Genomic DNA, 144,179 nt, shown 5'->3' with positions numbered 1-144,179 from the left:
ATGTAGAAGCTCATTATGAAACTTCATAATTTACCATCTCACTTGTTGTAAAGAAAAGTGGTAGTCATTAGCACTGTTCCTTCAGTAAAAAAACCTTTACAAACACCTTTGTGTTGATAAATTATAGTAAAAACTTCATATTTTTCATGCTTTATGTAGTTACAGAAATTTGATATCTTTATTTGATATCTATCTTTCATCAGCAAGACTAATAGAAATAGAGTCAAAATATAGGGAAGATTTCAATAGGTAAAGCATAGTTAGTACTGTTAAATATAGAATTTTCTTATTTGATTTCATTAAGCATGATACATTTTTTACTGTGTTTACGTCCAGTAGGAAGCGCAAATTCCTATGCATAATGCAACAAAACTAAATCTCTATGAACTTTAAAATAAATGCAGTACTGAAAAAAAACCCAACAAATAAATTATATGTGCTCATCTGCAGTTTGTGTACTTTTGCATGGTAGCGTTTCCATATGTTTAATTTTGTTTTTGCTTGCCTTTCTTTATATGTCAAAGAATAAGAAAACATAATTGTTTGCTTGGTGGGTTAGTTAGTTTTCTTCTTTACCTAAGCAGAGGTTTTTGTAAAGGGTACTGAGACTTCAGAAACATACCTACTTGTGGTTTAGGGAGCTCACTGAAGAGCCACCGAAGAGACCATCTTAGGCTATTTTTTTTGTAATGAGAAATTTTGGTAAGATGCATGGAGCATTACTAATCTATTGCTTTTACTGGAGAATTTTGGTCCCAGATTCAGGAGTTTTTACTCTTACAGCTTATTTCTAGCTATTTCTTATGTTTTGCTTCCCTGGCAAGGGACAAGTAGCTGTATTGCAGTGAGAACATCACAAACATAAGAGCACAACTTTCATTGCTACCTTAATCTAAACAGATGTGTTCACAGGTCTTGCTAACACCCTGATTTGTATCTGAAAGCATTCTTCTTTTCCATCATGATCCTTTACTCTGCTTTGACATTTTTAGATTAAAAAAATCTCATAACTGTAATGTTTATAGGGCACTACTACTTCATAAACTAGTTAAGTTGAATGAAACCAAAGCTAACATGACAGCACTTGCAAACCAAGTGTCATTTAAAAATTTTTTTTTCACTCCTTGCATGCACAAAATTACACATAATTTAAAGAACTTGTCTTGCAAGTACAGAAACACCTGCAATGTTTTATTTTAGAGAATAAAATTGTATTTTCTCAAAGAATCAAGCTGTTAGAAAGCTTTGCCATCCATCAAGATCCACTGGCACAGAAGTTTATTAGAGTGGAAGGTTTGGCTTAACAAAAATAGGCTAACTTAATAGGTCTAAAGCCCCTGTTTTCTTCTAGCAGTTATTTCACTTTCTTTGCAGAAAATAACCTTTTTCTATTTTACTGTTCAGGGACTTATATTTAAAGTGCTTTGTCATATGTCTGTGCTATAAGAACCTTGTTTTGAGTGCTGACCCTCTGTAGTTCATAAATCTTTCGGATTTATGCTATAATTTTATTTGAAGTCATCACACAAATTGATATATTTTGGCTTAATGCAATTTAATAATACCAATCCTTTAGATCGCTAGTTCTTATTCACTTCTTTTGTGTGTCCACATCATCTTTTAGTGCCTACATTTAATGATTTTCACTGGATTTAAGTATATTAAGTGAATGTACTACTACATAACAGCAGGAGTCTATCTGAATGCTTTCGCAATCTCTCTTTAAAAAGCAGGGATCAGATTCATGTCATGATACCACAGACAGCATTTGAGGTCAAACCAATGTCTGAAGGTCAGAAAAATGGGAGCTGGAAACCCAAGGAGAATGGGGTAACCCAGCTCACCTATCCACGTGGAGCCGCACAGTCAGGAAGGTGTGAGTGCTAAGGGAAATAGTCAGGTATGAATGACTGTGAATGAAGTTTGCTCATTTAAAAAAATTGCTGATGACGCCGCATGAGTAGGATGCTCTTCATTGAATGGAGTAATCCTGTTATGAGAGAGTTGTGTGTGTTGTCCAGTGCTTGTGAGGCTGAGGGGAAACCCTGCCAGTAGGGTGAGGGGCTTGAGTGGGTGAGCTGAAGCACTTGAACAGCCAGATGTGAGGATGGTTTTACAGCCTAACAAGGCACTGTTCAGCTGAGAGAGGCCCTCAGAGAGCACCTGAGAGAGAAATTCTGCATTTACAATGCATATAAGAGGAGGGTGGTTTTGTCTCCACCATTTCTTGACAAGTTAACAACTAATTTTGAATGTTTTTATCCTGTATAACTAACACAAAGAATGAAGTGTAATATATTCAGTGGTGTGTACTGCTACAGTGAGATATATTAGGCTTAGGCAGAAATGGCATTGTGGAAAGTCACTGATACCCTTGAATACATAGCAGCTACCTAACCCCACATATTAATAAGCCCACATAGCTGCTGCTAGATCAAACAAGTCAGAGAATTTTCTTTTGCAGCCTGAATTGAGTTGCAATGTTCTCTGAAAAATTTCAGGGGTGCTTAATTTTATTCTAAATAATAATATTTCTTCCTGACTGTTAAAAATGGTTAATCTATAATGTTTATTGTGTGTCATATAGTGCCCTTTTCATGTCTCTCCCTTTGTATCTGTTCATTCCTGTAATATTTAATACCATCATATGAAAGTATCTGTTCATTCCTTTAATATTTAGTAGCATGATATGAAAGTATTATAGTAATACAGTAATCAAGGCAGGAAGCAAGCTTTTGAAACATAGTGACAGGCACAATAAATACTTATTTTTCATATTACGGCATGTATGTCTTCTTGAAATAATTATATACAGTTTTCACCAAAGATGTGATATGCTGCTGAAATAAGTCCACTAGGGCTTATTGTAAATGGTATTTTTGTGGCTTGCTTCCTTATGCTTTTGTCATTTTACTCTTGATTTATAAAGAGGTTCATGGAAAGTCATAATTATTTTAAGAAGGCAGCAGGGAAAGTGTTCTTTCAACATGTCTATAAATCTTATGCTCTACAGAGAACTCTGCTCTCTACGTCTGCTTTAACAGTGTAAGAGGAGTGTATCATAATGCCTTGAGTTGTCAGAGATTCCAGAATCTTTATAATATGAGATCAGAAGTGGATACAATTTTAGTGTAATAGTCCTGGCAACAAAGAAAAAAGGATACCAATTCAGCTGGCACACTGACATGATAGCAAGTGTATGTTCTTTCGTAGAGTTAAAATACGTGTTGGATTGGAATGTGTGTGTGTGTGTATGTATGTATAGACACATATATACACACATATGTATGTATAGCTAGGAACAAGTAAATCTGAGATATAGAATAGAATATGACTACTGAAAATATGGACAAATTTAATGATAATATTTTGAGGGAATGCAGAATATAAAAATTCCCCCTCTCTGAATGGTAATAGCTGCCTTTCAGAAGAAAAAACATTGTTGCTCCTGATGAAATCAGCAGCAGATAGCACTTGGGCTATTGTTTTTCATTGTCCCAAGCACACATTTACAAAAGACAATTTTCCTTTTCTTTTTCTCTACTGCAAGGAACTATCCCTTCGTAAGGCTTACAGCCTATTAGAGAAAAGTGTAGTTCTGGTGGTTACATGTGGACACAGATTTCTTGTGAAGATTAGGGAATTTTTTTAATGAAAATTTGGGGAGTTATGTAGAGAAATATTTGTTGGGAATTTTTTAGGTGGAGCTAATTCTGCTTTGGGTAGCAGTTAAGCTAAATGATTTTTTATGTCCTTCCCCTTTTTTTAAAAGCTCCCTATGAGATCATGCTGGTAAGCAAAAACACCTGAAAGCTATTCATCAAAAACACTTTGTTTTAAGAGCAACATAATATTTACTGCCTCTGTTTGTGTGAAGTCACCTTACAGTAATTTGTAAAGAATTAGTTGTTTGTCACAGGAGAGTGTAAGGCTTAGACAAAGTTTTAAAAAGCAAAGCCTTTCTGGTGAGTCTGGAGGTGCAGAAAGGACTCTCTTGCTTTCTAAACTTTCTAAACCCCTTCCTTCTTAGGGAAGGATTTAGGTGCGGCTGAATCCTGTCTTAACCTCGGACTGTGTTAATGGTTTGAACTTAAAGGAATTATAGATGTATGATTAAACCACTTTGTCCCACAGGTTTTAATGATGGCAAAACAGATATATTTATATAAATGAATTATTTATTATGACAAATTAACAAACAGGTGAACAGATGAAAAATCTTAATCAGAATTATTTACTACACAGTGTAAAAACTAAAAATATCTACTAGTAGAATATCATATAACAAATTAATATAGTGCACTGTAACAAAACAATTATATGAAAGCAATTGTATCAAAGCTAGCAAAAGAAATAATTATTAAGTAGAGATTGACATAACTCACCATACGACAGAGTGGGCAGATCTCTCTCTTTCTCTTAACCCCTGGGGAGTGACCATGAAGAGACATCCCTGATTCATGGGAGAAGCTCTGCACTTCAAGCAAGTATGTGGAAGAATCTGCCATATGGAAGCTGGATTGGGTTTTTATAGTTGTGAAGTGATGGACTGGTACTCACAGATTTACAAGCTCAAAGACTAGCTTATCTGTCACATCTTGTTTCAAAAGAAGGATATATATTCAAAGTCTGGTGAACCAGGATGGTCTTATCATGATTTAACACCAAGACAGCACCCTGGTGCCAGCAGCTGAACTTGCATGATAGCTTGCATGATGGCCTACATGATGGCTTGCATAGTATCCATTACTGGATTTCACATCTGTTCAGGGTGGACTATCCTGCCGCATTGTTCAAGAATGGACCTATCTATAGTTTTAGTGGCTGCTCTGCAAGACAGGTGCGTTGGACAGTAAATACTGTATTCTGAGTGCATATAATAGAATCAGAGAATGGTTTGGGTTGGAATGGACATTAAAGATCATCGGACACTTTCCACTAGAAGAGGTTGCTCAAAGCCCCATCCAACCTGGCAGTGAACACTTCAAGGGATAGGACATCCACAATTTCTCTAGGCAATATGTTCCAGTGCCTCACTATCCTCACAGGAAATAATTTTTTCCTAGCACCTAGTCTAAACCTGCCCTCTTTCAGTTTAAAACCGTTGCCCCTTGTCCTGTCACCATGTAAAATGTCCATCTCCCTCCTTTTCATAAGCTCTCTTAAGGTACTGGAAGGCCACAATGAGGTGTCTCTAGAACCATTTTTTCTCTAGGCTGAGCAACCCAGTCGTCATAGGAGAGGTACTCCAGCCCTCTAATCATCTTTGTGGCCCTCCTCTGGACCTGGTCTAACAGGCCCATGCCCTTTTTGTGCTGGGGACTCCAGAGCTGGATGCAGTACTTCAGATGGGGTTTCATGAAGGCAGAGTAGAGAAGGAGAATCACCTCTCTCGATCTGCTGTGTTGCTTGTTGATGCAACACAGGATGCAGCTGGCCTTCTGAGCTGTGAGAACACACTGCTGGCCAATGCCCAGCTTTTTATCCACGAGAACCCATGTCATATTGATGATATGAGAATGAAATAAAAAGAACCTGAAATATTTTATGTGTTGGATTCTGCCACACAGACATTTCATTTTGATATTTTACTTTTAAAAAAGAAGATCTAAAGAATAAAAAAATATCTAGAGAAAGTTGAGAAAGATAAAAATTAGGATGGTCAGAAAAAAAATAGCTGGACTGCCAATATATTTTTGAGGAGTTCCAGTCTAAAATTTTCAGACATGCAAAAAAATTTATATATGTCTTAGTGGTTATGTAAAAAAACTTAAATGTCACAGCATATACTTAATGTATAGCTCTTTCTCTTTATTTTCCTTTTTTTTCCGTTAGCAGTATGACTGTGAAAAATTAAGTTCTGTCACATTTTGCCTTAATTTTTTTAATTTATTTTTTAAGTATGAATGTAGCATAAGTATGTATCCTTCGTCAGTGAAAAGTTTGCAATAAAATCTATTTTATTTATGCTGGGGTAAAATATAGGAGTGTTCTTTAATGTCAGTCTTTCATCATGGTGCTGCAACTGAAAAAAAACACCAATTTACATATAGAAGATTTATTCTGCAGATTAAATCCCTTACTATTTTTGTTGCCTCAATAAAATCTAAAGAAGTAATAATTTTGCTGAATCATGACATACTTAACTTGATGGTTAAGGAAAATTTGTAATCTTCTGGTTATTGCAATACAATGTATTTAGAATATTCACTATCACAGCATGAAAATTTCCTCTTTGTAAACTGAATAAGAACCTTTCTTTACAAAAAGTCCACAAGCCAAAATTTATTTTTATGGCAAACTTTTAACAAAAAGTATCAATAATTATTTCCTAGTACATGTATATGTATGCTGTATGTAGTTTATCTATAGTTTAACTAAGAAAATACTATTATGACTATCAAAAATACTAAATATATATCTTAAATAATTGAGTAAAAAGAATTACTTTTGTTACTTTTCCTCTTCTAATTTTAAAAAGCTTTATGAAATCTCAGTAGAAAAAGAAACAGCTGTTACAGTCCTTCATGACTGTGCAGCTTTGACGCACCAAAACACAATTGAGTTCTATCATATAAAGTACCTTTGTCAAATTAATACCTAACCCAGCTACTGCCAAGACAGGGAATTTGTCTCCAAAGACACTGTCTGACTGATAGAAAAAGTAGAGAAAGAAAGAAGCACTTGACATCAGAGCAGATCAGAAACTTGTTTAGTGAGGCCTCTATTTTTAAATAATAGGGTTTGGTTAAACGATATTATTAATAGTTTTTGTTTCCTGCAATGTGAAAGTAGAGATGCTGGTGCCACTGACTAGAGGGACTAGAATTCCTAAGATGTAACCAAACACATGATTACAATAAACTTGGAAGAACCCGGTTTTGTAAGGCCGTTGCTTCTTCTTACTAGCCTAATTTGTATTCCTGGTCTTGTATTCCCCCTCCTATTATTGTCAATGACTTAGTCAGACCTGGTTACTTTTGAGATTGTGAAATTGTCCTGAAGTGTTAAATAATGATTGGTGGCATTAGAAATATTCTACATGAATCTGGTTATTTTTCCATGTTCCTTAAAGAAAGATCATCACATGTCTCATTGTCTCATTCAAAACCTCTCTCATATCAAACTTAAGTACGTTCCAACATAAAGTTTTTTGTTTTCTCTAGATGCCAACCTCACATGGAATACAGGAAACTGGATACCCCATGGATTTCAGTCTATATATTGGTCCCAAATCTTAAAACTGAAATAACAGCTTATTTCAGTCTTAGCCCTGATGAAGACAACAGGTAGAATCAAATCTATCCACTTGAGGATTATGGTGTAGCTGCCATTCAGGTTAGGACACAGCCCTTCTTTTACTCCAGAGAGATGTGGCAAAGAAGTATTTGTTCATCATGGTCCAAAATCGTTACTGAAACAGATCACCAAAGTTAATGGATGTTGCATTTTTCTAAGGACTAGATAGATGACGCATGTGCTGATCTAAGATATTTCCATCTGCTTTCAATTCTAAGTACTCAGTTTCCAAAAAAAAATCAAACTTTGCAATATATTTTCCTTAATTTCTATCTAAGTGATGTTTTTCTTAATTAAAAAAGTACAACCTAATTATATTTTATATATGTGGGTAGTTGAATATATAAACAGAAGAGAAAAGCCTTCTATTCAACCATAACAGGCTTTCAAAGCAAATTCAAAGAAACAAACATCATATGTCATGATTTATTTTTTTTTTAAAGTGACATGCCAAGCTGTTCAAGTTTGGCTTTTCATTCCTATCATGGTAAGATAACTGCTATGTTCTCTAGCTCTCCCCTGTAAGTGATTTAGGCAAGATTACAGTGTGGTATAATCAAAATGGAATTGACAACCAGTTCAGAGAGACGAAGTGTGGGTTTTTAATATGAAAAATTGTCTGCTTCCTCGAATTTTACCAGTCATGTCATGTTACATTAGACAGAGTAATAGAACATTAGCTGTTTAATGAGACATGACTGCTAAAATGTAAAGGAGAACACACTTTCAGATTCGCTAGTCCTGTTGAAAGTGATAGCTTGCATCTAATCTGCAACGCTTGTAGATATTATACAAACCAGATGTTTGTGAATTCCAGTTCATTTGGAAATTGGAAGAAGTGTCAGATACATTATCAGCTGCTCAAAATATTTCTCTATCTTACTTTTTGTTACTAGATAAAAAGAGGTTTTTGAGAAACACAATTATAAGTTATTTTCATTTAATGCTTGACAGTTTTCTTAGACTCTTTGGGCCAGAACTTCAGTTGAATTATAAGGGGTTTTGTTTTACTGAAGTCAGCAGAGCTCAAGACATTTGAACACTTTTAAAACTACTGTGTCTTAGAGGTGCAATGACATAAAGTTTCATAGTCCTTAACAGTATATCAGTTAACAATGTTGGTCCAAATTTATTTTTACCTTGTTATGAGATGATGTTTCATTGCAACTGAAATATTTCATTAAAAGTCTTCAGAGAAATTTTATCAGGATGGAAGAAGGTAGAGATTTTAATTTAAGATTATTTTGAGTAAATAACTGAGTAAATATCTGACTCTTGAACTTCAAGGTGTGAGGCATGCTCTCTAACCACTGAGTTGCCAGATATTCTAAGGCATATTAAATATTCTCCTCTATTCCATGACAGATAACAAAAGGGTTTTTTTCTTTTCGCCTCTTGACCACTAGCAAAGAAGAACAAATTTCAGACCCCCGATGTTTTTTGTGTGCTATAACTCTGGGTTTCGACCATATCACACAGTAAATCAAACCAGCTCTTTTAAAATCTGAACATTTCTAATATTTTGTCTTTGCAGTACTGCTGCTTGTCACAGCAATGTTCTGTATCATGTGGGAAACTCTTAGAACTTGATCACATCCATAAGTTACATTTTGTGTCTGGAAAAGGAGAACAAAATGGTTGGCATATTGTAATGGACCCTTAAGAATGTGGCACTAGATTTATGTTTTGACTGTGTTGATTAGCACTGACAAGATAAATGATGAAAACAACCCTAGCAGTGGGAATATGAGATTCATTTGCTCAGAAGAAAGAACATTAAAAACCGGAAAGATTACATATATGGAAATGTACATCTAGAGAAAGTCAAAAGATGCAAGCTTCTAATGCTATCAAATCAAACTGTTCATTATTTCCCTCACATTCAATATTTAGAAAAGTGATTCTTCTTTCAAGTACTCCAGTATATTCAGAGTGCTGCCATTTTATTAAGATATGCATCCTAGGCAAGCCTAACTTCCTCTGAAATCACTAGGAATAGTCAATCTCATAAACAGCAACTCTTACTTAAAACAGGAAAAATAAAAACAAGAAAAAAAGAGAATGATTTTTGCAATGCTGATTGAAAATGTACGTTTAGAAAGAAAATGGAACAGACTGAGTCTATGAACTGTTATGTATGTAGTTTTTGTGAAAGTTTGTCATTTATTATTATTGTGCAATTACAGTCTTATATATCTATACCAACCATAATTTAGCATCAGTGTAGATGAATTGCCAATACTTGGCTTCCCCTGAGCAGAAAATGCCAAATTGCTGAGCTGAATTATATTATCAGGCAATGTAAAAATTTTTAGCTATTCTGTCTTTAGTTGCATCTCAGGAATCACATTGCTAAATCTTCAGATAGTATCTTAAAAGAGCACCCCTTTACGACTGTATTTTTCCTACATATACTTTCTATTTAAACTGAAGTTGTCTCAACTTACATTTTTAATAGCATCAAAATCCTTTGGGTTCTTATTAGATGGAATCCAAGCACAAAATTCTCTTATCTGCTCTGCTGTACAGATCTTTGAAGGGGAAAGAAATCTCTTCTATATTTGCAGTTGTGGTTAGAGACTGATATGCTTATGTCTTTACATTGCCAAAATGACAAGGTTTTATATAAGCATTTGAAGTCACACTCAAAGGAGAAAAAAAAATGAGAAGGGAAATTAATGTATGGTTTCTTCAGATCTTGGTTTACACTTCTGCAGATACAGACCTCTTAGAATTTGTATTCATAGAATGGATCTTTGTTCAAATTCTGATAGATGTTTTTTGTGGTTTTTCTTTTGGTTTTTTTGGGCGGGTTGTTTGTTTGTTTGTTTGTGGTTTTGGGGTTTGTTTTTTTGGGGGAGAGGGAGGGTTTGAGGGGTTTGCATTGATTTTAGTAGAAGCCTTGCACTGGAAACAGATCCAGACGAAGGACTAAAGATTGGACCATGTTTAGGACATAGGTCAGGTAGTTAAATAGATAACTTTGTTGCAAAAATATGGCTCCAAAAGATTGCATACCTGGCCCTAGTGCCAGCAAGACAATTTGTTTACAACTTCTCAATGTAGATTTCATCATGGATGGCATTTAAATATAGAGAAGCAGAATTTTGGAATTGTAATAACAAGGCACCTTATCAAAGCCAAGAGGGAAACCCATTTTAGAACCTGTATGACTTATGCTGACCAGAATTGACTAAATATAATGTATAAACTGAGAGTTAGAGACAGCTGTCATTTATAAAGAAGAAAGAAGAAAAAAAGAAGCGATTTGGGAAAAAAGGAATAAGAGTCTTGAAGTTATTAAGCTATGCAATTGCAGTATCTCTTTTCCATCTAAAATTTCACTATAACGATGGTGATGATGATGATGGCTATTGTTATTATTGTTTACACAGGTAGATGTGCACACATTTCAATTTCAGAGGATTCTATTGTAGGATTACTAATGAAGTATACAGTGACTTTTGTGGTAGTGTAGTATCATATTAACCGCCGTGCAATACAGACATACAGAGTCTTTCTCACTGCAGGCAACAAAATAAAACAAAAAACAAATAAAAAAAAAGCTGGGCTACATAATTGAAGTTTCTCTTCATTATTCTGACATCAGCTAGCCTCAGGCTTTAGAATCTGCTCAATTGTAATGAATCATTAAGGTTTCAGTTAGACCAAGGAGAAGATAATACCTCATTGTACTTTGTTGTTTGCAAGATTTAACAAAATAACATCTGCTATCTTAGATTGTGGATGACTTAATTTTTAAATACTTGTTCCCAACCTCTAATTTTCTGCAAAACAACCACATAAATTATTAATTCATCTATATTTCCTCAAGGCGAGTTAACTTCATAAATATTTAAGAATTCTATTGCAAAATAAACAAAAACTTCCACTTAACTTTTAATTGCAGGTCCCCTGAACCAACAACAGCATGATCAGTAACAGCAAAGAGAAAAATTTTAGGTAGAAGCACTTAGGAAAGGATTCAACCCTTTTAACTTTGTGGAAATTCAATATGCTTTTGAACCAAGTTTGCAAAACATATTTCATTAGCAAAAAACATCAGAAAAAAAGGGCCCATGTTCAAATATAATCCAGTCTTCACTTGCAAATCTCCTCAGTGTTTCCCAGGAACATGAAGTGCAACACACGTGTACACTTGGGTATACGCATTCTCCAGGAATACATTTGTTGGTATTGATATGATGTGCTACCCAGGCCCAAATCTGAGTTGCTGTTTAATTCTGGCCCGGGATCTGAGAAATGAAGGTGGTCTCAAGCTTCAGAGCTAGCCTAACATAATTTCAGCTGCCAACTCCTCCCTTTTACCCAAAGGAATTGCACTAATAATTATGGATCACTACATTTGCTATTTCTCACTGCCTCACCAGAACAGTCCTCATCTCCTAGAGAAAAACAGCTCTCCAAACCCTTTGGAGTATTGCAGAGATCACAGCAAAATTGTGCTCTGAGTCCTGTGAGTACAACAAATTTAATTATATATATATATATATGTGTACTATTTTCTTTTTGTAAAAACTGTGTTTTTCCATAAATTTTGTAAGTATTTTCCCCCACGTTGTACATGAGAAAAAAATCTATAGAACCATATTTCAGTGTTTTCTGTTTCAGTACTGGCTTGAGTAAATCTAATATTTTGAAAATATTTATTAGTTGAAGTTATGTATTTAGGCATAAAAATTATCTTTAGAGACTCTTTTTTTCAGCTCCTAAGACAAAATCAGTGAATGACCTAGTCAGGTGATATCTCACTTCATTTAAGAAATAATTTTATGGAGAGAGTAACTATGTAAAAGTTTCAGTCATTATTCCAAAGGAAATAAAAGAAAAAATTATGCCATGAAATGGAGAAACAAAGTGTCAGCATTTTCATGTTTCCTCTAGAAATACAATATTCCTCTAAAATGTAAAACTTGATTAAAAATCCAGGTATTTGTGTAAAAGCTGAGAACTCTAAATACTTTGCACAATATGGAAGAGCTTCAGCTGTAACAACTTTTCCTGTTTGCTTTCTCTTCCAGTCTCACACAGAGCATTTCGGCTGTTGTTCCTCACAGATATGGATTCATGGGTTCTGACTGCACTCTCATCATTTCCAGCACTGTCCAGAACTAATTCCAAGGAAGTATGCAAAATACAGAGATGTGAGAGTGGAGTAAGGGAGATTTAAAAGAGGCTCGTGAAAGTATTCCTCCTGCCTTGCCATATGGATATTGATTTCTCTCCCTCAGGCTGAATATAATTGTCTACTCTAATTTAGCATTGATCTACCCACCCAAGTTTCTTAAAGCACTGCACAGGCATCAATTAAACTGTTCCTAATACCACCTTTGTGAAGTAGGATAGCTATAATTATTCACACTTAGAAGATGTTGAGGGGTGAAAAGTGATTCGTCCTGAGCTATGCAGTGAAACAAGCCAGGATTAAAGCATGAAATAATTATATCCTACCATGTGCCCATTATCAGATCATTCAGACTTTTTCTAAAGGTAAAATATTTACTCATCTAATGACTTGGGGTTCCAGTGAAACATACCTGTTAGATAATGAGTGTACTATGACTGCTGCTGATCATAGCAGATGTGCCTATTGCCTTGACTTCTCTCCTTTGTGGAATTTTTTCACTGTCTTATTTTTTGTCTTTTTTTCTCTTCCATCCACTCTGCTTATAATGTAAGAGGCTTTTATTTCCTATGGTTCGACTGTTGGCACTTGACTGCTGTTTTTTTCCCTGATAAGGACTTTTATGCATTATTACATGCAAGAAATAAAACCTCTTGCTGCTGAGGATAACAAGCATGGTTTTGCTGCTCTGCTTTTTAGTGTCACTTTATTTAGGAGTTCAAGAGAAATCAGCTAGGGTGCTGATGAGGAGTACAAAGTATTTCATATACACATCCAAGAGTTCACAAAAATTAAAATTTCTAGCATATTCATTATGAAAGTCTGATACTAAAGCAACACTTGGATTAGAAAATTCTTTGAATCAGATAGTAGCAATAAACCAAAGTAAGACTGGGTGTCAGATTTAATTTAGATAACTTTTCTATGCAATATATGAGTTGTAGTCAATGAAGAGAAAAACACAAACAAAAAAATCCCCCACCTAGCACACTTTTGCAAGGCTTGTAACCTGTACAAGGGCAAACATTTATAGATACGTTCAAATGTAAGGTGGACATGACCTTTAACCTTCTGATTCAAGTTTCATCTGAGAGAAAATCATACTGATATTGGAAAGCTGTACAATATGTACAAACTTTAATTATCAGCTAGACTACACTACCCAATGCTTACACAGAGAAACCACAGGAATGTCAATAACTGAGTATTTATTATTTGACCTCATTTTCCCACACTACTTGACTTGAACAATGTTAAGTCGTTGCATTTTTGGCCAAAAAACTTCCTACTTCAAAGAATCCCCACTGGGAGGCACTTAGGGCCATAGGTTATCTTTAAACATGCTCATAATATGATCCAAGTTGCTTTAGGCTTCACTGTTAGGAAATTCTAGGAAATTAGGGATATAGAATACAAACTCCTTAGGTTGTCCGAAACATACATTTTTCAGCATAGGAGATGGAAGAGATGGTAATGAATTCACTCTTACTTCCTGATGAAGTAAAGTGATGGAAATTAGGCAGTATTACCTTGCTCTGTCACTTAAAAATATGCAACATATGTCCCACCTAAACCTCCCTTGATATGTACAGCCCATCAAAACTGAATTGTGAAGGAAATATCGTCATTAATGCTTACCCATCTTGCAACACGGGGAATCATGTCTGACACAAAACAGAGAAAATGCAAGATTGTCACAATCTGTCAGTATTTACTGTATTTTAAGATCTCCTGGAAACGTATCTGAGTCTCAAGTCGCACAATTACCATAAAGCTCCTGCATGAAGCGCTTAGTGAAGCAATTTCTAGGCATGGGTACTGTTTCTCCATGCCTTCAGAATCAACCAAAAGGAGAAGAATGTTTTCCCATTAAATGCTGACTTCCTTGCCTGTGTTTACACTGTTTTTTCGTTCTCTAGGCATGTAGATTTAGTAGTGCCCTTACACCGGTGTTGCTGTCATGCCTACCCTGAAACTCTATGGAGCAGGTAGCCCCTAAAGTAACTGGAGTAGAAGAGTCAATATTGCACATGAATTTGTCGTATGTAAATATTGCTTCTGCTGTCACTTTTCCCCTCAAATAACAGTAAGGTTTGGGGATATATATTATCAGTGCTTAAATAGCACATTTTGTTTATATGTTATTTACAAAGGGATCTGTGCCTGTAGATGCAAGAAATGGAGATAATTACTATTGTTAATTTTCCATTTGCAGAATGAAATGGGGAGCATATATACGTATATCTATATCCATACATACACATAAAGAAGACTGAGTAACTAAAATGTACCAAGTACTTTGTAAAAAAGCAGCAGAGAATCTTTGGCTTTATGGTGTTGTCCGGGAGGTAAGGCAGATAATAGCTTTCTCTGATAAAAGTTTCCCAGTCAAAGAAAAGCATTTAACATCAGCAATACCTGAAGCCCATACTGTGCAACTTTAAGCATCAGCTCAGTGGTGGAACAGTTGGACATATTCATGGGGGCTTTTTGATAACCCCAGGACATAATGTGTGCTCTGATCATTTACAAGAAATAGGAATGCTTTTCATATGCATGACCTACCATGCATTTTAACTGGGAAAGGAAAGGTACTTATCAAGAGAACACTGACAGGTGGCAGAGCAACTTGAATAGTACAAGATAGAAATTCTCAACCAGAGGGTGGCAAGAGAAAATGAAATAATGCTGACTGGTGTAAGCTGATACGTCTCCAGTTACAGCATCCTGCTTGTGTGAAATAGGACATTTGGAGCGATTTTGACTGATAATGCTGATAATTCTTATTTCCACCCCATTGGAGTTCCTTTATTTTCCTTACAGTATTCTTTCACATTGAATGCAATTATTCTTTGTGCAGAAACATTCAGGATAACTTTAAGATGAAAAAATTTAGAATAACAAACTTTTTCCTTTTCTGCTGGCAAAAAGAACAATCTTTTGCCATGATTATGAACCATGTGGCCCCAGTGAATCTGTTTAAATGAAGACAGGTATTTTTCAGGCATCTTGAGTCATGGTTCCCTTTATATCACTTTCTCTTTGTCACAATTTATTTTACCTTCTCCATGACCTGAATAAGCTAAACATAGCTCAAAGGTGGCACATTATCCTTAGTTTGCTTGCTATTAAGTTTAAAATAAGTTCTCTGTCTTATACTTTTTTACCATCAAACAAAATAGAAACCCCAGTAACAACCACAGAATCACAGAATATGCTGAGGTGGAAGGGACCCATGAGGATTGAGTCCAACCCTTAGCCCTGCACAGGATCATCCCCAAGAGTCACACCATGTGCCTGAGAGTATCATCCAAATGCTTCTTGGACTCTGTCAGGCTTGGTGCTGTGACCACTTCCCTGGGGAGTTCCAGTACCCAACCACTCTCTGGGTAAAGAACCTTTTTCTAATATCCAACCTAAACCTCCCCTGACACAACTTCAGCCCATTCCCTTGGGTCCTGTCACCAGTCACTGCAGAGAAGAGATCAGTGTCTGCTTCTCCTCTTGCCCTCACGAGCAAGTTGTAGACTGCAACGAGGTCTCCCCTTGGTCTCCTCCTCTCCAGACTGACCAGATCAAGTGACCTCAGCCGCTCCTCATACAGCTTCCCCTCAAGGCCCTTCACCATCTTCGTTGCCCTCCTTTGTATGATCTCTAAGGGCTCAACATCTTTCTAACACTGTGGTGCCCAAAACTGCCACAATATTAAAGGTGAGGTCGCACCAGTGCAGAGCAGAGCGGGACAATCCCCTCCCTCGACCAGCTGGTGATGCTTTGTCTGATGCCTCCAGCACATGGTTATCCCTCCTGGCTGCCAGGGCACTGCTGGCTCATATTCAACTTGCCATCGACCGGGACCCCCAAGTCTGTTTTTGTGTCACTGCTTTGCAGTATGTCATTCCCCAGTCTGTACATACATCCAAGGGTGCCCCATTCCAGACGCAGAATCCAGCACTTTCCCTTGTTGAACTCCATATGGTTGATGATTGCCTGATCCTCTAATTTGTCAAGGTCTCTCTGCCGAGCCTCTCTGCCTTCAAGTGAGTCAACAGCTCATCTCACTTTTGTATTGTCTGCAAACTTGTCTAGTATCCCTTTCAGTCCTGCTTCCAAGTCATTTATGAAGATGTTGGAGGGCACAGGGCCTAACATGGAACCCTGTGGAACCCCACTAGTGACAGGTCACCAGTCTGATGTTACCCCATTCACTATCACCGTCTGTGCTCAACCCATGAGCCAATTGCTCACCCACCACATGATGTGTTTATCCAGCTGTGTGCTGGACATTTTGTCCAGAAGGATCCTGTAAGAGACAGTATTGAAAGCTTTGCTGAAATCCAGAAAGATTATATCAACTGGCTTCCCTTGATCAACTAGATGGGTTACCTTGTTATAAAAGGAAATCAGGTTTCATAAGCAGGACTTTCCTCTCATGAAGCTGTGCTGGCTGTAACCAATGACTGTATTGTCTTTCAGCTCTTTTTCAATACTTCCCAGAATAATCTTCTCCATAACTTTACCAGGCAATGAAGTGACACTGTAATTTCCAGGGTCCTCTTTCTTGTGCTTCTTAAAAATCAGGACAATGTTCACCAGCTTCCAGTCACCTAGATCTGAGCTTTTAATATGATCTCAGGGTTGGGGGTTTTTTCTTGTGGGTTTTTTTTTTTTGTTTTTTGGTTAGTTGTTTTGGGTTTTTGGGTTACATGTGAGAGAAGGCAAGTATTTGATAGCATTAAAGAGCCAACTCTTTGTAAATTTTCACTTCCTCAGTCTTACTGCTGTGTAACAAAAGTGTTTCACTAAGATTACTTGAAAAACGTCATCAACACATTTTAGATACTTTGGACTATTTTTCTAAATCAAATAGTCAGAAACTCAGCATCAACACCACCAGCAACCCCTCTGACAGTTATCTCAGATTTAGTTCTTTTGTTTTGGTGTGAGCTACAGCAGCCCATAGCTACCTGAGAAAATAGGTAAATTTGACCCTGAACATTTTCTTGTGTGTCTAAAGTAATCAACAGTACTCCAGTACTTGTCAGAGATAAGGATGAAGATTTGTCAAGAGATCTGTGGTACCCTGGAGAATGAAACCCCCGTTTGAAGCAACTGAGATGTTTAACCCCAGTGCACCTCCGGTTCTTGTTGTATTTTACCCTCAACTGTATTCTAAAACAGTGTTTATGAAATTTCCCCTGGTTCTATGTACCCTTTATTCCCTTTCCCTGATTGGCTCCTGCTTGCTGCATTGCAGCAATTCCTTTTATGGCCATGATTCCCCCATATGAGCGTTGCCAACCCTATTTTCCCTTTTATGATTATTATTTGTGTGCTTCTCCCTGGCTCTTCCTCTCCTTCTAGCAATTTCCACCCTAACCCTACATAAAGGCGGAGCTCCCTTAATAAAGGGCCATTTTCTACAACCATTCTGAGAGTGGCGAACCCTTCTTTCCCTTGGGATCACGTCAAGTACTATGTCAGTATCAGTAGCAACAAAAGCAGAGGTCAGATTTAAACTTGTTTTTAACTTCTTTTTAACTTCATACACACTCATGCACATGGACAAGTGAACGTGAAATATAAATACACAGATGTCTCTTGACAGATATGTATGACTGCTTGCTTTAATCACCTCTCAACAAACAAAAATTGTTTAAAAATGCCTCTGTATTATCTGATAATATATGGGGTTTGCTGCAGTTTGTATTAAGCGTGAGTTAATCTCTCACAAAACAATGTTTTACCAAGTCTCAAGGTTGGTTGTAGGACACACTATTTTAGCTAATATCACACAGGAGATCAGTTATTTCCCATTGTGATTCTCAATTGGCATCTTGCAGTGAGCTTGTTTACTGCTCCACAGTAGAATGGATTGTCTGTTGTTAAGTACAAAAAAGCTGCGTAAAAATAGTGTTAAGTCTCTGTTTTAAGCTGACAAATTCTAGGGAAGTCTAAATTAACAATGAAGTATCAGAACAACACCTTTTTTTTTTTTTGCAGTAATATTACCTTGGAATGGGAAAGGAAGACAGCATAGACAATAGCTTTTGTCTAGCCATTATCATGTTAGTTTTTTACTTAGATTCAGAAAAGTTAGAGCTTTTAAAAGGTCCTTGTTTTTCTTTTTCATATTTGAACAAAACAACATAAGTGGACCAGTACTTGTAGGCCAGCTTTTGGTACAATTATAATTTGAAATGATTGAGTTATAAGAAGAATAGTATTTTCTAACGGAACGTTGATTGAGCAGCCAGGCAGTGCATTTGTAATACTGTCAGGATGATAAAATAATTTTTTTCAGAAGAGCAAACCTCTTGACTTGAGGGGTATTAGATTAACTATTTTAAAAGGCACTGGTCTGACTAAAGTAGTATTAAAAATCTGGTACAACAAAATTTGTGCTTTCTCTGTGTCAATGGAATCCTTAAAGACAGACAGTGAGAAAAATAACATTCACACACAAAATTAAAAAGCAAGCATGTCAAAACAAACATGAAGAAAGGGGCATATTCTGGTTGCTGAGATAAGAATAGATAGATGAATGACAGGGGAAAAAGTGTTCTTTGAGAAGGGTGACCATAGAGCAGAAGATATCAAAGGAAGGTGGGCATGCCTGTGAAACAAATTAGGAAAAAAGTATCCCAAAAGGGCTAATTAAGAGAGATAACAAAGAAAAGTATTGTTTTCTGGGTAAATTACACATCTAGGAGAAGAATTGAAAAATAAAATTTTATTTTGAGGCAATATGATGCATTTTGGTAACCCTATGCAGAGAGAGCATAAAAATGAAGAATAAATACAAGACGAATTCTTGGGTTTGTAGTAGGACTAGGCTAACGAAACCATTCCTATCTCACCAGCCCTATCTTTTTCCAGTGCTGTTTCCAGGCCTACAGAAGCCTGTGTTGGTCAGAAGACAAACTCTTGAGCAGCATCCATGAGGGAAAGAATAATCTTTGTACACTCATCCAATTGAAAAAAAAATGTTTCTACCAGTTACTATTCTAGTCTCAGATTAAATCACCTAGCATAGACCATGTGGTTGCCTAGACTTTTTTATGGACAGTAGACAAAAAAATATCACCTCCAACCACTAGTGTTCTAATATATTTGTGGAAACATCTTTCTCTGGTGGCAACCATGGTCCTAAAACAGACATATTCAGCAATGTAAGGTGAAGGGATTTGAGTCTATGCTCCAAATTTAGCTAATTGTCTTTGCTCTATGTTACCATGTTTATTCAGAACCTCAGTAAGATTTTTTTCTATGCAGTGATTCTTCTCAATAAAAACCTATCCTTGTGAAGCTGCACAACTTCTGCACAGTAGTTGCTATTTTTCAGCATGGAAGTGGGTTGCAGCTATAGAGAACAAAGTCTGACTTCTATTTTCAAAGCCTGAGGCTCTGGTCTGCAGTCAAAGCCAAACTCTCACTGCTTGAGTTGTGCAGTGTTTAAATAAAAGTACTCTCCGTGTTAAATTCAAGCTCTCCATGCCATAGCAATGAAAATAACATACCGTGCCTGGGAAGTGCCTGTAGGGATGGAGCCGTGCTGCTGGAAGCAGGTGTGTGCATACAAATGGTAAACAGGGAGAGAGAAGCCCTCAGAGAGCACTGGACTTTTTGCGGTTCCTGGAGACCATGTGGCTCAGCAGTTAAGTGTTGTTTTGGGTGGCCGGAGGAACCCACCACCTTCTGTACAGAGATCCTAGGAGGCCGCTTAGAGAATTTTTCTTCATGTTTTCTGGCTAATTTTTCATAAGAAGCTTTAATACACAAATAAAATGCTGTCACTGAACTAATATGACCCAATTTCATAGTTATTTATTAATAGGTATTGCATATTGCTCTTATTGAAATGAATAAACCCATGTTAATAAGAATTTCAAGTATTACAAAAGCACAGCTGTACATGGCTGTCAAAATATAAGAAAAGTAATTACAAGTACATCCCAGAAGCAGTGTACTTAGCATTAAAAAAAAAAAAAAAAAGAAAGAATCTCTATTTCAAGGCCCTGAGGGTACTAGTACAGCTTAGTGATTCTGACCAGCCTCACCTGGGATCCTCTGGGACTGTCTCCCACACTGGACATATGGGACTAGGTGCTGAGCTGAGATTAGATATATCTGTGCCTTGTCTCCAGTTGATGTTGGCTGAATTTCATGGGTTGATTTGACTTTGGACCTGACTTGTCGACTGTTATAGGATCCACTGCCATGATGGCTGCCCTACTTGCCTGTTCGGATATTCCAAGGTGATACCTGTGGATAAGGACATGGTCCTGGAGTCCACCCCTACTCTTGCTCATCCTCCTTCACAACACAGCTCCTGCTGCTCCCCTACACCTCCACTCTTTATTCTGTGACTCTGTGAATGTATGGATGCTTCTTACTGGAAAAGGAATGTAGAAGCAAAACTCAATTCTGAAGCACTGTAATTGCTGAAGAAAGTAATAGTTCTTGATAGTGCTCATGATTTATCTGCACTTCTATTTTGAAACATGCTTCTATATAGCACCGTGGGATTTACATAAAATTTATCTAAGGACTTTCTAGCTGGTTTATAATCTTACTTAACATGCACAGGGAACATTCTTCCAATCACTGATTCCACATCCCAAAATAAGGGCAGGGATCCTTACACTTACAGTTGGGTTTATAAAGACTTAATTTTAGCAGTTCAAAGTTTTGGTGAACTGAAATACACATCATTAAAGCTCTTACATGCAACATCTGCTTACATCCTATAATGTCATCCTATTGTAAATGAACATTTAATCCTGAACCATTATGCCTCTCCAAACAAACTGCAACTCTGAAACCTAGGAAGGAGATTTACTTCTGTTCACAGAGATTGATGCGATCTGTAATTAGAACCCCATACTCTTCCCAGCTGCTGTTGCTGGCACAGTTGCATTTGAGAATGATGTAATATGTCTTCTATTGCAGCACTTCCTACTCTTTTCAGTCAAATGTACAAGCTTGCTAGCTTGGAATTCACCCATGCCAGTCACTAGCCCTTATTTTCTACTTAAATTTTGTGCAGAGTTAAAAGGAGTTAGCCTTAGGTAACAGTGACATTCTAGCACCCAGTGCAGGAATTCGTTATTAAATGAAGGAGAGACACAGCTGAAGATCAGTAGAAAATCTTGAAAAGCATACCAATAACTTAAGTTAGAATCATTCTTCTGTAGGAGGTCTAAACTCTATATCTAAAACTAAAGTATGTAACTGTTATTACAGAATGAGGGGCTGCAACTCTGGAAAGCAACACATCCAAGAAGTGGTTATAGCATGCAAGAAACTGTCCTGTGTGGAGGTACAGTAAAAGGGAAAAATTGATTTTTGATTTACAGGTTAGGAAACAGTGACTCATATTTAGGTAATTCTACATGTGAATATGACTGTTAGCTGCAAACTGCTGTTTTACTCTGGTTTCTAAATCTGTTTTTTAAAAACTGTGGAAGAGTAAGAAGGAGATATTTTGTGTCGTATTCAGATATAAGATTCTAAACTAGAGAATCAAGGTAGCTTCTGATTAACTAGAATTATCTCAAGATGTATGAACACAGAGAAATATGTGGTTTTTTTGAAAGGGGAAGTGAGAAATTGCATGTTTCCATGAGTAAGTTTCTGAGGAAAATAATGGATCCTAAAAGGCTAAAAGTTATTAATGATAGGAAGAAAAACAACTAGTTTCTAGATACGTAAATCAAGCAAATTCAAATGCTTGAAAAGAGTAAGTTTGCAAATGTCATTTTCTCACAGATTTTAATCTCTGAAACAGCACATTTCAATATGACTAGTCCTTTGACTGCTAAGGTTATAAAATCAAGGTTGGATGCCTTTTTGAAAGATATGCTTTATCCAAAACAGGTTAGTGAACACACTGGAAAGCTAATTGAATGAAATGTAATATTAAGGCATCCAGAGTAGAAGATTTAATGATTCCTTTTAGCCATAAAATTCTGTGAAGCCAACTAAAATACTCCAGTTGACCTCAGTAGATTTTTTTTCTGTAAAGGTAATGAAGAACATTAGCCTTCTTAGGCCACACACCAATTATTTAATTACTTTCCATTCTCAGTAAACTTTCCAGAGGAATCACATTCTGTCAGGATTAAACATGTCTATTTTTTAGTGAAGAGATAAGAGACTTCACACAGAGGAATACAAAAGATATTGAACTGTATATGCACAAGTGAATTACAGCATCTAATATCAAATCAATGGACAATCTCTGGTATACTTAGGTAGAAACGACCTGATGGTCTTCAAGTTAGTTATGCAGCAATTTAGAAACAAGGCTAAATTCTACTGGAAAATGAGATTGTTGTTCAGGATCTGTTAGCTAAACAGAGTGATTGAATTTAATTACTAGTCCAGCATCTCTTGTTTAAATTTGTTATGAAAGCAGCCCTGCGTGATGGCACTTCTGTGAGGGAGGTATAGTATTTTGCCCGTCGAAAGAGCTGAGAAGGCAAAACCTTGAATATCTTCCTTGTCAGCTCATATGAGGAACAAGAGTTAATGAAATAGGTTTTGAGATTGTTTCAATAAATGTCTTGCTAAAATAGGTTTCCTCCCTTCTACAATGTGGAAAATTGGAACAGAAGTAAGATTCTGTAATTGTCTAAGAGGTTTTTTGTTTGTTTGTTTAGTTTGTTTGTTTAGTTTGTTTGTGATTTTTTTGGTTTTGTTTTGGTTGTTTTTTTTTTTAACTAGAGCCCATATCTACATATGGATGTTTCCATTTTTGTTATTGTTGCAGCAGAATATAGACCTGGAAACAATCTATGGACTATTAGTCATAATGACATTTAAGAAAACAAGGGGACAAAATGAGCTTCCAATTCCTCTTCCTTTCCCGTTTCCTCTCTCCAAAACCACACTTGTATGGAGTAAATTGGATGGACTCTTTTCCCTGTTACATCCACATAGGCCCCTTGCCATCTGTGAGATGGTCCACATGGGTATAGCAGAATTTATTTCCACATATCTTGCAATTAATATCAAGTGATTCTCTAAACATGTGGTTCAAACTCTGTGGGGAATTCTATAACAAGATTTTAGTTTCCTGACAGCACTTCAAACTAAAATAGTTTCGAATATGCAGTAAAAGGGAAAATAGTTGCTGTGGGATAAACTTAAGGGTCATTTTTTAAAAGGACACATTCAGATACAAGAGTAATGCTCTATTCTGAGCTAAGGGACCTATTTGCCAATCTGTGAGCCTGTATTTCCCGATAATGTTAATCAGAGTTATGTATGCATATTGAGTGGAGGCTAGATCCTTAATTGTTCTAATGATATTGTTTGGAGTGAGTTGTTTTTGTGTTTTTTTTTCTTTTTTTTTCTTTTAAAACTTAAGTGTTTCTTCCATTCTTACTGGATTTAGACAAATGCATATAGAGGAAGGGCAAAGATGCCCTATGGGACTTTTATTTATGAAAAGGATGTCTACTGCAAGCATCAGAAGAATAAGACTACAACCCTGATTCTTACTGTGAATCCACAGAATTTAATGGTAATTCAGCAGTTGTGCTTCCCTTAATATGGTAAACTTGTGGAACCCTGAAGCAAGTGAAGACAAATGTTTTATTATATGAATAATGCTGTGGTTTCATTTCTTAAATAAATGTTAAGCACAGCATCATTCTGAATTTTTTCCCACAATCTGAAATAGCTATAGCTATCTGCTATAGACAGCAACACATTCTTTATTTACATTGACCCATGAGTAACCTGAATAAAGACATAAAAGTCTTTTTCCTATTACTGATCTTGATGATATCAAGATGGAAGGTATTTTCTCTGTTGAAAAAAACCCTATAAACATCTCTCATCCTATCACCCTAATTATCTTATTTGCACTACTAATGCAGATAGGATATGAAGACTGAGATCAGAGCAGGTATGTGTATATGGAACAGTCACACCCTTGGATCCTGTCTAGATCTATGTGCGAGCAAGGAATGAAAGCGCTGTGAAGCTCATGTTGGTTCCTGACTAAGGGACTTTCCCAGCAGCTGCTTCATAGCAAATAAATGGAACTTGAGCACAGAATATCTACTGCGATTTGCATACATAGCAGGACTGATTTACTATGATGTTATTTCTGTTAATGGTGATACAAAATAAAAGTGAATTGTCGCATCTATTTCAGCACTTCTCTCCTTTATAGTTTATTTAAAAGCAATTAAAATGTATTTAAAAACTGGTTGAACCAGTACTCAAGATGTCCAGGTTAGTGAAAGGTCAATGCAATAGACAAACTGCTGTGTTTGACCCAATAGCTCTGTTGCTCCTGTTACTTTTCTGAGTTAGGTTGTACAATTTCTTAAGAATGCGCAGTTATAGTGTATGCATTGCTCAAAACCACCACCAAACAGGATGCAGTGCATGTATGCAGAGAAGTTAGGCTGATCTTGTCATCTCCTTTTTCCCCAACAAGTTGTTGAGCCATAGGGGCAGATCATAACGAAGATTTACCGAGACAGCTATAGTTTATTAAGTTTTTGTTGTTAGAAGAATTTAGCTGTTGTTATCAATACCAGATAGCTGTTCACACAGTGCTTTTACTGCTTTCATCACACAGTTCACTTTTAGTTACCCAATGGAAGCTACAATGAGGAGATCAACTGAGAAGTCCACTTAGAAGTGGAAGGTCACACTGATGCACCAGTGGTCTCTTGGTATAAGCTCAGAAAGTCTCTGAAGAGGTGGTAAACACATAATCCTCTTGCCCACAGCAACCACCACATTCTTTCATGTGGTCTGTCATCACACAGCCTGTTGTTCATGTGTGTGTTGGCCTTGCATAAATTTGGTTAACTCTTGGTGTCCTGAGTTTATCAAAACCACTAGACTCCAGAGCTTATCTGTGTCCTCTGAAACATCTCCTGTCCATTCCTTCTCTCCTTGCCCTGATGTCCTTTTATTTTTACATTACTAGGAAATAAAAGTGAAGTCATATTATTGTGGGATTCTTTTCCTCCTTTCAGAAAATTTCTTTTCCCTTCTGCTAGGAGTTATCCATTTATGTCACTTCAGAATTTGTTACTTTTTGGAAATTCCAACATAGCAGACATATACAGAGTTAATATAATCTGGTAACGTGCAAGTACTGGTTTGTTACTATTAACATTTGTCAAATAGTTCCTCAATATTTTCTGCACTTAGGAATCATGGCAAAGTTTTTCCAACTAGGGAGCTGTGAATGTCTCCTGCTTCCCTAGTCTGAAAATTACTGAACACCACTTTTCTGTTTATAAATGTGAGAGAAAACAGAAACAGCCAAAAAAATTACACAACTGAAAAAAGGCCTATTGTTCTGAATCGTAAAACTGCCAAAAAGGTAAATTGCAGGCCTAAAAATGAATTTATTAAAAGAAGATGGAAGACCTGTTTTTTTCAAACCTTCCAATAGAGGCACTAAATCAAATCCCAAATCTTCAGTAGCAGATATTAGACGTCAAGCTTATAGCTCCCACATTTATCTCCCCATGCTCTGGGCGTAGCTTGGTTCAGTGCTGGAATGAATAGGGCTGCTATAATTAAGATGCAAAGACACTGCCTCTGTGCTCTTCCTCACACTATCTATATCGTTAGTCCTTGAAACCTAGGCATCTGAGACTTTAAATAAACTTCATGTGAGGAAAAATAACATTTATTAAGGCAAAACCTCTTGAAAATTTACAACTTATTCAGGAAATCAGAACATTATGCTTTCACCATTTCTCAAAAAAATCTTTATTAAAGTTATTCTTCTAATATAATAATTTTAAGTGATTCATCATTTCTTCTACTAGCTCTCATAGTATCCTTCTGAAAATGTTCCCTTTTAAGATTCAAACACAAAGCTCACTTCTTTTTTGTTAGATACTACTGTGGATATTTCTGAAGAGTGATTTATAGGCTGTAGATTCTCTTACAAGTAAAAGGATTCAAAACGAAAAAAGATCAGAGCAAATAGCGAAGCTGACCTAAAAAGGTACAGTTCAGGCTTAAAACTTTGATTTGGTAGGCTGCCCCTCATGCAGCTTGCAAATTGTTAAAACACAATTTGGTTTCTCTTCAAAGTAAAAGAAATACTGTCAATGGAAAAGGTCTTGAGACAGGATGGGGCTAGCAGTTTACTGGGATGAGGCAGCAAAAATTAAAGTTAAACCTATGGTATTCTGGCAAAACCAAGCAAACAAGCCAAGAAGTGTCACAGCAATGACAGCTTTATAAATTCATGGGCAAATGACATTGACTCTGGTATCAAATGATTACATCTATATAAAAAGAGTCAAAGCTTTACAGAATGATCATTGTAATAATGTAAAGAAGCCATTTGGTAAGAGAAGAAGAAAATTTTGAGTAACCTAAATACTGCTGCAGAATAAAAAAATATTTTATAAACGTGTTGCATCTGAAAGTGCAACAGGTTTGTGAAAATCCTCAGTGATTGTTCTGGGTATATGCTATGAGAATTAAAGATGGATGACTCTTAGTTAGTTTTGTCTTACTAGTCTCTCCTGACTTTACCTAACAAATGGTGCATTTGAATTTATCTAATTTTTAGATAGCAAACCTGAGGAGCTCCTCACCAAAAGATGGTATGGATGCATGGAAGGGAGATTAGATAAATTGGAAGGAATATCCATGAGAAACTAATAAACAGACAAACTCTCTCTGGTTCAGGAAATGGCTTGAGCTGAAAACTGTTGAAGTCTAGGGGTTTAGCCAGGAGAAACAACCGTTACTAGTTCTTACTTCCCCTCTGCCCTCTGCTGCTAGACAGCATACTGGGCTGGTGCTGCCAATGCAAGACATTCTCCAGAACATACTTTTGCTCCAACAAAAAATCTTGTTTGATTTTAATTCTCCTCATCTGTTGTTTCTAGATGTATCAACCACTTGCAGTGATTGCTATATATATATTTCTTTTCTGAGTTGTCATTGTTATTGAGAAAAGTACCTTTCAGAGTAATTTTGATAGAAATTACTGGGTGGTATTTATAAATTAATATCCTTTTCCTAGAAAATTTAGTACCCTTAGACTTGTGCCCTTAATTTTCTTTTCCTTCTATTTTTCTATATATACACACACAGAGGAATACATATTGAAACAGATTGAAGGAATTACTCCTTTAGGAGCCTAAGTTGATGCACACATTGTGTTTTAATGAACAGCTGTGCTCTTCCATCTCAATTAGTCTCCTGAAAACAGGAGAGAAGATAGAGAGGTACATCAGCAGTATCAGGAACTCTCTATATTTAAGTCAAAGAAAAAGGTCAATTTATCACATTTATCATTTTCTGTGAGGAATAAGAGAGGACGACGATTGAGTGAACTATGTGAAAAATAATGAATAAAACAAGGAGCAAGAAGTATCAGCTTGAAAACAGATTTCAAAGAATATGAGAAGTGTAGTTAGTAGTTATAGAGGAATGGTGATTAGTGAAAGCTCAGGGCACCGGTAGAAGGATTGTACAGGTCAGCATTGTCAAGACTTCTGCTCGGAATACAAAAGAGAAGGTCTGTGTTTTACAAAAATCACCAAAATTATATATAGTTTTTCACCTTGCAACATAATTTTCTGTTATGTGCTATGGACCTGAAACATTTTTTGACTCAATATTTTAGATATAGTTCTACTTTTTTTACTGAATTCCCCTCTCTGTTTTTTTCTTATGACCTTAGCTTGTAATTTTTCTTATTCCACTATACTGGAAATGATGCATCATTATCCAGTCAGTAAGTACTCTTCCCATATGGACTTGTTGAGTCTTATAGGATTTGTCTGACAACACAGACTGGGACAGCTATAGTACTCATGGGCTCAGGCTGGTCATCACAGAGAGTTTTTGTGCACAGCTGCCCAAGAAGATAGAGCTGGACTACCATCAGGGTAAGAGGGCATTGTAAGCAGCTGCAGATCTACACAGCTGTACTAATGCTGAGGTGGTATCTAGGATGGCATTGTTGTCACCTAAAGGTCAGAGGATACAATAAGGACATCTGCATCAACTCTGGGAGAGTACAGCACAGTGGAGAGAGAGAGGCATTTTTATTGCATGATTCATATGACCAAACATAGATGTTTAGTTCAAAATTTTCAGCATAGAAATGCCTACTTCTCTGTGGGGACTAAAAGCCTTTTTATTCAGATGAATCCCATGCAGAATTCCTGCTATGGCAGAACACTGAAGGGCATCTTTTCCTTGATTTGCTTCAGAAATTCCTCTGAGCAGTGACTGATACTTGGATTTTCTGCAGAAGAAAGAAATGACCTCCAAAGATTTTACTTGCTGATTTTTTCCCCCTAATATTCATTAATTTTTCTTTTATATTCCTGCTGTGAATGTATATTGTGTGTCAGCCATCCTGACACAGGCATAGCTTAACTATGAAGACATTTTAGCAAACATTCATTAATTTTTACCCCCAAAAACCTTCTATAAAGCAAGTTAGTCTATTTCATTAATGCAAGTAAATTTGTGTTTTGTTTGTTTTGGGGTCTTTTTCTGTGTTCTGAAGCCAGTGAAGAGCTGTAAAGCTACCAAACATGTTTGCTAATGGAAAGTTCCTTATATACATTATTAGATTCAAAATGGAGCAGCATCTGGAGAGTTTGATTTTTTTCAAATGCAGGCAAAGTGTTAAACATATAATCCTACTCCTGTGTGATTAATTACATCTCAAGTTGCATGAGACTGGCACTCTGAACTTGCCAAAGCATGAAAACCAGCACCTAGAGTGAATACACTCAGCAATATGTATGAAAAATAAATAGGCATCTCTTGAAATTTCCTAAGTTGGAGAGAGAAATGAAACAGTAAAAATATACTTCCAAGAACTGACATCACATTTGAAATAACAAGATAGATGGAAACAATGTCTCCTTGTTCCCTCTTGCATTTTATATGAGATGCTGCCTCACTGTGTGACCTGAAGGAGTTGTTGCAGTATAGACAGAGCACCAATACAGCACACTATTCCTCATTTCTTGTGTAGGCACATAACACTCTTTAAATGTTAATGTGCATGCTTATTGACATCTCTATATTCTACAGTTCCCCCCTCCCCAGTCTCTAATTCCTTCATGTCACTAAGCATGACAGGCCAGGTTCTAGCAGAAAAATAGAAGACTATTTGACATGTTAGAATAACGGAAAATATTACTCCAAAGGGAGAACTGAAATATACCTTTGCTTCAAATAACCCTACACTCATTGCCATTAAATGGCCAAGAGTTTTTTTAAAAAAAGCATTCATTGTTTCCTGCTTTTTATATATGGAAAATCTGATATTTTGGATAATTATACTGGTGTCAGCAGAGAATTAATTCTTTCAAAGTACTTACAGAAAAGTCTAGGGAAAGGATGCCTCTCAACCATTTCCCTGTGATTTTACAATTCCTGCCTAGTCAAGAAAATTTGCTTCCTAATTTAAGATTATTTAAGATTGTACACACTTCTCATGGCCAAGGATCCAGAGAGGCACTGCACAAGCCATTTTACCTTTTCTCATCCCCATTTTGTTCCTATGCTTCTCCACTCAAGAACATTTTTGAGAAAGGCTGAGGACTGGGAACTGAAGCAAGTGGGTCAGCTTTGCGCCACATCAGCAACAAAAAGACTCTGGAACCAAAGCCAGGAGTTCTGCCCTGACTATCTAACCATGACCATGGCATTCTCTATCAGGAAGATACTCATAATTTCAGGTAATTAAATGACTAGGAAGCTCATTTTGTGCTTGGCAGCCAAAATTAAACATGTCAAATGAACAAAACCTGCTTAAATGAGTGAAATACTGAGGCTGATATTGACTGCAATTAGTTAATTAGTTTTAGGGAATATTTTGATCAATGTTTTTGACTGCTAAAAATGATGTAAATGAAAAGCCAACATTTTTCCATTTTTTCTCATGCTAGGATTGTTGGGACTGGAGGAGGGGTTAGCTTGTATTTTTCCACTGCAAGAACAAAGTTACTGCATGTTGGGTTTGATTATTTATGCTTGTGATAAAATATCTATGACAAATTTTGAAAAAGTAGAAAAAATAGAATAATTGTTTGGTAAACAATTCTCATAAAATGTGCACATTCTTCATTTAATCTATTACTTCAAAATGCAGATATATATATTTTTTTAGTAATTCTTAGAATACAATTTAGGCATCTGTATCTGACTTAGTATGCTCTCTGGACTACTACATTATTCAACGAAAGAAGAGATTTCTCTATTCTGTAAAAAGATTCTTCTATTCTGTAAGTTCATGAAATAAAGCTTTTCAGAAACTCAGTATGTGTTGTTACCAGATCTGTTTTTACAATAGTAAATGCTACATTTAAAAGAAGTGTTATAAACCCACATTTTGATAGATATTCCTTTTATTGCATAGTGAAACAGATCTTTTAAGATGCTTTTGAACATTAATATGCATATAATGGCATACATGCATATTAATATGCCTATATGCAATAATATGTATTGGTCAGAAAGAAATTAATTCATATTTATAACAATATTCATTATCTTGGCTGCTTTATTTCTCAGAAATAAATGTTTTACTTCTCAGAAAATCCAAAGGATTTGGATTCTAAGCACCCACTAAGTTTCCATTATAAAACTGTGCTGGCAGTAAACACTCACAAAATAGATTACCAGAAGAACTAATTTTCATTCTTTGTATTTTTATTATTTGTAGTCTTCTTATAAGTAGAACTTAACAGTAAGGGAAATTGAGACTAGGAATTGCTACAGCTACTGCTATTATAATTTCATATAAAGCAGTGAATTGCAGCAAAACACAGACTCTGGTTTTAAAGTATTTATGAGACTGGATGGCCCAGAGGTGCCTAGTCTGCTGGGAATTTTTGGAGACTTGTTCCCTAAAGTGCAGCAGAATGATGAGCAAAGAAAGTGAAGACAGTCTCTGATTTTGAGTGGTACATCTGCTGCCCGAAACCTTTCATGTCAGTTGGCCTTTGATTATGATCCAGCAAGTCTGATGGTGGCCTGTTTTTCAAACTTTATTTCTCTGAAGTTATAGAGATGAATTTTACATTGAACATGTAAGTAGAAAACTTCTTGTGTCCAGCTATTCCCCACAACTGCAGAAGAGGCTAGGGAAATCTTGATCCTTAATGTTTACAACATCTGAACTGGTAGGCCCTTGAGTGTATGTAACAAATAAAAATTGTTTGTACTGAACCCAGTGGGTTACAAGCACATGTAAGAGCTTGAGGGGTTTGGAACAGAGGGCTTTTAAATACACTTGCCATCTGATTTCACACATTTGCAAATGTGCTTTGCTGAAAGCATGATGAAGTTCAAATTAATCCCTTTGACACAATGATGGAGAAAAGTTGAGCTTCACCCTGATATGGATGTGCACAGACAAGAGATTTTTTAAATCAACTCAGATAAATGAATATACAGTGTGTCCCCTGTAGAGTTGCCAAGGTCAGTGAGAGTGCTGGTAATCTGCTGTATAAATGCCAGATGCACAAGGTACAGTGCCTCCAGGCATTTTTAGTTCACATTGTTTATAATGGAAGTCAAACGCCAAGGTTCATTACAGTAAAAAGTTTAGTGTTTCTTCCTGTCTTGCTTTGACATAAATCAAAGTACAATTAAATAAATAATGGTCTAAAGGTTCAGGTAGGATCCTTTTACTGGCACAACTTTCCAGTAAACTTTAAGGCATATAGGAACTTTATATCATTAGATATTTTTTAACCAGTTAGGCTACAGGATTTACCCTTCTGCACAGTCTCTCTATTTAAGAGGGAGTTTAATAAAGCAGTTTGCAGCTGGGCATCTTTACCCTTTTGCAAAACATTTGTTTTCTATTTAATTCCTCCACCACATAGTTTGACTTATTAACTAGCAAAGACAGATATCCAATGTTTTTTCTTTCATGGCATGACATTTCATGTGCAGTGAGTTTTCTTTATTTAGTAAGAAAGGAATGGGCATTTAACCTACTATGGAAGCTCCTGGATCCTTGGGTCCAAATCTCAGTTGCTGCGAGCAGTCATTCTTCATAATCCCTTCTATAAACTTATGTAGTGGTGGAGGTAAAAAGTCTACTGGAGAGATATTACACAGCATATCTTTCTCCTAATGATTAGAAACCTTCTTCTGATTCCATGCTAGAATTATTTATGGACAATTCCTATCCATCTGATCTTTTGCCAATACTGTCTTTTAGTTTAAACAGATCCTCTCTTGCCCTGGTGCTTCCCTGTCTGTATTTTTATACATAGTAATTCAATATAATTTAGCCTCTGTTTTATTAGATTACCCAAAACAAATCTGGTTTTACTCTTCTTCTAGGACTCCAATACTCCAAGAGCCTTTCTCTTCATCTGTTCTCCGCTGAGTGGTCTTAAATACTGCATAGTTCTCCAAAAGCAGCCAGAAGTACCTTGTGTAAAGCCACTCAATTGCCATGGCTCCTTCTGGAATTACCTCACCTGGTACAAGTATGAATTACTTTTGTCTTTTTACATATATCACCATGGTTCATAGGCATCACTGGTAAACACAGATCCTCTCGTTTTCTAATGTTTTGAGCTTATAGCATAAGTTCTTAATATTAGCCCCTAAGTGTATAACATTGCCCTTTGCTCAATTGGATTTTTATCTCATTACTATTATGCATATCCCTAAGGTCATCAGGTCTTCCAAACCTCTCCTGCATTGGGGGTGTTTCCCAGTGTCATGACACCAGTAAATTCCATTGAAACAAGCTATCTTTTTGCACTGAGGTCACTGAAAAAAGATTAGATAGCTCCCATAATTGATTTGTTACGAGTAAGCTTCCTTTAGCATCTTTAGCTATTTTCTCTGTTTCTTTTAGTCTTCATCTAGCTTACTCTTAAATTTTTCCATGTTAACCAATTTGTTGTCCCAAAGCACCCTATGAAATGATTAAAAGAAGATCTCAGAGACACTTCTTGTATTTTCAGAACAAATTACGAGATCGGTTTAGGATAACCTGTAAGTTTCTACCACGTTTTGTGACATTTTATGCCTTTAATTCTTTTTCACACCCACTTGGAATTATTTTAACACCTTTAATTTAATATAGATTTAAGTTCCCAGTTCGTAGTTTAGTGCTGCTCTCATAACATGCAAGTGCAGTAACTCACAATAACCAGTGGGAAAGGAAGTCACTGGAGAACAACCAAGATTCTGTAGATTGAACTTTACGTGAAAACATGTAATATTCACTTCACTTTCTTAAACACTATTTATAGATTCAAATTGCTAATATTTTGTTATATTGTCTTTAATAGGTTTTATAGCTATTAGCATCTTCAGATTTTAATGTAAGCTTTTTTCTTATACCATAGAGATTCACATGTTAAGTGCTGACTGGAAAGTTCAACATCTCATTACTATACTGATATGGTTTGAAGCTGGCTCCCTGCCAAGTCTCCAAACCTTACCACCAGAGGTCAGCCCCCACCCCCCCCCCAAAAACTCAGAGAGAGGAGGAACAAAACTAAGAAAACCCAAAACGCGAGACAACCCCAGTGAGATATATAAATATATTTACACTTATATACAATTAAAATATACAATTTCACAAGGGAAAGGGAAGGGGGAAGGGAACAAAACTAAAATAAAATATATATATATCCCAATTAGTGACCCAATATCTAACAACTAAAAAGTTAGCAAAGAAAATAACTCACTACTCTCCTTGGGACAACCGAGAGTCGCTCCGGAACGATCGCCGGCAACCTCCGTCTCCCAAGGTCGGCAAGGCCTAACCAGGCCTCGCTCCCCAACACGGCAGACTCAACAGCAGGGAACCTGCACCTCCAAGCCGCTGGAAGGAAAGAGAGCGAAGGCCTCTCCTCCTTTCTTCTTATAATCTGGCTTATGTAAAAATCATAGGGAATACTGGGTAAAGCTGGACCCTTCCTTGGTTACAAACTGGTCACCAAGGAAGGCCTAGCCCAAACCACCACATTATACTTTTCTTCAAATTCACCAAAAAAAAGCTGAAGGGCAGTACAGAATTAGGCTCCAGATTAGCTTTCATTGTGATTCAGATAAAACATACAAGAAAATGATGGGGAAATAAGTTGAATTTGTGAAATGCATTTGTCAGCATCTAATTTTTCCACAAAATGTTGACTTTCTAAAGAAAAGAATAACTAGAACTTTTCCTTTTTAGAGAGGAAGTTTGATTTTATTGCAGTTTGGGAAATCTGGAGCATACTGTATACATGTTGTGTACTCTTGCATCTTACCATTGGTTTCCGTGGGACATTCAAAACAAAAAAAATCCAACACAAACCAATTTCCTTATACATTTCAGTAAGATGATATGCATGGCCTCTTCTACCATGACCAGGATGGGCATGCAATGCCATAGTTTACAGGGGAAAACTTAAATAATTTAAATAAGTGAGTGAATTAACAAAATATGATGACTTATTGAAGGGAAATATCAGAGACCTGTAGGCCAGAGGAAAAAAAGTACTGCAAAGACACTAATGTTTCCATTTTACAGTAATTCAGACATAGACTTTGATTGCCATCTTAACACTGTGAGCCCTAGTCTTGGAGTTTATGAATTCTTCAAATATTTAATCATCCAACATACATAATTTTATATGATCTATAAATGAGCAGTATTTGATAGTCCCAGAACTGAAGAATTTCGGAGACATTTAAGATTTGTATCCCTTCCTTGTAAAATACCTTAATTTCTTTGGCTCAAAAGTTTCCTTGCTCATACTGTGAGATGGAAAAACACAAATCACTTTATTGTAGTATTTTCTCCAAGGCTGATTTACAACTCTAATGTTTACCAGGTCTTGTGGCAAAATATAAAGTGGGAGGAAGTTTTTGCTAATCCTGGCTGTGCCTCAGGTTTTGTATGAATCCATGGGCAAGTAGACTAACCTCTTCAATCCTCAATTTATTTTACAGCAAACTTGGGGGAAAATGATACAGTCTGTCTTGCAAAGGTGTCAGGAGGGTACCTTCTGGCCCTTTTAGATGGAATTGGGTGCTCCAGAAAAGCAAATCTTATTAACTTATAACCTACTTCCATCTATAAACCATCAGTGGAGATGGGATCAGAGGCCTTATCATTTGCCAAGGGAAGTGTATGTAAAACTCTGTTTGAAGATTTACCTAAAAATTCAATATTAACTATTAAAGCCTTCATTAATGAATTCAAAATAGACAAAGATTCCTTTAGTGCCATAATTCACTCGTACTTTTAATTATGATAGCTGTGATCACTCAAAATAAATTTCAAATGGGAGGTTAATTACTGATGCTAAGCATATCTTCTCTGACAATTGTCACTTGGAATATATTTTCTGGGCATAATCCATACTTCAAATTATCTTAAATTCATAAGTAATGCCAATAGTGGAAAAATAAGCTTGGCATCTGGTCATTTGAAGCTGCCAGGTGTATCATATATATGACCACAGCTGTTCACTGTGGTAACTGAAGGGAAAAAAATGAGAAAAATAGAGGTAGACATTAGGAACTATCAAGAGGCAGTGCTATGTTATTATTTTAGTTACAAGGGGATGCTAATTTGCTTTGTAATTTTAACATGAAGTTGCTATTAAATGTCAAATATATGCCTGGAATTCTGTTTTCATACAAGTTTTCAATAAAAATAGAGGCTGGTATCAAGAGGGTTGTTTAAACACAATGATCAGAAAAGGAGAAAAGTAGAATGATGACTTTTTACCATAATTTTGGAAGACCCAGATCCATCCCTATGTCAAGGAAGCCATAAGAATAATATGACGCAGGAAAAGGAGAAGAAATCTGTAAAATCACTATTATAGTCTATGACACAGCAGAAATGTATCACAGATCCTTGCCAAAAAAATGATTCATTAATTTAGGGTCTTTTAAGGGTAATTATTTAGATTTTGAAGTGTTTTTTGCCAACATGTTGTACAGCAATACCCCATGCTGTATATGTATGCATTGGCCCAGCTTAACAACCTTGCTGCTCAAAAAAAAACAAAAGAAGTTCCAACTCCCAAGTAGTCCCTCAGATAAGTTGTCCCTCTGCGAGCTGACTAAGAACCTCTTGGATCTGGTTGAGCAGCAGACAAGGGAACATCCCACAAGTGTGCTACAGTGGCCCTGTGGTGAGTACACTGAATGTGTTCTTATCCAACACTTCCTTTTTCAGATTTAGGTAGAGATGTGACTTCAGAGAATTACGGAAATGCAGAAGTGAAAGAATATGGGTAAATTTTTAATAGACACTTTGTTTGCAGAAGAGGATTTGTACCACTGAGGTTAAGAAGGATGGTCTTATGACTGGAATTTCAAAGATAAATATTCAAGTCCTAGGCCTGTGACTTCATATCTTTACATATGTCCTTGAGCAAGTCATCTGATTTCTGTGATTTAGATCATCGTTTGTTTTCTCTGTTCTTTCTGACAAAGAATATTTATCTATGTGTGTGTACAGAGCTTATCATACAGGACTCCCAGTCTTTCAACAGGTTAATGAAGTGTAAGTAATAGTTTGAATTTATGGTATCAGCTACTCTGTAATAACTGCCTGTACTTATGCCATGGTAAAGGTAGGTAGTTTTCTTCTTCAGTGAGGGATAGGCTGTCTCACTTTTACTGCAGAGTGAGAGCAAGTACTCAGACTGTTGTTAGAAAGTAGCAAATATACTATAAATCTACATCCCAGATTAGCCTGTGACAGTTTATATATGTAGCTGTCTTTCTGTACAAGGATTTTTTGAACCCAGCTATAATCAGCACATGTAAATAAATCAACAGAACACTGAAATTTTCAAATTTTTCACAACAGGCTTTAAAACATAAAATGTAAAATATCAATGATTGCTTTGACAAATGCAATATCTTAAGCTTCTCATTCTATCTGCCCAGGAAATTTGTGACTGGCTTTTCCTCTTTGATTGCTCTCAGAAGACTTGTAATCATTTTTCTTCATTATCATCCTCATCATCATCCTCCAAACTTTTGAATAGTAAACACACTACAAGGTGAAGATTGTAGGTAACTTGTGTTTGCTCATCAATGAATGTTAGGCTACTGATGGTTGAGGCAAGCAGTTAAATCCTTCAATCATTAACAGTCACAACACTCAAAAATAACTGTGGGTGAACTTCTAAGAAGTTTCATTGTATGTTCAGAATTGCATGCATACCTTTTTGGTCTTTCTACTATAGCTTTTGTCACACAGGAATCAATGTTTCTTCCTTGTAAATAAAAGTTTTTTTATGTAATTACTAGAAGTGGTGGAACACTTAGTGGCATAGTTGTCCTTTCTGCCAGGAAACGGTGGTGTGAAGATATTAAAATTATTCATAGAACATATGGATTTTTGACCAGTTTAATATCAATATTTGCCATTTCAGCAAAGTCAATTTTGTTGTGACATGTAAAATGCATCATATTGAGTTAATCATTACAGTCAACATTTATTAAATTAATTTAATATTTTCAGAATGCACTATTTAATGCAAAATTTAAGGACTAGATTGATTGGCAAAGACAGAGATCAAAATTCCAGACTTTTCTTGGAGAGAAATGTTCCTGCTGTTTTTCTAACCAGCTAAGTTATGCACTGAATTCTGAGCCACATGATAATATCCCTGTAGGTTTGTATTACATCAGCTTTTCCACTCCCCAGACCTGATATGCATACAGGTTGAACCAGGGATCCATAGGAATATTACTTTTTTCTACAGAAATTTCTATCCTTTAATTCTTTTTAGCCTTTCAATTTTCCTCTTCCGCTCTACTCAACTCAAGAATTAGTGTTGGACCTTAGACTGAGTTAAAAAATAATCTTCCTTCCCATCATAATTATATAGAATGTTGGAAAAAGATTTACTGTCCTTGTATCATGTCTGTATAATAGACAATATCCTTATTTAGTTTTTATCATACTTCTTTTCAATTCAATTCATCTCTGGCTTTTGCCAAATTTTTTTTTTCTTTTAATAATTTAAAATCCAGAATAAATAAACATTGTCTGCTATTACCAGCTAGGTACCCTTCTGCTGTGTCTGGCTTGCCACTCTCCTGATGGGGCTATTTCTTTTAAATCTCCATACTGACTGCTAGTGTGCTTTGTCACTCTTTCCATTCCTTTTCTCTCTGAATCTGCAATTGTCAGCTTGCATTTCTTTGCAATTTTACCTAAGAGATTTCACCTTGATTGCTGTGTTGGACAAAGTTCCCAAGATGGTCTTCCTTCTTGTGTAATCTCTGATTCCCTTTTGAAAGATAAGGAAAACTGATGAATTGACCCATGCAAATTGCTTCACTAAAGTTCATACTGTTTGTTTTTTCTAATAGGATCATTATTAAGATTTTTCCCCCCTCAGTGTTCATTGTCCTTTAATGTTTCCTGTTATCACAAATTAAAAGACTAAGGAAAATATGCTCTGAATATGTTAGAATTTAGAAAACCATGAAAAGCTTTGAACAGTTCAAAGTCAAGAGAGGAAATTATATTTCCATGTAATTTTTAAATATTACAAACATGTAACATACAGCAAAGTCTTCCAAAGGTCATTCAGTTGAGTCTTTGTAAACAAGGTATGGTAGAACCCATTTCACTGCTGGCTAAGATTTCATTCAACATTACCCCACAGTAGTGGAAGCTGCTGAAGCTAATCAGGGGTGTTATCAGCTCTGACTTTTATTACTTCTGCATAGCAAACTAGGCAATAAGAAAAGTGTAAATGCAGGATTTATTCTTTGCAGGGGTATACCTCATGCTTGGAAGATTAATGAAGAATTCCTGATTCACTGTTTACTATGTGTTTACTGTATGTTATAGTATTTTAATTGTAAATTCCTTATTTGACATACTAACTAATGGTTCCTGCTGAATTAATAAAAGCGACATATTAACTTTAAATCCTCGATAAAGTAAAGATTGCTGTTTTAATATCCCATCCATATCCTTTATCTTTCTACAGGGGCTTTCAGGCCAGTAGTTTTAATAACATGCATGAATGAAGATGCTCTTTTTTAACACGAATGGTGGCAAAGAGTTTTTCCTTTATATTAGCAGGCAATCAATTCCAATAGCTTTTTAATGCTTTTTTAAAGAATCAATTTTAAAGCAGAAGCTCTTCAGGGGACCCTCTTAAACTTCTTCACAGCCAGTCTCCTAATTTTCTATTACAATGCAATCTAAAGCAGCTACAAAAATAATGCAGATAATGTTTGCTGGGTAATGATTTCCAATTTCCCCATTCCATGTACCCTGTTATTAGGAGGATCATCTTTACTGTGTAAATTAATTTTCAATTCACTTCAGGGGAACATTACAATGATTTATTCAGCACTGGTGCTGAAGAAAGTGTGGGGAGGATTTAGCAATCTGAGAAACAAAATCAATTTGTTCTGATTATCATCATGTTAAAAAAAAGTAAAGACAAAGGGTTCATAGGAATATCTTAGAGGTTAATATACACCCTACAGAAGCAGTCAGTGTGCTCCTAGGTGCTCCTGACTAGAAAAGGCAAGGAAAATGTCTGTGACTTGCTGGTTTCTCTCCATTCTTCAACATTACAGAAGGACTGAGCATATTCTAGGGTTCTTTATGTTGATGCCTAAAGGAGATGAAGAAAAAGACTCCAAAGCAATTTAATTGGGGATGAGATAACAAAAGGATTTAATTCGGTAACAAGACACGTGTGTATCCCCCGTGCCTCAGATGTTACAATTTATAATACTGCCTGTCCAATCCGAAGTTTTCCCACCCTGTAGTTTTTGCCCTGATCCACTCCCATCCTGCCCCCTGGGAATTGGGGCTGGGAGTTTTCAGGACCCTCTCTTCATCAACCGTCATCTTCTTCAGAGTACAAGGGGTACACGGTGACCTAGTTTCTGACCACGTTCTGCGGTTTGGGCCAAGATACAAGCATTCTTCAAATAGAACAGGCCTATCTAAGAGTGAGACTAAACATATTCTAATGGAATCCAGGGGTAGAATTGATATGGGGAGCATGGAATGGGGTAATAGGGTTGGGGAATGTGTGTAGTTTCTGTGCTAAGGGTGAGGGAATAAGTGCTGCTGCTTCTAAATCTACTTCTACTATATAACTACTTATAAAACTTATAAAAATTAGAAGAATCAATAAAACCTAAAAGGACCTTAAGGCATCAATGTTTTATAGAAAACAAAACAATAGATCAACCTTTCAATCAGTAACACTGTCAGTGAAGAACACGCTTGCTGTGAGTTAGACAAGGAGTAGATTGTTTCAAAGTTGATTATATTATTGGTAATGACACAAAGGATTTGGAGAAGTTCCAGACTAGGAATAAGGACAAGAGGAATTTCCACTTTTACAAATAAAGTATTTATTGTATGGCAAGTATCTCGTAACTAGTGCTCAGAGGACTTATATCAAAGTGCTCATAGCACTGTAGTGCTCATACCAGACAAAGTAGCACCTGTAAGTACACATAGCCAATGAGATCTGAATCTTTGGCTATTTCGATTTAGCTGTTTCATTTTTAAAAATGAGATTTGTGTCACCGGACTTTCAATGACCACAAAATGAAAATCTGATCCAGGTGAGAGTGTCTTTGCAGAAAAGAGAGAGAAGTAGAGAAACATTGGAGTCCATGACTTTGACTTAATTAGATATGGGTGAGCCAACGTCTGTCATGACTATTTTCCTTGACTCACAGTAAAGAGAACTGGAGTGGTTATTTCAAACCAAACTATAGATTTTGGTATGGAGTTTTGTGTAGCATGTTTTTAAAATGAAAGCAAGTTTGTTAAAAAATTCAAGCTACATTCACATAAAATCAAAGCTTGTGAAATTGATTGAAGGTTTTAGGGATGGCCACATTCAATTACAGAAGGAAAATAACCAATAAGTTCTGAATTGCCAAACTGAAAATTGCCACTTTTAGTGGTTACAGTGGTAGGAAGAATAACCCTACCACTGTAGAATAACCCTACCTATAACATAATAAATAGCATAAAATCAATTGGTCATAGCCCCAAAGGAAGTTTTGAATGATAATTGTGATTTGTCGCTATTGCTAGTGTTTCCACGTATCATACAATATAAAAAATATTTATTACTTAGCTTTTGATGCATAATTTGAAGCTGAAGGAAGCTTGATTTCAATGAGACCTGTGAAAAATTAAGACAAAATTTGTGCAATTCCCTTGCAGTAATGTCTTCCAGGATTTTTCTTCCACATTGATAGGATATTGGAAATCTAAGAAAGAATTGCTTTTGTTTTTGTCTTGGGACCATAATCAGGCATTAAGTATATCACAGTTATCATGCTTCCAGCATGCTAGTAGCATAGTTGTCAGATTGAGTTTTTTGTGGCATGTTAGCAGGGAGCTGAACTACCATGATTTATTAAAAACAAAACAGTAAGGAAGAATAAACACTCATGGCAAACAGCAAGTGAAGGTACTGTCTTATGGGGTGTGTATTTAGGTTGCCTGATTTGAAAGAAACTGAAGACTTCTCTGAGTATATGATTTTGAAAAGAAACAAAATTAAAGAGAAAATGATATTATTTTTCACTGTGAGCCATAGTCAATCACTAAGTTTTTAATTATAACATACACAGAATCTTATGAACCTGTACAGTTGAGGATCTAGAACTCTCTGTGGATACTTGTAGCTGCTGTGTAGTCTTAGGAAAGTGCACATGAATAGAAAAAGCATACTGTGATATGTCACCTGAAATATTACGAAAGCTTTTGACAATGAGCCATTCAGGGACTTTTTGTTGAAGAGACTATATGTGATATACTTTGATAAATCTAAATACTTTCTTCGTCTGCATAAACTACTGTCACCCACAACATCCTGTTGCAAAGAAGTCTACTTTTTTATACTTTCTCCCTAATAAACACATTCTATTCCTCCAAGTCATTTCAACACACATTTCAACGTGCAGTTTCTTAGTTCTTGCTTTTCCATGTTTGTCATTATTTTATTCCTCTTCATATTTCTCCCTCAGGTTGGAGAGTACTGGTCATTTTAATCTCCTGTAGTATGTAAGCTATTCCAAATATATAATCATCCCTAGTGCTCTTTCTAATACAATTTCTGCTAAAAACTTAATGTTAAGTGAAGGGAAGCTAAGAAAAAGAGAAATAAAACAACTTACTTTAGCCCTCATGAATCCCACATTGCACAAACTTCTGTTGTACTTTAAATTATGTTATTCTTACTTACAATTATTATCATTATACTTTATTTGTCTTTTTAATAGACAAAGTTCTATAGTACATGTTCTCACCTTTAATAGTAGGATCGGGAAGAATATTTCTTCAGTGCCTGTAAATTAAAGTAATATATGAATTTAATTTCATTACCTTGACTTTACTTTTAAGTGTCAGTAATGTGAGAAAATCAGAAGGAAATCCATTTTACCTAAATCTATCTAGGCATCCAGTGCCTTTCTCTCATCAGTGCTAGGTGTTTACTGCCTCCTTTACAGTCAGTAGGGAGAAATAGGGGCATCTCTGGAGAGCTATTCATACCATTTTAAGAGAGATGTTTCTGTTATGTGGTCTGAATTGGTCTCTAGAGAATGGGAATAATTGCTCTATGGAGGTCCCTCTCTTCTATACCTCTAGGCTCTCTCAATCATTGAGAGAAAGTAATAACTTTGACTAAAATGTGAACTTTCAGACAACTAATTAGATGAAATTATTCCTATTCTCTCTGTCTAGGTTTGTAGGGGAAAGACAGTAAAAGAAATACTGTTATTTGGTGTTTTCATGGATAGCAAGATGTAGTTAAAGTAAAGGGGTACTAGGGAGAGTCCCCTTGTCTCTCAGTTCCCACACCCTCCTCAGAGGATAAGGGGAGCCTTTCCTCTGTGTGTAATGTGCTTCTCTTACAGTGAGCATCAATCTTTCCAGGCTGATTTAGCCACATATTTTAGCAACACATCCAGATCAGATTGCTCCGCACCTCCTTCCAGGACACATATTGCAATGGCAAACACTCTTAAACTGGTAAAGACCAGACTTCACCATTCCTTCCCCAGACTCTTGCAATTTCTTCTCTTTTCCTTTCATGTCAACAAAACAAAGAAATCATTTTTAACTAGGCTCAACCACAAGTTGGCAAGGATAACATTCTTAAATATCACTGTGCTATTATGATAAGCACAACATATTCCAAGCAGAAAAACTGCAGATTATAGCAACCTTCAGTAAGTATGGATAATATTAAAAGTTAGATAGAATTTTCTTTTTGTTTTTCTTTTTTTTTTTTTTTTTTTTTAGCACCCAAAAAGCCATCAGCAAGCCTGTTGGGTTAAAAAAAGAGAGAACCTATCAGGATTTCAAATAAAAAAAAATGAAAAAACCATTTATAAATACTGGTCTCCCAGATCCTCTGTGCATCTTAAGATCTTAAGCAGAAAATGACATATATTGACTTCAGAGATACAGATACCATATTTGAACCTCTGAGCTACATGAAAATACCAGAAATATATATTTTTACATTTTCTTCCAGTTTTATTTGAGACTGTGAAGGTGTAAAAAGGAAAATATGCACTAAAAGTCTATGTCATGATCTGTCCCTCTTTCAGAAAAAGAAATATGACCTCTTCACTAGTCCAGCAAAATCCAATCTTGTCATAAGTGAAAAACATTCATTCTATACTCAGTGCAAATAAAGAGACTTTTATAAAACAGTCTACCACAGTATTTATCAAAGGGTATTGAGAAAGAAGAACTGCCACTATGTGATCCTTTCTGAAGCAAACTGAAATCCTGTTACTACTTAAATTCTTGAGTGTCCTAAATTATGTTAGTTCTTCAATGACTGCCCCGAAAAAGAGCACGTTAAGCAAAGAATTACTAACCAACAATTATTCAATAATGAAAGTTGAGCAAATAATAGTAATGAATAATATATTTATGTCTTCATAGTAGCTTGCAAGTCAGTAGATACTGAAGCCTTTATTAGGTGTAGGCTATGTCATCTTGGTATACAAGAGAACACCAAATGAACCAGGTTTGGCTCCTTCTGTATAACTCCACTCACATACTCATTTAAGATTTCTCTGGAGCTCAAGGGTCTGCAAGACCCAATTCACAGAATTTCATACACTTGGATGAACTCTAGAAAAACATCAAGTCTCATCCTCTACTCAGTACAAGGCCAGCTTTGAAATTGCACGAGGATGCTCAGGGTCTAGTCCAAGATTTTTAGGTATTTCCAAGGATGGAGACTCCATTGCCTTCCTGCACAGTCTCTCCAGACTTTGACCACTATCACTGCAAAGAACTTTTTACTGTAATGTGATAAATCTGAGCTCAGCCAAATTCCAATTATCTCAAAAGCCATATTAGCTGTGTGATACTATGGGATCTCCAGGCCAAGACCTTCAAGAAGCCTTGTCTTTCCTTTGCTGGTTACATGGCATTGAGCCATCAGCCCAGGATCAAAATGCCAAAGGTCATTGAAAAGCAATATTTAAGTGAAGCACAAATTCCAGACTAGTTCTATGTGTCTCATCTGCCTTCATAGCAAAGCATGGTTTGTCTTCCAGAAGACAGTAGACCAGATGGACATTTCAAGGATTGATAGTGGGTTCCTATGCTTCCACTTTTCTGAAGGTTTCTCAAGATGTTTCTGAAAACCTCTGCTTCTGCAAATTACTTGAGAGATCTTGTTGAAGAGAAACTCATCCACCTGGGTAATATAACGAGTAATAAAGTTATAAGATAGGATTCCTGTGGTGTGACTATCTGTTAAGACTTTAGATAAATATGTTTCTTGGCCAACAAGGGGAAATGCCATTAACCTAAAATGTCATGCTGATTTAATGATTCATCTCTTTTTTTTTCTAAATATCTTTTTTTAAGAAATTATATTCAATTAATGAAAAATAGATCTAGATATAGAGGCACCTTAGATCCTAAAATCGATGAATAATTAATGATACAAACAATACTTATGTTGTTTTTTGGTCACTAACCAGTCCAATGGGGTCTGCCTCCAGAAGCCATGAATCTGTGAGGCAAAAATGACATCTCTTAATCAAGAAAAGAATGTCAAGTTGTCCCCAAAGCAAGGTACCTTTCAGTCACAGGAAGAGAAGAACACAGGAAAAATGAAACACAAAACTAAACACTGTCTCTAAAAATAGATTTTCTTTTATGCCTGACTGGTGGGGCAATCTGCTGTTGAATTGGATTTAGGCTTTCTTTTGTGTTTATTTTCTCACCCAGAAATGTTACCTATTTTGATAACATTTTTTTTTTTAACTGTGCAGTTATATAGACAACATAAGATATGTTTTATTTTTGTAGCAAAACAACTCACAACAAAATAAAATCTATTTTAACAATGCTGCAACATTTTTAATTCTTTCACTCAAATTCTGACTAACTCAATAAAATGAATCCTTATAAAGTTTGCCTTGTTATAAAAGCTGTAACTGAACTTGTATGATTTCAAAAGAGTAAAAAAGAATCCAAAATAAATATGAACTATTTTAACTGCAAGTCTCAGCAAAATACTTCTTACTATATCCTCATTAGCATTTTGCCAAATTAAAAGGATACATAGTCTGCAATTATGTTCCTTTTTTAAAAAAAAAAAAAAAAGTAGGTTTTAGTTCTGTATTGAAAAAAAACCAATAAAACCATTTATAAGCACAGCTCAGAATGGCACAATTTTCCTTAAAGCTCCCTTAAATATAGTTAATTTTCTTTAAGAGAATCAGTTTGGCACAGATACTTTGGAAAAGGTCTGGCATTCTAATTCAAAAGGATAGATAGCTGACTTTATTTTCCTATTTTTTGTGTAGTCTGGCAGCACAGCATGCCACACTGAAGATGATAACCATGAATTCCTGTTCAAGAAAATGTCAAAGAAGCAGCAGCAGCGATGTGTCCCCTCTACACTGGACTTTTTATTTGCAATGAAATGTTTTTAGTTAAGGGCTTTCTCCAGTCCAATGTGTGGATTAATTATTTCTTCTTGTATCAGAATCTGTTCCAAATAATTCTGGGCCTATATTTTTGCGATGCTCAGTGAACTAAGGGAAGTGCAACTGCTGTGCCAATAGATTAGATTTAATAATAAAAGCATATGTCCAGGGTCTTCAAGCAGTTTTCTCCAGTTTGATGAGATCAAAATATTAGACATAATCATGTTTTTGTGTAAGCTTTACACAACAGAAGCATTTTGTCATTAAAATTACAGTTGGTTTTTGGCTCAAATTACTGCAATACCACAGCTGTGTTTTATGAGAACATGCATAAATTCTTTGTAACCATTTTGGGCTGGATTGACAAATGTCATATTTCCATTTCGCTTTAGAATGATGCCATTACAGTTGATTGTTAATTTTAAATTTTGATGTGTATGACGTTCAAAAAAAAAAAAAAGAAGAAAAAAGCCACTCAATATTAAAATGACACACTATGAAGAACAGTTTTGGTTTATTAGTCTTGGGTTGTATAGCCTTTGTTTTTCATGAACTTATTCAGTTATGTTCTCTTTCTGAAAGTCATTTCAGATGCAGAGAAGATGGAAGCTATTCTGTAGCACAAAGACAATTCATTTAGTATACGTGCATTGTAAATATACTGTGCTGTTTTTTATCTGTTTATTACTACTGCCACTAGGTTTTTAGAAAAAAAACAACAAACAAACCAAAGCCCAAACCCAACTCAAAAGTCTCTGTTCTTGCAATTTTTCTACTGCAGACTTTGTGATAGCTTTTAGTGGCTACAATATGGCACATTGAGCACAGTAGTGCTGAATTACCACAACCTTTAAAATGTTCCTAATTTTGGTTGGCTATTCATTCAACTCATCAACATTTACAGCCGTACTCATGTCTGGGTAAGGCAGAGCTAGGTAATAAAAGAGAAAATGTCAAATGCTCCTGTACTCCAAGGACATGCTAGACATTCAAATTCTCATACTTTATTATCATAGCGAAAGACTGCAACAAGAGGAAGAAATAACCTTACATTAATCTACACGCAATAGACAGTAACAAAGAGTTAAAATGGCACGAGCCATCCAGTTACGACTCTAAGATGTTCACTTTGTGATTACCTTCAGATGCTGTTTGTGCTTTCTCAGATGAGTCATAAACAAAGGAGTCATTGAACATGATTGCTGGTGTGTGCCTGCTCTGCTGGTTCTCCTCCAGTCAAACCCGGAAGCCACAGCACAGAGTCTCCTAGAGAGGCTATATGTGCTGCGTGCTGGTTACTCTGACGCTTCTGGGTCTGCTTTTGATTACACTCCATTTCACCTGCACTTGCCTGTTTGCTTGTCTTTCCAATTCTCAGCTCGTAACTTGTTTTCTTACCTTCAGGTCTATCTATCTTTAAAAGCTATTTTCCTCCTTTCCTCATTTATTTACTCTAAAATGCACTAAAATTCTAGTAAAAATAAAACAGCTTATATGGTGTTATGAGTGTATCACAAGTTAGAGGGCAAAATGTGACATAGGAATAATTAATGGCAGAAAATTTTATACTAAAAAATTTGAATTATGCATTTTAATACATTAATTAGCTATAAATTTGACATTTAACTTTTCTGCAAACTAATGACTAAGTTACTAAATACCAGAATAACATCTATGAACGTGATGTCAGACATGATGAATATTTAATTTTTCTAAATGTTATTTACTAGGAACCTGCAGCCTGTCCACCTTAGTTTATATTCCTAGCAACTTAAAAAAACAAAACGAAGTTAAATTGATTTGTTGTTTTCCTATAGAAAACCTAGAGAGCTATTTTATTTTAGCAGAGGATCTTATTTAAATAAAGTTTGTCAAGCAGTATCTTAGGCAATGTGTTTCTCTTGAGTAAACGTTTACTTTTTTTTTTTAAATAATTCTTTCCTTGTGCATCGGTTTTACCATCTAGATAACTACTGATTCAATAAAACAATGTTTGTATAAAAGCAAGAGGAAACACTGAAAAATCACAATTTATCTGCAATTCTGTTAGAGGATCTTTTTCTTGTTACAAGGAGGTCACTTACACTAAAAGAAATAGTTCCGCCTCCACTGAACAAGCAATACAAATTTTCACAACAGTACAGCTTTAGACAAGTTGTCTTAACCCTGACAAGTGTTTACATAAGGTTTTCTTTCATTCTGAATATTGTGTTAATCTTAATTTCTTCTCTGAAACCATTGTGTACATAGTCTGTATTCCACTGAATAACTCCTGTATTCCACCTCAGAAGGGGAAGTGATTCTTGAAAGATCTCAAGGGGTGAAGGGTGTTAGCATGTACAAAATTCATGTCTTGTTCTTGTCTAAGGTTGGCTCAGTGGATATTCTAGTTTTGCGGTTTGTGGTGTAGAATGTGGTAAGCTGCTAAGTTCAGGTTTTCTCATTTAAACACAGGTCATATCTGCGTTATATTACACCTGTAACTGGTTCCATAATATAATGAGAAAATCATTGGTAGAGAAAATCTTAAGGGACCCAATACACTTTTATAGCCATGTCTTTACTGAAAATCAACATTTCTTATTGAACAAAAAGTTTCTCTTCAGGTGGCAGAGATGCAGATATTCAGGTAGTGAAATATATTTCACATTTACCCGCAACTTTTCTAAATAATAAAGTAAGCGGCTTTTAAACTTCCATCCTTGATTTAATATTGAAAGAACGAACATAGGTCTTAAATGAGCTTTTACATGGAAAACAAAACAGACACCTGGCATATGGCCTACAACATGAAAACTGTCACATAGCCACTTCAGGAAGAGTGAATAGTCTTGTGAAACTGTCAGAGTGTAAGGCTGGGTCCCATGTGAAATCATGGCTCTAACTACAGAGGACTCATCAAAATACCTACCATGTCACTCTTTCTGTAATATTTCCTCCTTCCAGAATAAAGGGAATAAAGTCTGATTTATTTCCTCAATAATTATCTGTAAGGATAATAATTTGAAAGAGTTGGTTAGTAGCTACAGTATTAATTTGGCTAACTATCTTTTGTTAGAAGTAGTTTTCTAATGATGAAAGAAACTCTAGCCCTCTAACAAATTGCAGTTCTATTAATTTTTTTTCCCCTTACATTCTGGGGAAAGACATTAATTCAGAGTCTTTTTGTAAGCTCAGTTTCTCCACTACAAATCTCCTCTGGGGCATATAGGAATATAAACCAGAAAAAGAGCAACAACAAGAGATCTATTTTTTCATGATGTCTTCTGTGAAAAACTTTGGACAAGAGTAAAGAATTTCCACATCCATAGAAAGAGAAGATAGGTATTGAAGGACAAGGAATAGATCAAGATCTCCAAAGGTAAAATAAGGTGTTCAGTACACGGTGTGGGGGAAGACAAAGTATGTGTTTGTCTGGTTTTTTTTGTCCTTTGAAAAGGAAAATGTACTAGTGAGTCACCCACAGTCTGTGACAAGGGCAATCCCAGGATAATTTTCAGTTACAAATCTTAATCTCCCAAACCCTTATCTCCTTACCTCTTTGAATACATGTTCCTACAGTTTTGTCTTCTTGACTCACAATCAAACATCCATTTTCTCTGCTACTTTCCATCTTTTTCCACCTCCAAAAACCAGGACTCCAACTGTTAAGCTACACACTCAGCTGCCACAGATTCCCTTGAGGCCCCTATTGACAAGTTCCTAACCAGACCTCACCTGTGTGTTGAGAGGGGAGAGACCACATACGGTCATGGATAGCAACATCACCACATAGCACAGGTCAGTTGTTCCAAGCCAGGGAAATGATGGCTACCCCTGCCTATATCCTATGTGCTACCAATCCTATCTTCTGAGGTGCTGAACTTCTAGGAGGAGAGTTTCCTCGGTCTGTTGCACAGTTTTCTCTGAGGCAGGTAATTAAGAATACAGAATGATCAGACATGAACTCGTGAAGGGGAGGGAAAGAATTAAGGAACTAAAACTGGGAGACTTCAGTAAGAGTTTTCTTACTGAAAACTGGGTAATTCAGTCTCTTCTGGATCTTCCAGTAGCAGTTGCTCTGGGAAAACACAGGGGTTTGGAACAGCATTATGCAAATAGGCTTTGATGCAGGCATTCACACTGGGACAGGACAAAAGTGAATAAAAATTCAAAGCCAAAGCAAGATATTATTTCTAATTTAATGTAAAGATATCTTTTGGCTACTTTCACACTTGCTGTGTCCTGAGTCAAGTTTGTTTGTTTTTTTTTTTGACTTGTCAGTAAAGCTAAAGATCATGACTTAAGCCATAAGTTACTTACCCAGTCAGTCCTTTAAGAACTAACAGGTAGAATTGCTTTCATGAGGAGGCATATTTCTATTCGTCAGTTTAGTCTGATTCAGATCAGTTTATAGATGTTTATTCACTTTTTGCTTTGTTCTTTATTCTTCTTAACAATGAATTAAATGAATTTTCAGTAGATGTATTTAATATTCTTATTTATAACAACAAAATATATTAAGTTCCTGCAGTGGTTTCAAAGCTCCCAAAAATTCAATTTCCAAGCCCCCCGCAATCTGTTTCAGTGTAAGAGAAGTTTTCAGACTGGCACAACTCAGCATGTGGGAATTATATAAAAATTTATTACTAACAGAATAAAAACTGTAGAAACTAAAAAGCAAATAAATACACAGTATTAATACAATTTCTACCATCCCTTGGGCCCTCCCACATCAGTACAGAAGAAGAACCTTCAAGGCGATAGCTAAAGTCTCTCTCTCATTGGGGTACGAGTACGGGGTCTTCTACACCCCTACCAGCTGCTCAGCCTCTGCCGAGGTCTCCTCCTGGACTGTAAAGGAACATTTGCTTCACCAGGTCTACATCACAAACTACAGGGAGTCAGCTTTTGAGTCCTTTTCCCCTGCTTCGTGAAGGTTCCTCCCAGGGAGTAAGATTTCAGGGACTTCTCCACTTCGGGTCCTCTCTTCTCCCCAGGTTGCAGGATTTTTCAAGTTTTTGCTCAGTCTTATACCCCAAATAGTTTTCATCAAAGTCCTTACCCAGAAAAAGCCTGCTTGGTTTGTCTTCTCTCTATCTCAGCTGCAGCGTCAGCTCGACTTACACATGGCAAGGAGGGACATTCCCCCTCATTCCTCATCTTTCAGTTTTCGGCTGCCCTCGTCCAAACCTCACATAGGGCACCTCCGAGCCCCTTGGCCCATCTCTCTGTTGCTCCAGTCTCAGCTCAAGTCGCTCCCTCCTCCGCCATTGTGGGGGAGGTAGCAGTGAGACTGCTTGAAGTTTCTCCTCTGCCTGAAATTCTTCCAGCTCTGCTTCATGATCGTCACTGCCCCTACTCACAGTGGGGGGAAACGGCGCAGAAACCGCCCCGGCCCTGGCCAAGCCAAGGCCGCAGAGGCCCAGGGAGCCCCCCAAGTGTGGGGCCCCCGGCCACCCTTCGTGGCTCCGATTCTCTCTGCCAATAACTTCCCTTCCGGCTGTTGTAATATGCTAATTTCACAGGGGTGAAATGCAGCTCTCCATTGGTCCTGCATCAGAAACTTACTCGGGATTAACGATTTCCAGCCCCAGGGGAGGCCAGACGAGTGAAACCACTACAGTTCCGAAAGTGCATTGTGTTCACTTATATGGTGTTGATTTCTTGCTTTATTGGACTTAGCCATGTCATTCTGAATTCTGAGTAACTGAATCAGCTTGACTTACTATTTCAGCATCTGGATTTAATTGCATTGTTGATATTTTTCCCCTCTTTATTGGAAAATCAATGAAATGCTCAACCAAATTTTCAGCCATTATAAAATGACAGAGTAGAAGTAGAAGCACATGGACTTTTGCCAGTTTAGGCTCAGGAATATCACTATATTTTCCTGAAGGCAGACAATTAGAAAATAGGTTTTGAATCTCAGGTTTTAGTTATTGATGTTTTTATTTTACATAAGAACACCATAGCAATATCAAACATACCATGTTCTTTCTTGTTTAAAAGACTTCTTGAACTCCCTCTTGGACTGTAATACAGCTGTTATACAGCCGAAATACAGACTTAACTGTAGTCAATTTGGTGTGTAGTATCACACAACTGAATTCAATATTGTTTTTCCTCAAGCAAAACAACTTTCATCCTTTCATTTAGGGATGATCAGACTTGTTTAACTAACAGCATTAGGTGTGGCTGGAGATTAGTCCTCATTTTCTCCCTGAGTGAGCTCACTGAAACTTGTCTTGATGAACAGGAGGTTGGAGCAAAACAGCCCTCCTTTGGTGTATCCTCCGGTGTTAACACTGATGTGTCTCAGTTTTCACTGAGGACTAGGACTTAAAATAGGATGACTGCTGAAATTTTGGCCAGTGAGCCTTGAAACAGGACTTCTCACCAGGATCTGACCCGTGACCTCTCAGGGCTAATGTCTTTTGCTTTCCTTGGCTTGTGCAAGCAGATATCTCAAACAAGAACAGCCCAGGAAATGTCAATGAGCACTCACACTTTTCTCGGGGAAACTTTGAAAAGATTAAAAACTTGATGCAGGAGAGGTTTTACAGCTTTTTTCATAGAGTCCATGGAAAACTAAAAGAAGCAGAAACAGGTTTCTTGGTTTCTGCTGTTACCTGGAGAATGTAAAAGTAGAGTATTTCTTCCTGAAGAAGCGAGAGTATTTTCCCTTCCTTCAATCCATTCTTCTCTAAAATGCTTAGGACTCAAATGATGTTATGGGAATAGCAATGTTGTGTTGTGGTGGCTGTTTACAATCACTAAAAACTACTTTAAAAATCAGCTGCCATTTCACTTATCTGGAGTGAAACTAACTTACTCCATTTAGTGAAAGCCTCAGATTATCTTGATCCACTGGTCCACTTCCTCTCTACTCCCTGCAATGGAAGAAAGCAGTAACATGGTCCTATATTTGGCAGAGAAAGTGTCCAATATCCATGATTTAGCTCTTAGGAAACCTGAGACTCCCAGCTAAAAAGTGTTTGGAGATCCCTGAGACAAAGTTTAGGAACGTTGTTAGAAAGAAACCAGAATCACAGAGTCACAGAATATGCTGAGTTGGAAGGGACCCATGTGGATCATCGAGTCCAACCCTTAATCCTGCACAGGACCATCCCCAAGAGTCACACCATGTGCCTGAGAGTGTCATCCAAATGCTTTTCAACTCTGTCAGGCTTGATGCTGTGGCCACTTTCCTGGGGAGCCTGTTCTAGTGCCCAACCACCCTCTGGGTAAAAAACCTTTTTCTAATATCCAACCTAAACCTCCCCTGACACAACTTCAGGCCATTCCCTTGGGTACTGTCTCTGGTCACCATAGAGAAGAGATCAGTGTCTGTCCCTCCTCTTTTCCTCACAAACGAATTGTAGACTGCAATGAGGTCTCCCCTCAGTCTCCTCTCCTCCAGGCTGAACACACCAAGTGACCTTGGCCACTCCTCATACAGCTTCCCCTCAAGGTCCTTCACAGTCTTCATTACCCTTCTTTGGACACTCTCCAGTAGCTGCATATCTTTCATATATTGCGGTGCCCAAAACTGCACACAATATTCAAGGTGGGGCTGCACCAGTGCAGAGCAAAGCGGGACAATCACCTCCCTCAACCGACTGGAGATGCTTCAAAACCAAACCAAACAAAAACCCCAGTTTGTTCCCTTTAGGCAGTGAAGGGAGCAACTGGATCAGTCTCTAGGGTCAGCTTGTTATCACAAACTAACACCATCAACAACAAAAATCTTGGCATTGAACAGGAAAGTTTCTGTGACAAAGATGTATATTAAAGACTGTGTACCTCAAATAAAATCAGTGGCACCCAAGGTACAAATCTCCTTCTAGGAACTGACAGAACTAGAAAGGTAGAAGCACTTGATAAACTTACTGAAGCTGGAAACAACTTAAAGAAAGTCTCAGATGCACTAAGACAGTGACGCTCCCCTCTCTTGTACTGGCCACATGGGTCCAGAGTCTGCTTCTAGGAGCTGTGCAAAAAGTGAGAAAGGAAAACAAATGTGTATAAACCACAAACAAATCTGAAAAACTTCTAAAAGAGCCATGGCTCCATTAGAACCAAAGGAAAAAAATCTCTAATCCAAAGGTGGAAGTCACTCGCTTTGAATAATCAGACCAGATTCGTAAAACCCAATTTAAGGTTTCTTTTAAAGGGAATCCCAATTAAAATAAATAAGGAATTCTCAGAAAGTGATATTTGAGATAAAACCAAAACCCAAAACACACTGTAAGAAAGGGGAAAGCAATAATTTGTAATATAAAATCATATAAACATTTGTTTAAAGGAGACTATTACCTGCCTCCACTGCTGTAAAAACATGGATAATTGCTTAATGAGTCACTAGGATATAAAATGTTGTATTGTGAGTGCAAGGACCAGTTGTTTTTCAACATTTTTCCACTATCACATTAGAAAACAGTCAATGAAGTACTCAGCTAATTTGATAAAATCCACTGCTGGTGGTTCCCTGCAGGTGATATGATAAAACCTATAGCTTTGTGATAAAACTAAAACTGTAACACGCAACTTTGCTCATAGATAAAAATTCTTGAAAGCTTGAAATTATACTTTGAGCTAAAAGATCCTAAAGAGATAAACCCAGGATAAGACCTCTCCTGACTGGGGAATAGGTCATATCTCAGAATCCTCACAACCAGAAAACATTAAAAGACAATTTCTACAAGGAGCAAAAGGCACAGGTAACAATGAGGACTACTAACCATGTGGAAAGGACAGAAGATAATTAAGCAGGAACATTAAAGTTCTTCTGGGATACTTACAATTCTAAAATTTTTCTTTTAAAAAAAATATTTTTATATCAAGCAGTGTTAGTACATGAGTCTACAATAACAGTTTTATGTAGAGCAGGCAAAAAAACAGTATAAGGATTTATCACATCAGACAACAAGGCAAATTCAGACCTAAGAGGTAACTGAGGGCAATGTTACTTATAATAGGAAGGGATGTACCAGGATAACTTTCCTTATCCTTTTCCGTTAACCAACAAAGTATTTCTCCTGCTAATCTAAGACTGAATACATAAGGGAGAAACTGATTCCTGTTACAGAGTGGTGTTTAAACAGCTCATGAATAAAAATATTTATTTACCATCTTTATTATGGTACAAAAAGAACATGCCAGCTTTTTTCAAGGATATTGATTCTATTTTAAAAAGCAAATACAACATTTAAAGTTGCTAATAAAAAAAAAATCTCCAAATCTTGGGGAAAATTAAAGTTCTGTGAAGAGTGATCAGTAGGAAAGGATGGTAAGTTTTGTGATACCAATTTTTCTTTGAAGAAGGAGCTGGTTAAGAAAATGAAATGGAGATGCTCAGCTAACATACAATCACTAAAAATATGGCTGAATGTGAGAATGCTATAATTGGGTTAGCACTAAAGGGAAAAAAAGCAGTGAGTGCAAAAACTGCATTTGATAAGAAGGCATTATGGTGTCAGAACAAAAAAGACTTAGATTAATGACAGCCTATACTCCTGTATTTCAGTGTATTAGTTTAAACAAGAAGGCCTCATTTTAATTAAAAAAAAATCAAAAAATCTTTTTTAAACAAAAACATTTTATAACAAAATAAAAGATATATGAGATGATGGTTGGCATAAGAAGAAACTTTGTGTGTCACAAACTTAAAAAAAAAAACTATATAAAAATTCAATTATACTGTTTCCTATATAGTTTCTGCTTGAAAAAAACAACCCCACACTCTTGAGAGAAAATGATGTTAAAATTTATACAGACAAGTGTAAAACTAATAAAAAATAACCATTATCTTGGAGAAATGCATAGATTTGCATTTGAAGGCATGATTTTTGTGATGAGTAAAATAATTAGACTATTAAAATAGGATTATACACTCAGATGACAGTAGAAAATAGCATAAAGTTTGGGATCAAAAATTCTGCATCCTGTGAGGGAAAAATTAATCCTGTTTTAAAAGATTTCTCCTTATTCTCCTACCCTGTTGTAAAAAAAAAAAGAAAAAAAAGAAGCAACACATGCAATCTTATGGCCACAAAACAGTCACAAAAAGAGAAAATTAATGTTCTTCTAAATGATACACTACCAAAAATATTGAATATTGAATAGAATATAATCAAATATAATTGATGAATAATCATAAGGTGATAGAGTTACAGTTTCATAGTGCTTGAAGAATTTCTAGCACATGTTTATATGCTTAAATATTTCATGTTTTTTTCAATGCATTTTGGGAGTTTTGTTTTGAGGAGTTTTTTTCTCTAGGATTTTTCTGATTTGGAAATCCAGCTGATGCAAAAATGTATATCTGCACATTGTTAGCAAAACTGTACAAATGCATCCCACACAAAACTCAGAGAATGTACCTTGGGTAAAAGAACTGTGTAAATCCATGAAATTTGTCAAATAATTCCATATATTTCAGAGACATAGGGGAAAATAACTCAATCTCCAAAACACAGAAAGAAAAATTTATTTTAAAACTGATTTGATTTCTGGAATTCTAATGTACCAGGTAAGTCACCACACAATATTAGGGTAACAAAATTTAAAAATAGTAGTGTATTAATAGGAAGAAAAATTATGACCAGAAAAAACAGTACATGAAAAGTTTCCATGTTTGTTTTTATTCTCATTCATATCTATAGGAGAAATTATCTAGAGAATACAATATACTATGGACTAATAAGTAATGAAGTGGAAGATCGTGTACACCAAGTGAGGCAGAAAAGGTCCTTTCTGTAAACGGTGTGGTATCTATTGTGTAGGCTGTCATATGTGTTATAAAATGGTTCTCAAAATTGCCCATTTGTTTAATAGTTTCCTAGAATCCTCTCAAATTCCAAAATCAATGAACAATCCACTGAAGTTAAAATCCAACAAAGACAAAATTGATTGCACCTCTCATGCATCTGTGTCTGTAATAAATACTAATGCTCAACTATTTGCCAAAGGCTTGCTAATTGCTTCAACTCTCAGTGGTAGCAATTAATTGAGACTCAAATAGTTTATTCCAGGAAATTCTGAGTGAAGGATAATAACAAAATCATACAGAGATAGAGATACTGTCAGGGAAAATTTTACAACTTCAATGGCCCATCTATATTCCTTTTTAATAAGCTATCTCATGGACGATAATTCTAGTTGGACATGCAGCAGGAAGATATTGGCTGTCAAGAGCTGATCATATCAGACATTCTCCAAATGTATGCGGAAATCAGTTTGATCCCTCCAGCACAAGCATTAGCCTGGTAAAATCTCTCTTCTACTGAGTAACAACATAGGTACATAATGAATTTTGGAGACAATTAGACAGCGAAAAATATGCAACTTAGAACATTACAAAAAACTTTAAATGTAGTTATTGTTCCAATATAATTGTAATGGGTTTGAGTTTAGGTCTTCCTTCCTGGTTGCCAGGAAGGAAGGAATTATTCCATCCTATTCCTTTACATAATCCAACATATAAATAGATGGAGAGAGAAGCCTCTTGCTCTCTTCCCTTCCGGTGGCTCTGGAGGTGTGGGTTCCCTGCTGTCGGTTCTGCCGTGTGGGGGAGTGAGGCCTGGTGAGGCCTTGTGGACCTTGGGAGGTGGAGGGTGCCGGCAGTTGTTCAGCGTGATTTCTTTTGTCCCGAGGAAAGTAGTAAGATATTCTTTTGCTAATTCTTAGTTTGCTAGATCCTGAGTTTTTGATTGTACATATCTATTTTGGTTTTGTCCTTTTTTTTTTTCCCCCTTTCCTTTCCCTTTCCCCTTTGGGATTTTATATAGTATTTCAACTGTATATAACTGTACTGTACATAAATACATATATATTTTAAAATAGTCTGGCTATCCTGGATTTTTTCATAGTCTTTTTTTCTCTTTTGCTCTTTGCTGGAGGTTTTTGTGCTGGGTCTTGGGGACTTGTCAGGGAGCCAAACCAAAATTTAGACAATAATACATGCTTATTTAAAGGGGATAAAATTAATGTATATCAAGGAATGGAAGAGTGTAGGAAGTCAATAGCAGATTTTAAAAAAAAAGGAATAATGAATTCTCATCATATTTTGCTAGTTCTGTCTAATGTAAAATTAACATTCATGTTTTATGTTCAGCTTCATAATAAATTTGGATATATACAAACTAGGAGATGATAGCAACCTCACTCAGGACATAATAGGTGAACTATAAAGATTTATAGAAACATAATTATGACATTGTGGCAGCCAAGACAATGACTGCCAAAACCACTTATATAGAAAGTTTCTTAATCAGTCTTTTAAGATAACAAAAAAAGAGGGCAATTGCCTGCCCTCCCGAAAAGTGGGAGGAAAAGAACATCTGCTGTCCTTTACTAAATGCATTAGGCTTCTGCTATTCCTCTTCTGAAAGCATACATTTTGTTTCTAGAATGATATGTATCTTTATTGCATTTGTCCCTGGAAAAATTATTATTAATAATAATAACAAAACCAATAGTAATAATGCAATTATAGACTGGTGTGAGTTGAAAGGGACCTTAAAAATCATCTACTTCTGATCTTCTTGCCATGGCAGAGACACCTCTCATTCGATCAGGTTGCTCAAAGCACCATCCAATCTGGTGTTGAACACTGCCAGGGGTGGGATATCCACAACTCCTCTGGAGAACATGTTCCTCTGCTTCATCACCCTCACAGTAAAGAATTGCTTCCTAACATCTAATATAAACCTACTATCTTTCAGTTTGAAGCCATTCCCCCTTGCCTTATCACTACGGTTCCTGATGAAGAGTCGTTCTCCAACTTCCCTGTAGACCCCCTGCAGATATTGGAAGGTTGCTATGAGGTCTCCACATATCCTTCTCTTCTGAATAGCCCCAACTTTCTCAACATGTCAATATAGTAACAATAACAACAACAACAATAATAATAAAGTAGTAGTAATAATAATAATATTAGTTTTCTGGGCTAGAAGCCTTTTAACTCTGCTCACATGAGTTTATTTTTAGAGCCTGAACCCAACATCCTTACCAGGCTACCTCTTCTTTCAGATCCTCTCTGGTCCCAAAACACTATCAGAAGCTCTATCAGTGATTTATTTTGCATTGTCAGATTTCACATTCTTCCACTTGGCCTCATAGAAGTCTACCTTCCCATGAACCCCATCAAAGGTCAGGCACAAAGTACTATGATATATTTGTGTTAACTCTTGTAACATCCACTATTGGACCCTTCTGAAAGCCTAATCAAAAGCAGATAAATATTGTAAAAAACCACATGGGTACCCTAAACCAATTGTTGTAATAGGTAATGAAGAAATAACTGTAAATATCTTCAGATGGTAAATGTGAATTGGGTCAGCTTTTTGTCATCAGATTCTTTTAGTATTACTATTACTATTAGTATCCTTATATTCTATTAAGTGTAAGCTTTGCTATATCTAAAAAAAGATTATGAATATAAGTTCATTTACCATAAAAATCCCCTATATTAACTATAAAAGTCTATATTTTGAAATGGTTTCAAATTGTACCGCTTCTGAGCTACAAGTCTGAAACAATTCCATCTGTTTAAGTAGGTCTAGAACACTGTTGCAAATGCCACCAAAATCTAGTTCCTGATGATTGCATTTGTCTCCAGTCCCTATATTTTTAAGAGGCTAGAAGCTTTATGTATATTTTGTCTTCTTATTAGTTAAATAAAAAAAAGCCTCCCTACTTTAATACATCTAGTTTTAAAAGGAGTTATAAAATATAAATTTTGTTAATCTAGAATTAATTTAGATTTCCTTAAATTTTAATGCTTTTTAGGATCTGTATCCTTTTGGATAGTTTTCAATACTTGGCATTGCAAATCTTACAGGAGAAGAAAAACTTTGGAAAAGCAGTATAGATTTTTACATATGATTTCTTGAAATAAAACCAGTCAGTTCAAAACAGAATATTGATTGCATGAGAGAGATCACAACTTGACTCTACTGTACTGCAAAACTGTTAGAGCAGATTTTATTGCAAGTATCATGCTTTTGTAAATACATCTTGAAGAAATGGTCGTTAGGTTCCTGATGCAGTGCCAATTGCCATTTTCATGCCAAGAAGTTTGTGTAAAAAAAAAACAAAAAGAAAGAACCACCCCTCCACCCCCACCACAGCCTGATTACAGCCAGTCCTTTTCCCTTTATTTGGTTACAATAAGAGCCATTCTTATCTATCATTTATCTTCTCACAGTTGACAGATGCTATAGATGCTTACAAGGTCTGGGAAGAAGATGAATTTTCCAACTGTGCCAAAAAGAACTTAATGCAAACATCAAGCAATGAAGCATTTAGTAGATGTTAAACCAAAGGTTATAAACGACTGATATTCACAGAGGTATTTACTGTTTGAAAGCTAGGTAGCATAGTGAGCTGAACACGCTGCTCACATGTGAAGGCCCAGGTTCAGGTTGCACTATTCTTACCTGATGTGAAAATGACAATGCTGATAAGGGTACCTACCAAATCAGAATTTACATACAAAAGATGTAATAGGACTCAGCTAACCAACTGTGCCTGTCATAACAACAGAAAAGGAACATATACATGCTGTTTGAGTGTCTCAGCTGAGCAACATAAATCTCCAGCTGTAGGAGGTATTTTCATTAAACAAACTAACTCACTCATTTGAGAACATATAAACATACCCTTAGAAACAAGTAGAGACAATTTCACAAACTGAGAGTTGCCTACGCTCTGATACTCAATGTGACAATTAAGTAGATGAGCAGACTAAAAGTGACTGAGTTTAGAATTAGAGAATCCAAGCACCTATGTAAGGACAATTAAAGAGGGAGGGATGGGGAGGGACGAGAAATGCACTGCAGTGTTTATTACGAAAAGTGATGCTTCCCCTTCCACAATCCTAAAAATTCAAATCAAAATAACTAAGAAAAATACTACTGCTTCCACAAGTACTGCTATCTCAAAATAGAAAATTCCTAGGTTTACTGTAGACTACTATAGTAAACCATAGGCTGTCTATTCTAAAGCAACCTGGATCTAAGCAGGCAGAGCCTTCACCACAGACATGACAAAACCAGAAAAAAAAAATTTTAAAATGTTATTTTAGAAAAATTTACATTACAAAATGAGGAAGAAAAACAGACTTGAAAACATCTTATGATTTGATGAACCCCACTGAATACTAAAAAATTCAACTGCTAAACGTAGATTGACTCTTGGAAAGATCAAATGGGGTTGATAGATCAAGATTTTGAGAACATTTCCATAAAACAATGTGTTGTTTACTGTGGTAGTTTATTATTTAGATATCATTTATGCTTGCTGCTAAAGTATTACTAATTCAGAAAGAGCTAATTTGCCAACAAAATCTATTTACAGGGAAGAAGACAAGGCATCTGAGAATGCCTAATCCTGATATCCAGTGAAAGATATTTCCCCACATATCAGTCTAACTTCCTATTTTGAGACATAGTAATTGCTTAAAACTATTTTTTAGAAATTTCTGTGTTGTTAGGCAGACTGGCAAGGAAGGATCAAAAATAGAAAAACAGGAAAGAAGGGAAAGATGGAGCAATAAATAGAATGAGTATTTATTAACTCTTCCTCTTTCTACAACTAATCTGAATTCAGCAGGCATTCTAGAGGGTACTAATGCAAACAAAGGTATGAGCCAGTTACCGAACGCAGAATCACAGAATGCTAGGGGTTGGAAGGGACCTGTGGATATCAGCTAGTCCAACCTCCTGCTAAAACAATTTCATCAAGATCAGGTTACACAGGATTGCATCTAGGTGGGTTTCCAGTATCTCCAGAGAAGGAGACTCTATAACCTCTCTGGGCAGCCTCTTTCAGTGCTCTGTCATCCACAAAGCAAAGAAGTTTTTCCTCATATTCAGATGGAACTTCTTGTATTTCAGTTTGTGTCCATTGCTCTTTATCCTGTTTCTAAGCACCACAGAAAAGAGTCTGGTCCCACTCTCTTGACACTGGCCCTTGAGATATTTGTAAGCATTGATAAGGTCCCCTCTCAGTCATCTTTTCTCCAGGCTAAACAGGTCCAGCCTCAGCCTTTCCTCTTAAGAGAGACGCTCCAGTTCCCTAATCATCTTTGTCACACTCCGCTGTACCTGCTCCAGGAGCTCCATGTCTCTCTTGTACTGAGGAGCCCAGGACTGGACACAGCACTCCAGATGCAGCCTCACCAGGGCTGAGAAGGGGGGCAGGATAACTTTCAACTTGCTGATCCTGCAAAAAGATGTGTCCCATGGGGAGTGTTAAAGTGGGAATAATAAGAGACAAAGGGATTATGCTCCTTGCTTTCAACTAGTAGTGCAGCAGAAAACAAAATGCTGAAGAAACTCACTCACTTCCAGGGCAAATATTGAAGATGGTAAATGCTCTTTAACCTGTCTTCAACTTCGGTTTGCTCTGACTTCAACAATTTTCATTCAGAATTGCACAAAACAACAAACAAAGCAGGCCTGCCTTTTAATATCCTACTGTGTTTGTAACTAGTTTTTGTAGTTTATAACTATGAAATCTACATGAAAGCATGCATCCACCTAAGTAAGTCCTGAAATGCCCTGATAGAATGAATTTTTTTTAAAAAGTTTTTTATAAAAAAAAAAGTTACAAAGTGTTTTGTAACATCTCAGTTGTATGGAAACCACACACAAGACTTAATGCATGTGCCTGTAAAAATGAGCTTACAGTGAAACTACTACATTATGAATGTACCTCTGTGCATCCAAGGTGCATTAAAAAAGACAACCTAACTAAAGCACAGCTCCACTGAAGAAGTTTTGTCACTGATTTAAAAGCACTGGGATTTCATCCATTTTCAGTGCTTTTGAACTGGAATTGACCACAGAAAAGAAATTATCTCTATTTTCACTATGTCTTTCAGAAACAAAAATATGATGTTCTTTAAGTCTGCATGTTTTATTATCACAATACAGCATCTTAGAATATAAAAACCTAATTCAGAAAGCTATTTTTTTCATTTATTCATTCAATTGTTCTCATACACTTATTTCTAGTTTGATTTTATTTTTTTTTATATTTAATTACATAATCCCCTAAGGAGACGCCAAAAAAAAGCCAAGTTAATATGTTCCATTTCAACACTTGCTTTTCCCCAAAAGGTGTTATTGTAACTTAAAAACCAAAATCATATTGTGATTTAATTAACAGTTAAGATTAAATAAAACTACAAATCTGATATATCTTTAACATGCAAAAGATTGGCCACATCTTTTATGCAAAGGACACAATGACAGGATATAAAATATTCTCAGCATATCATCTCTGGATTGGAATTTTAACTGGGAGGTGCTGGTGTTGCTAAAACTAAATATGAGTTTCAAGGCGAACTCAGCATCTCACTGAATACTTGGGTGACATCTTGTTTAGAAATCAGTCTCAAAGTTCCTGAAGTTTTACAAATAGGACCAGCTAGATGAAGGCTAAAGCAGTACAAGTTAGGTGTAGCTGCCTTTGTCAGATACCTTTTTCTCTGTTTTGGCAAAAATAATGCTTTTGTTTTTTGGTTCATTGGTTGATTGGTTGGTTGGTTTGAGTGGGTGCTTTGTTTGCTTGGTTTGGTTTGTTTGTTGGGATTTTTCTGAGGAGCGGTGTTGATTGCACTGAGTTACAGAACCAAAGTAAATCCCATAGTATATGCACATACTACTAATACCAAGCACTTTCTCACAAATGCAGGTCTTCCCTCCAGAGACATTTCAACACTACATGTCAATAAGAATTTCTGTAAGACCTGCAATTTCATATAAACTTTTCATGTACTTAATGAATCCTAATTTTTTTCACCTCTTAGAGCTTCAATTGTACCCTGCATCCAAATTTTAAAGCGATTGTAAGACAGGTATGTTTCTGACTCTCATGAGAGTCTCGTGTTGTCCCTCTGTGTCTCTGCAATACATGCATTTACCTCTAGCTTTCTAGCTCTAGCTCACATATTTACAGAGCAGCACAGTACATTTGGAGGTGGCTCTGGAGATACAGTCCCGTTCCATGGCTCTTCCCTGGCAAGTAAACCAACCTCCCAGGGAAAGATCACCAGATGCCAAACACACATGCATTAGTGTATTGTGCACCCACTCATTTAGTGATGACTGGTGCAGGGAATCTTAAATGCTAGGACTGAGGAAAACTGAATCTAATGTACTAATACAATCAGAAAAGAAATCAAAAAAACTTGTCCAGAATCTCCTCCTCTTTCCACTCTACTGATATTTGATAATATCTAGAAAATCAATTTCTATTTGTAACAAAATTAAAACCCGAGGAGAAGAAAAAAAAGTCAAAGCAGTCTGTCTCAGACAGATTTCACATTGTGTCAGTAAAATTCAGGAATATGTACATAAAAGAAAGAAGGAATTTAGAGAAATAATGAGTGGTCTCTCAAAAAAAAGCTTCCTAAAGTTTAATCAAAATTCAGTATGTAGTAAGATTCCCTCAGAGACAACACACTTTTAAAACATCTGTGGAAACAATCTCTTGCTTGACTCATTTTGTGAAAAGAAATAATGACTTTCAGCATTTTTTCTAGGCAGGTATAATGATTGTGAAAACATTCCCAGCAATTCGATGCAGCATCTGTAATGATGAAATGACCTTTAAAGGTCCCTTCCAACTTAAAGTATTCTATGGTTCTATGAAAAACCATAGAGGTAGACATTGATGTTTCATAACTTCTGCTGGGTTTTGCCTTTCTTTACATCATGAAACCAAACTTAAATAGTAGAAAAATGTGCATACAGCATACATTTGCAATAGTAACCACATCCTGACTGAACACTCTTGCAGAATATAAAACTTTGAAGAGAGACTTGGCTGTAGCACTATCATTTGTGCAGACACAGCGCAAGGTCATGAGTCAAGCAAAATGGCTGTCATGGTTATTCTCACCAAGACAATTAATTATTCAATTAATAAAATGTGATGGCTGCAGAAGAGCTGTGCTTTGTCTTGTGTATGGCCAGGCTTTTGATGCCTTAAGCCCCTAATGGTTTTTTTATTTTTCTAATATTTGTAAGACTTGTAAGTTTTATAAGTAGGTTTTAAAAGCAGAAACCCCTCCCTTCTTTGTCCCTTGTCCCTTTCCCTTTCTCCAGTACCCTTGTTTATACATTCCTTAACCCTCTTACCCCATTCTATGCTCCCTATATCACTCCTACCCCTGAATACAGGAGAAATGTTTAGTCTTTTGTCAAGGCAAGGCCTAGATTGTTGGCAGAACAGCATATCAGGGCCTAAACCACAGAATATGGTCAAGAATTAGGTAACTATGTACCCTTTGTGCTCTGATGAAGACAAAGATGGGATGAATAAGGGGTCCCGAAATACACCCCAGACCCATTTTAAGGGGTGGACCCGGGGCGGACCAGAGTAAAGGCCACAGGGTGGACACATCTGGGATTGGATGGATGGTATTATAAAATGCAACCTCTCAGGCACGGCCGGCGCCCGCGTCCTGTAACATCTTAGCCTTGGCAAAATAAACCCTTTCTTATCTCCCCCCTAATTAACTGCTCTGGAGATTTTTTCAGCACCAAAATACCACGGCAACACTTTTCATGGCAAGGAGTAAGGAAATTTTCTTCATCTTTATAGCATGCACAAAAGGGTCAGTCACAGTTCAAGGTCTCAATTATAAGAAGAGGGGAAAAGATGTCATAGAAGAAGTTTTATAACTACATGGTTGCATTGGCTAGTAAAGTATTCAGTTGCCTATCTAACCTAAATTGTAGAATAAAATGAGACTGACATAACAAGTAAATGAGCAATAATAGAGGAAGTAATAATTTAATAAGTTTACATTACTAAGAAATATCTTTATTTGGTGTTCATTTAGAACTGACAAATACAACAATAAAACCTTTTGTGAAAACTTAGTCTTGTACTCTTAATGGTGTTTCATCAGTATTTTCTATGAAAGAGAAAGTCTGACCTTTTTCCTAGTGCCATTCTTTATTAACAGTTTCAAAATTATATTCTTTAATGAGAAATCATTTTTTCTTACAAATGTTATTGGAAATAATCATCATTATGTCAAATAGAGCTATAGTGCAGGATTTCTATTTTCAAAATTGGAACTTAAAACTGATTGTTAAAATGTAAAAGCAAGACACAATTTTTTAAAAACGCTATATGAGAGTCTATGTTCTGTGTCAGTAGGCACAGATCATCACCTGCTTTTTAACACTTTTACATCAGCTGCAAAATCATGGTCCAGCTACTAGAGTGTGGGCCGAACATAGCCTATTGGCCGGAGATGGCTCTGCCTTTGCCTATGTGTCCTAAACTAGTGTGCTGCCACCCATACAAGAGGTTCTAAATGTACAGCCAACAGGAAACTCTCTGCCAATGTGTCGAGAGGATTTCCACAGCTGGGATCTGATCTTGCTGATTGGACCATGCTGACTAAAACACAGCATCTGCTCGCTCGTTTTGAATTTTTAACACACTGACTCTACATTAACATTTTTTTAGAGCTTGTTTATGTTTACTAGACTTTAGGGTAAAGCTTTCAAGCAATGAAAAGTTGATGTTTAATAATAAGCATATGGAAAAATAAATTTGCTTCTTTAATAGAATTTTGTCTTTTTGCTTCATTGCTTTTTCCTAGAAATGCGATTTTTCACCAAAGAGGAGTCATCATAAGGTTACATCACTCGCATTCTTCCATTTCTAAAAATACATGAAGTTACTTTGTTGTTCAGACATATATTCTGATAGCATATAAACTTGCTGTATTTGGATGCTGGCATGTAGCCACAAGACTTAGCAGGTACTTCACTGTCTATCACACTAGGAAGAGCATTAGGGGATGTGCTGCTACTGCTGCTCCCTGGTTGGGAGCTCTGAGTTCTCTGCTCATTACTAGGAGATGCGACAGGCAGCTTCCCAAAGCGGTAGTACTGTTTGGCAGGCACAGAAGCTAAACATGATTTACCCTCTGCTTTTAGCTACTGGAGGGAGGCAGAAATGAACAATAGCTCAAGTAGCACAATGTTTTCTGTTGGAAGATACTCTGCAGTACCTGGGCAAATGTGTTATTTGATGCTTTGGATGTGGCCAAAGGAGCGTTCTGTACAATCCACCTGTGGGTCAATACAGCTCTGCTACCCAGTAGCCTCATTAAGGATTCAAATTGTACTATATGTTACAGTTTTTATCTATGTGACAGATTTCAGTTCCTGATTATCCCTCACAAGCAAGACCAACAAAAGCTGTGGGGATTCCTTGTGTGGGAGTCCAAGAACTGCTGCAGAACACATCTGCGTTTGTGACTCCTGTTGTCTTTTTTTGCTCCCCCCCCATGTCTGACTCCCATTGAGACACTGCTTAGCCCTGCCTGTTCATCCTTGACATTCATTTGAAAGCAGGCAACAAAGATGTTCAACTGAGAACTGATGTAGAAGTTTGTATTCCCAACACAAAGAGAAGTTGTCACATTAATCATAAGAACAAGGAGCAGTGTAAAAGTGCTAGCAGTGTGAAAACAGCAATCACATGGACAAGGTAACCAGGTAGATGGGACAAGAAAGGGCACTTCCTATTGACTGTGATGTCTGGTTTGCACTCAAACTGATCCTTAAACCTGAACATCCTACAGGTAGAGTGATGACACCCATTAACCTTCACATTATTGAGAGGTAATGAACCACTTTCGGATTTTATCGTCTCCTATGGAAACACTCAAGTTACTGCAGATTAAGTCTAAGTGTAGGGGTGTGCAAGATCTCATTCTGTATTGCACAGTCTGGAGAGACTGAGTATGAAACCATAAGAAGAGTGTCACAAATTTATATAAATATAATTCACACTTCTCTATTTGTCTGATAAAAATGTGTTTTAATTTTGATACTCTGGATGGGGAAAAATGGTATTTCCTCTACCTGCAGCAAGTTATTATTTCATATCACAGTAATACTAAATTTTCAAGAAAGCATTTTTCAGGCTTCTATAAGTTTTGTGAAAATTGTATATATATTTTTCTTTTTTTATTTGACCGGAATATAGTATAAAAAAGAACAACTACTGCAAACCAAGAATTTTTAATTTTTTCCCCATTACAAAGAAACCTACTTTTATAAAAAATCAAAATTATATATTTTTTATTAAGATAATGTGTAGAAATGTTAGACAGTAATCAGGACTCCAGAATAAATACCTGTAGATACACACTGTAAGTACCTCTCAGATGAGTGATATTAACAACTGGATTAAGAATTAGTGCAGTCTAGTTTATATGGCAAGAAATCTGTGAACACCTGTCTGCTATTCAGTCTCCTTTCTGAATTACACTCTTTCTCTGATGATATCCTCTCTCTCTCACTTCTCAAAACTTAAACTTAAAAAAAAGTTCTCTTTTTGTTGGGAATACAAACTTCTACATCAGTTCTCGGTTGATCATCTTTGTTGCCTGCTTTCAAATGAATGTCAAGGATGAACAGGCAGGGCTAAACAGTGTCTCAGTGGGAGTCAGACATGGGGGGAGGGGGAGCAAAACCCCAAACTACTCAACTGCGATATTTTTCAGCTAACCTGTGTAAATATTAAGATATTAGCTACATAGATTTGACTGTAAAAATAAGATGCAATGGGATATATGAATAATATTTCTATTGATCTTGTTAAGTTCTGGGACATATGGAAACTCAGTGAATCTCTGCTCATGAGGTTAATAAAAAATGCCCTGTCTTCACTTCTACCAGTCTGATGTCTGAAAACTTACTAAACTTTGCATCTTCTGCATCTCTGTGTGATAAAGAGGTGAGCTGCTGAACAGATGGTGAATAAATGACTCTCACTTTTGCTACTTTCACACTTCCCAGAAGCAAAGCTGACAAATTGTATTTGGAGCCTGGAATGTGATTTCTTTATTTAAACTATATGCTTAGCACTAACAAGGGAGTACTCAAGAACATTAATTCAAACACGCAGAGTGTCTCACTCTGGGAACTGTGTTCAGCCTTTTTGAGAATTTCTTATTTCCAGAAAATAATCTTCATTGTATTTTTCTGCTAAAAACATAGTCACAGTCTCTTCGTTCCAGTGTAAAAAATTACTAAAGTCACTATTTGTATATATACATATGTACATAAATAAATAGATGCATCTATACATTCTGTATGTAGCAGATAACTCTTGAGACAAATTATATTTCTGTGCTTGAAAATGTAGTACAAAAAACTGCAATACATTCATCCAAATGAAATATCTAATTCTTCAGTGAAATGCATTTTAATTTTTTCCTTTGTCTTTATCATAATGTTCTGTTTCATACAGTGCATATTTGCACTGTCTCCATCCACTGTGAATTCAGTATCTAAACCTTCAAACCGTTAGCTTTATAATGTTATGTTCTGCTTCGCTCATCTTTACAGTGTTGCTGGTTTTACACTGTTTCATTCCTCTTTGGTCCCCAGTCACACTCCTCAAAGCACGTTGCCCTGTCACCAAATCCTTCTGCATCCATCACCTGTCTGTTTTCTATTTCCTATCTGCTACAGACAAAACTTTCCTCACCTTTTCTACTTTTGTTACCAGCTGAGCTAATTTAGATTTCAAAAGTGCTTGGCATCATGTAAGACAAAGGATTGAATTAGGAACAGAACTTCTGCCACACTTCTCTTTATGGTACACCTCTCGGTACTAAATTATTCCTACTGGAAAGGTACTGGGGCACATAGAACAGAAGCAAAACAAAATTAAACAACGCTCATGTTGTAGATACTTGTTGGGTTTGCCAGTTTTCTCAGAAGGTAGGCGTTGTAAGGTCCTACAAGTCTGATTGTAATCTATTCTCTTCCATTCTTCTCAAACACAGGTACTCCTGGATAATATTTCAGAAATCCATGTATAGTAATTCACTGCTAGAACATCTTGCTGTCATCAAGGTTTGAGTTCTTAACAGAGATGCAAAAGTAGAATGACACAAATAGGATTAATAATTAATCAAAAGAATCTCTGTGACCATGACTGTTTTGTTCAGAAAGGGAACAATATATTACTTCACAAATGACCATTCCTTGTTGTTCACTTTTTTACGCCACCACCACATAAACAGATTGAAGTTCAGACACCTCAAAACAGATTATATTAATTTTTTTTTTGTAATAGTCATAATTCAAAGTGAGCTTATTTTCTGGTTTTGATATATTCTTGTTATTCTGTTCTGGTTTACTTAACCATTTAAAAATTCCTATAACTGTAGTAGTTTGAAAGCCAGCCACTAGAAGCATAAAACCTGTACATATTTAAAGGCAGAGAGATTATGGTAAGGGTCATAGCAAAGTTTATCTTTATGTGACCTATGTAGCTAAGAAGGTTCTGTTGCTCAGTATGTATAATTCAAAAAATGAAGCAGAACTTCACTAAGTACGTGTAGAGCAGGTTGCTCTCTTGGCACATGTTTCCTGCATTAAATGCACAGGTTTACAAATATGACTTGGATAATGCATCTGAAAATAATGCTGCATAGAAGAACTCAATACCATTAGAACCATGTAAGAACATAATAACATTTGATGAATTTGGTAGATGGTAAATTAGAATTGATCTTCAAGTGAAAATACAGTGAAAAAGCCTGTGATTTCGTATGCAAGGCAGAGTTATTTCACAGCCGGAATGGCCAAGAAAAATGATCACACTGGTATAACTTGTCTAATTCAGCATGCATCTGAGAAGTACACATAAAAGGGGAAAAAAGACTGTGCAAGTTGCTGAAAAGTATATTATTATAGGGATAAAATTAAATAATATACAGTAAAATCCAAGCTACATTATAATATAGATCTGGTATATCTAAGGATATAATGGAAATAAACAGTAACAGATCAGCTGAATAATTTAGGGTTGGACTGGACATCACACTTAAAAACATAGTATATCATAGACAGACAATCTTGCTTTGGCAGAGGACTGTACAAATGACTTAGTAGGTCTCTTCCATTACTAATTCTTTTCATTCAGTGCTCTTTGTAGACCAATGTTAAGTACCTCTAAAAGGCACTAGAGAGATTAGACCTCCATTTACTTCTTGTCCTAAAAGCTAATCTTCGATCACAGTGCAGTGAGATACCATGTCTATTAGCTGAAGTTGTTTATCCTGGAATGAAGGAATATTTAAAGACAATGGATAAAATAAGAGTCTCTAATCAATCAATGTGAATTACTCCAGGAGTTTATGCCAACACACTAACAGTCCGTCACTTAAGATGACTAATGTTTTAGAAACATTAGTTTAGTTATGGTTGTTGGGTTATCATTTCATTAAGAAGTATCAAACAAAAAATGAATCATCTCTTCTGGCTTCAGAAACAGTTAAAAAAGCAATATTTGGGTTTATTCCTTTAGTAAAATTATAGCCATCTCAAGATAACTACAAATATATTTGTATACTTTGTATACTTTATATATTGCTCTTTCAGGCAGTAAACAAAATCACATGAGAAAAACTCCAAAAAGTGTGTACTTAGAACATTTCACAGGGTTTCTTTAAGGTGACAGGATAATTAGCTACCTCTGATATCCTAAAATTCACGTTAGGAGAATATATTTCTCTCTGTTCTACAATATCTTAAAATTTATTCTGTTGATTTTATATCACCCAACCTTATTCATGTAAAATTTGTAAACTTTGTAAAGTTTTGCATTTATTTTGCTGAAGTGTGGTAACGTATAAACAAGTTCAACAGATTCATAGTTAATTGAATGTTTAGAAAACATTCAGGCATACTGTAAATTTTGTATCTTTAACTGCAAGGGATTATTTTTCTGGTTAAATTATTAACGAATGAGTTAAATGCTTTGTTATTTGATGTATTTATTTCCTTCTTTAAACACAGAAATTTGAAAACACTGTGGTTTTTGTATGCAGTTTTAAATATATATTCCTGTTTGTCTTCATAATGAAGCCTTAGTTTTGAGTGTGAAGAGAAATGTAATTGATATTTTGACTTTTTTTTTTAATTAATGAGAAATAATTATATGTTTACTCACCGAGGCAGGAGTCAAGTTTAGTAGAATCTTTATAAATACAGTGAAGGAGAAGGTACCTTCTCTGACCAAGTACCATTCCAAAATTTAAAAGAGATCATCGCAATTTCTTTCCTTTTGTTTTGGAAAAGAAAAAAGTAAATTCCACACTTGATGCATGTTCGCTTGTCCCAGGACCAGGTGTTTAAATTAAATAAACAAATTATGGTCTCCTACCCACAACCTGCAGCTGAAATACACTTTTTTTTTTCTCAAGAAGAACCCCCTGTTTCAAGATTCCTTCCAATGCTAAGGTTTACTTTTCTATGTGTCTTACAACACCTTACTACTCAAGGTAGGTGAAAAGGCTTGGGGATCCTTCTGTCAAGAAGCTGTTTATAGCATCTGAGGGGAATTTTCCATTTGGTGTACTTATTGAGACGAGATTCAAGATGGTTTGATAGGAACAGTAAGGCAGAGAAAATTTAGCACTTAGTAGTTACGCTAAAAAGTGTGCAGATTTGGTCACTATTATTGCATGAAGAAGTGTATCACCTACAATCACTGATGAAAAAAAATGCAAGAACTTGAGAACTGACTATTGCTTATAAACAGAGTAATTTTAGACCTAAATAAGCAGTCATTACTCAGAAAACACAATATTGGCCATTTTCAGGAAAGAAAGGTTTAGTCTTCTAAGAAATTATAAAAAAAACACAAATCCTTCGAAAAGAGAAGCAACTCCAGGGAAGAATGTAAACTTTTTAAGATTTATGAGCCAGTCAACAACAGTCCTTGAGGGATGACAACAAAAATAGCAGTCATTGCCAAAGGGTTTAAATTATATCTTTTAAACTTGGTAAAGAATGTAAAGGAGAGAAACCTTTGAAATCTGAAGAATTCTTTCTGACACAATTCAGGATTGAACTGGGTTATACAAGTAGAATAAAACATTAGTCTTCTGACTTTCTTTAAAGCCTAATGGCACAATGTTTTATTCTATTTGTATAGCCCAGTTCAATCCTGAATTGTGATGGGTCACTATGCATCTGCACAGGTTTTAAAATCTCAGTTCAGTCCGTCTCTGGCTTTACCTACACTTTAGCTTTTGATGATACAGCTACCAATTAAGAATGCGTAAAAAGAAATTTAGGCTAATCTCTGGGAAAAGATTTTGCTCTTAAAACTTCACAGGCCTATGGGAAGATTTCCAAATATGTTTAATGCCTTTTAAGATCTGTCCTTAATGTAAAGAAGCGACTGGAAAACTCAAGTGCAAAGCACAAAGAGAAGAGACACAGAGAATCACAAAGAAAAGTCAGAACTCACTTCTGAGTCAGAAGATGTTAAGGACAAGGCAGGTTGCTCTGCCCCATGCACACACTTTCCAGCTCAATGATATTAATAGAAGTTTAGATTGTACTCAGATGGTGTAAGAAGAGTGGAACTTATTATATATCATCATGGTAATCTGTAAACTACAGCTAGCTGCAGACTACAAAGTATTGTAGAGACAAAACAGGATGAAGTATTGAACTTCATTATTTAATACCCAGAAAGAGGTTTTCCATGGATTTCTAAAGTCAGTCCAGATTTATCAATATTTCTCTGCATAACCATTTCATTTTTCTGACTGATCCTGTGAAGGACTCTTCATTCCTGGTGAGTCTGACCTAAGACTACAGTTATAAGATCCATGGCAACAGGATAGATGAGGATGAAGCATTTGTCTGCAGGGACCCTGAGAGTGTCTTAAGGCCATTTCATGATATGCCATCACTGATATTGACTGAAAAACCCATAACATGCCAGCGTGTTTGAGGACACTCTGAACTGAGAACTTCTGCTTGCTGAGAATTTAAATACTATTTTAAAATTAAAAAAAAAAGTTTCCTACAAGATAGTAAGCTTGCTGTTTGCCCCACTCTAGTTACTAAATATACAGGATTCCAAAATTCAGTAAAATCTGGATGGAAGGATGTACAAAGAACAGTAAATGAATCTCTAAGTACCTATTTTGGGCCTAAAAATAATTAAAAAAATAAACACAGAAATGAAATAAGGAGACTGTTACCAGTTTTGCTAGCAAAAGGTCAAAGTCTTCCAAATGAAAAGCACTGATGCATCAAGGACAAACAAACAGACTGCCTTGCAAACTATGTGGATTTCTATGGGAGTTTATTTGTGTATATCCTGGGGGATCTACAACACATTAAAAGAATGCATTTGAGCCTTGTATCCTAAATAGATGCTTCTGTTGCTAGGTGATGTAATATCCTTGTAACCCTAAGAACTCCAAGGACAATTGCATTCAGTGACATTTCTCTTGCCAGCAGCAAGCTGATGGAAAAATGGAATCGAAGTTTTTGGTTGATGTTTGTTCTCAAAAACTTTTCAGTTCAATACATTTGAACTAATGCAGTAGATTTTTAATATTATTTTTCTTCTAAAAGCACAGCTATGCTGTTTTCATTTTTGAAATATTGGTCCGATCAAACAGCCTTTGGAAAGATTCAGCATTTACTTTTAAACCAAGCTCTGAATTTAACCCCATATTGGAGGGAAAACAGGCTCTTGAGTTACAAAAATTTCATTAGGAGGAGTTATTCAACACCTGACTGTGTAGTAAGCCATCCACTGCAGTGCTTCAAAGCTCCTAATTATTCTCCAAAGTGTGTGCTGGGAGGGAAAGAAAGTAGAAGGAAGAAGATGATGATAGAGGTGGAATGACAATAGCAGAAAATGAATGTTGGCAGGAGAGTTAAATTTAGTTTAAACTTCCCTAACAATGGAATTAAAAAAGAAAATTATTGGTTTTGAACTTAACGTTTCGTGGGAAGGAACACCAAATATCTGCAAATCTACAGTAAGCTATTGAAGATATCAAGACTAACATCTATATCATAATATCAAAAGTGGGCAGAGTGCTGAGTGAAAAACGCTAAAATGAGACTAGTAAGTGGATCATGCCTCATACAGGACCTCACAGTTGAAAAAAAGAAAAATATATAAACTAATTAAAGGAACTGCAGTCAAGCAACAGCTCACCAATGTTCCTGCCAATCTACCAGAGTTCCACTGATGTAATAGCAGCTATGGAATAGAAGTGAGAGAATAATTTCTTTATTATCTCAGCTGTCTGCTACAGAGTTCTTGTGTGTGACAAATTCAATGAAAAATGTAACTAACAAAGTACTTTTTTCCTCCTATGCTCTTAACTGCTACAGTAATCTAATGTCTTTAAAGATGTATGTTACAAAGACCAGAAATGAAAAGATCTTGTTAGGAACGTGAAAAAAAAGTAATAGTGTTAATGATTGGATAGAACTCATTTTCTCTTTTTAATGTTATTGCAGTATTAAAAACAAAGTGAGGAATTCCATGTTTAGGATGCTTACTTAAAATTTATCCTAGTTTTGGTGGTTAAGAAACTTCAAAATCCCTTGGTAGCAGTCTCTGACATTTTTAGGTGTTTTTCTGAGTCTAAGCTGGATCCAAGTAAAGAAGAGGAGAAAAAGTAAGGGAGGAAGATTTTTTTTCTAAATATTTAGAAAATTTCTGTTGGTTTTTATCAATCTTTCAAGACTTTTCTATTTTACTAAGCAAGTTGATTGACCTTACTGAAGAAAAAAATCCTATTGAGACACTGTCTTCCATGTCCTTAAGTTTTTCAAGTAAATGGTTTGTTCAGGATCAAATTATCTATCTACAGAAGATTATAGAGACCAATGAGAAAATATCAATAAGACTAAGAATATTCTTCAGTTACAGCTTTTTCCTGGTGCAAGTGGCATTCAAAGCTCTATTGCCAGGGCTGCTGACTCAATTTTTATAATGTTACTGTAACATACAGATTATTTAAAAGTTTATGACTACTAGCAATAGCTGCTTACTTTATAATATTCACAATCTTTTTTCCTCTTTATTGCGAAGTCCATTTAACAATGTATTGAAATGGTTTGCCTCTTTGGTTCAAAAAAAATTTGTTCATAACAAATTAAAAAATGTAAAAACCTTAAGTTTTCTTAGAAAAGTACGGGTTCAGCTATCTGTCCTGTTTTCTTTATTTAATAATTATAGCATATTTCCTTAGTTTTCTTTCTGTATTGCTTCTGAAATACTTGTTATAGATGGCTGGGTGTGAAGGACTGTACTCAAGACTGATCACAAGGGAAAAATACGGTTCAGAAAAAGTCCAGATTTCTTGCAGATATTAGAACACGATCTGAAACATGAGCATGATGCCCACCTGTCCAATCTTGCTATTTGTCATGGCAAATCCTGAAGTTTCAAACCCATGACTCTGGTAAAATGGTCACAGAAAAACAAAGTAGCAATGCTTATGCTCAGTAGAATATGAAATAATTGTGTAAAATTAAACTCTGTAAGGCTTTTCAGTATACTGGAAGCCAATATGTGATAGAGAGCATGATTATTTACTGGATTTGTTTACAGTTTATTGTGGCTTCTCTGAGCTCTATCGCCAACTGTATTCTGGCGCAATTACATCCCCTCAGGATAATTGCTTGTTCTTTAAGAACTGCTCCTCCATTTTGGTCTGGGTTTCAGGAAGACAAGATTAACATGGAAAGCAGAAAAACTGCAGTACTGGAAATAGAGATGTGGTGGGAGGCAGAATGGATGTATTAGCTCAAGAGACTATCTTTATAGCAGTCTTAAAAGGCAGTGGAAAGAATGAGACTTTCCTAGGAGATCAGCACAACCCTTCCGCAGGATACAGTGTAAAGCTTAATTCAGGTACAACTGAGTACTGCTTGATTGAAAAGTAAGTCTGGAGAACATAAATGCCTCTCTAGAGGAATCTAACTGTGGTTAGGAAGGGAAGATTTTCTTTATGTTTGTTTTTTTTTTTTCAATTAATATTCATCATATCTTGTTGCTTACTAATGTTTCTAGATTAAAAAGTTCCCAATCTTGGTTCATGAAACCTAGCCATGATTGAGAGTAAAAGTTGGTTTAATAATAAACACTAATTTTAGAGACTTCTAGGAAGAGTACATCAGAAAACTCTAGAAAATGCCTAAACAAATTGTACCTCATTTCTGCCACACAGTCCAGTGACTTACCACACCATGAAATTAGTCTGATCACGAATCTTATGAGACTTGGGAGTCTGATAACTTTCAGGTAGAGCCAAATGCATTGTTTTTCTTAACTTTTTGTCATGTGAAGATCCATGTTTATCTGTCCCTTTTATGAGGTGAATCTTATGGTAGAAGAAATCTACTGGATAATAGAAAATGATTTTGCATATTTACACAGCACACAGGTAGCACTCTTTCCTGCTCTAATATCAACTGTGCCATATCTACATCTCGGATAATCACTGCATCTGTGCAATGCTGCCTTCAGCAGCATTTTTCTTCTGTGCCAATCTATTTCTTAGCACTGCTTTTGACATGGATCCATTTATCCTGCTCCAGCTAGTATTGCATAATCTTTGCACACAGGCACAGGAGTTTTGCTATTTGGGTTCAGCAGTTTTCAGATGACAGTTGTTCTCACTGGCAGGGAAACTGCAGAGGCAGATGTGCTGGTGCCTGTATTACAGAGCTTACAGAGAAGATTGTGCACACCAACAGGACACCTTCAAGGAGACTGGATGCAGACATGTAGATGGACATAAAAAGATGCCCTTGGTAAAACAGATGGATTCAGCAATATTAATTCCTCTATTGTGGTGTATAGCTATGTTTGCATGTGTCACATAATGACGAAACCCCTCCATTTTCTTCTAGCTTATAAGTTTGTATTTCTATTGTCAAATACTCTCACAAATAGGTGTTCTGTGTACAGCAGAGTAAGCTATGAAGGAAGCAGCAATAAGCAAAACTAAACTGACAATGTATGAAGAAGTGTTTTCTGCCTTTCACTTTATTTATGTACTTTGCAAATATGCAAGGGTAAATTCCTCATTTTAAAGTTTTAGACTGGAGTTTGAAGAACAGTGGCAACACTGACATTGTTTTCTTTAATATTATAATTTTTCAACTACTGTAATTTAGTTAAAAGAAATGTTTGCCTGAAATGGAATTTGGGACATTATTACAACCCAAAATTTAGGATTTCGAGATCTGTAGAAAAGCAAGTTTATAAAATCTTTGAGACAGTTGCTTTCTAAATTTAATAACTAATAATAATTCTCAGTTTATTTAGTTCTCTGTGAATCATGTTTATCCTTGACATATCCTTAGTGAAATCATTATATTAAGAGCAATCTGAATTGTCATGCTCCAAGAATTTTCTGAACTAACTTCTTTCTTACTACAAAAGTGTTACTAACTTGTTAGAGGGGAAACGCCAGCGCCTTCAGCTTGTGTCAAGATTGTACTTGTCATTTATGGCCACACACAGATTTGGGAATTCAAATTCTACTTACTTGTTGGTGAACACTGCTCATCTTTGCTGCCAAGGCAAGGTAGGATCCTCTCTGACATCTGCTTTTACTGATTCTTCTCACTTTGCAATGGGAAGACTTTCAGAATTCTTGAAAACACAGCAATTGACCTTTTTTTTGTGGTTTATAATGTTTGAGGCAGAAGCACAGAAAACCTTCTTAGCTCAAATTTCCTTCTTCTGTCTGGTATCTGAATTCTCTGATTTCAGACAGTGCTACTATGTTTCACTTGAAGTTTAGGGTAGTAACCAAGTTTATTAGTCCTTGGTCTTGGCTTCCACATACAAGTTATTGTGCAGTAGTATTATAATTCTGTACTTTAGATGTAACCTGTCTCATTATAATTCTGTACTTTAGATGTAACGTGTATTTCATTTTCCGTACCAGAGAATCATAGGATGCTAGCTTTCCAAATAAGTACATTAAATATTTTCAGGATAGGAACGATACATTGCTATATTTTCTGGAAAATAACACAGACACAGTGACACTTTTACATGCTGCCTTCCTTATCTCTGCAATCTAAGTTTACATTAAAAAAAAAAAAAAGTATGTTGTGTTATACACACAATGAGAGTGCTTGACACAGTTCAAACTTTTTTACACGTTTCGTTATTCAGTTAGTTAAAAGTGGTACTTTAAGTTTCTACTCATGAGTTTCTGAATAAAACAAACATTGAAACATCACTATTGTTTTGGATTCATAGCTTTGTATTTTGAACATTCAACAAGTTCAAAGATGATGAACTTGTTGTAGGAGATGTGTCCAGGGGTGCGGGGGAAGCACCCAGGGCACGGAAGCCCAGGGGACATGCGTGGAAATATGTACCCTCATTGGTAACAAGGTCACATGGTTTTAAGGGATAAAAAGAACACTGGGTTTGAATAAAGTCTCTTTAATTACCATCCCATCGGGGAGCTGACTCCATTTCTTTATTATATAAAGACCCCACGCGACAATGATTATAAATGAAGTTCAGTGTAATTCACCTTAAATATCAGACCACCATACACATCTTCAACTCTCTATTTTGAAAGAAAAGTCCAGACTTCCTGTTTAATATCTTTATCGATGGTCTAGTTGATATGGTGCTGTTGTCAAAGGTTGGAGTTGATGATCTGGGAGGTCTTTTCCAAACTATAATGATTTTATAATTCTAAGTCCACAAAGCCTAGATGAATTCTACAGGGCAACCAAATGCCAAAGTTTAAGAGATACAGAAAAAAGATTCCAGCTATGCTGACTATAAGAACCCAGTTGAGTACCTCAGGGATTATGTTTTGATTTTTTTCATGGGTATTCAGTGCATAATTTCCTAAGAACAGTACAGGGGAATATTATTACCTTTTGTTCTCTGTGGGGTTCTTTCTAGAGTATTTTTACTCTTTAGCTTGAAATAGAACTTAATAGATGATTGATTAAACACATATTCCAAGAGTTGTACAAATCTTTTTTAGATAGGAAATGCAGTGCAAATATTATTACCTTGTGTGTAAATTACACTACCCCATCACAAATTTCTTGTGAACTTTCAATGCATTGATCACATATTGCTAGGAAATAAACGATCTAAGCAAACAACTAGCCTTTCTTCAGTCATCCCTTAATGAAGTATTAGCAAGTCAATATCAGTTATTTCTAATTTCTTAGATTTCTGCTGGCTGGGTTCCACATTTTCTAGGACAGTAATGGACTGATACCACTATCTGTCATCAACCTTTAATGCCAGAAATTGCTGTTTATGGCATGGAATGCTAGAAGGGGAAGATATTCCAATTATTTTTCCATTTTTTAACAGCTAATATTCTGAGTAAGTGAATTCAGGTCAGTTCTTATGAAATGATTTTGTTCAACAGAAACTACGGTCTTTGGTAACAGGAAATACTTGGATAGACTAGAGGGAAAAATGAATGTCCCCTCTACTAAAAACATGGGACAAAGGCCAAACTCCCCTTGAGTAGAAATTCACCAAGTGCTTGGGATTTCATCCTAGTACAAAACTGTCTTTTTGGCTTACTAAGCCCAAGTAGGTTCCAGGCATCACCTCTGATTTAGAGTATATTATCAAGGTTGGAAAGAGAGCTTGACTTCACAGCACAGATAACTCTGGCTTAAATAAATTCCATCATCCCTGGGTTCTCAAGTGTTTTTTTAAGAAAACCACAGAAAATACAAAACTTTTTCACAGCTCCAATACTATAGGTATTTTGGTGGTCAGTCCTTCAGATGTCTGTGATAGATTTTTTACAACATTTTAAACACAGTTATTGCCTATTTAGCATACCAGCACAAACACTAAAAAGTGTTTCTGTGGAAAGCACTGCCTTGGAGATCAATATCAAACAGGTTTATTTGTTTTTTGAAGGGGAGTTTGTACATGTTTCCCTTCAACCTTTGGGGACTACTTTGGAATTTCACTCCAGTAGTTCAGGCTCATCTTCTGAACCATCAGTCTATTCTTGAGGTAGCATCCCATGTCCCACAGCCCTTTTTGTCTGACTTTTGTGTCAGTCCCAAAAGTTTCTTTTCATTCCAACAGTTTGTCTTTCTGGTTCTCTTGTCCTCCTCTTGAAGTACATGAATATTTCTCCAGCCTTAATCATGAGAACCAGCAGTTCTCCTGGGGAAACTATTCTGCTCCTGTTCCTGTCCCCTGCAGGAAGAAGAAACACCTCCCCAGTATTTCAGCCACTCTCTTCTTCTAAGGCACTTTCATATGAAAGACAGGCATTTATTCTGACTACTTCAGAGACTCCTTTGTCCCCAAGGAACATAACACCAGCTCTGTTGACTGATAGCTGACTCTGTGTACTCTGAGATATTAAGTGGCCCCACAAAAAACTGCAAATCAAAAGTTGTTTGCATGCAGCTACATGTCCTCAAGTTGCTATACCACACACAACCATCACAATTCATGTCAAGCTGCAACATAATCCTGGAAACTTCCCAGATCTTCTTTAGTGAAAACAAATTAAAATAAATGCTTTCCCCTTTTTTATCCAAAACAATGTGCCCTTCTGTTTCAAGTTCAGGTTGCAGAATGATTGTCAATGCTCTTGGTATGTCTTAATTGGGACTTTGACTTTATGATACTTCCACCTGTAGTTCAACATAAATATAGAGAAAGCTTATTCTCCAGGGGCTTGGAGAGTAAGACAATATAATATTTGATCTCCAGGAGGGTTTATTAGGTTTTATTTATTTATCATATTCTTGTTATCGTAGGCGTATATGTTCTTCAGTGTCTTTTCACAGCACCTAGAATAATTGGACTATCTTTTGAATATCACAGGGGTTCAAGTTTCATTCCATTTGCATGTTCTGGCCCTCATGCCTATCAGTGTATTTTCTTATAAGTTTCTCTGAAGTTCTATATTTTCAAAAGATTCGGCTTTTACCTTTTCAACAGATAAGGCTCCCTTCCTCCTTTCCTTTAAACAAGAGTTGCAATGGAGATTGAATGTATTATGACTTTTATAACTCTTCATTAAGACAAGTACTGTTTCCTTTTTTCCTGACAATGAGATTGATTATTTTTGGTTTTCCTTGTGTCATTAAAACTGTAATTATGAAATATGCTGTGTGAAAACAGTAAATACAAGAGTAATATTCAGTTGAAAAAACCCAGACTTAACCCTAGGCTATTCAGTGTACATTGGCTATGTTGTGAGTGGAAGCACAAAAGACATGCTTTGGTGCATAACATATCACCTCTTTCCTTCCTACAGTTCTAGTGTTGGCAGAAAGAGAATATGTAGTCTTTGATGCCATTGAACCAGCTGACTGCCTGGCTTTTCCATCTTTTTTCTCATGATGTTTGTGTTAGGCCTGTGTTGCAGGACCAAAGAGAGTTTTAAATACCCTTGCCTTCCCAAGTTTTATTAGATTTATCATACAACATTTGCATCTGGAGTTGAAATCTAAAGTGATCTTATGCGGCTGAAATATTGAATTTTCAAAACAGATTACAAATACATACTCAGGAAGTAGTGTGGTGATATACTTCCAGAAATATTGTTCTAAACAGAGGATAGAACACGCGGTCAAAAGCAATTTTTTAAATGTTAAATACCATATTGCTGTAATTTCTAAATTGAAACATCCCAAAGCCACATTTCATGTTACAATGTGACAGTTATTCCTTAGGTCTAAGTGTGAAGATCTTTACTTCAAATTAAATAATAATTAAAAAGAAAAAGATAAGGAGAGAAAAAAGCAACAAAGATGTGAAGGTCAAAAACTAAACGATCCCAGATGGGGGTAGAAGCTGGAATCTTTATTGAACACACAACTCGCAATATAAGGGTCTGGTGGGAGGGGATATGTTAATGAAGAGGACAAGTTATGCTATCTAGAGGATGGATTATGCTAACTAGATGATTACACAATTCTCTGCTACAATTACACAAAGTGGTCAATATTTTCCCATAGTGAGGACCACATGGCGAGGAGAGAACAAAGGAGCTTTTACATCATCTGACAACATCATCACAAAGTCTTTCCATATCTTGCTGAAGGAGACAGGACAATCAAACATAGCTAAATATTAACAGGTCTTCTGATGAAGCGTCCGATTCTCAGATTAAAGAATTTCTCTTAGCTCCTGCTGCCCATGGCTGGCTGCTTAATACCATCAATCACTTTTCTGCTGACAACTGAGTTTCGGTTCCAACACAAAGACAAAAAGTTTATATTTTCTAGATACTCAGTAAAAGCCTATTAATCAGAAACTGAGTTTGCATATCAGCTGAATGCCTCTTTCATGAAGAGGGGAAGGCAATGTATTTTAAGAATATCAAGTTACACTACACACTCTTGAAAATATAGATTGACCAGGAATGCTGACAGTCATTTTGCCTCAGGACAACCAAGTTCTGCTATATAACATCACTAAAGGCATCATTTAAAATACATTATGAAAAGGAACCAGGATATTGTTAAATGGTGTTGTATCCTGAGCAAATCACCATTTTAATTATGTTACCTATTAAAATAGTCAGCCTTAATTCCTTACTAGTAACTGTAAAAGTAACTAGTTATTTTTAGAATGGAGACTTCAAGTTCTTTTGCTCAGCCACACAAGGACTAAAGTAAACCACATACTTGCCTCCATTTAGTTTTATTCCATTGTTCAGAGAAAACACTGGATTACCATTTGTGCTTGACATCTTATGGAGACCATACAGCAGAAAACTGCTCCAAGACCATTTCTTCTTAATGAAAGCAATTTGTTATTAGCTAAAGCAAAGTGTTCTTTGTCTTTCTGCCAAAAATACCTTGTCTATCGTCTATGTTTCCTGAACTCACACACCATAATGGAAACACTATGAGATATCCTTAAAACAAGTAGGACACACTTCATTGTTCTGAAACAGTAGGCATGAGTGTGTTCTTTGTCACACTTTTATCTACCATAGAAGCTCATTGACAAGGTGGAGATTCAGCATTTCTTAATTGCCTTTTTAATTTAGTCCACTCTTTTCCCTGGGGCTAAAGCACTTATTCCCCTCATTCCTCCTTCATCCCTCTCTCAATAGACCTGCTTTATGAGATACATTTTAAAACATCTGGGTTTTTTTATTATGTTCACATGTTTTTACATAACTATGTTTCTTTCTTTTATGAATTTAATAATCTCTTTGAGGTAAGTGTTAAGAATACTTAAGGGAAATACAGATGTCCTGGGAATAGATGGTTTTTAGAAGAAGGCAGGACAGAAATTAAAAAAAAAAAAATTAATAAATAACTTTGGGGGAAAAGGGTAGTTGGGGCAAGAAAAATACAGATAGCAAAATGGTTTTCAGCTAATTACATTGCCACAGGCAGCCTTAGGAGAGCAAATTCACATAATTTCATATACATGGCCTTTGTCTGTACAGACAGTACTTTGTGATGGTAGCCTAGAAAATAACAGGATTTGTAGGCATATGAATATTTAGAGAACAGATGAACTGCCTAACATAACCTTCATTTCCTTTACTATGTAAGTTTTTGAGTGCTTTAACACAATTCCTTAAAAGTATAGGAAAACTCTTCAGAAATCATTAAGTACCCATAGGACACATGATACAGTATATATGAGGGAGTTTAACCTGGTAGAATTAAGAGTATACTTCACACTGCTGTCTTTCCACTAAAAAGAAGAAAAAGAAAAGATGAAAAAAGTCATCATCTGTTGTGGAAAAGGAACTGCACAAGAATATGAAATATTCATGACTCTCATCCTTTGAACAAGTGCAGTTAAACCAGTGAGTATACAGATAAACCACAAAATGTTATATGCTACTGAGGGATTAAAACATAAATGAAGATATGGTGCAGTATGTATCAGTTGTATCAAACCTCATAGTTTGTGTTGCAGTAGAGTATCCTTTTTCTCTGATTGCAATATGCTTAAGTCATAGAATCAAAAAATCATAGAATTATAGAATTATAGAATCGTAGAATCATTTAGGCTGGAAAAGACCTCCAAGATTATAGAGTCCAAACCTCGACCACCTTGTCAACCAAGTCATGAGACTAAATGCCATATCCAGTCATTTCTTGAACACAGCAGGCAGTTCATTCCAATGCTTGGCATTCCTTTCCAGAAAGAAATTTTTCCTGATATCCAACGTGAACCTTCCCTGGCATAGCTTGAAGCTTTGTCCTCTTGTCCTGTCACGAGTTGCCTAGGAGAAGAGGCTGGCCCTCATCTTGCTGCAACCTCCTTTCAGGTAGCTGTAGAGAGTGATGTCTCCCCTGAACTTCCTCTTCTCCATGCTAAACAACCCCAGTTCTCTTAGACTCTCCTCATATGACTTGCTCTCTAGACCCTTCACCAGCTTCACTGCCCTTCTCTGGACATGCTCTAGCACCTTAATGTCTTTCTTGTATTGAGGGGCCCAGAACTGAACACAGAATTTGAGGTGCAGCCTCACCTGTACCGGGGGACGATCACTTCCCTAGTCCTACTGGTCGTGCCATTTTTTATACAAACCTGAATGCCAGTGGCCTTGGCCACCTGGGCACACTGCTGGCTCATGTTTAGCCAACTGTCGACTAGCACACCCAGGTCCTTTTCCACTGAAACACTTTCCATTCGCTCTTCCTTCAGCCTGTAGCACTGCATGGGACCATTGTGACTGAAGTGCAGGACCCAGCACCTGCTCTTGAGCCTTGTACTGTTGGTCTCAGCCCATACATCCAGTCTGTCCAGGTCTTTCTTCAGAGCCTTTCTACCCCAAATCAGATCAACACTCCTGTACAACTTACTACTGTCTTTGAACTTACTGAGGGCACAATCAATGCCCTCATCCAGATCATCGATAAAGATATTAAACAGAACTGGCCCCAATACTGAACCTTGGGGAAGGCTGCTAGTGATTTGAGTCATGTTTATTAGGAATTGAAGGAATTCATCTAGATGTTGCCAAATGAGCAAGACTTGTAATGTGAATATCTCATTAGAAGAATCTTGTGTATCACTGTTATTCTTTCCTTCTATAAAACTTTCTCACAATGTTCAACATGTCTTTCAAGTTATGTTGTTTGGAAATGTATGTCTGGATTAGTAATGATTTTTAAGTATCCATACAATATGGAGTGAAATATTATAAAATTATCAATTAAATTACATTTTTAGATATGATGAATTATGATGTTGATAATTGAACATGGAGAAGAGCCTCTATTCTCCCTTGTTATTCTACACCATGTACCACATCTGATTACTCATCCCTCCTTCTTCTTCAGCAGTAACTTTCACAAATATCCACACAATCATCTTTCATTTCCCTGCCCCTAGCTGGCAACCTGTCTAGAAAGTAGAAATCATCAAGGCACTGCTGGACTACAGGTCAGGTGCCTTTTGACTGCTCCTTACAACTTCAGATGAATGTGTCATAACTAAGGAAGGAAGAGAGCATTATGAGTGGATATATAAATGCCTTTCACGTGCACAAAAAAAAAGGTGGTATATTTTCAGTTCAGGAAAGAGGCAGTTGAGGAGGAATATGAGGAAGTTAATGAAATCTTTTGCAGCATGGAGAAGGAGATTATAAATACATTGGGAAACTGGCTGCTCTGGGATCCTGTGAGGGCCAAAGGGGTAATTAGTTTTGGAAGGAGATTTCAGAGTTACATGGAAGATATATATATAATTTACACCACTATATATACTGGTGGCTATTAAACATCATCAGAAAGATATATGGGTGATAAAATGCTGATTGCTGGAAATCAACAAGGTGTGCCAGCAGTGAGATTGTTCTTTTGTTGCCTGCATTGTTATGCTGTTTTCTAAGACAATATTATGCCCGGTTAAGCCAGAAGGCTAGGTGGACCTATGGCCTAAACCAGTTTGGTCAGTCTTGTACTGTTGCAAATTATGTACTTCTTTTTCTCCACAAAGCCCCCATTTCTGACTTAATATCTGTACCAGACCATGCTCATCTCCTTTCCAGACCAGGTTGATCAGTCATTAATTCCCACAGCCTTTCTCACTGGACCTTTTAGGAATCCTGCTTTCACTGATTTTTCTTTTTTTTTTTTCCTTTTTTCCCCCCCTTTCTTTTTCCTGCTCTCCCCTCATCCATTCTAGAGTTATTTTATTTCTACTAGCTAAAATAACATCAGCATTTAAAAAATATGTGAACTATGTTATGTAAACATGTGAATATCATCCTGTTTGTGGTCCCCTGAGACCTGGCCTGCTTGTTTCTTTTGTCATTTGTTGAGTTTGGGGCTTTTTGTTTCTTTTTGGTTGGTTGGTTTTATGTTTGTTTTTGTTTGTTTGTTTGTCTGGTTTTTTACTTTAGTCCACAGTAAGAAGAACTGCAATTTTTGCAGCCTTGTAGAAAAGACACTATTTTTAAATATAGGTGTTTGGGTCTTTACAAGAGAACAGCCATGTTGCTAAAGGTTTATACCTGTCCTGGTTACACTCACAAAGAAAAAAACATTGTTTTGACTGTATGATACTATCTGTAAGGTATTAAAATAAAAATAGAGATGCGAAGGGCTATTGGCTTTCAGATTTCCTTGTTCTTTTTTTCCTTTTTTTTAATTTTTTTATTTTATTTACTGTATCTTATTTGCTTAGTCCAGGCAGAAATGTGAGTACTTATGCAAAGGTTTCCCGTGATTTCAAAAGTGGAATTCAATAAACTCTAATGCACATCTCTGTTGGAGCTTCTGTCATAATAAGGTTGATTCACTTATTCAAACCACTCTTATTCCCAACTGTACCTTCACAAGAAATAGATCCTAATCTCTGTCAGTTCCCTCAGGACTTAGAAAGCTGAAGCAACACAAAAGTGTGTATAAGTTTTAGATAATGTAGTCACATTTTTCTAATCATACTTCTAATTTCACTAGCTTGTTACACAAAAGCGCTGATTGGAGAACAAGATCATAAAAGCCTAAGAGATAATACTGAATCACTCACACACCAGAATGTAATAATTGTAGAGTTGCTTAAAGAGCTGCCATAAAAATACAATGAATCCCCAAAGCTGCAATTGAAGGGTATTTTTAAAGAGGAACAAATAATGCCCAAGGGTGTGGCATGGGGAAACTTGTACAGAAACAATGATTTCTACAATAATTAAAATTTTAATCAAACTATCGATTCCCTTCCCCATCCTCCAATACACACATTTCTGTTCAAACAGAGAAAGGACCACTTTTCAGGAAGCGGCTTGCAAACACATTCTCATGCACATTTCAATTAAAAAACCCCGAGAGTACTGTAGCTGAAAAACAGATGCCTTTTATTGAAGGCAATACCTTTGTAGTTCTTCTTTTTACATGTGTCATAAAAGAATTTGAGTAATTTTGAAATTTAGAAAAATCAGCACATTTTGATTTCTGAAGACTGTCTAAAATATAGAATAAAATGCCATCTTTGATAGTTCTGTATGTATTTTTTCACAGCAGCACAGAAGGGCATTTTTACATATTGAGAAGGGGGTTGGAGACTGCTTTTCTGTCTCATTTTCAGCATAAGACTGTGAAATACTTACCAGCTCTCAATTTTCCTCACTTTCTGAGGATGTGGATGTGTGATGAGGCATGTACTAAAGGATGTGATGGAGTTAGCATGCCAAGTTATAGAACAATAAGGATGTACAGAACTACGTGGCATCTGGAGATTTTCCCTTGGGTCCCTTCTAGTGTGAAACCCCTGAAGAAGTTGCAGGGCTCAAGAGCAATAGAGAGCAATGAACACTCTCCTCTTCCACCAAACCTTCCATTCCAGGCACAGCCAATCACCAGATTAGGTGGTTTAATGGCATTTGCACATACTATAGAGGTATAGCCACTTCAGCACTGTACCAAAAAGGGTACAGACTCAGCAAGCAAGATGTTGAGTCTGGGGGAGTCTGAAGCAAGACCATGTGCATGAGGGTAGGAGGCTTGTGTTGAGTGCACGGGTTCATGGAGGTCCTTCCTCACAGCCAGATTCCTGAGCCCAAGCTCTTACAGCAGCAGGATAGGATTAGAGTGTCAGCAGTCTCTTACTTCAAAAAGAAAAATTCTTCTACTTTTCCATGTAGCAAAGCAAAGCCTGAAAATACAACCTGAGCATGTCTGTCTGGGGCTGCTGATACCATTAGTGTAATTATTAAAAGTCTCAGAGCCTGGGCAGATTACTTACAGCAGTGGAAAGTGTTATCACTTAGGACAGACTTGTAGCAGTTCAGCCTGACGGGCACAGGTGGGAACTTTGAGGTTAAAGCAGAAACTCCAGTAATGCCTTTTTCTGCGGCTGGTACATTTCCAACAACTAAATCTTCTGGGACTTATCTGCCAAAACTTGTAACTGTTTCAATTAATCAGTGCAACTACATCAGAGAGACTGTGGCTGGATTATATACCTTCCAAAAACTCGTGGCATAAAGTCAAGCTTTTGTAGGAGCTAGCTAGACTGCATCAGGAGTTCTGAGGAGGTCTCACACTTCCAATCTGTCTCCTCTATCATGGGGCAATAGACCGTAGGAGAGAGGAAAAATCAAATAACCAGAGGTAAAAACATAACGTGCTATATACATATCTTTGCAGTATCTGTCTACAAGTTAAGTATCCCTTTTATAAAAATTCAGGTCTTTACTTCTATGTCCAGTGGATAAAGGAGTTATTTATTTCCATCTTTTTATACAAAACCAGCTGTCATGTTCAGTTTCTCTGGACAAATGGGAACATTTTCACTATTTCTGAAATGTTTGCCTGGGCTCTGTAGTTAGCTGCCACTCTACAAATGGCAAGCATTTCCAAGAAACAAATCATAAAGTCATGAGATGTACATGTCATAGTCTCCTTTGTCCTACTATAGTCACATGACTGAATATTTGCCTATACAAGTACTCCATGTACTCCCTGATGTATACCAAACTCACTATTGTGAACCAAATAATGAAATATCGTGTGAAGTTTTTGGAGGGTGTTCTTGTTTTTGTTATTTTTGGTTTGTTTGGTTGCTGGGTTTTTTTTCCAAATAAAACTTTTTCCCCAAATCACAGTGTTTAAAGGCAGACCTACTGGTAAGTTTGGAGTCTTTTCCTAGAATGAGTATTTGCTTTTCCAAAATGAGATGGACTGCTCAGACATTTTGCTACAGTCTGGCAAGCTGAAAGACATATACCTTAAAATCAAACCAGAGATTCATATATAATTATTAGACTGTAGAACCTGGTTTAAAAAATAGATGACAAATACCCCAATGCTTTTGATAGAATTGCAGGAGGTGACCAACCTTGAAACTCAATTCATGGTGTGTAATTGCCTTGGCAAGGCACAAAGTAGTAAGAATGTACATTTCCTTGTACCATATGGAATGCCTTGAATTCTTGATTTTCCTCCATCTACACAAGCAGCACACTGCACGGAATTGTTAGGTGAAGTTCCTTTGAAAAAGGAAAAAGAAACCCTTTCAATGTGCTTTTGTTTCCACATACAGCCTTTATAACCTACTTGTACATCACAAATGTCATAAAATCAAACCTTCACAGATAAAGTGCTGGCCTGTCTCTTTCATAGTGTAATAAAAGAAATAATCAGTAATTTTACTGTGTGCCTTCATTACACCATGTGTATGGATCTCTCCTAGGTAGCAGATAGACTAATTACCATACATTTTTCAGACAATTGATTTACATTATCTTCTGTATACAATGTAGAGGAAACAAACAGATTGCATCTATACAGATAGGATAAAGGCTATTATTTCTGTAGCTTCAACAAGATTTGAAAAATGTATGATGCCTCTCACATCATTTATGTGTATCACATAATCCCATCACACTATTTAGTGCTCTGTAAATAATAACTAATGCGTAAACTTTTCAAGAATATAGGTTAGTATAAAAATTTGTATTTGTTTAAAAGTGCAATAAATCAGAGTTATTATGTTTTGAAAAATCCAGATGTTATTCCTAAAATGCACATTTTCCCTCAATGTAATTAAATCACAGACAACCTATGAGGAGGAATGGCTTCTGTTTGTCCTATTCTGAACAGGAGGAAGAAATTCTCCAGGACATGTTGAGTGATATTGATACATAATAAAACAGAAAAAAAATTAAAAGTCCTATTGTTTTCAAGGTGGCTTAACACTTACCGTAACACATGCAAAAATGCTCCACTTACATAATACTAAGGTGTTGCAAAAACAATGAGAAATCAATAGTAAAGAAAAAATTAAGTACCTATGTTTTGGACTTCTCACCAAACTCAAGACAATATGTATTTGAACTTAGTGATAAAGAAAATGAAGAATTAGAGTACTGCTGTCATTTTTTAAATTTACATTGCAAATGGATATTATGACTGACATAAAAACCGACAGAGTCCAATCAAGTCCTAGATTTTGGGTAGGGAATGATTAATGTAGTCCTGTGTAGATTGACTCTAGTGATTTTCACCATAAGTCCAGTATTTCTGCTCTTGTTCTGAGAGGTGTGTGTACACTGTGCACAGAGGCATACAGAGGTGTATGTACTGCCTGGGATATCTGTGCTTGGCATTTTTTAACATGAAGAAAGAAGTTGTCTCAGAGTCTATTAGACAATGGAAGACTTATTTTCTACCATACTGGCCATGTTTCTGCAACCTGCAGCCTGTTTTCATGACTCTAGGAAAACCCTTTAACAGAATCTGATACTTTATTGGATTAGGCCTGTTTGCATATTTGCTTTCTCAGAACATACCTGAAGAAAGAGAAGATCATGGAGATTTCTCTAACAATTTATAATTTCTCATTGAGGCTAAAGGAAAAAAAGAAAGGTTAAAGGAGAACCAGTACACGGACTGACTCTAATTTCAAATCCAGTTTCTTTAGATCTCCTAGATGAACTGTCCCAATGGCTGGGTCACTTAAGTTTATAGATTTGTAACCACACACAAAGATTTTATATTGTGAAGCAAAGGGGGACTTTTTTTAACTTGTTTCTGACCAATCTAACAGAAATAGATGTTCAAGTAATGTATGTACAATAATATTTTCATGGAACTTTCACCTTTCTAGTGTTAGGTTTTTCAGGGCTTTTTTGGCTGAACTTAGACCATGTGAATTTTCTACAGATTGGACATCTGCAGTGAATGATGCGTCCTTAGTCCAGAACAATTCCTTGCTTCCTCAAAGAGCATAAAGATTTGTAATAAACTATTGGAGAATGGAGTTCCTATCTTCTTGCTGGTGAGCAGACAGGAGTTCAAGGAAACTCCCCTTGCTAATGGAGAAAGTACTGTAAAAGAAGAAAACTTATTTAATTTTATCCCATAGCTTCTAATCTCCCCGTCACTGGAATATTGGTTTTTGGAAATGGATAAAGTAAGCAGCAGAACTTAAAACCAAGATCTATTTCTCTAAGGAGGCTACTATGCAGAATTTTCATCAGCTGGGCTGAAGACGTGGCCCTAAGGATCTGTTCACATACCTCCAGGTTCACTAGGTGCAGTGAACTTCTAGAGCTGAAGGAGTCTTCTTATTTCATACCAAAAAGTGATGGATATACTCAGGACTACACATCCCTTTCTGAAGCATGACCTGGCATTGCTATTTCTCATTTGTGACTATGCTTTCCTATAGATACTGATAGGAGTTGCCAAATCCAGGACCCCAACAGGGGTGGGGCTGCTGCAGCTCCAGGTGTCCTGTTCCAACCAGTAGCATGGCTAAGCTTGTACTCCCCATAGGCACACACACATAAACACACATATACAACACATACATACAAGTCAGGATCCTCCAGCAACTAGGTTCAGACACTGTCTGCCCAGTAGCTGTCCCCGTATCCCAGTATCCCCAGTTGCTGACATCCCCAGTTGCATGACAGGCATGCCAGCTCCTGAGGCCACAGGCTGCAGCTACTGGTGCAGACCCGCACATGCAGTGTGTATAATCAGGTTTAGTCACACAGGTCATCCAACAGCTGAGATCCTCAACCAGTGGCTCTCACAAAGACACGTGAGACAGACATGTGCACACACACACAGACACATAGACATATATAAAGGTGTTTGTTAGTTAACCTCTAGGCCCCATGGTCTCCTTGGCAGTTGACCAGGATGCCCTGGTCCCTCTGGTACCTGGTTCCCCCAGTTGTCTCTCTCCCAAAGACAGACTCATACACTACCACAGGCTGGTCCACAATGTGTGTGCTGCCCAGTCACTCCATGTGCTGATGTACGGTTGTTATTATCCAGGATCTTACATCTGGAAAAGACTTTAAACGTCATTTAGTTTTAATCTCTCTGCAATGAACAGGGACATCTTCCCACTAGACCAGGTTGCTAAAAGCTCCATTCAACCTGGCCTTGAACACTTTCAGAGATGGGGCATCCACAGCTTCATTGCACAGCCTGTTCCAGTGTCTCACCATCCTCGCCTTAGGTATAAAATCTTTCATCCTTATATCTAATCTAAATGTACCCTCTCTAAATCTGAAACCATTATCCCGTGTGCTATCACTACATGCCCTGATAAAAAGTCCCAGGAGGGGACATCATTAGGGATGATGGTCATTGTTAGGAAGAGTATAGATCAATTCATGATGATGAAAATAGTGGTTGTGTTGACCACTATTTTCATCAGCAAGAACTGAGCTGTATGTATGTTAAGAGTGAGTTTGACCAAGACAGGACAAAGGAAAGGTAATGCCTCATGTAGTATCACCTGTTGCACTACATGGTCTTCAAGTTTTATTACAAGAGTCCCTGCATCAAGAGTGGAATTCTATCTTTTGCCTGAAAGCAGGTTTTTTACTCAGCTTCCATTTGTTTGAATATAAATATGTCTGCATGACTATGTGATCATTATTGTGATCCTAGTGCAGATAGATCAGGTCTGAATATTATCCACATTTTTCACTTCTCCTGTCATGATATTTTAGGACACACTGAACTCAACTCCAGACTTTCCTCAGGTAATGTTTATGAAATGGGAGATAGAAACTAACAGGAGCGAAACAATAAAAGCGTCATTCTTGGGGTTCTCTGCTGTCACTGGCTCTGGGAACATTCCCAATCCATTTCAGACCAAAATCAAGCAACTAAAAAAGTTTTGAGGGTAATTATAGTTATGAAATTTATGCTTGTGATATGAAATGTTGCTGAATAATGTTCAGGAAGTGCTTTGCTTCCAAGAGCTACTAACGTCCGCAATAGATCTGGGCACAGAACTCAGGGACCATTTATTTAGACATGGGACAGTGAGACATCCCATACAATTGACACAAATGTACTAACAATAGCAATTGAAATAAATGTGTGTTTTTGTTTGATAATCATTTTATAAAACTTTAGAAACATGTTACCAGTATAAACCTGGTGGGTTTCACAGAGACTGATTATCCCTGTTCTCCAACAACAAACAAAAATAAATATTCTGAGTCTGTGCCGAAGAGATAATTGACAGAAGTATATGAGTGTTGTATATGACTCCATATAAATTTCATTCAATTTTATTTAAAATATTTGGGGTTTAGACTATTTTTTTTCTAAATATAGTATAAAAACACAGGGAACTATAAAGTTTTGAGCAATGTAAATTGGCCTATTTTGATCTGCATTTGAACAAGAGTATACACATGGAATTTAACAAACCTGATTCACTCTCTCAGGACAGAATGCAAATTTAATTCATTAATTGCTTTTCGCTTTATTTACAGCTTAAAACTCCACTGAGACACATAATTTCAGATTTAGAAGATCCTGTCTGCATGGTTATCAATCAACATTTCAAATTAGTTAAGCATATAAAGATTACTTTGACATTTTTTTCCCAGCTTGCTGAAAATATTCAGCCACAGTAAATAAATCAAACCTTCTGTGTTCTGCTCTGCACAATGTGACTTACAGCTGTCGGTGGCCTCTGAACAACCAGGACACCCAGTTAAAGATAAATTAGTCTTCCATCAAGTGGTAGTGAATGTCTGACACTTTCTGGTAGCTGTGTGTGCTCTCTGGAGTGCTGGACCTGAGTGGGGATGTTGAGCAGTCATCCTGATTTTCCTTTTAAAAACATACAATTTTTTTTTCCATAGGGACAAGTTTATTTGCAGTTGACATTCAGTTTTGCTTGGACTTCAGCAGAAAAAATTCTGTCCCCACCCATGTTGAACTATGGTATTGATTTTATGATCCACAAAAAGATTAACAAAGGATGAATTTTGGCTTTGTTAGATTTTAGGCAATCAAAGTTCAAAAGTTCATAGGGATACAACAGAGTAGTAGTAACAGAAATGTAGGAGTAATGAAACAAAGTCAATCTCTTAGTGGAAGGGTATATTTGCAGATACGGTCCTCAGTTGTTTAAGTGTAATGATACTTGAAATTTAGTCTGCCGGCAATTTGGACCTTTGTATAACTCACACTGACCAGTAATGGGAGCAGAAACATATCAGTGATAGAAATGCTTTAGATAAAATAAGTGAGATTAAGAGGAATGGGAGAAGATAGGAAAATAGAAATTCAACTTTCTAATACTCATGTGTATAAACTGTACTGCTGCTGATCTATTCAGTTTAATTATATAACAGTGCATGTGAATGTATGATACCCAAACACAGTTACAAAACAGAGAATCGCAAGGTTTTTGCAATTGTGCAGCAGCACACAGGCAGTCAGAGGCATGCAAAAACTCACATCAAGAAGGACTGCATGCGAAGAAAGCTCAGAGTATAGTGCAGAAAGGAAAACTTCCAAAGGAGGTTCTGCAGGAAAGGACATGGGAATCATCAGATGTGTAATGTTTTTCTTATGTGTGGGTATATCATAGAAATGAGTGAAATTATGAATGGTCCAGAAAGAACAAATATGAAGTTCTCATTCAGTGGTTTGTAATAGAAGACAGGAAAAGGAATCAGAAGAAATTAACATGCAAGGGATTTAAAATAGTTGAAAAGTGGTAGGCTTTCTTACCGACATGTAACTACAGTTTGGATTTAACAATTAAAAATGGTTGTGAAAATATAAAGGATTCAAAAAGCAAATAGGTAAATTTATAGAAAATATTTCCATAGTAAATAAAAAGAGCAGAGTTCTAGATGCAGCTTCCAGTTCTTCAAAACTCCAAGATGTACCATTCCATTCACATCTTGTTTTAACTCTTTAAAAGTTTCCTGTTATTTACTGAGTGAGATGGAGTTTTGGTTCAACACTAAGATTGTTATATACCGGGACTGCAGCAAGTGGTTTGAATATGTCATGCTGGATCCTGTGAGAAAATCCTTTTACTATCAGTAAGAACACTATTACAGCATTTAACAAGTGATCTCATGATTCAATGCCATTGTGCCAAAGAAGAAATGAAGAAGCCTCCTCTTAAACCACAGATCATATATCTTTTTAACAATGGGACACATTTTGCTTAACCACATGCAAATATGGCAGGAACTGTTATCCAAAAATTTAATCACCAATAATCTGTCATCCTAGCTTTTTAGTTTCACACTTCCAGTGTGAGAACAGAGCTGCAGGGATAAGAAAATAGCCATCTTAGTTTCAATATCACAGACATCTGAAATGGGAGTAACAAGTCTAATAGATGCTGGGGATTCCAAAATTAGGTGCTTGAATTTATTTCAGTTTTAATAAATCAAAATTCTTGCTAGCAGCTCTGAGACAGAATTTTAAAAAGTCTGTATTCCTTTCTCAGCACAGACTCCCTCCCTTTCTCAAATAAGAATGAATAAATTACAAACAGAGGTCTTTTGGGGTAGCACTGACTGTTATACTAAAAGCACATTTTAAGTAGAGTTGTCAACAGGTTAAGATCAGCAATTTTTACAGGCATATCACTTCTCTAGCTATAACGCTGGCATAATAATTTCCTTCACAGTTGGAAATGTATTTAATATTTGTTTCCCTGAACTAAACTATACCTATTTGAAATGAAACCTTAGGTGTTCCTAATAATATGACCTTAAATTGCAGTTCCTTTTTCACTACACATGTAGTATTAAATAAGAGATGAATTCTACTACATTCCAGGGGATGAGTAAAGAGATGCTAATCATCAGCTTTTCTCTTCTTGTAACAATTATAGATTAAAAAATATTATCTCTCCCCATTCTCCATCCAGGATTAGCATTCTTTTTGGTATCAGGCCAGATCACTTGCATAAACACCACATTACTCCATTGCACCAAGGTGACTGAATACCAGATTACTGAGTGCAGAGGAAATATTACAGCTTTGTGACTGTATATCTTTCAGACATGGAAGCAGTACCAGTAGATGGTGCTCGAGAACACACTGCATAAACAGCTGTACGTTGGTGGAGAATAAGGAGAAGTAGCAATGACTAACGCCATTCTGAAGCAACCTTCTTCCAATAGAGCTGTAGGAGCAAGCAGCCCTAGCTATTCCAAAACGTAAATGGGTAGGAATAAGGAAGGTACTGTGTGACACAGTAGGGGAGATTCCGCGTGAACAATTTTGTGGTATGAGATTTCAACTGTAAAATTTGCCTAACCTACTTTAACCACAGAGTCTAAGTAAGAGCTTGTTGTTCAGACTACCTTTTTACACAATGGAGAAAAATAAGCAATACTAGCCAAAGTCTCATTTGGGGTTGTAGGTTCCATCGAGCTATTTTGCTGCATAAAATACTTCAGAAAGTCCCCACTGGCTTCCCTCCTGAGGAAGGCCACAAACACAGAACTGAATTGTCCTGTTAATTCTTGGCTACTGTAACACCTCTTGTGTTTGATAGGAAGCCATAATTGGAGTAATTCTGAAACCTCTACCAGAATAGAGGAAAGCATGCAACGTAAAGATACCTAAAGATCAAAGAAGTTCAGAGGACTTTATTATAATCTTTCTGACTGTAGTCCATTTATTCCAGCTATTATTTGGGCATATAAGAGCTCTGATGTCCACATTCTTTTGAAAAAATCCTAAACCAACAACAACAATCAGTTAATGGAACCTTCAAATATTTCCTCACATCTTCAGTATTGAACAAATAGAATGAGCATCTAAATGGGTATTTGCTTTCTTTTTCTTAAAAAAAAGTAAAGTTTATATGTGTATATGTGCATGTATATAAAATATAAACACAGAGACATGTATATATGCATAAAATTCCTTCACTTTATGAGTTATACCATTTAAAATAAATAAAAGAATGATAGCCCAGACATTTCTAATAAGTAAATAGAATGCAATTTTTTACTTCATTACTCTCTTTTGCTTGGTATTGCCATGGGATATTTGACACCTGGAGCAAGATGTTGATTTCATATTCTTCCCTATTGTCATAAAGGGTAGGGAGCAGGAATGTGTTCAAAGGAAAATCACATTGGGAATCACTCATAGCTGGCCTCTTGTGGAATAGATATGAAATTGAAATTCTGTGTCTGCCAGTAGATTTGCCTCCTTTTCCAGAATCCTTTCCCTTGAGCCTTGTTGCAGCCTGATGAGATTTATGAAGGAAATCCCTAGAACAATGTTTACAGTGACCTATTTATGGTTTCTTTATATATCTGTGATTTGAATATTCTGAGAGGTTTTTCCTGCTTTCTAACTTGAAGCACAAAGGTGGTTCCTGCTGCCATTATATTAAATATGTTTCATAAGGAATACTAATGCTGTGGAGATTTCATTAAATACACAGGTCTCCGTAAGTTTAACTTGCTCATTGTTCTGAATCGTTATTTGGTGGCCTCCATAGTAAATATGAAACAGTATTGTAACCTTTGCAACTGAAAATCTTCCTTTTGATAGCTCCACCCTGTCAGAGTCTTCCAACAAAGCATTACTGATGGGAATTTAAAGATAGAAATTAATTACAAGCTTCGATTGTTTCACCACAGTGTGCTACCATGTTTGTCACATCACTTTCAGCTTCAGTGCTTGCAGTCACTTGTCTCTCAAAAAATATTAGATTCTAGCAATTTTACAAATTTTACAAATATAAAAAAGATATATTTGGAGATGTATTTTTGGAAATTATAATTCTGTTGGTGGGTCATGGCCAGGGGACATCTATTCTGTTTTTCAAATAATTGAAGTAATTCCTTTGAAGTATGACACTACTATCGATGGCCAATGAGAGAGAAGCAGGAAAGGAAGAGACAAGGGCTAAATGGCCTCTTGCAATGCGTGCTGGTACCACTATGTAATTGTTCTTTTTCAAAATTTTGGGAAATTTACATCTATTCTTTTCTATATACATAATGGACAGAGACTTTAAATATCCACTATGTTGTGAAGGTATGTGTAAACATACGGCTTACTTACCCTCATCAGGTGAATTTCAGTGCTGCTATTTTTTCTGACATGGTTAATTTTTATGTCACTCCTAGTAAGGGCACTTGAATTATAATCCCAAACTAAACAGTGATTTTTCAAGAAACAGCATTGTGGGATTCCAGGTTAATTTCTGACCCAGCACTTTGTGGCTCAAAACCCCTCTAGTACGTGTTTCAGAAGAAGAGACGATTCCTCTCCATTGTCCCTCACTAATTTCTTTTTCCATTTTGCCTATGTTTCTTATTACATAGATTCTACAGACTCAGCCTGGGCTCTAGAAGGCAAATGAACTTCATTCTTTTGCCTCACGGTTAGTTAAATAGGATCCACCAAACCAAAAGTTAGAGTAGTTTAAAGCTTTTTTTTTTTTTGGTTTATTAATAACTGATTATTTCTGACATTTTAAATGCAGATTTTGTCATTCTTGCTTGGATGGACTTTCAATTTTAGGGTCTAGTCATTGTGATTATTTAATAATTTAACCTTGTGTTCCACTGGTATTTACACTACCCCAGAATCTCATATCTAACACTATTTTTTACGGACATAAGCAGAGTAATAAATTATTCTATGATATATTATTATCCTCTAATTTGGATTCATAGGGCCTCATCTGGAGCACTATGTCCAGATTTGGTCCCCGCAGTACAAGGGATATAATGTAAATACAGCAAAAGGTTCCTGAGATGATTAAAGGACTTGAGCACATGGTATAAGAGGAAAGGAGAGGAAAGGATATGAATGTCCTCTGTCTAGAAGGGATTTATAGAGAGACTCATTAAAAGGATGTACAGGTCTCATTCCTTTCAGTTATTGACAGGTAACTTCTGCAATAGCCTGTGGGTCTGGCTACTTCTCTTCCTTTTTTTTTTTCTTTCCTGTACTTAACAGATGGTCTCTTCCTACCTTTGGTATCCTGAACCTGTCTGCGCAATGGTCCCAATATCTAACTCCTGTACCCATTCTGATATTACTGTTATACCTTCCTCATTCAACTTTTGTCTCTGTCTCCTTTTCCACTCAGTGTGTTTGTCCTTTCAGATCCTTCTTTTAAAGGCTGTCATTTTAAGCTCATCAAGTCTTATCTAGTTTTAGATATATCTTTTCACTCAGTAGTCAGATATTCCAGTTATGATTTGCAGTTCTTAAACTAAATTTGCTCTAGCAGGTTTTCCTTGCGAGTCTTTGAGCTTGTGGCAATTCCAAAAACTTATGGCAAGTCCAAATGTGAGCATTTTTTTTCATGGCAAAAAAAGTTACCATTTCACTTGCAGAAAAACATTTCTGCAAAATTTCAGTGCCTAGCATGGAAGATCAGAATTCAAAAAAGTTAAGTTTTTTCAATAAATAACTGTCAGAATTTGTTATCAATAACAAAACAACATATATTCTGATTCTCAGAAATGGTCAGAGTATATTTATGGAAACCTCATGAAGTAAAGTTGCCTCAAGGCAGACACCTGGCATGGGAAATTGGAGTAAGAATTGTTAACCTCTCTAAAGCCTGTAAGTAGTTGAAAACTGCGTGTATAATATGAAGGTAATTAACAGAGGAGAGACATTTCTAATTTGGCTTATAATCCATTGTTGCACAATTTTATTTTTGTTCAAATGTAATGTGTTTAAAGATTCTATTCCTTCTCCCATTTACTGCCAATCTCACCCTGGACACACACCAATATTAACGCCTTGATCAATGTCTAAAAACACATCTGTTAATTTCCTGGTTTTTGGTATTCTGACATCGTTTCAAATTTTATTTTTCTTTACTTTTTTATCTCACTTGATAAACAGATTTTTCTTTTTTATCCAGTTGACTTATTCCATCAACTATCAATTTTCTAATTAATTTGTACTGTGACCGCAATTTTCAGTTTCATAGAGTAGAATCATGGAATCATTAAGGCTGGAAAAGATCTACAAGATTGATTCCAACCTTTGATTGAACATCATCATGTCACCAAAACTGTATCACTAAATGTCATGTCCAGTCATTTCTTGAACACTTCCAGGGACGGTGAATCCACCACCACTCTGGGCAGCCTTTCCAATGCTTTATGAGCCCTTCAGTGAAAAAATTCTTCCTTATGTCCAAGCTAAACCTCCCCTGGCAGAGTTTGAGGCTTTGTCCTCCTGTCCTGTCACTAAGTGCTTGGGAGAAGAGGCTGACCCCATGCCTTTCCATCCCCTTCCCTCCCCCAACCCCCCTTCCCTGCTACAACCTCCTGCCAGGTAGTTATAGAGAGTGATAAGATCTCCCCTTGAACCTCCTTTTCTCCAGGCTAAACAACCCCAGTTCTCTCAGCTGCTCCTCATAGGACTTACTCTCTAGACCCTTCATCATCTCTGTTGCCCTTCCCTGGACACACTTCAGTGCCTCAATATCTTTCTTGAATTGATGAGCCCAGAATTGGGCACAGTACCTGACGTGTTACCTCACCAGTGCTGATTACAGAGACATTTCATGTCCATATACAGTAATTTCCACAGATAATAGTGTCTTTTCTTCACCTTGAGTGTGCCTATGATTTTTCATGTTATAAATTTTACATGCAACAAGAATATCTTACAATGTCACCACAGCTATTTTTCTTTTGGATAAAGTCCAATGACTAACTTTTTATACAGCTTAACCCAGGCTTTACTGTTCAAGCTCTTATTAGTTACCTGCCTCTCTCTCTTTCTTCTATGATCTTAGAATTAATGTTCTGGTAAAATAAAGCAAAAATATGTGTTACTATATTTCTTATGGACTCTCATTTCTCTCTTCACATCACTAAGGATTTCTCCATTCAACACTGTACCAAGTGCTTTAAAGCATTTCCAGGAAATTTGTTCTTCTGGTCTCAAGCTGAGTTTTGTCTCTAAATTGAATTAAATCTCAAATTCAAGACAAGCCATTTACCTTCCTGCATTTTGCTACTTACAAAATCCAGGTTCTCTTCTTAATATTTCTAAATATTGATTACATCTTACTGTTTCATAGGCATTTAAGGGACAAAAATCATGAAAGTCCTCCAAGTTAAGAGTACAGGTGAAGAAATATATCCATTATTATTGTTCTTTTCGGAGACATATTGAAGTGAAATAATCACTGAAGTCAATTGGACAAACTCTGAAAGTAGAGAACTCAGTCACAGAACTTGACTGTTATATTATTCATAGTAAATGAACATAAGAAAAGAAATATATTGTATCATTTCACCAGGAATAAACAACTATGGGTAATCCTGACTGCAAACAGTGTTCATGTGCATACACATATGCAGACAAACATACAGACACATGTTTATATGTAAATAGTCAGGTATACTAGATGGTCATTTTAGGTCTGTTCTAACTGAAATGTTTTCTATTCTATTCTGTTCTATTCTATTCTCTAAAATATTATAATTATTATTTGGGGATTTAAGTAAAACTTATGAAAGTATATACATGAGTAGAAACTGTTTATATCTCTCTTACAATCATAAAGAATAAGTATGAAACAAAGAGTGGTAATCTGCAATCACCTTGCCTCAGGAAGTATTCAAGAAAACATTCAAAATCAGAAAATCACAGAGACGTCTAATTTTGTTCTTTTTTTCTAAGGCATTGGTAGTACATGGGTCTGGAGTGATGACCATTGCCCTACAGTAGAGTTCTTTGTACAAGATACCTGCATAATGACAACTTATTTACAGCACCTTTTCCCTCCAATTTTTTAGATAATTTCAAAAAAAAAAAAAAAGCTCTTAAAAAGACTGGCCCACGACATACAACCAGCAAAGAATTAATGCCAGATACCATCTTCTGAATAAAAGAATGAAAGCATAAATCCATGTCAAGTACAGCTAAAATCTGTTAAGATTTTAACAAGGTACCAATGTCTTTGATGAATACCCAGTCTGCTCAATATATAGGAATAGAGGAAAAAAAGCAAGAAAAATTAACAAAGTTTCTAATTCCCACAGCAGTTGAGAATATTAACTTAACAACGTCTCTTGGGGGCAGTTGTCTGCATGATATATCTTTTGCAGGTCAAAGAAAACATGATTATTGGAGAAAGCCATGGAATCAGGCATCAATTGTTCCATGCTGCAACAGGGACTACAATAATTTTTTGTATGTATTTATTCAAAGCTACTGAAAATTCTAATATTGCTATTTCTGTATAGGGATTTTTCAAGCTCTGTAATTTCCAACTATTAATCTTTCATATTCTAATAAATATGATAAATTCCCGGGTTAAAAAATTATACTTAATATCACCTTATTTGATATAGCCTCTGCTTCCAGTTGATGCAGAACCCCTCAAAACCCCTCTTGTGCCTTCTGAAAGAATAGCAGAAATCCAAACAAAATACCCCAACTCTGACTTGAAAATATAAAAAAAAGTCAAATGAAAGCAATTGATTTGAAAGAAAGAAAGAAGTCATGCACATTGTATAACATTATGTTCTGCAATCCTGGTAACTTTATTTTTCTTTATACACTTGAAAAACTCACTAATGAGTAGAATCAGAGAAATCAAGGCTTATTGTCTTCAATTTTATTAGTATCCACACTCCCAAAATCAAGAATGTGCCCATTTGAAGGGATGGGACAAAAAAGGAGATCACAAGTCAATACAGACCCATGTAAATTGGATGTTGTATTCTAGGCCAAAACCTACACTAAGCTTCAGGGTGAGTAGATATTGTTTATATTTTCTATATTTATATTTCATATATTGATTTTTACATCATCTGTTTCTAAAGTCTAAACACTTCTTATCAGTTTCAATTGGTCAGTCTTTTTTTGTTTGTTTTATTTAAATGGTAACTGGTTAAGTTATGGATGTTCATCTAAAGGGCTATTGGAAACGTTGTGTAGTAGTCAAATCCGAGACTACCATGTGTGGTTAACCACACCCATAACTGTTTATACTAGACTATAGATTTCCTATGAGAACAAATGAGTATTAGCTGAGATCATCTATGCAGGCTTGGTCCATTAGAAGCTCTTTTTCACAGACCAGCATACCCCTCATATACTCCCTATCCCATCAGTCATTATCCCCTCAGCAACCTCTTACCTATTGCCTAGACAAGAGAGGAATCTACTTGCTTCATGAGTCAGCTATGTTTTTCCATTTACACTTGCAGGTTGAGGTATTTTTTGTATTGTCCTTGTAAAATATGGGAGCAGTTTAATTTCATGCAACACAACATCATATGGTTTCAGACAGTAAGTGTTGCAATTCCATAATTCCTTTCAGATTTTGTTCCCTTATAATGTCATGAGACATTTCTTCAGCATAGCTTTAATGAGTTGAATGATTTAAATGTCTTATTGTGACAACCTAATGTATAAAAAGCTATAAAAATATATAAAATTGCAATAATCTGAGCATATTCCAAAGCAAAACTAGCCACATTAGCAAAGAAATAGCTACTGGTATGTTTTTCTGAAAAGAAGTACCATATATTATGAGAAGAAAAGTAGTCCCTGTCGGAGTATTAGGAAGTCTGGGATTTTACGTTTGGTTCTTACGACTAAAACATTTATGGCATCGTAAGAACTGCTTAATGAATGTACTGCCTAGTAATACTCCACAGGGCATACTTTGTTCTCTTCCTATTACTGCTTTTGTATCTGCAGAAAATTCTACAAGCTTGCTGTTAAGAAAGCAGAACAGTTCCTGATCCTGTATGTTTGTTAAAAATGGTTGATCATGGAGAACACCAGTGGCTTAAATGATTCAGACTTATCCAGATATTTTACAGGTAATTACACACAAATGAGAATTAGTGACTGCTGGAGTTTTCTGCATTTTGCATAGTATGCTTGATAATATATCTGTATACATTGAAACAGCACAATGTTCCTGGAGGTGATCTAATGGATAGGCTCATGTCCTTGGATTTTCCGCAAGTTAGTAATTTATGGTGATTTGTTCTTTTCAATCTCCCACAAATTGCTTTCTTTTTTGACGATTCAATTACTAGATCAGGTATTGTAAAATAGTTAAGAATCTTTTATTCTGTCTTTCTTGGTTTAAATTTTATGCCTAGGACTTTAAGTTCTTTTCAGTTCTTATATATTACTTGGCAATTTAATGCTTTAAAGCAAGTCTAACTCTGGACTAATTTGCTATATGCACTTTAACATGTACAGCAGAACAATGGGAGCATTTCTGCAGAGTGAAATTAGCCCTACTGAGTATTTTATATGTACATGATATGCAACGTGTGATTTTTATCAGCGGAAGGATTTGATTTTTTTTTAAATTTTTTATTTTATATTCAGACCAGCACCAGTCTGGTCTAACAGACTGAGCATTAGTGGGAGTACCCTAGATGTACTTCTGAAGCACATGTTCCCATTCACCTCTCATCAGAAACATATCAAGTTTATGCACTCCATGACTGGTTCACAATGTGGAAACAGGAAGCACAGAAAGAAGAGATGATCAAAAGATTTGTTTCAAAAATGCTTGTTGGATCCAAATTCTAACATTAAAACATCTGCATCTATGTGGGACCAATTCAGGCACAAATTATTAAAAAGTGTGTTCTGATATGATGTGACAAAAAAAAATACTAAATTGCACATCTCAGTCACAGTAGCTGCAAAAAAAGAGACAGTTTTGCTCATGTGGGATCATATTGTAAACTACAGGGAAACATTCTAACCTTGGAAGCCAGGGCCTGCCTTGCTAAGATGCAAAAAGGAGCTCTGAGAATATGCAGTGAATGGAGAGTCATTTATATTTAATAAAGTTTCCTTGCCCTCCTCTTCCTGTTGGAGTATTTCCCAGATTTTTTCCTAGAAACTGACTGATGCAGAAAATTGCAGATCTCTCTTAATAGAGATTTTGCTGTTAAAAAAAATAAAAAATCACTGTTGGTCTTAAGTTACTTTAAATTTCCTTTGTAGTGTGTAGGGGTGGTGGGTTGACCCTGACCGGACAACGGGTGCCCACCAAAGCCACTCTATCCCTCACCTCACCAGCTGGACAGGGGAAAGAAAACATATGAGGAGGCTGAGACCAGGACAGGACAAGATCACTCATCAGTTACCATTATGAGCAAAAGGGACTTGACTTGTGGAAATTAGTTTAATTTATTACCAATCAAATCAGAGTAAGATAAGGAGAAATAGCACCAAATCTTAAAACACCTTTTATCCACCCTTCTGTTCTTCCCAGACTTAACTTCACTCCTGACTTGTCTACCTCGTCCCCACCAGTGGAGTGGGGGAATGGGGGATGGGGGTTGTGGTCAGTTCATCACACACCTCTTCTGCTTCTTCTACCTCAGAGAGAGGGCTCCTCACACTCTTCCCCTACTCCAGCATGGGGTCCCTCCCATGGGAGACAACCGTCTGTTAATTTCTCCAAGAGGAGCCCTTCCCACAAGATGTAGTTCTTCAGAAGCTTGTCCAGCATGGTCTCCTTCCACGGGATTCAGTCCTTCAGGAACAGAGTGCTCCAGTGAGGGTCCCCCATAGAGTCACAAATCCTGCCAGTGAACCTACTCCAGCATGGTCTCCTCTCTCCACAGGAGTACAGGTCCTACCAGGAGTCTGCTCTAGCATTAGCTTCCCATGGACTCCTTCATGCACTCACCTGCTCTAGCCTGGGAGTTGTCTGCAGACTGCAGGTGGATCTGTACTCCCCTGTGGACCTCCATGGGCTGCAGAGGCAGAGCTGCTTCACCATGGTCTGCACCACAGGTTGCAGGGGCATCTCTGATCTGGTGTCTGGAGCACCTCCTCCCACTTCTTCCTCACTGACTTGGGTGTCTGCAGAGCTGTTCGTCTCACATATTCTCACTCTGACTGCAGTTGCTGCTTCCTAGGGGTGTTTTTCCACTTCTTAAGTACCTTATCCCAGAGGTGCTACCACCATCACTGATGGGCTTGGCCTTGGCCAGTGGCAGGTCTGTCTTGGAGCCAGCTGGCATTCGTTCTGTCAGACACATGGGAAGCTTCTAGCAGCTTCTGACAGAAAGTCACCTCTGTAGCACTCTCTGATACCAAAACATTGCTACCCAAACCCAATGCATAGGGAAAATCTGATTCAAAGCACCTTGTACTAGTCTATTGCATTAGTTGATGGGGTTTTTTTCCTTCCATCATTTTTTTCCAGGATGTCCTTCAAACACTTATTTTCCTTTTTCTGAGGTTTGTTAATTAATTCTTGAGACTTCAAATTCCTAGAGTAAACAAAACTATTTGTTCCTTCAGACTGTTATCCATTATGAAATTTTTTATTGAATAGAACCCAAGGCTCTACCTCTTCTTTCTGTTACTTAACCTCGTGGCTGCTGGGCACTAGAGATGGTATAGAAGGGTCATACAAATATGTTGTCCCTCACCTAAAATGACTTCAAACAGCAGTCATTGTCCTCTAAACGTTAAAAAAATGTTGAGTTTATTACCACAATTAAATCATAGGTAAGATTTCATGTATTTCTTCTGTTAGTTAGACTGCTAGATAACTTCTTAATGTAATTTTCACTTTGCTCTTTCCACTGCACATTTTTCTTTCTCCTTTTTTGTTTTTTTAATAGAAGTGTTGCTCAGGACCCAAAAGACTGCTTTCTCTCTCCTACCCTTGGCAGAAAAAATTTTCCCAGTTCTACTAGTACACTATCCCCTTTCTTTCATCTTTTGTATTTATTTCAATAATTGTCATACAACTCTCTTAATTCACTTTTACACTGACTTGTTTATTTACTATCCCTGAAAGTATTTAAACAATGATTTGCATAATACGTTATTACATGTAAAAGTCCAGAAGGTTAGGTGTGTAGGAAAAAAGAAACAATTTTGTTTGAAGAAACCAGAAATTCAAACAATCATCATTTTGTTTGGAAAGTATATGAGGAAATTTCTATTGCAATCTCCTGCTCACAGCTAGGTGGATGCTGAATTCAGGCACCAGAACTTATCTGGGTCTTGAAAACCTTCATGGATGGAGAATTTGGAGGTTGTATGGGAAACCTATATGTGGTTCCCTCAGCTGACCCTTACAGTGCTGTGCTCCATACCCATCTTGTTCAGTTGTCTCTTACTGAGAGTTCAGGCTGTCCATAATGTGTAGTCAGTATAGATTTTTGTATCAAAACAAGCTCCCACTGGTTACAGAGCGAAATGCTGGGACTTTCTACCTCTTGAATACAAGATACTGTGCTGGGGATCACTTCTCCTCCACTGATAACTTATCTTGGGGTGCATGACCTGGACATACTGCCCTTTGGACATGTTTGCTGTGGGGAACATGTTGAGAGCTCTGAACTAGAAGTCTCTTCTGTCTCTTCTGAGACCAGGCATTCTGCAGACAATTCTAGAATGTGGACTGTTAGAGAAATATATCTTTAAACCATACCAATAAAATTTCAGATGGGACAATGTTTTTTTTAAACATATTCAAAAACAACATGTGATTTGTTTAATAAACTTTGCCCATTTATGATAAGCAAAAGATAACAGATATTATATGTAGAATATGGGGGGAGCTTTTCTGAAACTTCTTGTTTATCTAGATTTTTTTCCTGTTCCCTGAGGCTGTAAAAAGCTGTATAGTTTTTCATGACTAGAGCATGCTCTCTTTATTTAAAAATCTGTATGCATAGAATACATGTATAAATAGCTTGGAAATCAGTACTCCCATCCTTTGTTAATTTTCTTTTTCCCATCTGAAATTCCTCTACAGTGTCTCATCGTTCCATGTCTCCTACAATTTATGTTAAACATGATTTCTTATTTTTCACGCTGTATTATAGAGAATAGTACTGACTCCTGAGTGTAAAACTTCTATCAGCAGTAATGTGGAATATTCTTCTTGCTTGTGTAAGAGAAGTGAATGTGAAGTCTCAACAGCATCTCAGCTGAGGTCATAACCATGGTAGGTCACAGGGCCCACAATGTAATTGGGAAAACAGTAGCAGAGCAGTGTTTCTGTTCGTTTGTAGACAGGAAAAACATTTTTTTTTCTTCTCAGTAATAGTAGGGACTTGTTTAGCAGCTTTACTCTAACACAAGAACGCATAATTCATACGAAACACACAGGCATACACACATATATTGACATAAAAATACTTGATTATACATCTTATTTGAAGGATCTGAAAAGCTGTGTTGAAATGTCCTGTGAGAGTATCTCTAGAAAGTTATTCTGGGTATCATTCAATTAAAGTGAACCAACAGTGTTCCTACTTATAAAAGCATAAATGTTAGAAACTGTTACTGTAAGAACAATTTGCCAGCAATGCAAGGACTGAAATATATTCTATTAAACAGTTTCTTCATAGGCCTGTAAAAATCATAGGCTCTTTGAATACAGGTTGATGGGAGCAAACATCTAAATCTGCTATATAAACTGCTAACTCTCATTTATCCACCCCATTTTCTTTAGTCAGTGTTTCACAGGAAACTTTAAAATTATTTTCCTCTGTGGTCCTCTTGTGACTCTTTGGTGCCTGAGGTAGTGAATCATACCTGTTTGTCCTTCTCTATGATAATATAACTTACTGGAAGACTTCATTACTCTAGCATACAGAGCCACCTTTTCTCTATCTCTTAGACAAATTATACCCACCTCAGAGGACACTGCATTTAAGAGAAATATCTCCAAGAGTTTTTAGATGTTCTATGGTGACCTCAAAGTAAATAGCAAATATTTGTCAAGCTTTACAGATTTCTCCCTGTGTTTCTTGTTGCTATTTTTCAGTGAACCTTTTTCACATTTTCAGGAGTTTACTGTCATAAAGATGCTGATTGGTGGGTATTAGGCATATAGCTATTACTTCCTGCTCTCTGTGCCTGTTGATCTTTCATCCTGGGAGGCTGACAAACAATGACATGTGATGAAAGTAGAAATTATGAAGATCGGGTTACCTAAATGGTGTTAGCAAAGGGAAACTCTTTTGTATGTAATGACACACAAGGATTGTGTGTATGTGCTAAGATAAATTATAGCAGACCTTATTAATGAGGACCCAGAGGCAGAGTAACAGTGTCCTGTATTGGGAGGATCCTCATGACTAATGTTCTCTCCAAGAGTCTGCAGCAAGACTGCCACACTGTTGGTCAATCTTTCTTTGACTGTAAGGCACAGAATTTGGTGGTTCCAGCTTGGATAATTGATTTGAACAAGTGAGCTAAAAGCCATCTCCAGCATGGAGCAACTTTGCAACGGAAAAAGACCAAACAAAAAACCCCCAAAAACAAACAAAAAAAAAAAGCAAAAAGAAAATAATCAAATGGCAGCATAAATTTGGAACAAAAGGTTAGAATGCTTCAATTTTGGAGGTGGTTTTTGCTCTGAGTTTGGAGTTGGGTTCATACCCTAACATGTTGTGTGTATAAATCCAACTAATAAACTGTGTATAATGTGTTCAGAGATGAACACAGAAAGACATCAGGGTATAAACTAAAAATATATTAAAAAATGTAAAAGACAAAAAATAACAGAAACCTGCTTTTTCAAAATTAGCAGAGCAACAGCTTCCTATTGATCAATATGGGATGTCCTTTAAAAGCACAGATTTACAATATCAAAGTTTGCATTTGGTGTTTCTGCTTCCCTGTAGTTGTTGATCAAAGATCATATCTTTTCAGATGCTTGACAGGTAGAGCTTTGCCAACAGAAGTCAGTAGCTTAGACCTGGCCATAATTACCTGATGGTACCCCTATTAAGTGGAATTACCATCCCTATTAAACTGCAGTTATTGCTATTAGGTATCATTAGTCTTAAATTACTTCCTTGGGAAACATCTCAATTAAGCAAATTTCCATGTAAAGTGCATCCTGATTAACTGAACTGCACCATACTGCTTTGTTTCTTCATGTACTCACTTCGGTAGCCTTCATCCCTCATTTACAGCTCTCTCAAAGTCTGTCCTTTTAAGACTCACTAAAAAAGTAAAAACAATTGATGTATGGACTGCAAAAGACCCTATTTTTTGGTGTCTTGCCACATTTTATTAGTTGGATTTGGAATTCACGTTCCACTCTTGCAAGGTGTATTCAATTTAATTAGTGTGTAATTCTTGTGTTACAGGACACATTCCAGCTTCTGTAAAAGGCTGTGAATTATGCATGCAAAAGAGTGATGTGATTTTACTCTCTACCATATATTTAGAGAAAGGTATCAAAATAATTCTATTGCTGAAATGATATCAATTTTCTTTCTCTGGATTGTTTGTACTTCAGTGTTCAGAGGCAGTGGTTTTAGAAATAACATGCAATGAATCTCACCACTTTTGTTTGTTGAAAGAGCAGTTTTATTACAAGCAGATTAGAGGTGAAAATAATGCCAGATGTATTTAATGCAATTGTTAATTCAGAGTCCAGTTTATAACATTTAAGGTAGTCCTGAATGATGCTGGGCAGGGGAATTCAAACAAACCCTTAAGTCAAATCAAGCCTTTCAGTCTAATTCAAACCCATGAATAATAATGTGTCTTTAAGACAAGTTAAATCTTAAACAGCATTCTTTTAAGAAGTAATTACATGTTTTTAAAGTTAAAATGGTTTGATTATGTAGCAACTTTTTATAAATACAAATTACACTCAAATAATATGAATAAAAAATTAAAACACATTATCGAAAACTGACCTGTTTTTCTTCTGCTTGTAAGAATAGCCTTCCAAAGTAGTTGAAATTATTTTTTAACACTAAATAAAATTTAGATTATAATTTCTGGTCATCTGTCTTGTCACTGAATACAATTCAAAGGCACTATACCTGTACAATTTCTGAGATGTAGTCATGTAAAGAAAAACAATGTCAAATGTGTTTATTCAGTCTTTTCAGCGATTCTTTGGGATGCTGGATGTCAGCCTAGAAATACTAAGTAATTTGTTCTTTTTGACTTCCAAAGTTTTGCAATGATGAGTGCACATATACACACAAATCTTCCTAGACATGCTTAATGCAGTCTAATATGATTTTTAAATGTTTTTCACCCTAAAAGTCAAGAGGTACCACTGCAGTCATCTCTTTTCTTTTTCAATAAAACAGTTGTTAGAGTGTCCATAAAAATAAATTCCTTTATTAAGAAAAATGGAATTCAAAGAAAGACAGACATTTCCGGTCTTAAAATTGCAAGTGATGGAGAATTCATTGCAAAACTGGATAAATATACATGTGGTCTCTTGCTTCTGAAAGTGGGTAAAGATATGAATGTGGTTTTGCTTGGAATTCATTTCCCTTCTATTTCCAGTCCCTGGGTTTTCTTTAATAACCTGAAGAAGATGTTATAGACCATATTTAAAGACTCTACAAATATTCCTCAAGATCAAGTGAAGCTTCATGTATATCAGTTTCTGCTCACTGCCTCTTGTCCTGTTGCTTGGCACCACCACTAAGAGCCTGGTTCCATCCTCTTGACACTGTCCCTTCAGACATCCCTGGACTGAAGTTCCGTCTGAGAGGTAACTTTTTTCCAGACATAATTTTCTGCTTTGAGATAGCAGTTTCATGCATGCTTTATCCCTTAGGGTATGGATTCATAAACATTAATTGCCCTGTTTTCCTGAGTTAGCCATAATGTAGAAAAAAATTTCTTTCTTGACAGAGCTCTATTCTCCTTAAATACAACTTAACAATTCCCTGTAATATCAGTAGTATTGAATGCTGCATGGTTATTCCATATTTTATGTAATAAGAGAATGGATTTTTTTCCTTGTGTCCTCAACTTATTAAGAGTTAGTGGATTTTAAGTCTAATTTGTACCTCTCAGATTTTATTCTTTTTCTTGCTACTGTGATACAGTCATCAGTTAAATCAAATTATCCAAGGCAATTGTAAAGTATTTCTGACTCCTTTTAGCTTTCCACATCAAACACTTTAATTTAACACAATGCACCTCAACTTTATCTTTTAAAAACTAAGCTTACAACTTGGCATTTAATTACATTGTACAGAGCCAAGAATTTTTACTTTTATTTTCCTGGACAATTAGCCTTACACTAATAATGTTTTTTGGCTCAGACTTCTAAGTCTGCAGTCATAGAACTTAATTGGAAAAATGTTATAATCAGAAAAACATCATTTGGTAAAAGAGGAAAAATGGAACACATCTAAATGACTTTTAGTGGTAACAGGCAATCCTGTTTCTCTCCACTAGAAAAGGAGTACGAGCTGAGCAGTGGTGGTGAAACATCAAGCTTCAAGGCAAAGGAAGAAAGTATTCTCCTGTAGCTTACACTTTTGAGTCCCTCTATTCTTGTGCAGTACACACATTTTCTTGGGTAAAAGCTTTTCTGCCTGAGTAAAAGAGAAGAATGGATGTATTATGCAGAGAGTTGTGAAAGTTATTGTAAAAGGTACAAAGAAAGCCCATATTTCACTCTTCGCCCAGAAGAAATGAAAATCTAGAGACGACTTCTAAATAGACACATAAGTCTATTGATTGTTAGTGGAGTACACAGATATCAGTGAGTCAGTACTGACATTTTTTGAATGAATTACACCATTACTCTTAGAGGAAACACTTGAAAAGCTGACTATCATTTGACCTAAATTTTGATGGCAAAAAATATAGATGATCAAGAATAGAGACTAGATAAAAACAGAAATTCATAGTTCCACATGCTATTAATCATTTCACATTGAAAGTTGCGAGTTGCTGTATGTCATCTTAGGACTGTATAAACCTTAAAAGCTTTCTACAAAATTTCTTAGACATTTACAGAAGTTAACTTTTAACAAAGAAAATACTAAGGAAAGCTTCTTTGATCTGAAAAAATGGGTTAGACAGACAATGGCTTTTTGTTCTGCCCTCAAATATCCATGTCCTGTGACAAACTCCATGTAGATTAGCATGTTTAATATGTATTTGCATTCTGGTGCCAGTGTCATCACAGCTGCCTGGGGTATTCACTCCCCAGGCATATCTGCCTGATGTCCATGGCTATTACCTTCTTTTACAAGTACTAGGAAAGAATATTTTTTCTTTCTTTACATTTCAGTGGTATATAGTTGGGCAATAGTGTGATATACCCAGGAAAATAAGGAAAGGAAAGGACAAGTTTGGAGAGCAAAGGTGCTGATGAATGAGTCCATTCTTGTATGCGTTAGGCTAAAAATATTGTTTTAAAGCTGAATTTGTCCCCAGAATGAGGGGAAAATTACTCTTTCCTCATTTTTAGGGTGACATCTGGACTTACGAATCATTTCACTACTTGAAAATTAGATCTAGTGTCTAACCAGACTGTTGTAAACAGGAAAATCACTAGTTTATTTTATTTGTCTATTGTTTGTCTGTTTTGGTTTCTTTGACCGAACTTGTATAAGTATTTAATTGAGTCTTGTCGGTGCAGAGGGGAATAAAAAAAACTGTTGTATGTTTTATTTTTTGTAGGACAAATCAATAATATATCTTGCATGAATTTTTTTATAAAACCATAGAAGACAAATTTTTGCTTAATATTATTATCCTTAATGGGTCTTGTCATTGTGATGTTTGTAGTAGTCAAGTTCACACAGACTAAATTCCAGTTAAACCTTCACGTTTACAAGTCTACTATTTAGCTGACTCAGGGGCATCCCCCTGCTCATTGCCAGTATCTTTTAGGAGTGAAAGAATAAGTTTCATTAGAGAAAAGTCTGACATGATCTAAAGAACAGCTCACTGCAGGATCCACTCCAAATCAATGGTATGAATGCAGAGCATCAAAGAGATGAATGACTTTCCTAGAGAGTAAAATTTACTGTGTACATATAGGGATGCAAGTAAAGTGTAAGCAGTCCGAATCTGGCCTAATTTGTTTGGTTAATAGAGGTTGTGATCAATGTTGTCCACATAGTTCCCTGAAAAAAAAAAAAAAAAGATCACTGCAAAAAGGTCACTTAACAATGTGTTATTTTTATCTAATACTCACATAGTTTTGTTTAGATGGAAATACATCTCATGACTGTGGAAAAAACAAAAGAATATAAATGAATGTTGCAAAATGCACTGGCATTTAAAGTAGGTAATGTTCAAATCTTCTATGTGCTATGGTATCTCTTCATAGCTTTCTTCACTTCAGTTAGCTGCAAACAAGTGGGACATAATTCTGGACCCACCTTCTTTTTACACTTGCAGCAGTGGCAGAGGCATCAGACAATTCATTTTTATAAACATTTCTGTTCCTGATTTCCTAACAAAAGGAGTAGTGTAGGAAAAAAATTAAACTTTTTCAGTATTTGATAAAAATTAATTTGCAGAAAGAGAAGCAATTAATTTTTTTGCTCTCATGCTGTATTTTGTTCAAGTACTTGCAAGTGATCATAATACTTTTGTAGTACATCATTTACAAATGTAGGGGTTTTTTTCCATAAAGGAAGAAATTTGAGGCTTACCTAGACTTTTAGGAACTTCAGTTCCTTTAAATCTTTTCTTTGTTACTGAAGAACTTCATTAGTCTTGTCAGTATGCTGAGCATTGTAAGTAAAAAGCTCATTAGTAATGTTTAACAAAAATTTTATTGAGTGTAATACTTTATAGACTTTATACTTTACTGGATTTATATGTAGTTACATAGGTGTTTATACTAGTTCTTTTTGTATGAACTTTTCCACAGTGTACAGATGCTTCTTTTTTTTTCCTAATAATTATTTATTTATTGTAATTTTTATTTACTGGCTTGTAAAATCAGGAAAATCACAGATTAAATATTAAACTTTCCACTTTTCTCTCACAATTTGCCCTCCCCCAAAAGACCCTAAAACTGGACAGATGTGATGGACAAGTTTAGTGTTCTACATTTGAAACTGTTAATCTGCTGTCCTATGGTAAAATGACCATGAACATGATTCTGATATATACAACATATTTTACTACCCTTACTTATTTTGAGAAATAACCTTGCTTTGCAGCTAATTTCATATAAGTTAATGGGGCTTCTTGTAGAATTACACACTGCTTAATGGAATACAATCTGAATTTCATGGTTATTGAGGTGGATGAAAAATTCGTTGGCCATGGAATAGAAATTAAAATACTGGCACAGATTAGAAACTTGGTAGGACAGAAAGCTAAGATTGGGAGAGAAAAAGATGAAAAAAAATGCTCAAAAAAATCCCCAAACCACCAACAAACAAAAAAAAGTGGAAAAAATCGTTAAAAGTGTTTCCTACTGTAACAGCCGAGAATGCAGAACTGCTACATGAGAAAAATCCTCTGAATTGTGTGTGTTGTAAAAACTATAGCTTATTGCTTGGTCAGATATCTCAGCAACGTTGTAGATAAAACAGTCAAAATATTAACTCACTGTGGGACAGTAGTTCAAGTCAACAAAAATGTGATACGTGAGTAGTGTACAAGAAAAGTACTGAGAAATGCAATCTTTTAAATCTCCAGTGCATTATTATTTGTAATTGTATGTTCAGTACTGTTCACTTAAACTTAGATTAGTAAAAGTACTTAATCATTGTCCAAAATACCTTTTAAGAGTCTGGGATAATATCTCCATAGAGATAATACAAGAGTAGAAATCACTGCTCAGAGATAAGATAAAAACCAGTAGCTATAATAGAGAATTTTTCATAATCTCTTACCTGTTGAGTATAAATAAAGGGAGGTGAAAGGCAAAGGATGCTGCTAATTAGCTATGTGAGCGCACACTCTATTACACTGGGGTAACTTACAGTCAATTCATACTCTCTAAACTGAGAAGCTTGATTCAGAGGCTCTTTGAGCACCTGTCTAGCGGGACGTTCTGGTGGGATATGTCCCTGCCCATGGCAGAGGGATTGGAGTTAGATGATCTTTGAGGTCCCTTCCGACCCGAACCCTTCTACATTTCTGTGATTCCATAAATACAGATGGAGAGACACTGGAGAAACTCTGGGACACCTGAGACCAGTAGAGGTCACACAGGTCTAGTGTGAGGACTAGGCACCCCTGGAGTGGCAACTTGAAGCTAGTGAAAGTATCTTAAAGCATCCAGATTGACAATATAGGTTCATGGGTGTGTACTACATGTAACTGAGTGCAGAGAGGAGAGCCTTCTGGTTCAAAAATCAAGTTGGACCTCATCTGTAAGAAGTAATTTAAGTGGAAAAAAACCCAACATACCATTTACAGTTAAAATGTGATTGTATCTTTACTAAGGGTATACAGATTTTTTCTCTTCTAATGCAACTAATCACTTAGGCAACAGGCCAATTTAGTTTAAAAATTTAGTCAATAGCTTAGAAAAGAAATTAATTACTTTATGTGTTCATCAGGAGAAAAATAAGAGAGATATGAAGAACACTTTTAGATTTTTGACATGAGTGAAGCATTATGTTAATCTTATCTTGACCTTTATTTCAAAAGTCATGGAAATACTTTGAGATCACAACTTTCTAGATGATTGGGAAATGTGCATATAGATTAGTCCAGTCATCTGGAGTCTGACATTTACTTGTTGACAAATCAAAAAAAAAAAAAAAAGCTGGGATGTCCATTTTATTCCTTTTTATTTAATTTTTTAATTCTGGGTACGTGGAGAAATTAAATATTTATGAGAAATTAAAAAGCAGGAAGGAGTAGGATTTGCAATAAATTGTTCCAGCTAAATATTGCTCATATACAAAGCACATATTTTAAAGACTTAAAGGGTGAAATTTTGGGTTTTTTTCCCACATAATCTTAAGTATGTTGCGAGTCTGAAATAATGAAGAATCAAGGGACCATAATGATTCCAAAAGTGGAATTTTATCATGTAACTGATTCTGTCATGGAACCTGTCACACTTAAAAGGTGATTCTCAATTAAACCTTCTCATCTGAAATATAATCCAAAAGTGTTGAAGAACAGACAGCTCTCCCTTGAGCAGTCTGCTCTTGTTATATTTCTGAAGGTAAAATGTTTCTTAAAAGTCAGCAAAATAACCTCTGATTTCAGGTGACAGAAGAGGAAACTCCTGTCCCTGTTTTGTTACCTTGCTATTATTCAAACCAGTTTTTTTATTGATATATTTATTTTTGAGATAAGCATGCGTTTTATAAGCCTTTGGGCGGTGAGTTTATGATTTCCCATCAGTGCAGAGTATGTTCTTAGAGGAAAAATGAATATTCATAATTTATTGTTGGGTATTAGACTTCAGATTTTTACAAAATTAAGAAAATATTTGAGACTGGTTTTTTTTTCTTTATAAGATGAGTACAATATTGATAGGAAAAGTAATGTGTTTCATATTTTAAATACTGTGTGGGTAGGCCCTCTGGGAAATCTCTATTTATTTACAGTTGAAATGATCTGCAAATAAACTCACTAGGAAACTTCAATATACTAAATGGAGAGAAAATACTGAAAGACAACCTCAGACTATACAGATTTTTGAATTTAATTTCTCAGGTCTATAAAACAATTAGAAAATCAGTGATATGGGTCTCACTTTATGCTAATGGGAACACCTACACTATCATCCGTGAGATATTTTGGGTTTACAGGACCTGTGGGTCTGGGTTATTTTTTACTTGTATTGGAAGTCTGAGATAACTACATCTAGGAATAAAAAACAACCCTATAAATTCTTTAATAGGTGATAAGGGAAATGGGAGATGAAGTAATTTGCACTAAAGGAAGGGTTTAAAATTGTTGAAGATTTAGTGTTCAAGATAAGTGGTTAGTAGTTTGGGGGACAAGATGGGGGAAAAGCACAAATTTTGTGAATAAGCAGTGGATAGAAACAGTAAGTGGACAGGGTGACAGAATGTCAGGGAACAATTACAGTGTGAAAGCAACAGATAAAGAGCTTAAGATCAGGCATCATGACAGCATTATGCAGAAATCAGATGACTACACTAAAAAATAGGAAAATAGCACCATTTGACTCTGAAAAGAGTGTAACACCCCAAATTTCTAATGAAGAAAACATTCCTTCATAGTCGTATTCGCAACAGAAAGTAGACTCCAATACAGGGAATGAGCTATGTATTGAACTAAAGTTAATTGAGAAAAAATTCTCAGTGGCCCCCTGCTCTGTGAACTAGCTCAAGAAGTGATAATGTATTTGCCAGTGTAGACAGTTATTAGCAGCAAAGCAATAGGGAATCTTGGGAACCTTGATGTCAGGAGGTAAAGAAGCTCTGTTGAACTTGCTTTCATTCTCCACATGCATGGCGTTTGACAGTGCAAGTCGTCTCAGTAGTTCTCCACTCCATTTAGAATGAAATTGTGTGGTATCAATTAATCCATCATAACTAAAGTAACTAGCATAAAGTGCGCAGCAGATCCTCAGTGCGAAGTGCACCATTCCCTTCAGATTTGCAGGTGAGCTGTTCAACAGTAGCTAGGCATGCATGCTGCAGTCACCACTAAAAGAGTACAAGTCCGGGGTGCGGGGTAGAGTGTAAGTCATACAAAATTATGGTAGGGAGGCAAGAGAGGAGGAAGGACTAATGTCCTGTTTTGAGAACTAGGAGGAGGTGAAGTGTGAATGTCAGAAACAGGAGAGGAACACAGTGTTCAAGGTCTGATTTGTATAGTAATAACAATATTGAAAATGGGATTTCGATAAACTTTAAGGGTGAGAAAAGGATAAATAAAGTTTTTCATAAAATAAAAAGCTTGTTCAAAGTCACATTGGATGTATAAACATGTAGGGCTTTTGATGTTACCCAAGCTCCAACTTGATTGAAGGAAAGCTGCTGAAGTTCTCAGAAACAAGAGACTTTTTCAGAAGAGAATAATCTTCAGCTAATAGTTCCTAAACCCTTGATTTCCAGAAAGTGGGAAGTTATGTCAGGACTACCATTCAGTCCATGTCCAGTTCTGAGGCTCTTTCCCTCAGCATGTTTTATTGCTTGTTGTGGGAGAAAATGGGATAGGGTATATGCCATCACAGTTTTTCTTAAGCTTTACAGCATTTTTGGAGCTTCTTCAACAGCATTTTCACTTGCTCTGATGTGATGATTTGTTGATGCTGAACTTCCTGAGTCTATTCTAATCTCTTTTGCTCTCCACACTTTGGGATTTGAGACTTCATAGCTAGGTAGAGTTAGATAAGTCTTCTTGTAGTCAAGTGTATTCTTTTCTTTACCTTAGGGGAAAATCCTGATGTCTTATTGCAAAGCAGTCCTTACTGATGCTCTAAAGGCAACAGTGATATATGTGGTGCCCTCTATCCATTTTGTACAAGGTTAGCTTAGCTGTTTTCAGAAATGTCGTCTTAAAAAAAAAAGAAAAAAAAAGAAAAAAAAAGAAAAAAAAAGACATCTGCTTTTATGTTGTGCATAATGCTAATAATTATGTAATTATAGTCATTAGCATGCATATGCACATGGTGTTTTGTTCTGTTTTATGATCTGACATATATAGACCTCACTACTGTTTCAAATATCCTTTAAAAATAAACCATCACTGAACAAAAAGCCAGAAATGTGTGACAGGCTCTATTCAGAATAGAACACTCAAAATTTGTCTTGGCTGAGGTTTAGTTGCTGTGTAATAGACTATTAGTTCCAATTTGCTACTGCTTTATTTGTGTCAACGCACTCTGATCTGAGCATTTTTGTGAACTGTTTTACTCTGAAGATAAGTAAGAAAATATTCCAAAAATGCCATTCAGCAGTGAGATGCAAGTAGAACTTGCGTGTGCTTAGCAAGAATTGCATGTCATTAATTACAAGATGCTTTTTACCTCTGACTGAAAGCTTTCAGGTGAACCACTTCTACTGAGAAAAAGGGAAATCTGTAGCACTTCTGCAAGACCATGTTGATTCTGACTAAATTTTTACCAGAAATTTTCAAATTGTTCAGAATTATTCTAACAATTCTTTCTGATACTGATCAATTCTTTACAGTCTTTTTATGTTTAAGCATTTTGTCTTTGCTATACTATTTGAAATACTTTTCCAGTTTTATCAAAATTAGGCTTTTAACTTTTTTCATCCATTCTTTACCAATCCTGACGAAATGAGTTGCCACCCTCTCCCTTTATTTTGTCTGCTTTTTTCAATGCTTATACCTTACTTTTTACCTGATTCGTAAATTATACCTGGGACCTCTAGGTAAGTCAGAGCAGGGTTTAATTTTGTCAGGTCCTAGTCTGAGAAAAAAAATGAATAATTGGTTTCTCTCAAGATTGCTTTTACCCTTATGGTGGACAGAGCAGATTACTGGGAAAAAGAGGTGAAAGGAAGAATAAATCTTCAGTTTCAGACCCCAGCTTTCAAGTAAAGTTCTTTAACTGTGAAGCTGTTCTGAGAAAGTAGACCCAAAAGACCTAAGTTAACTGAATCCTTCATCTACTTGGAATTTTAGTGTCTGTCTGTGTTTCCTTACACTCTCAAAGTGACAGATAGCATCTCCTAGATGTACAGTATTTACATAATTGCATTACCTAAAATTAGCTGAGTTGGATTTTGTGCTTGAGTTTTGGGTGAGACAAAAATGTAAAAGTGAATCTGTCTTCTTGAGTTTTTCTTATCATATACTTCCCTTATTGCCTCTTAAGACTCATAAAATAGTCTTAAGACTCATAAAATTATTTGCAGTACCCAATTTGGCATCTAAATAAGATACTGTCTCTAAATACGGGTCTGGAATTTTCTGGCAGACACAATCATTTCTATATTTCTATAAATATATATAAATATGATTTATATATCATATATAAATATAATTCAGTGTCTGAATCATAGACACATAATCATAATCATTTAGGTTGGAAAGGAGCTGAGTAAGTAACTCAGTCCACTTCCACCCCCAATCAGAGGTGATAAGGAATTCTGCTGTGACTTGTCTGTGAACTGCCCGACTTGAGACCTGTGTTTCAGAAGACTGGAAATATATTTTGTGCTAGGGAACCACCCACTATTCTGAATAGTGAGGAGACCAGGTTTCCCTGCCTTTCAGAGTTCTACACCAAAGTCTCAAAAGAAAGTATAGGAATTTTTTATCCTGCCCAAGAACTGTTGGTGATTTTACCAGAAAAAAGTTTAAGAAAAATGAACCTGTCTCAGGACCTCTGTTCCTTCTACATAATCTGAAGAGAAAAAAAAAAAATTTCAAAGATCACAGAATCACAGAATATGCTGAGCTAGAGGGGATCCACAAGAATCGTGGAGTCCAACTCTTAACAGGACCAACCCCAAGAGTCACACCATGTGCCTGAGAGTATCATCCAAATGCTTCTTGAACTCTGTCAGGCTTGGTGCTGTGACCACTTCTTTGAGGAGCCTGTTCCAGTACCCAACAAGCCTCTGGGTGAAAAACCTTTTCCTAATATCCAACCTAAGCCTCCCCTGACACAATGGCCCGTCAGGCCATTCTCTAGGGTCCTATCACTGGTCACTACAGAGAAGAGATCAGGGCCTGCCCCTCCTCTTTCCCTCACAAGCAAGTTGTATACTGCCTTGAGGTCTCCCCTCAGTGTCCTCTTTCCAAGCTGAACAAGCTAAGTGACCTCAACCACTCCTCATATGGCTTCCCCTGAAGACCCTTCACCATCTTCCATTGTTTTCCTTTGGATGATCATTAATAGCTTAATATCTTTCTACTACTGAGGCGCCCAAACCTGCACACAATATTCAAGGTGAGGTCGCACCAGTGCAGAGCAGAGCTGGACAATCCCCTCCCTTGACCATCCCAGGTGCAGAATCTGGCACTTTCTGTTGTTGAACTTCATATGGTTGGTGATTACCCAGTCTTTTAATTTGTTAAGGTCTCTCTGCAGGGCCTCCCTAGCTTCGAGGGAGTCAACAGCTTCTCCCAGTTTTGTATTGTCTGCAAACTTGCTTAGTATCCCTTCCAGTCCTGCATCCAATAAACAAGGCTTCTTTGTAAACAATTAATTTCAGGCCAATATATTTAATTTAAATTGCTTGATACCTGTCTGACAAACTCACAAGTCCTTCTTGAGACTGGAAAGGGAGCTTCTAAAAGCATCTCCCCACGTGACTCTAGTTTTAGCTGTGCTTAAGCATCATGATCCAAAATGACAAAAAAGCAAGACATTCTCTTTTTTGATTGTTATGTACCAAGGAATAAATATAAGAAAGGCTGCAGACAATCAGTTTAGCAATGACTTTGACACATTTTTTGCTGAGTATGAAAGCTCATGACTCTATACTCTTTATATAGAACTTTACAAAGGTCTGGATTTTAGCCAGCTAGAGGAAAATTTTTTAAAGTAAATGAAATGGGATAGAAAAAAAAATTGATATTCCTGTGTTACTCAGTAAGAAACATCTACACACCATTTATATATTTGTACTAGAACTATGCCTCTAGTTACCAGTAAGATATTACATCAGTGTGCATTACGTGAATTTACATTATAATTTAAGAGAGATTAGTAATTAACTTCTTAGAAAGACAGCTTCTGGATTAGTTAAGAAGTGTCTTATTTAGAAGTTTAGAAATACTTCTCCATTGACCACTGTCCTCTGAAATACTCCATTATTGGTGTTATCCTTTAGCATTGGCACTGATGAGTGTTCCTGCAATTAGACATTCACCTTTTGCTCTTTCTTACACGAGACACAAGATTGTATTAGTAATAACTTTAATCCACTGATCTATTTCAAGCTGGAATGTTATCTGTCTTTGTCAAAATACTTTCAGAATGTTTCTGATAGTATTCATATGGATAGACTAATCAAATCATTTTTGTGATTTTGTGCTCAGAAACTGTTTTGGCCAGTCTAACTTAGTCCACTGATATTGGTGTCCTTCTGTGTTGTCTGAGAATCACTACAAATAAGAGTTCCCTACCTTCTGTTCTAATAAAAATGTTAAATTATTCTTTTAATTCAGATGGGAGTAGGAGTGTTAATGTAGGTCAGTTTTACTTGAAGAACCAGTAGCAACAAAGTTGCATGTTATTGTCCTTAAATGTTCTTGTAAACATAAATTGTCCTTAACATCAGGAAGGACCAACAAATATGAAACTTTAAAAGACACAACATTATTGTCTGCTAAATAAGCTGCATATATTTATGTTTGCCTACGTGAAATTCTGCTACTTGAACCCACTGAAATAGGTATATTCTTGATACTGCATTCCAATCATTTATGACTGATATATTCTATCATTTAGAAGACTGGTGAATATTTCTCGCTCTAGCCAACCCATTAAATTCTGAAAGCAGAAATCTGTATGGGTGGAAATAGGTCATTCTTCCATAATGTATCTCAGAATTCACTGTTACTATTTCCAGATTGATTATGAACAAATATGAAATAGAACATACCTGTTTCCCTTGGCTCCGGAATTTTTTTACGGAAGTGCTTAGATAATTCAAATAACCTACAGTATGTTTTCAAGCAGCATAGAGGAAAAAAAACACGTTCTTAAGTGTTGGTTGGCTGGTTGGCTTTTTCAAAATCACACTTTTTGATTTTTTATTTTATTTTGGATGGTGTGGTGGTTTGAGACCCCCCAAAAATCCAATTCTCAAGTCCAAGCCCCCCTCCCACAACTCACCCCAGTGTGAAAGGGGTTTTCCAGGCACAATACAAGACTCAATATGGGGGGAAGGGAATTATACTACAATCACTACACAAATAAATATTATAATACATTATATATAAAATCTTAACTATCTCTCCTATGATAAAGCAGTATTTACATTGGATCAAATCTCCTCTTCCTCCAGTAAAAGTCCAGAAGGGAAGAAGGAAAGATCCTTTCCACCTTCAGGGCAGCAGTGTCTCTCTTCTTCCATGTAGCAGTCATAGTTGGATTGTTGTAGCTGGAATTTCTCTCCATTATACACAAGGGGGTCTCCTCTCACCCCTCTCGGCCCTTCGACTCCAAGTGAAGGTCTCTCTCCTGTGGACTGCGATTGCCAGGACAAAAACTTGCCTCGCCACGTCATATCACGGGGTGTAAGACCCCCATGAAGGTCCCTTCCTCGAGGGGTTGAGCTCCCTCGAGTCAGAACATTTAGAGCAGCTTTCAGTTGAAAGTCTTTGCCTCAAGCGTTTTATCAGAGCTCCTTTGCTCTGTCTCAAACTACCAACCTGGCAGCAATGGGGGGGGGAGCAAGGTCACTTCCCCCGCATTCCTTCTGCCCGTCCTGATCCAGCTTCAGAACATCTCTGAGCTTCTTAGCTACTCTCTCTGGTGCTGCTGCAATTTGGGACTCCCTGAGAGTTTGGAAGTGCACCCCTCCTCTCTAGGAGGTCTCAGAGGGGTTTTGGGGGAGCTTTGATTCAGTTCTTACCCCAAAACTGTCTCTGTTGAGCTTAGTCTTCTCTCTCTCTCTCCATTAGACATCTCTGTGTCTTCCTGCTTGGCTGCATGCCGTCTTTGCTGCTTCTTCTTATCTCTTTCTGGTTCTCTGCCATAGTTCTTCATTCACTGCTGCTCCGCCGCTGTTTTCAGTATCTCCTGCTGCTGTTCACAGTGGAGAAATTCCTCCAGCCTTTGACTACGGCACCCGATCCAGTTTTAACACTGTTCTGGGCTTCCACAGCCCCAGTCAGGGGCTGGGGGGGCCTAGCCCCCAGTGGGGCTCCTGGACCCCCTCTCCTCGTGGTCTAAAACATGACCACTTCTTCTCCAAGCAACTCACCGTCCGGTCTAGTGTGATATATTTTAATTTTACAGGGGTGCTGATTGGGTCAACATCAAGACACCACCCCCTCGGGGGTTACCATTTTTCTTTTAACTCCAGGGGGAAAAACACTTTTTCTCCCCACCACAGATGGTCATTGGCAAAAGTTCCTCCTCTCTTTCTTCCCCTAACCTCCTGCTTGATTAAGGCAGCTACCTCAGGAAGCAATCATCTTCCAAGATGATTCTGACAAGAATAAAAAGGAAAATCTGAAAAAGTCTCCCAGGGTTAGGTGGAGGGAAAACATGTAGCAAAAAATGTACTTCTTTCACTGTTAAGCTGCTCAGTAGCTTTCTCTGCTAATTACTGCACCCTGAAAAAAAGAATCACAGAACCATAACCCTTAAATGAAAGGCACAGACAGTGTTTCATTATTGCTCCATCAAAACAGTCCTTCTACATAATGCTTGGAAAAATACATCAAATGGTGTGAAAACTGTAACAGATCTACACAAAATACTGTAACAGAGGGCACTTTACCTGTGTGTTGCTCTTGACAGACACAAATTACAAACGTTCATGGCAGTACCCTCTCAGATACTCTTTGGGGTCCACAGTGTCAGGAGGGTTTAAGCAACTCCTTCCAATGCTTCTGAGCAGTAGCAATGCGCAAAGAATGCCTTTCCATTCACTTCTGAATGTATCACCAATGAAGAAAACACAGACAGTGCTTGCCCCTACCCTTACCCTTGAGTGTCAGCTAGCTCAGAAAAGATCCAAAAAAGGGCTTGTCAATACTCTCATCACTGGAAACAATACAGGTCCAGACACTCTCTCTCCTGGAAATCTTCCTTAACTACAAAATGGGATGCAGTGAGACGAGTCAGAAATGAGGGGCTAAAAAGAGTTGACTATCACAAGGAGTAGAGGGACGTGGAATTCAACAGTTCTTGGGTAATAGAGCTAATCATTGTGACTCTTATAAGCATTGCATAGAACAAAATCCAAGAACATGAAGAGCTTTTGAAATATGAAGCTGTACAGGCTCATTTTTGGTTGTGTGGTTTGTTTTGTTGTTTATTTTTTTTCTACTTGATTTTTTTGTGGGTTTTTTTGTTTGTTTGTTTGTTTGTTTGTTTGTTTCCTTTTTTTTTATTGGATGGGTAGCTGTCAGAAATTGCTTTGCAAGCATTTGCTGCCTGAGTACTCTGAGGATCTCACAAGCCTGTTGGGATAGGAAATTTACTCATTCAAGTTTGATATCAGAAAGTCTTCCAGACTGAAGACGTTACATTTGTAATGCCACCAGTTAACTTTTTCTGTTCACCTATACCTTCTTTCTACAAGACTGTTACTGAATTAATATGGAAAATCTTATTCTGAAAGGATCTTGTTGGGTTACATTTGTTTTTGGCTTAGTAAGTAAACCTAGAAGGCTTGTCAGGGTCCTTCAGAAGATATATTAGAATTCTTACCTTGTTGTTCTGGTTTCATCCTTTTGAGATGTAAGTTTCCAAAATGCTGCATAGATTCTCTCTCATGAATATTAGTTTAGTGAGAAAGAAGGAGGAACATGATAACCATCAACCTGTCAGTTTGAAGGAAGCCGGTGAAAAATGATATAACCAAACATCACAGAACTGCAATTTGATGAAGCATACTGTTAGAAATAACTCTGAAGTAGAAAAAATTTGCCCAGCTATTTCAGATTATAACCACTTCAGGAACTGATGGCTGTGTTGTGTTGAACATATTTATGCTGTGTGTGGCAGGCATACAAAAATAGAGGTATTGTTAGATTAACGTAAAGAGATAATCAGAAAAAGAATTTTAATATTAACCAAGTAACCTGTAGTGATATAAAGCTTTTCTGTTATATTATTAGGCAGATCCAGCATTATGCAGTATTTGCAAATGAGCTAATAATAACACTTCCATGATTTATTTTGGATAAATCCATATATATCTCAAAAACACTCTAGGCAGAGCATCATTATTACTTTATTAAATACTACTTTTGCCTACTTGAGCTTAACAAACAAATCTAATGGTATGAAAGAATTTAATTTCAGAGCTGAATGATAATTTTTCAGGCATGGTTAATTCACATAATTCAAAGTTAATTATGTTTGTGATATTAGGGAGTGCTGTAATTTTGTTCTGTTCAGCTGCAGCTCTTATTAAATCTTACATTTTGATTAGGAAAGCCAGACTTTAAGACTGTACAGCAAATTAAAAGAAATGGCAAGGTATGGGAAGGGTTTTTAGGCATATGCTTTTGCTCTTATTCACATCTTCTGTCTTGTGTTACATCACTTTGTCAATCCAAAGCTGACTGAGATACACTGAAATATTTACTTACAGTTCATCTTTCTTTCATTTTTTTCAGCATTTGAGAATGTTTCAACTGATGTTCCCAAGCCACTTGATATATTAACGTACAGTGAGTTCCTCAGCTGTACTTCTTGTACCAAACAGTATTTCCTGTGATGTATTCTTCTGTGGAAAAAAAAAAAGGCTCCACACAACAGAGATTTTCAAAATCAATTAAGAAGTGTCAGAGACTTTCTGACACTGGATCAATTAATTTCACTGTTATATTCTAGAATTGATTAGATATTGCTAAATTTGTATTCAATAAATACATTTAAACAGCAGTAAAAGTTGCAATACTCTGTACAATTTATATTTCTAGAAAAAGAAAAGCAGATGAATGCGTAAAGTTGATAGGGTTTTCACAATCTGAGACCATGTGGGAACTGTCTAGTTTTGAAGACATTCACATGGATTCAGGCAACCTCCTGAGTTGCCTTCCTGTGTAATTCTGGTGATCTTTTTTAGATTGACATGGTTAGGTTAAGGTGACCAATATGAATATGTCATCTTCATTTGAGTTTATATAGTCTTCCTTTAGATATATGCTATAGAATGGGAGCAAAATCGCTGTCCTGTCTCTCAGCAATACAGTGATGCTAAATACAGTAAACTGATGTTCTCCAGTCATACTGCGACATTAGAATTGAAGATCAATAGCTACTTCATGGAAGTGTAGCAAAAGTGTGCTTGGTCTCACACTGTACTGGAGGCAATACAAATTTCTAACTCTTCAGTACAGGTATTGATCCAAGTTCTTCTCTAGGCTGGTTCTGCTGTCACAGAACTTTATCTACATATGCATTCATACAACATTAGACAACTCCAACACAAACTTCTCTCCTTCTCAATGTGCCTTTGAACCTCCTTTAGCTGGGGTGCTTTGTTAGTTTATTTCTTTGTTTGTTTTTCCTAAATTAAGCCTTGACAATATAATTTTTAGTTTTGATTTCCTTATTTAAAAAGCTAGAGATGATTCTATATTTGTTCACATGAAATACAAAACTATGGCAAACTCTATGTTCTCAGACATGAGTACTTGAAAGGAAGATGTAAGGAATATGCCAAGAACTAAGAAAAAATAATCTTCTCTGAGCAGTCTCAATCACAGAATCCCATTGTGCCCTGAATAAGGTAGGATCCTATGACAAAAGCAAAATGGGATGCCATTATTCATTAGCTCAGAGTTCATCACATACTGATGGAGTTCTAACTTATCAGCGTGAGGGAAGAAGAGAAACCTGGGTAAAATTTTGAACGTATAGTCTTAATTCTGGTATTTCTTGTCTTTTGCTGTTTTTTTAAGTAAAGTATTTCTGTGACATTGTAAACTCATATTTGTTCTTGGAGTTCATTGCATGGAGTATATCACAACTGCTGCAAGGCTGCAGGGAGCTGAGATATAAACCAGACCTTTGAAGCTAGCAATTTTATTAAAGTGCTAACAGCCAGTGAATATCTGTGGACAGTGAGGATGTAAGTCACTTAATGACTGTTAAAATTCCAGGCCAAAATATTTCCACAGACCTGAGAATCCCTGTTGCAAGGAGTATTGTTATTGGGATGAAAGCCATTTTCTCTCCTTCTGCCAAATTTAATCATGTGGAGTCTTATTCTCTTCTGTTAAGCCTTCTTTCTCATGTTTTTGACAAAGTAAATCTAATATATGATTATACTTGAGAAAAACATTAGCAGGAAGGACAGAAACTTCTGAGGAATGATGAGATCATTTATGTGTAATTACAGCACAGTGTCAGGCCCTGGATTGGCTCTGAATGGATATACTAATGCAGTCATCTTGTTGTCTGCAGTCAGAAGCTATGCTGCTTCAGCTGTAACTGGAGTAATAATAAAGCATATAAAAATGTATATTTTTGCAAAGGAAATATAGTCTGCTTGACTGACTTGTCACTGGTAGTGACTGGAGTAAAATGCCAATGGCCTGAACTCTGATGGGATTCCAAATATTAATCTCCAAAAATAAAACCTCTTAATATTCTTTTATTTTATATATATATATATGTATATATTACTGGAAATTAATATGAAGGAATCACTAGTGAAAAAGGGATTGTCTGCTTAAAGCAAATGATATTGTCTTCTCACTTAATATCTCTTTGTAAAAAGCTTGTGGAACAGATCTCCACCTCTCATGGCTTTTCCAGAAATTTGCTGTCTGACTTTCAGCAAAATTTCTCTTTTCCAAGCACTCAATGTTTTATAATTTTGAATGTTTTTGAACTTCCATTTAGAATAATTGATATTTCAAAGGCGGTCTATGTGCGCTGTAGTGAGGGGTTTTTCCCACTGGTAGAAACCAGATGCAAGGAATCTATATTTACTTTCATTGTCTTCTCAGAACTGCTGCGTTTCTCTAGTGTACATTAGGCATGGAGAGAATTAGAATATGAATAGATAATACTTACCCCAAGTGCACTTTCTGAGAAGCTGGAAAAGGAGTTAACTGGGAATGGTGTAATCCGGAATCCAGAAGTTGGGTGCTAGGAATGAATATTTTTAGTAAGAAATCCTATCATTATAAGAGTGTTTTTGTGCTTCTCAGCTGTGATTCACAGGTGCAGGGGATTATTCATCATCAAACTAGACACAATTTATTGCTCAAATTAATGAAGTTATATCTACTGGGAAACCCCTAGTCAAGAAAGTTATCAAAGTCCTTTCTTTATTCCTGTAATGTAAACAATTCTTTTTTTAATAAATAAATAAGCCAACAAGTAAGAAAAGCAAGAAAACCAGCTTCTTGTTTCCACAATTCATGCTGGAATATAAAAGCAAAATTATACCCTCTGGCACCAGAAAAAGTTTTCAAATCTGAGAAGATTAAATGTTTCTTTAGAAGAATGCAATACTGGTTGATAAAAAGTGTCTCACATTGCATGAGCCTGCTGGGGTCATGCCTACCAGCTTCACTGCCGGGTTTTCACTGACAGAGTTCATGCCACCATTTCCCTGGCAGCATTAGAGAGACAACTTGTACTGTGCTCAAGAGTCCATGTTATTACATTACTAGAAAACTTACAAATCTTTGCCTTTGCTCCTGTACTACTCAGGTAGCTACTCATGGATGCCCAGAAAATCCAGTCTATTGAGGAAGCTGGTTGCTACAAGAAGAGGTTTTGTGGTTTGCATTGCTGAATTGCCCAGTGACTTACCCATAAGCTTAAACACACTTCTTTGGTCACACATCTCCAGTGGTGATTTGCTTGGTATGTTTGATGAGCTGAAGTTCGGCTCAAAACTCTGTTTTGCTTCCTATAGTTGAAACCTCCAGGAACTTTACTTTATCATCTAGTGACATGTAATAGCTGAAACAAGAGGTAACAGACTTCACAAAATAATTTCCGAAGCCAGCTGTTTTTCACATTACACAGTGTAAGAAAAACACAGATCCAAGCAAAAATAGTAAATGTCAAATGATTCTGTACTGCAATTTGCTGACCAATGTTGAGTGCTCTTTAGGATTTAGTCAAAACATGTTGTGGAGTCCAACATACCACAGCACACAGGGCCTAGGACTGCAGCAGCTTTGCTGGCCATTTAATCCAGTTTTTTTGCAGATGAAGACAAGTGATATCCCATTTTAAAATCATTCAAATATTATCCTGAAAATACTAAGACAATATTCTGGAACATGACTCTTCTCATAACTGTAAATATCCTAAATTGAGGAGCACCTTAGGCATATATTTTTGTATCCAATATGTTCATTAGTTTAAACAGTTCTTATCCTCACCTAATATTTACATTAACCTTAGTGTAGAAATTGACAATTAATACTCCATTCAAGCTGCTACAGATACTTCTAAAAAGTGTTTTATTAATACATTATTATTCTTTATTATTCTCCTGAGTATGTATTTTTCTCATCTCCAAAGATCTGGAAAAAACTATTTTCCTGCAAATTTCAGCCATTCTGTTATTTCATTCAGGTATGATATGCTATCTTACAGGTAGAATTTAGTTTCCTTTCTCTTGGGCTTCCTGGCCCTAAACACATGAAGTAGGTAAAAATGCCTCAGCAATACTCACAAAATGGCAAATATGCAAAAAAATTCCAGATAACAAAATGCACGATAGAAATACAAGATATAAATACAAGATAGAAAATAGATAGATAGAAAATAACTTTCCCTATTTTTAAGAACTCTTTCCATTCCCTTTACTCGATAAGAACTGAAGTACTTGTCCAAATGGTGTAGAAGATAAACCCCATTGCTATTAATTATGGCCCTAACCTTCATTTTCTACTTGTTTTCCATGTTTGGGTCAAAGCAACAATTCAGCAACAAGTATTAGATTCATATTATTCTCTTTCCCTTTTATTTCTGTTATACAAGAAGCTTCACTTGGCAATGCCTTTGCATATCTCTCATACAATATATTAGATTCTTCTTTGTGTACCCTAACTGAGAATATATTTTTTGTCTGTAGTGACTGGATGCCACAACTAAAACAGAACATCTGTCACACTAGACATATATATATATATATTAAGGAGGTAGGTCTAATGAAAGAAAAGATCAAAATGGACAAAACCCAGGAAAAAGGGAACCTGATTATTTCCTGTTTTACAGATGGCTCTGCAGCTCGGTCAAATAACCAGCCAGATTTTCAAGCATTTAGCAACCTAAAATGCAGATGGTGTCTTTGTGTCCTCAAAAGCACCTGTCTGTGCGTTAATACAGCTGTGTGTTAGCTGGTTTTAAAAATCAGGGTTGGAATTGGTTGTCCAGCTTATACATGAAATCTGCAGTAAAACCAGGAATAAAGCACTAAATCAGGTATTTTAACAATCATTTTATCTCTCTTTATATCTGCATAATGCATAAAAGTGTGTGAAACGACTCTTCAACTGGCACACAGCCTAAGAATGAGAGTTTCTGCAACTACAGCTAATATTCAGACAGGCTGGAGTGCTGGAACATTTTCTCAGATCTTTCCTCCTGCAATGCTGAGCCCCTTTCTCAAAGTTCCCTGTAGGCTGCACTCTTTTCCCTGCTTTGACTAATGCTTTTTAAGTTTATCTTCCTCTTAAACCCAGAAAATGGGAAGTGGAAGTACATTTGTATAAATTCTGGAGGGCTAGCTTTGTTGCAACTAATTTTTAAAAAGTCTAATTGTACTTGTTTACTAAAAGTATATTATTATAATTCCAAATGTACATTTAAACATTAAACATGACACTTTTCTGGATTGTTTCAAAGACAGGGAAATACTACCTTGGAAAATGGCAAACAAAGCTCTATTTCACATTCGTTTTGGTTTTATCTGATTCCTCTGCAAGTTTTGAAAACAAAAACTTTCACATGAACTCTTCTTTCCCACTACTGTGTAAGTACAGGTAAGGTTATTCTATTGTACCTGCTTTCTTTTTGGCTGTTCTTTTCTTCATTTTCTCTTGTGGAAGAGATCAGGCAAGTGCTCTGAGGAGCAGACCAACCTCTCAAGTGTCCAGTAACTCAGCTCTGATTGCTAGCACTGAAAACTACAGATGGAATGGATGCACCAAAGCTACAAGCAGTGCAGTTACTGTAAATGTATTAATTGTAGGACAATTTTTTAGACAGCCAGTCTGAGGCATAGTATTGTGTGTTGGAAGAATGAGGAATAATTTTAAAGGCAAGATTGAAACATACATCTTCGCTAATTTGTCTCAAATGCAGAGGAACAATTATAGAAGCAACCCCCTGGGGACCTCCCAACATTTGTTATAGACAAAGGATCTTACCACTGAAGCACCATACTGTGTCCAGACTCTTCATTCAGCTGTGTCAGCAGGTTATGTTTAAAATCCACTTAAAAGTGAACTTGGGGTCTAGGTATGTTCTCCTCTTAATTAACCTGCATAATCTGTTTTTGTACATAATTCATCCCTTCATTTGCATTTTAATTAGAGAATGTGCAAAATGTCAAGTTTAATTGACTCAGGAAGACTTGGTACAACAAAGCCCTGGACTAAATGTAGCTGTGGACAGTGCACTGAACAGCTGCCTTGCAGTTCAGATTAGGACTTCAGTACATGTATTTTTCTGTGACTAAATGTATCAACACTAATTTCCCAAGAAGTAAAATTAGAGAACTTGTAGACACCCTGTTCTGCTTTTGAATGACGTAGCTCGTTTCCACTTGCCTGTAAGAGGAGTTACCCTGATGGATTGAAATCCTGGTCTCCTCTTGATTTCTGAATCTTCTCTTTCTCAACCACTTCTCACCAGTAGTCTTACAGCAGCCATAGAAGGGAAGAAAAAAACTCAGACTAGGCTCCTTAAAATATTTTAATAAAATTGTCACTTACCAGCAGGCTGAGAGATAAATGTTCTGGAGTCCTCACAGTGGCTCTGAGCTACATTGACCCATTCCAGCCTGCCACTTCTCATTCTCTCAAGAAAGTATCTGGCCTGAGCAAGACATGTTACCCACACCCTTCAGCAGAGACATCGGCAAGAAGAGTCACAGGTGCCCCCCACTGGGGCACAGTAGTAAGGAGTGTGCAGAGACGGAGTGCTGCTGTGAGCTGGGAGGAAGCAATCAGGCTCTCAGTGCTCCGGGTTTGTGTGTCTGGGACACATCTAGCGGCCACCAAGCTGCTCGTGGACTCCACCTTGTGAAATACATTTTATTGTGTAAGCCTTCAGAGACCAAGTACCTCCTATTATCACTTATTGAGGAGGTTAAACACTTTAATTCACATGAACATGTGACATTATCTGGTTTTCTGTTAATTTTTTTTTTCTTCTCAGTTCACTCTCTTGTCTTCACATTTCTTTATTCCCCACAGCAGTTTTTTAAAAGTAGATACCATCTGAAAGAATTGTTTATAGATTTGAGGATATGTTGAAATATTCTCATTTCCAGATATGGCAAGTATACAGGGCTTGGTAGGTAGGCATGAAGTCTTTGAAAGTAGGAATGAAAACTATGTTATAGATTTGTTTCTGCTAGAATTTTTTTCAGATGTCTGGAATGAAGCATTCTGTGTGCAGCTGGAAAAAAGAATAACACTCAGAGGCAGCCCTTCTGTAGTTAAAACACTTCATCGAAGGTTTCTCAGACAGAAAACCCAGCATGGTGCTCTTACTGTTTTGTTTTACGCTGTGTTTTTTCTTCAGTGCATATCATTAAGTGATAGTGGGAAATTAACAATGAAACTAGGGCACCCACATTATTTATAAAAATTTAATAACCTACCTCATTAAGTGTATAGAATATTTTATATCTTCCTTGTTTTCTTTTTTGTTGTTGTTTTTGACTAACGGACATATTTAAATCACCTCATTTAACTTTTATCTTCATTTCTAGAATCACTTTCCCAGTGTGAATAAAAAGGGCTGAAATTGAGTCTGCTTATTACTGAAATTGAGTCTGCTTATATTCATGCCTAATACTTTCTTACCAAACTCCCTAGGATGTTCATATAGTACAGTGAGTATTTTTGACAATTTTTTGATATTTTTCATGTTAGTATATTAGATTTGAATAAAAGCTCAGCAAATAGAAGTTTTCATTAACAACTATCAGATCTAAGAAAAGGGTTTCAAGGTAGGTTTTCAAATAACTTGGTGACAGGCACAGGCGTGAAAGGAGTTAATTTAGGGTTGAGCAACATCATAACAAATTACCATGGGTCAAAAAGATTGGCTTAAAGATTTAGATAACTTGTACTACCATAGCTAAGTATGTCCGAGATAGGATTTTTCAGAGGTGAGGTGGTACCTATGTGACTGCTAACAGCTATCTTACACAGATTGGACACTACCGAGATTTAACATGCAAACATGTTAAGAAAACTTCTTTTTGACAAAATAATCCAAACCACAAACCTTCAGCTGTGAAGGATCATAGGGAGGATATGTCACTTGCAGAAATCATTAAAGATGATTTAGATGATTATTGTTCTAGTTTTCACAGGCTTCTGGAAGGTTGGGGGTTGTCTGCAGCTGCTGCTTCACCAAAATCCGTTAGGATGGAACAAAAAAACTACCACAAAAACAAACCACGGTGTCATCAAGAAGAAAGTCCTCTCTGTGAAATGTAAAAGACAGCTCCTGAAGCTGCCAGGTATATGTCCTTGGAGGAATACCCAAGAATATTTTGTACATAATATTAGTTACTTGTCCTTGTCTACAGGTCTTCTTTCTTAGCACTCATTAAAAAAAAAAAAGGTAAATATGAGAGCCAGAACCATTCTGCCAGCAAAAGCTGCTGTCCAGAGACCAGATCAGACACTTTGGCTGTGTGTTGAGTGACAGATACAGCTCTTGCTATCAGAAGCTGGCACTGCCAGTAGACAGATTATAATAAAGCCACTAATACCTTTTTAATACTATAATGGATGTCACTTAATTAGACAACAGTCAATTTTCATAAATTCATATTTTTTTTTAATTAAATCTTTTCTTTTTGGTTACATTTAAGCTTTTGTGGTTGTAGACATTGTCAGGAGCTGAGGACTCAGAATATAATAAAGTACAGACATTGAAAAAGGTTCTTATTAATGAAAGAAAATGTGTACCTCTATGTTAGAGGAACTTTGTAGAAAACTCCTTGCTGTTCCAAAGCTCCATAGGTCAGTGGGCTGGCAAAATCTAGGTATGTGTTTGAACTAGAATATAGTATGTTTTTCAACATCAGACAGGAGAATTAATAGTACTTGAGGAGGATTTAAGTTGTGCTCTTTCAGTCACTGTGTTTAGAGGATGCCATCTGAGGACTGGTAGACAGTTCTGTACTGCACTGAGAAAATACTAAGTACTAAAACCTCTGAGTCACAATCCCATCCTTGCTAATCCATACCAACACGTCTGAAATATATTCTATGTAACCTAGGCCCTTTGTCCTTTCACTATCACTTATACCGTTATTCAACTGGAAACGATAAGTTATTGAGACAGACTCTGATCTTTATTATGTCGGTCTAAACCTAGTGTTGTTCCAAGGAAGTAGAGAACTTAAAGAATTGGAATAAAAGCCATAAAGATATGGAATTATCCCTTATTACGAATTATTATGGACTTAACCTCAGAGTTTTTGTATGTAGATAGACAAGAAATGAAATTCTACAATCCAGAGTAGAACTTACATTAATAATTTTCATTTACAGGGAAGTGGGAGCTATAAACTGAATATTTTTTTATGTCCTTAGGTTTTAGAGGAACGGTCTTTTCACTGATATAAGTCCGTGTGCTGTGTTAAAGGGGAGAAAATGCAGAGCAAATTTTGTTTTTCTCCTGAAGACACTGATGCAGAAAGTCTTGTCATTGACAAAAAGTAAACACATATAAAGCCAAGAAATTCTTGTTAGTGTAATTAAAATCTTAACACTAGTGTGAAAATTATTATTAATAATATTATTATTGATCTAATTACAGGAAAAGAAAATACAAGAAATAACTTTATTACATGGAGGAAAATGTTTGAATGACAATATAGTTTAAACTGGTGTACTTGTGTTTCTGATTATCTGCCCCTTTTTCCACTCTAAGTTTTGCATTTCAGTAGTAGAGGTGAGTTGTTTATAGCCCTGGAACCTTCACTGTCATCTCCTGTCCTTTGTCTTATGATCTCATGTCTATACTCTTCTGCATTGGACTCTGTGTCCCCACTTTCAAGGTCTCTGCTATCACACCAGGCTTGTGTCCCTCTACACAAAACCTATGTTCCCTAAGATAGGGCATAAGTATAGGGACATGAATATTTCATTATGTATAGAATAACTTCTTGTTACTACGTTCTATACAGAAAATAGGTACTCTACAAGATAAGAAAAAGTAAATCAAATTAGGCATAGCCACATGGTCATTAGAAAAAAAACTGGTTTTACAGACAAATAAACTAAAAGAAAGCCCCAGACCAGCCAGTACAAGATCAGACCGAACAAGCCTGATAGCCCTCAATCCTGAGATAGTGTAAAGCTAGTACAAGGGCTTTATGAGATATAGAAATACTTCATACACTGGGCTACAAGTCTACAAGCTCAAGGGAATGCAGGTTTAATATGTCCAATAGCATTAGCAGTAGTTGACTGTTTTCTGTTTTTTTCCTATTAGAGACCACCTAACAATATATTATACTTTTCAAGCTCTTTTGAACAAAGTGCTTGTCCCAGTCCCTGTGCTGTACAACTTCATATATGTGTGCAATTCACAGTAGATATAAAATTATGTTTTCCCCTAACATATTGCTGAAAATAATGCAATAGACTTGTTCAGTAATACCCAGGGCAGTTTAAAGGTGTGGAAAGCTTGATATTAAAATTTCTTACAGCTGTCTTCACTAGAAGAGGTTCCCCTTAAAACCCACTTGGTAATCAGCCCTTTTTTTTTTGAGATCTACTATAAATGTATATTCCTATTCTTATACAATTTTCAGCTGCCAGAGCACATATCAAGTATCTTTATTTTAGTTACTGTATTGACATCTCTGCTTTGCAGTGGTATTAGCATAATAAAGCTCAGTGCAAGATCTTATGGATTGGAAAGATGCCTTTATTTTCAAGGTTTTAAAGCAAGTCAATTTTACATTTTCATGCTCTCTTGCTCACATACCAGCAAGAAGCTGCCTGTCTGTGTCCACATGGTCTGACCAAGGTCATTTGTGCACGATACAGAAGATAATGCGCACCAGTTGTCGTTCTCTGAATCTCTGGAGCTCCTCCTGACTGGTGATGACAGAGTTTTTGGACAGACTTTTCTTCTCCTTCAGGAGCCATCAGCTGTTTTGGGTTAGATCTTCACTCAGATCTTGCTTATTTCAGTCGCCACAATTCTTAAGGCCCATCACTGTCCGCTGTCTGTTTTTCATATTTCGGCATATGTGTGAGACACATTTCCTGTCCTCTTGGCAGGCAAATGGGAAAGAGTGGTCTACCTAGTGTGCTGCAGGCTGGCTGCCACTTTGCCAGAGCCAGGGCACTGGCTCCTTTGCTGATGAGTTGTCTGCTTTTCAGACTGAAGGCTTTTTGTTTTGACATCAAGAATATGTTCCTCTATTTTGCTGATGAAAACAGTGTCCTGAGAACAGTGTCCCTTATTATCTGGTCCTTCTTTTAGATCATTCTGCTTTCCTTCCCATACTTACACATTTCCATTCAGACTTCCTTCATGCCAGCTTAGTATTTCTTATGAACCTCTACTGTGCAGGTAAAACAAAACTCCACTTTTCCTGGGTAAATCCTTTTTTTGCCCTCAAATCATCATAAATTTATGAAATCAGTTACAACTCTTTTTATTGCTGTATGGCAGCAAAGGTCATCACAGGTAAAATAAAACCTGAAGATAACACAGAGACAAAGGAAATGCATGCGATAGTCAGCACAGGCAAGTCACAGATAATTGAATATCATCGTAAAACCACGTAAATTAATGTCCTACAAAAACATAACCTTGCCTAGAGGAAAAAAGATAATCCAAATATTGTATGATGGCTGTCCAGTAGCATTCCTATTGTTGCTTTCTTCTTTTTTAGTGATTGCATCCATTTGTTGGGTCTTGAATTAAATTAGATTATGAAAGGTCTCAGGGCAAGGACATATCATTCTATACCTTTGAGTAATGTCTGATACAGTGTCACCTCAATTTTGACAGGTTTCACAGGAATTGCTGTAATAGGAATAATAACAAATAACATCAATAATAACATTTGAACTAATAGGATTATAACATATATACCTTAATACATACTTGTTTTAATCCCTTGAAGTTTGGTCAATATAGGTTTTTTTACCTTTAAAAAGCTTAAAAGTCTAAGTAATTTTAGCAACAATATTGAATATTTTTCATAACGCTGTTAGCTACTTTATTTTACTCAAGATGCCATTGCCATACTTAACCATTCTGCAAGATCAGTGTATAGATGGCTACATTTATTTTCTGTAGTCACTTGCTCTTTGTATTGATTGCTCAGGCCAGGGGATTTATGGTAAACTTGTTTCCTCTTGCTAAGCAAGAGAACTTCTCTCTGATAATCTTCTGTTCAGTTTTCTATGGTTTGGTACATTCCTATGTATGACACAGTTTGGATTCCCAGCTGGGGAACTACACATTTCAAGTTTATTCATGTTAGACACTCTTGTGTGACTCTTGTGCAATGGGATTTAAATGTAACTGAGCCCAAAGCCTTTTATGTGAAAACAATGTTAGAGTTCAGACCATATGAAGACACAGTTTAGAGTCTATTTCACTGAGAAAACAGCTTGAAAGATTTCATAAAAATCTAGAGCATGACAGAAATGAATTAATCCACTTCCATCCCATTGAGAATAAATGACAATCATTGAATTCTTTCATACAGCTAATATTGCCTTAGTTTTTTACAGATATGTAATCAGCAAATACAGGAATGGGTTCATACGGACTTTTTGCTCACCTTTCTTTTTCTTTAGGAAAAGCTAAATATGTATTACTGTAATCTGTAGCTGTACCCTTGCAGCATACAACTGACTTTCACAGATCCTTCAAACTTTTTGCTTTGTCTGTTTCTACAGGATTTTTCTATTAATCCTTTAGGTTCTTAGATTGCTGTTCAATTGAAAGCTTTTTCATTCTGTATTAATTAAACTCAGTAGGATGGAAGAGAGACAGTTCTGCTGAGGAAATGTGATCTAAGACTGCTGTGTGCTCGTAAAACACTGTAGATCCAGAGATAGTTTAACTCATTTGAACTTGTCAGGGGGCAAAGGAGGGTGACTATCATCAAAGTGCAGGGAAAAGTGGCAAAACAAATAATGAAATAATTAAAGCTATATGAAACGCTTGCTGTAGACTAGTGTAACAAATGTTCAGCAAACGGTAAGTTTAAATTGAAAACATAAGAACAGAAGTACTGAAATGCCTTCCAAGTGTTCTCTGCTGCTCAGCCGGCATACGACAGCTGGAAAACATTCCGAGCAAAACACCTCACAAACCCCTGCCAGCTTTAGCCCGCTAGCTGTTTTCCTATTCTGAATTGGCCTTACCATTTACAGATATGAATGTATTACTCAAAGAAATACACATTTGCTCCCACTGTTTGCCATCTTACCTCCCCCTTACTATGGTATCTTGAAGTCAGTTAATCTAAAAATACCCCTTGTGTCTTGACCTGCCTAGTGCATTTTGCTGTCACCAAGTAACAGTTCTGCACACTTTGGGGCCATTCAATGCCTTTTTTTTCCAGAATGACAGAGAGAGTATCTGTGATCTTTTCATATCCCCTGAAATTCCAGCCCTCCGGTAGGGATAACAGATGCTTTAATGGTTTTTACCACTCAGATTTGCTTCAGACAGCTTCAAGTCCACACAAGCTTGAGGGAATGCATATAGCTTGTAGATACCACTCAGTCTAATAGCAAAATATTAGACAGAAGTTGTATACATTTTTATAATAGAAATACTTTCAAATTCAGGAAGTATGAAATTAGAATTTGATTAATCCATAGTTCTTATCTAAAGAAAATGTGATCATTATTATCTTTGTCATGTAAATAGGTATAGGTAGATAAGCATTGCAAGAAAATTTCAAACAATTTATATTTTTATCTGAATTGAAGTGACACAGATATTATGGAAATATCTGAAATATTTGCTTAAGTCTGGTACCTTTGGTCTTCTGGGATTGAAACAGGCAGTCCTAAAATTCTGTAGGATGCAGTTCTCGTGCTATTTCAGTCTCTTCTTAGGAGCACCTGAAAATATAAGCCCCAAGCTCTCATAGAACTTTTATGCAGACTTAATATATTTTAAGAAGTCTATTAAATCAGTGGGATATTCAAATACTGGACTGTTAAAACATGTGTATCCTGTGTGCAAGCCCTGAATTAACCTCTGACCATTTTGTGGAAATATAAGTCATCCGTTTGCTTTTCTACACACTCCTCAAACATACCTCAGGTTATGTTTCATTCCATCTAGTCCTGGAAAAACTGAAAGATATGTTTTGGCAGAGCCCTTGGCTTGAAGGTTCTTTTCATATTCATTGACTTCAGTTTTAGACTTCTGTAACAAATGGGATTCTCCCAATTCCTCTGAGGAATGGATTATGTTACAATCTTTTCTAGGTATATTTTCCTTATGTTAAATTTATCTATTTCCTCCATTTATTTTTTTATATAGTAAACTCAATTATCTTATGAACGCATAGAAAAGTGACTGGATTTTTTTCTTAGTGGAATTCCTTATAGTGTATGCTGAGACTGTGAGTTCAACTGCACTGGGAAACAGTACACTGCAACAACTTTTCTTTTGTTTTCTTGTTCTGGCTCTTGCTTTAAGAGATATTTTTCTTTCTCCTTTGTTTTTGAACAATGCATTTCACCACCAATGTTGACAAGCAAATATTCAGCAACCCTGCAGGAAGGATAAAGAGGAAAAAAAAGCACCAAACAGCTACCTTCCTGCTGCTGTCAGTTATGAGTTATCGATTTCCAAGAAAATAATTAAATGATGACAGAAATATGTGCAAACAGAAAAAGAGCTGCTCCCCCTTTCCTTACCCACGAAATATATTCCATAGCATTTCTCCAGCACACAATCTCAGCACTTACTGCCAGAAATAAAATCACATACTTCTCCAAAGAAAATCAAGGTTTTAGTATAGCACAGTCAAATTAAAATGTCTGGACAATTACACTTTTTCATAGTAAAGCATGAACCATTTAATAGACAGACTTCTTTGTACTCAATACCCTGGGGCACTGATCCTGTGCTGAAGTCCCTGGTCTCATCTGCTGTAATTGCATGTGTCACAGCCTTCTTTTAGCTTATTATGTATATTATTTGGATTGCTACAAGGAATTTGTGCTAGGAGTTGAGACTAAATCTCTTTCCCCAGTTTTATGTTTTAGTCCATGTCAATGCTGCCAGAGCAGCAGAAAACAGAGGTGGCAACTGAACCTCTTTTCTTGACAGTGCGTCTGGACATATGCAGAGATCCCTGTAAAATTAGGCTATATTTATGATAGGTAAAATTTGAATTTTATTATATAGAAATTCTAATCTCTCCTGTGCCCAGAAGGGTTTTAGATCTTCAGTCATGGAATAAATATTATAATGCTGAAAGAGACGAGGATTCAGCATCTGCAAATGCCTTTTCAGCTTAAGTAATCATCTTCATTTGTATTTATTTCATGTCTCTCAAAAGTCATACCATGCCAGAATCCTGTATATCCATAAATACAATAAAAACATATTTCTCTCATGTCTTAGTGTATTCATTCATGCTGACAGAAAGAATTTACTGATAAGGGAAAGAGTAGTGGAATGATTACTTTGAAGAGAAGAAGAAAGACCTTGCTTCAGTTTCTTTGTGAGGCTATGCCCTGTCTTATGTTACGCTTCAAGCATCTTGAGGGAGAGAACTCCTGGTAGTTGAAAGGTGCTGGTGATCTCTATATAGTCAAACCTATAGTCACACAGAACCAGGTACTTTCAAACTGTTTGTTACCAAAATGTGTAAGTGAACAATGTCTAAAAATCATAGAAAATTACTGTTCATCCCATAGGCTTTGTGGATAACACTTGAAGTGGAAAAAGAACTCCAGTGTCCTGTTCTCAAAGTATCTTTTACTTAATATAGTAAAAAGTATTTACTTTTTTAAAAAGCTAACTCAATCATGTAATGTCTAATGCTTACATGCATTCAAAATGAGTAAATTTTTAAGCCCAAGAAAAAAACTCGACATCATTGCCTAACCTGTTTGGTGACTATAAGCTTTTACCAAAAATTGTCTCTAACAACATAAAGCTATGTTTTTGTAAATGCCCATCTGCTGTCCATGAAAGGCTGAGCATCTGGGTTCCCATCTTTTGCTACTCACCACCCCCAAGCTAGATG

Source organism: Pipra filicauda, unplaced genomic scaffold, assembly GCF_003945595.2.
Source record: "Pipra filicauda isolate LSUMZ 115617 unplaced genomic scaffold, ASM394559v2 scaffold106_size2291244_pilon, whole genome shotgun sequence".
Lineage (NCBI taxonomy): Eukaryota > Metazoa > Chordata > Aves > Passeriformes > Pipridae > Pipra > Pipra filicauda.
The sequence above is the reverse complement of the archived record's forward strand: the minus strand, read 5'-3'. Positions refer to the sequence as shown.